Source organism: Zootoca vivipara, chromosome 6 (assembly GCF_963506605.1).
Source record: "Zootoca vivipara chromosome 6, rZooViv1.1, whole genome shotgun sequence".
Classification (NCBI taxonomy): Eukaryota; Metazoa; Chordata; class Lepidosauria; order Squamata; family Lacertidae; genus Zootoca; species Zootoca vivipara.
The window spans coordinates 44,860,417-44,962,610 of NC_083281.1; the positions used below are offsets into that span (position 1 = coordinate 44,860,417).

The following is a 102,194-nucleotide window of genomic DNA, read 5'->3' on the forward strand; positions in this document are numbered from 1 at the left end:
CAACCACAAAACTCACTGGGTGGCCACTGCCTCTCAGTCTAACCTACCGCACAGGGGTGCTGGGAATTAAATGTCGTGGCATAAAAAGGTGGGAGGTAAATGCAATAAACAAAAGAAAAATCCATTGGTTTTCCCACTGACAGCAGGATGCTGGGCAAGTGGAGTCTTTAGCCTGCTCCGGCAGTCAGGCCCTCCTTTGTGAAGAAGACACTCTTCAGATACAGGAACCGAGCTCAGCGACTTTTAAACTCGGCACGTAGTTTAAACTGTGAAACTTCCGCAGGAGGCAAGATGGCCACCAACCTTGATACCTTTAAAAGAAGACTGAATAAATTAACGGAGGAGGGGGCTAGCGATGGTTACTATCCACAATGGCTATGCTCTGCCTCCGCTGTCAGAGGCAGCAATGCCTTCTGAATACCAGCTGCAGGAAACCACAAGAGGGTTAATATGCTCAAATCCTGCTTGGAGACTCCCTACAGGCATGGGTCGGCCACTGCAAAAATGATGCTGGACTAGGTGGGTCCCCTTTAGCAAGTTCCAGGAAGGATCTCTTAGCTGCTGCCGGCCCGCCGCCTACTTTGCTCCGCTCAGCCAAACTGGGCACCGCCACGTGGTTGGTGAGGCTGGAAGGGAGAGAACCCCCTTCGCTTCCTCTGATTGGCTCTCTCCTTTTACGTTTCCTATTGGTCGGAAGAGAAGTCCCGCCTAGCCTCCTGTGATTGGCTCAGTTCTTTCAGCCTCCCAATGATTGGTCAGATAGGTGTGCGTTGCCGGAAGAGGCCGTTTCCTAGGCAGCAGGAGGAGGAAGAAGAAGAAGAAGAAAGAAGTGACGGCGGAGTTTGCAACGAACTCTATGGGGGAGGCCGAGGCCTTCGTCCCGCTTGTCGGTCTGCGGAGTGACGAGCTGGCGCTGCCCGGAGGAGGACAGGTAGGAGCCAAGGCGGAAGGGGGTGGCGTTGACTAGGACTCCTGGGTCCCCTGTGCCCCTGAGAGGAGCCCTGCTAGGTAGACCGGGTGTCCTGGCTCGCCCCCAGTATGCTCCTGGCCTTCAGAGGTAGACTGAGTCAGTATGTGGAGGCTCTGTCTCCTGGCTAGGAATTTGGAACAGCTTTGCCAGGTCAGGCCATCCATGGGTCCAGTAGCGCCCCTGTCCTCCCCGCCCCACACAATGGCAAACCAGAGCCCCATAAGCAGGTAATTTGATTGATTGTATTTATATCCGACTTTTTTCCCCAGTAAGCTGAATGTGGCATGTAAGTAGTTCTCTTTTATGCTCCACAACAACCTTGTGAAGTGGGTTGGGCAGAAGTGAGAGAGTGGCCTCCAAGGTCACAGTGTGCTTCATGGCCAAGTGAGGGGGATTTGAACCCGGGTCTATCCCGGGTCCTGGTGCTTACGACTTGGTCTGGGCGTGCAGCAGAATTTGGTGGTAGTAAAATGAACTGTCCCAACTGCTGCTGGAGGATTACATTTTAAAAAATAATTCTCATCAACAAAAAACTCCCTGCAACAGGAAAGCTAGTACAGTAGAGTGTGGAGTGATCTATAACTTTCCCCCCTCACATTCAAGAGAACCCAAAAGCTCCTGTACCGTATAACAGAGGCCCTTGATAATTGCAAACATGCAAGACTTCTTGTACGTCTGGCAAACCCTAGTTGTGATAAGCAGCACCCGCAATGTATTTGTGAGTCTATAAATTCTGTGGATTTCTGCTGCCCCTTTCCAAATCCAAACTCTTGGGATTCCATAGCTTCAGATCCACCAAACTCCCAGTGCAATGGGATAAGTTGCTTTTGTTTCAGGCAAACCTATTCTGCTGCTTACTTGTATGTATAGTTCATTTGTTGCCCACTGTTTTCCAGGAAATAGAAAACAAGTCATAATCAATGATTATTTCTAGATGTGTGAGTGGTGTAATATTTTCAGATAGGCTTGAGACCTGACATTGAAGATAGGATGACTGAAAGCCAACTCTTGCACCCTGATTAAAGTATTTAAAGGTTTACTTTATAAAACAGGTGACAAAGCCACGATGGAAACTTTAGAAGAAGAAAACTTTGGTGTGTCCATGTAAGTATATTTCGGTTTCTGCACTGCCTTTTAAAAAACAAATCCACAGAACTTCATTTGAAATGTGAAAGCCAATAGGAAGTTTTAACAGTTAGGAGAAGATAGATTTTTTGTGGCATGTGCTTTTGTGGACTTGAGTCTAGGTGATAGAATAGGCTCTCTAGTCCACAAAAGCTTATGATGCAATATTTCTGGTACTTTTTAAGGTGGGAACATTGCTTGGTGATAATGTTATTTTCTAATTTTATTAATAGTTTGTTTCAGTGTTAATTTTTAAACTACAATCAAGACTGACTCATAAAGATTTTTCTTTCTCATTGGCCTACTCATGGATATAGATTAGTGATGGATCAATGATTGATCAATGCCTTCCAAATATTTCTAGTTACAGGTAGGTAGCTGTGTTGGTCTGGCGTAGTCGAAACAAAATAATTTTTTCCCATCCAGTAGCATCTTAGAGACCAACTAAGTTTGTCATTGGTATGAGCTTTCGTTTGAAGAAGTGTGCATGCACACGAAAGCTCATACCAATACAAACTTAGTTGGTCTCTAAGGTGCTACTGGAAGGGGAAAAAATTATTTTGTTCCAAATATTGTTACACTATAGCTTCCATCATTCCTGGCCGAATCTGTAGGGCCATAGGTTGCTCACCCCAGAAATTTATTTCCATCCTCCTTTTTAAAAGCCATCTAAGCTAGAGGCCATCACCACATATTGAGGTGGTAAATTCCACAAGTTAATGAAGCATTGTGTGATAATTTAGTTAAGTGCTGTATATAGAAGTCATTTATTTGTCTGTTACAAATTTACTGTCAATTAAGTTCAATGGATAACCCCAGCTCTTTTATGGACCCTGAATTTTAATATAATGCCTGAATCAAGTCAAAGTGATTCTGCTTTTGAATTGCAAAAACAACTATTCTGATCTGGATTGCTGTTATCCCTTCTGTATGTGGCTAGATGGCAGCAAGAAGCAACAATGTCTCCTCCATTAGGCTTGGGTTAGGAACAACCTCTTCCTCGCTTTCACTAGAACAGGGATATCCAACAGGTTGATCGTGATCTACTGGTAGATCCCCAGGAGATTTTGGTAGACCGCGGTCGATCGCTGGGCCCCTTTGCTTAGCGCTGGTAAAATAGAATCCAGCCCCACCCCTTGCCCCGCCCTCCATTGTTGCACAATGGAAGAAGGAGTTGACTCAGTGAGGCTGTTTGTCTCCCCAGCGTTCTGTTGGTGAGTGGCTGTTTCCCTTTCTCCCTAAAAATGGCCAACAGCTTAGCCTTGAACTCCCAAAAAACAGGGCTTTCCTCCTCCATAAAAAAACTCAACAATTGAGATCACTGCCATTTTTTAATTGTGTGAGTAGATCACAGTCTCTTGGGAGTTGGCCACCCCTGCATTAGAACATCAACTGTTAAGCACACGAAGAAGTGTGCATGCACATGAAAGCTCATACCAATAACAAACTTAGTTGGTCTCTAAGGTGCTGCTGGAAGGATTTTTTTGTTTTGTTTTGTTTCAACTATGGCAGACCAACATGGCTCCCTACCTGTAGGTTGAACCCAGTCCAAGTCTGAGATCAGACTTGACTGAGGCAAGGCAAGGAACTGCTTCTCATCAGGGTGACTGTCCTTTGTTAAATCTTGTTTGCAATGCAGAAGAACGTCACCATAATTCTGTCTTTGAGTAACTTATGTTTGAATAAACAACAGCTGCTCTCTGAATGTAGTGGAATCTGGGGAGGAGGACTCCGTTCAGGTAGAACAAAGTATTACTGCAGCGGCTTAGGGACTGAGCTGTAAGCCAGGAAGTCTCTGGTATGAAATCTCACTTTGACAGCAAATGCACTTAAGATAGTCGTAGGCAAATGGTTCTCTTTGTTTGAAGTTATTCTCTGCAACAGGGGGGTGATAGTGCACCTCCACTTTACAGGATTGATGAAAGCATTACTGAGTAATATGTGTTCTGGAAGTAATTTGTATGCTCATGTGTGCCATAAAGGCACTAAGCATTATTCTGTGTGCCCTGGATTGTTATGTTTATATGTATTTCACCTTCCATAATAACCTGAACCCAACTTGGCTGTCTCTCATTTTAGCTCTTCACCATCAGATGCTGAGTTCGATGCTGTTGTTGGCTATTTAGAAGATATAATAATGGGTATGTTTTTCTTTAGGTAGCACTGCTCAAAAGGGACTGCCAAGGCGCATCTCTTTTTATTGTTATTTGTGAACACACTGGAATATTCTAGAGGAATTGTTTTGATCCAATTCTCAATTCTGTGCCGGGTGGATTTTGTTGGCACTGGTTTTTATACAAATGCATCATGGTCTAGACCAGACGTTCCCCAACCTGAGATACAAACTATCTGAAAAGCACTAGGTTGAGGGGAAGTCGGTCTAGATGATATTATTGTTTATGTATTTTGCAAGTCACTTTGAGGGCTCCTGGGGTGCCAAAAGAAGAGATAGCGAACTAATAAATAAAATAGATACCCACCACTCTTCTCTTTGTGCATGTGGGAAAGTGTTCAGTGGTTAGCATTTGTGCCTGGCTGAAGGTGGAACTTGTATTCTTTACCTAGGACATGGAAGCAGAGTTCTCATGTAAATTTTCTTATTATTCTGTCTGCTTTTCCTTTCTTGCCTCCACCCACTGTGTCAAGTTCTGAACAAGGTTCCTGCTCCTAAACAGCTGGACCCCATGATGAGAGCTCCTGTTGAGGGCTGGGGATGCACCACAATGTTTTATTGTGGGTCCACACTTGTTGATCGATACTTGCCTTTCAATGAAACACTCAATAAGTTGGTGGTGCCTGAGGTACTGCCCAGGAGGTGGCTTGAAACAACCAGACATTCCCTTTCATGTAGAAGTGCTTGACAGCCGTGTTGCAATTACAGTGGCAAAATTTATGCCTGATTAATTGATTCTGGATGAAGGATTGGAACTGTGTTATGCTGACTTCTCCAGGGAACTGATCTTGCCTCATATGTTCATTATCCAGCTCCGTTCCCTGGGTGAAACTTGCCAAAAGTCATTAATCAGGCTCTGCCTTGTTTGTGTCAGTGAGAGAAACTCTTCATCCTGCCAGAGGCTTAGCTAGCTAGCAAGATAGAGAAGCTACTGCATGGATTAGGCCTCCGTCAGCTGCAGCTGTGCTGTCGTTGCAGCTATGAGGGTCACCATGTACTGGATCTCAAGCTGAGGACAGCACACCAATGAATGTAGTCACTGTCTTTCGACTGAATGCAACTGTGTTGTGATTTCAGATGATGACTTCCAGCTTATACAAAGGAACTTCATGGACAAATACTACCAAGAGTTTGATGATACGGAGGAAAATAAGCTCATCTACACTCCTATTTTTAATGAATATGTGAGTGCATATGTCCTGTTTTGATCGTTATCTCTTGCATATGACGATGGGCTTTGTCTTTTGAACATTTGCCACCCTGTGAAAGAAATTGGATTCTGTGTGTTTCAGCAGCAAGTGTGACCTGTGGACCATAAGAGAGAGAGCAGCCCTGCTTCAGGATAATGAGGCTCCTCTCGTACCCTCAGAGGGAGCTGAGACCTCAGTGCAGGTGATGAAGGCCAGCCTTCATCAACCTGGTGCCCCCTCACTGTTGTTGTTGTTTAACTATAACTCCCATAAGCCCCAGCCAGCATGGATGTGAGCTGTAATTCAAAACATCTGGAGGGCACTAAGTTGGTTAAAGGTGCTGCTGGCCATCTAGTGTGCTTCTCTGGGCCATACCATCACTTTGTTCACTATGCTAGGAAGGTTTTCCTGCTACAAAGTTTGCTCAATGACTGGAGGGGAGGGGCCCGGGCTGGTTGCTGATCCAACATGGCATCTTTTGTAACAGCTTAGCTTCTTGTGAAAGTTTTCATAATTGTTGCAGATTAAAGGGTTGTTAAGGGCACAGCTGCAAGAGCTTGTTTAAAAGCTGGCAACAGTGACTGCTGTTGGGGCACGTGGTTTCTGAAAGATCCTTGTGGTACTTGGGAAGTCTTTATTTGGGTTCTGAAATTTGGGGGTTATATCCAGTGCTAGTCAGGGTACTCGCATCATTAGTTGTGTCCATTGATTTCAGATTTCTAGTAATTTTGGTGGGTCTACTCTGAGTAAGGATCCATAATATTCTTATAACTTAAGGGTAATGAACAGAACAAATTACTTCCTCAAGGCAGAGACTCAGCTCCATATATTTTAACTGCTTGTATCCTGTTGCTATCTGTAATATCTCTCATATTTGGATCGAAAATGTGATCCAGCCATTGACAGTCTAGTAAGCTGCACCTGATCTGTCTAGATCAAAACATCTCTTTGTGAGATTGTAAGCTACAATATTTGCTGCCTGTCATCCTCAGCTTGAAAATAACAATACAGTGCTTCTCACTTTAGATATGCTTAGTTGAAAAATACATTGAAGAAAAGCTCTTGGACAGGATTCCTGGTTTCAGCATGTCTGCCTTCACCTTGTCATTACAGTAAGCTGGATCCTTTCCTTTCCATTTCTTTTTCATCTCATTGCATTAACTTGTTCTTAAGGCTCCTTATTGAGTAGGGGTGGGCTTTGAATTTTGGAAACATCTTCTCTCACATGTGAATCTGCCTATTTTAAGCTCTGCTGCAAACTCCTTGCCCAGGGGTCTGTCCTTACTCTGTGATGCAATCATGTGGTCCTCAGAGAAGGGAGCTCTCTACAATGTCAGTACAGCTGTGAGATAGCATCCCCTAAGAGTGCCCACCAGACCTACCCCCTTTTTCCCATTTAGGTATCATGTAAAACAGCAAGAAGACGTCTGTACATCATATATGCCATTGGTGGGGCCCAAATGTTAATGATATGCACAAATGTAGGCTATGGGCTATTAGGTCACTTCCATGAAAAGAAAAGGCTGTTCTGTGCTTAGCCAGTGGTGCCCATCCCAGCCTCCTTTGCAGATAAAGGCCCATGCAGTCCCATGCTATTTATAGAAACCTCCTTGAAGATTTCATATTGTTGATCATTCCTGAGGGCTGCATTATGAAAACTGATGTTAAATGGATATTCTGCTGCTTAGTGAGCAGATCCATCCCTTTGTTTAGTAACAGCTTAGAGCAGGCATCCCCAAATTGCGGCCCTTCAGATGTTTTGGCCTACAACTCCCATGATCCCTAGCTAACAGGACCAGTGGTCAGGGATGATGGGAATTGTAGTCCAAAACATCTGGAGGGCCGAAGTTTGGGGATGCCTGGCTTAGAGCCTGTTTGCCCAGTATTCCCCCCGCAGCTGAGGAAAAGCTGTAAATCAGACATCCATGAATGCAGTTGGCAGAAGTGGCTGCGATTGCAGCACCCCCTTCAGATTCTGCAGCTGTAGAAATTTCTGTGGGCTGCTATCTGTGCATTTTCAAAAGTGGGGGACAATGACAGAAGCACCCCCTGATGCAAGACAGAATAACGATTAAGCTAAAAATTCAAGATGTGTACAACTTTGAGCTGCATTTTCTTTGGATAATTGCATAATTTTAAATAAATTAATGGACTTGTTATTGGTGGTGTTTGTAGTGGTTATTTGCCTTCCTTGGTGGGTGTAGCCTTCAATTCACTTTCTCAGTATATGTATTATGATAAGACAGGTACCTGCTTGGTGACAGTGTGTGAAGCACCCCTTAGTCCCATTATTTTCAGTACAAATTACTTTGTGCAAGTGGCTAATTTAGAGGTGTTAAAGAGAAAATGCAACTTTTTTCCATAGGCATTTTCCTCTTTAGCTTTTGTAATGCATCTTTTCTCAATGCCCTTTAAAATCTAGAATGTCTCACTGTTTTAATGATGAATCTAAATCCTTCACTTACAGGCAGCACAAGGATGAAATTGCAGGGGATATTTTTGACATGCTTCTCACATTTACTGACTTCCTCGCATTTAAAGAAATGTTCCTGGATTACAGAGCTGTAAGTACTCCAAAGCTCAGAAAATGCCCAGGCAAGTTGGTTTAATTGGGAGTGACTCTTGGGCATATTGTGCAGAGAGAGATCACTTTCCCAGTCCTGCTTCCTAAGAGTCTTTTAACTGAGGAAGTGAAAAACTGATTTTGGGGCTTTCTGCATGCAAAGTAACTCTATGGGAGTTCTTTTTTCAGGGTTTTTTTGGGGGGGGGTCTAAAAGTGCTTTTGGTGAACCTCGGTGGTGAAATGTGTGTCCACTGCACAAGTTTTGCTCCAGAAATTTATTTTGGAAAATGCTGGAAACCTGTGGTCCGAAACAAGTCAGTTTGAAGTAATGCATGTGAAACCCCAAAACCAGCTGCATTTAACAATTCAGAACTGTTGTTATTGTGAAATCTAAAACACTGATCTTTTAATGTTTAGTCTTGATAAGGAGGGTTTGAAATAGCAAAGGGGCCAGTTTCAAAAGGTTGGTTAAGGCAGAAATTGTAAGGGAAAGAACACATTCTTACTTATTTTGCAGTGGGGGTGTTCACTGCAGATGCACAGAATTTGAAATCCAACAAGGGAGAACATTGTGTATATTGCTCTAAGAAAAATGTGTGCATATACACATAATGTGTGTATGTTTGCATGGAGATCATGTGTAAATTTTTATATATAGCTATCTGTGCCCCTGGTTCTTATGAGGGTTTGCAAAGGCCAGAGTGGCAGAGGGCAAGATGGCAAGGGGAGGGCATGGATCTCTAAGGTTACTTGGCATGGTAGCAGAGGCTAGGTAGCATGGAGTAATAAAGGAGGTCTGGCAGCTGTACCAAGGATCAGAACTTGCCCTGGTCAGTAGAACTTGCCCAGTCTCCTCTGGCTTCACCCACGGCTACTGTCAGCAACCAAAAAGCTCTGGGGGGAATATCATTGCTTATTGATGATGAAAGTTATGATTCTCAGTTTCCACAGCAGGTGCCAGTTTCCATGTGGAATTTCTTGCCCACAGCCTTGCAGAAAATAAAAGCCCTGTGTTTCATTACAAACATGCTTCCTTTTCTGGCTGAAAGCCTGCCATTTAGAAATTCCACCAAACTGAAGTATTTTTGGCATCTCCATTCTAGGAAAAAGAAGGCCGAGGCCTGGACTTAAGCAGCGGATTCGTGGTGACACCCTTGAGCAAGTCCTCCATGTCGCCTTCCGCAAACAGTCTGCGACACTAGCTCTTGCCTCTGAAAGAGAGCTGTCTCCACTTGGGCTGCCCTGAATGCAAAAGCCGGCAGAAGAGATGAGTGTGAAGCTGAGGCGTGCAACCCTTATTCCCTCTTGGCAGGCCAATTTTTCGTCTTAGCTGCTCATTTGAATTGGGCGTTTCCACATGATCAGTGACTAGTATAACTCCAGCCCCGTTAGAATAATGGTGTCTTAGCACTTGGATTTGTTGCTGTGCCAGCCAAAAGGGACTTTATGCCATGGAGGTCAATTAGTGCCATGGTCTGTTTGAGGGCTGCCGATTTCTTGGAAGGAAAACAAGCACTTCATTGGACAGCAGTGATGGAAAATGAGTGTCAAACATGGGGTGGTTCTAACTGCACAACCTTTTTTGAAGCTCACAACAAATCGGGGGAAACCTGTTTAGCGTAGTTCTGAATGCCACATTTTGACTTTCGACAGTAGCACGTGTGTGTATGATGCGAATATATATTTAGCATGAAACTGTTATTTGTCGGTTCTCTAGTAATTGTGAATTTGTATTCTTTCCCATTCAACAGACTTAGTGGTGTTGCTCTTGTAAGCCCCCCCACATCAGCTGCAGAAGGAACCAGAAAACGTGGGATTTCCAAAGTAACCTTTCTCCTAAGAAAAATCACATCCTGTCTCATTACTACCAGCAGCATGTGCTCTAGCACGGACAAAGCTTTCTGCAATGTCTTCATGGGGGATGGGGACTGTAAACCCAAATCCAAACTTGTATGGTTTTCAAGGAACTTTGGGAATTACAGTTCTGTGAGGTGCTGCAGTTCTTTAAAAACAAAAGAGCTAAAATCCCCCAGGTTCCGTGATATTAGTTAAGCTGGTTTTAACTATAATGACCTCCCTCACAGCGAAGCTCAGGAAATGGTCTGAGAAGTCTAGGACTGACTCTACCAGGTTTTTTTTTATCATAGCCCCCCACCCCCAAAATTAAATTACCAAGCTTCCTTCAGGAAAGCAGTGACAGTTAAACCCTCTTTTAAAGTGGAGTGAATGTGTCCCGAGTGGCTTGATTATACCTGCAAGCTTTGGGATTTCATCAGTGTTGTGTTTTACCAAGGTTAAAAAAAGAAAACAGCATGGATAACATTGCCTGTGCCATTGGCGGTCTGCATCTTTGCTAGACCCCTGGGAAGCCTCGTGTGGTTCATACTGATAGCTTCCTCCCTACATCCTGGCTTAGTGACATCAGCTAGTAATACGTGCCAGTAGTGTTGGATCTGCTCTGCTTGCCCCAGCCACATCTCTGTTTCTGGCTTACTTCCACATGGATCTGTGGAACTCTTGCTGAGAAAGGTGTAGCTGCTGTTGTCATCTTGACTTGTGGAGGACCAGACGACAGGAGCACGGAATTCAAAAACCCCAAATTCCAGTTGTTCCTACTTTCCACGCATTGCCCGCTTTTACTCTTGGTTGGTAATTCAGCGCTCAAGGACTTGGCCTGTACCATCCATGTACTGCTGTCACTCTGAGGCTTCTTCTAAAGTCACATAATGGAAGAAAGGCCAGGAGGACTGGCTGAGCCCTGGAAATTTACTATTGGAGCCTTTCAGGCTTCGAATCCTTTTTGTCCAAGCAGGGGTAAGTAATTCTTGTAATGAGGCTGATCACAAACATCTTACATGTTTCAGCTTTGGGTGACATACGGTACAGCACAGTACTTGCTTAGCTAAATCTTGGGAGATTGAGAAGGGGGTAACATGGTATCTTTACATCAGCAAACTTTTGCTTCCACAGTGTTTTCTTTTACATACGTTTCCCTTTCAGGGTTGTGTTCTGTAATGTGTTTATGCTGTACACTGATCTGAAACTTGATTGGCAAGATCCAGAAGCAAACTCTGCATTGTAAAGGATGTTTTTTGTAACTTGTTTTGGCAAGGTCCCATGTGTGTAAACAAGGAATAATCTTATCCCCATACTTTAAAGGTATTTCAAATACTCTGTTGGTATTTGAAATGTGCAAGAAGTGCATTTTCAAACAGTCACGGGAAGGCATGTTGACAATATTAATGACAGTATTTCTTGGTGCAGTTTGCTTTTGAAAATCCAGTCTTGGTCAGCAAATGGGTAACACGGACTGGAATACAGGATCAGATTCAAAGTTGGAAGTTTGTTTCTCTCTTGCCATTTCAAAGACGTTGTCTTTCAGTGCCCAATTTGTCAGAACTACTTTTGAGGAGAGACACAAGGAAATGAATTTTCATTTTCTAATCTCGCCCAAAACCGCTGAGGTGCATGGGATTGATTTTTTTGTACAGGCTGAATGGAATTTTAGAAGTCATCGTTACAGTATTGGATAGTCTAAGAAATCCTTGGAGGAGGACTCTGAAGGAAACGTGTGCAATCGCTGGAGAAACACCTTCCGTCAAGAGCTTCTATTGACGTTTCTTTCATTGGTGTGTTATCTGCCTGCCTCCTGTTGAAGTTCACTTCATACCAAGAATCAATTTGTGTGCTGTTGTCAAACTAAGACTATATTGTTTTGTGTTTGATTAAACAACCAAGTAAATGATTATTCTCTCTGGGTGTGTAAATCTGGCACACTGGGAGAAGCAAGTATGCAATACTATTTACTAGAGCAGAAATATGGCCAATAATGTAACATTTAATTACCCTTAGCAAAATTGCACACCTGGTTTTGTGCGTATTTATATTTTGTTTAGATTCCAAAGTAACTGCACCTTTTGACTGTTCCCCTGGTCACTTTTCAGATAACTGCTCAGACTTGTCTGGGTGGAAGGGAGGACAGAGATTTAAGTAGCAGCTACTCTCCCATTTTTTAAATAAAACCTAGCTACTCAACTGTAAAAACAAAGGCAGAAGGAATGGTGGTAGGTGTAGGTGTAGCTGCAGGGGAGAGCAAAGCTGTCCATGGTGAAATGCCCCTTTCTCCGCAGCTATCAAAGGTGCAGTCATCCTATCCCTTCTTTGCTTCCAGTAGACGTTGGAAATGGCTCTTGTCATTTTCTTAAAGGGTAAGGTGAAGGAAGGAGAAGCAAGAGGGCATGATCATAACTCTGAACTCATGGAACAGTTACCGGTAGGATGATGCCCTGGTGCCTATTGCAGAGCACTGACAGCTTGGTGTGGAAGTTAAAAGTAAGGACAGGAAGAGGCATTCCCTGTGAACTTGTACTACTGAAGGAAGCAAATTAGGTGCCTCTCCAAGCAAATTCAGTGCTGGAAAGCCCTCATTTGACAAAGGTGAAAGATTTATTTACTTTATTTAAAACAAAACAATTTTTTTTAGAAATAATAAAATACCTGTGGTCTTGTACCAGAAGCATCCTTGCTACTATGGAACACACTGGGTTAATAATTATACATTATTTACATAATGGCTGCAAGTGGCTGGTATAAAGGGAGGCTGCTGGGTGTGCTTTTTTAGTGGGTTTAGTTTTTGGTGAGACGTGCTGGCTTGGCCGTCCCTGGAGATGGGCATCCTCTGGGCTGCTTCACAGGAGCGTGTCCATCCCTTGATGACTGTGTGGCTCAGTGGACCATCTTCCCACTTCAGAGCACTTTGATGTCCCTTTGAACTTGACGCTTGCTCAGTGTAGTCAGCTGACACATTCAGCTGCTGGTCATCAAGTGACTGCAAATACTTGTGTGCACCAGGCTTGTGGAATGCCAAATCGCTGGCACAAATCTGACCCTGCAACTTTGGATGGTCACCACATGCAGTGACCTTTAGCAATAAGATCACATGCTGCCAAGGTACGGAAAGGCAGGTTCCCACTTAATTTCGACCACTCGATTACTGTTTGTACAGGGCAGTCTGCAGAAATATGTGAACCTCCTCCACCAAAAGGCATTGGGTCAAAAGTGGCATGAGATGCTGAGGTTACTAAATGGGGCGTTACCTATGTTGAATCACTGCAAGCCACGAGTCGTGTGTGTGTGAGAGAGAGAACGAACCAGCCCTTGGGTTGTCTCTTGCTGGCTTTGCAAGGTGCTTTATCTCCATGATTGAGCTGGCCCTTGACCAGACTGAGGATACTAATTAGTGCAAAGTATGGGGTGGGGGTGGGGTGCTTTAACCAGCTATAGATGGTGTTAAAAATACATACAGCATACTTGGCATAGGCCATGCTAAAGCTGTGACCGGGAATAGCGTTCAGAGTACTAGGTCTGGAAGGGAAAGGGGCAGAGGGAAGACACCAAACACCCAAAGGCCCCAGTAGCCACTGTCACCCAGTCAAGTTGTGTTGATTAAAAATGGCCCACAGTCTTCAGGCGTGATTAGAAATGGTTGCTTGGCTGGTTGCTGCGTTACTCCCATATCCCCTCCAGGCTCGAATGCTGAGGCAGGCACTGACCCCGTAGCCAATCATCACCAGGCAAGCAAAAAACTGCAAAAGACAGGAGATGGGGGCATTAATGTCCCAGGAGCTTAGGTGAGTGAGCTGTAGGTCCATCCTGGGTCCCAAGTCATTGTATGATGATTAGATTGTAAATGTGCAGGCAAAGATTGCAGTGGTGGTTTCTACTGAGTTTATATAAGCCTCTGGGAGCCTTTTTGGCTGAAGAGGAATAAAAAAGCTGATGAACCCAACATTTTCTGTGAAGATCTCCACTGCCTGCAGTAGAGACAATCAACTTTTCTGCTTAAAATCTCAATTAAAAGTAGCTTGCCTCTTCTGCCATGCTGGTAGCTAGAGTAGCAATTTTAAAGGGGGGGGGAGATGGAAACTGGTCTTGTGCACAAATCTGCTGGGCATTTATTGGATCATATGGACAGAGGCCAAATGCAGGAGCCGAGTTTCAGCACTGAAGCCTTTCAAAACATCCACTCTGGTGGCTGTTAATAACATAAGAAAAAGTAGCTTCCAACCAACATTCAAGAACCCCACTGCCTTGAGTTCTTACAAGTGAGATGCAAAGAAGGATCTCCCTCTGAACTGTTAAAACCTCAGTCCTAAATGGATTTAACATAAATATGTCCATTTCAGCCTGCAGTGGATTTCAGTAAAAGCATAGTATGAAAATGATAACCTGGAAATTGAGGGCGGTGTGCCAGCATGCCCTTGTCTAGCTCAAACTGGTTAACACAGCATTACACATCACCCACCATGCTGGTGGCTGGCACTGGACTAAGAAGCTGAGTTACTGCAGGGAGGAGGACAGAACACATAATGTAGCTTCAGCTGGATTCCCAGTTACTGAACGTTACCTCATTGCTGGCACTGCAAGCTCTGGATGAGTACACAAAATGATGTGCTAGCACCACATATTTACAGATGGCATTGGAGGGGGTGGGGGGCTGAGTACTGTGGGGGCAATCGGGGTCATCAAACCATGTAGGTATAGAATCATAGAATTGGAAGAGACCACAAGGGCCATCCAGTCCAACCCCCTGCCAAGCAGGTATGGCAGAAGAAAGGGTGGGCTCAGAGTCCTATTCTGATGGGCAGGGATGGGTGAAGCCATCAATTTTGGGTTTTCTCAGTTTTTCACTTTCCCCCTTGTTCAGTTCTCCACATTCCAACACAAATGTATTTAAAAAAAAAAAAAAAGTGCTCATGAAAATTCATCAACATTTTAGTGCAACTTTTTCTATGCAATTCCATATTTTTGGCAAAGCAGTTTTCCCCAAAGCATTTTTGTATGTTGTTTTCACTAATGTGTGCACTCTTAGGCACCCTTTGCATTTCTGTGCACTCAGCTTCGCTGGAGAACTGCATTGCAAAATTCAGCAAACTGCGTATTTCAGATGATGCCATTTCTTCCCCCTGCGCCTCCCACCACCCCTGGCAACAAGCGCAACAAGAGAGACAAGTGCAAAGGGTTAACTCACCGACGCAGAGGCTCTTCTGTTGTAGTCTGGTGAGTGCGGCCAGGAGTACGGCTCAACAGAAGCAGCGCTTGTGATGAAAGCTGTTGCGTACAAGACAGACGCAGCAACATTGAATACCACTAGCTGGAAGAAAAAGAGGAGTGTTTAAAGGTGAAGACCAACAGAACACTGGGGAAGGACTGCCACTCTATGAAAAGCATCTCCCTATGTTTCTAACATTCTTGACAATTCTCACTGCAGATTGTTCAATTGCAAGTGACCTGGATGCCATGACCTGCCCTATGCATACGAGCTGGATCTTGCTCTTGCTTCTCGCCCTCATGCTTCAGGTGGGGACTGACTGCATCTTTATAATGTGTGCTTTTCCCTTTTATCTTACAAAAAAAAAAACACCTCCGCACGAACATTTTAAATAAGTTGCAAAGCTGCTGCAGGAACTGAGAAGTCTGTATGATCTCACAGGTGTTAGCCAATAAGATGCCCATTTTCTCCCCCGCAAGAGGTTGTTCCTGGAGATGAAAAAGGGCATGCGTTTCCAATCACCTCTCCCACACCCATCTTCCTCCTAAGCAGCCAGGTGCATGAGTTTGCTGCCATGGCACTGCCCTCAGTGTTCCTCCAGGAATGAAGAGATTTTACTTGTAAGCACCCTGTGTTCAAGGAGAATGCAAACAAACTGGCACACTGGTGAAAATTCTAGGATACAAATCCTCAGAGATTGGATACAATAGTTTTGCTTATCCTAGTGAAAAGGATTCTGAGGATTGTTCTGATTCAGATATATAAGACTAGGCAAATATTAGTGTTTATTGGGTGAAGAAGACAGATGTAATATCTATTGGGTAAAGACAGATGTAATAATTTTAGTTATGGGTTGGAAGAAGCTTTACTATGTTTGGTTACAAACTTGGAGCAAGACTATTGGTCCATCTAGACCAGGCATCCCCAAACTTTGGCCCTCCAGATGTTTTGGACTACAATTCCCATATTCCCTGACCACTGGTCCTGTTAGCTCGGGATCATGGGAGTTGTAGGCCAAAACATCTGGAGGGCCGCAGTTTGGGGATGCCTGATCTAGACCATTAATCTTTACTTTGAATGGCAGCAGCTTTCCACAGGATCAGGTAGAGACTTTTCTCCATCACCAGCTACTTGATTCTTTTATGTGAAAATGGAAATTGAACCTGGGTCTCCTGCATGCAATGTATGTGTTTGACCAATGAGCTATAGCCTCTCCCCTGTACAGCAATCATACATTTTTTTCAAGCTCTAGGGGGGGAAATCCTCTGGTTATGCAACTTTGCAGCAGAAATCAAATGTCATCAGTACGGAATGGCTAGTGCCTGTGACCTCACCAATGCACATGCCCCTGCACAGTTCTGTATTTAAAAACAAACAAACAAATCAACTTTCCTCTTTTAAAAAATAAGGTGAATAATTGTTTTTTAAAACCATGGTAATTATGGTGCTGGAGGAGACTCTTGAGAGTCCCATGGACTGCAAGAAGATCAAACCTATCCAATCTGAAGGAGATCAGCCCTGAGTGCTCACTGGAAGGACAGATCCTGAAGCTGAGGCTCCAATACTTTGGCCACCTCATGAGAAGAGAAGACTCCCTGGAAAAGACCCTGATGTTGGGAAAGATGGAGGGCACAAGGAAAAGGGGACGACAGAGGACGAGATGGTTGGACAGTGTTCTCAAAACTACCAACATGAGTCTGACCAAAGGCAGTGGAAGACAGGAGTGCCTGGCATGCTCTGGTCCATGGGTAATGAAGAGTCAAACATGACTAAACAACCAAACAACAACAATTAAAATTAATTTTAGAAAAGACAAGCAGTCCACTTGAAGCATTGGCAGACAAGCAAGTGTAGCCTCCAATTTGCTGGTATGCACCATTCAAACTGTGAAGATAGAAGCAGTCAACATGTTGCACCAGCCTTAATATTTATGTTTGGCTTCATCTTAGATGAAAAAAGCACATGCAATTCTCTAAGTGAGCTGTGTGGAGGGACCCTTCGGTGGACCTTTTCCTGATTGATAAAGGTCCCTTGGACTAGGCCAAAACAAGTGCGCACTTCGCTGATCTGCACAGGACCAACTGCAAGAGTCGCCCATTCAGTTTTGGAATTTTGGCAACAGTTTCTGCTTAGATGGCTGTAGGAATTCTAGTCATACTGGTTATGAAAGTGTAACAATGAGGGCACTGTTCTTTTCCTGTCTCTGCCTTCTGGACTGGCAGAATGGGGAGGTGGCACTTTGCTGTTCCACAGAAGAGAAGGGACTTGCTGAACTGCTGCAGAAATGGAGACTGTTAACTGTTTCCTGCAGGACTCAACTAAGCTGAAGCCCCTGGTGCCAGGGGCAATCTTCACCTGCTTCTGTTAGAATGCTGCAAATTCTGCACCACCTCCTTAAGGCCCATTTTACATTTTGTTAAAACAACAACAACAACCCACAATACTTCTATTTAAACACAAGGTGAAATACACCTATTGTTTAATTCTACTAGACCAGCTGGTGAACATCAGAACCTATCCTGAGCAAAAAGGCTTATATGCCTTACAAATGCACGAATTACAATCAGGCATTAACAGCAGAAGAGAGGCGCAATGGCTGCTCTCTAAAGTATGTGCTCCCTAAAGTTCATTTGTTGGGAACCTTGAGGCTGGTTTACTGCGATGCACTCTATGGGGGGCTGCCCTGGGCCTTGCCCGAAAGCTCCAACTGGGGCAGCATGTCGCAGCCAGACTACTGATGGGGGCACATAGCTGCCAACATGTGACACCCTGGTTAAGACAGTTGCATTGTCTACTACTGAGCCAGGTTTTAAGCCCTTGTGTCAATTTACAAAGCCATTTTTGCCCTTTACACAGCTTTCTGCAGTTTTGATCAATTGATTTCCTGGCGCCTTGGGTACACACGGTTGCGCATGAGCCAAATGTGCACAAACAGAGAGTCCATAGCTGTCAAGTTCTCCCTTTTTTAAAGGGAAATTCCCTTATGCTGAATAGGCTTCCTTGTGAGAAAAGGGACAACTTGACAGCTATGGGAGAGTCGCCTATATATTGTTGCAAACTGCTTTGATTTTTTTAAAAAAAATAATGATGATGATGCAGCAGTGTATACATTAAAAATAAATAAATTGATAAATAGGGAGGTAGTTAGGCTTCCAAAACTTAACAGGAAAGGCCAGACTTCCTGCCACCCCCACTGCCCTCCTGGTGGTTTGATCTACAGTTCCGATCAGCCCTCAGGCAGGCACAGCTGAAAACTGTAGCCCAAACCATCTGGAGGACAGGGGGTGGGGGAGAGGGCTTGGGGTAGGGTATGCCAGAGCACCTGGGAGCTGTAGTCCAAAAGAACTGAAGGCCCCCAGGCTGAGGAAGGGAATTGGGTATACTCACCACAATAGGCCAAGGAATCATGTAGAGCTTCACCTGAAGTTGGAAGAGGTACATCCCAAAAAGGATGACTGTCACCAGCCAGAAGAAGATGGCGACAAACATGACCCACCCGTAGGAAGGGTACGGTTGGTAATATGTATCTGCAATGAGGGCCCACACCAGGCATCCCAGCACCTGCACAACAGAAAAAAAGGGCATTGACAACTTTTGCTAGTGAAGGATATTTTGCAGAGTCGGAGCTGGAAGGTCCACATGGGTCATCTAGTCCAACCCCCTGCAATGCAGGAATCACAGCTAAAGCATCCATGACAGATGACCATCCAAGCTCTGCTTAAAAACCACCAGTGAAAGAGAGTCTGCCAGCTTCTGAGGGAGTCCATTCCACTGCTGGACAGAAAGTTCCTCCTGATCTCCTTTCTTGTCGTTTGAATTCCTCAGTTCGGGTTCTACCTTCGGGAGCAGCAGAAAACAAACTTGCTCCATATTCCATGTGACGGCCCTTTAGATATTTGCAGAGAGCCATCATTTCACCTCTCCGTCTCCTCCAGGCCCAACTCCCTCAACCATTCCTCATAAATAAGGCTTGGTTTCCAGACTCTTGCTCATCCTAGTCATCGCCCTCTGCCCACCTTTCACCTTGTCAATACCCTTCTTAAACTGTGGTGCATGTCATCTAAAAGAGGCAGTAGGTAAGCTGCAACCCCACCACACTACTTCACTCCCAGGGCAAACAGGCATTGCCGCAATATGGTACATTTCACTGTGGCACACAGTTCCACTGAATTTATTCCTAGTGACACAGATGTGCAGAATAAAGGCACCTGGCAACTTTGGCGTAAGCTCTTCATTCTCTCTCAAGCGCCAATGCAATGTACTCCAGGCGCCTGCAAACCGCCTCATGGTGTCTGTGTCCATGGTTACATAGGCACACTCTTGGCTTCTGCTCAGTCACTGGAAGCAACATTATACCTCCCTAGAGGCTGGTTGCCCATTGTCTCTTTCCTGTCTCTCGGGCCTAGTGGGGCACAGCTCCTGTCTGCTCCTGTTGCTGCTTTGGCTAAGTCATCTAGTTCCTTGGCTGCTGGAGAGTAAACAAGCAAGCAAGCAAACAAACAATGTATACTCCAATTTTCTGCCCACAACACACTCGCAACCATAGGAAAAATTCAAAAACAAGCAGCAAAGATGCACATTGAAAACGTTGCCATAAATAAGATTGAAAAGTCCAAAACGACTGCGCAGACTCCCAGCTTGTAGGGACAGCAGTGTGATGTAGCAGTTAAAATAGCCAATGCAATTCTGGGCTGCATCAATAGGAGTATAGCATCTAGATCAAGGGAAGTAATAGTACCACTGTATTCTGCTCTGGTCAGACCTCACCTGGAGTACTGTGTCCAGTTCTGGGCACCACAGTTCAAGAAGGATACTGACAAGCTGGAACGTGTCCAGAGGAGGGCAACCAAAATGGTCAAAGGCCTGGAAACGATGTCTTATGAGGAATAGCTTAGGGAGCTGGGTATGTTTAGCCTGGAGAATAGAAGGTTAAGAGGTGATATGATAGCCATGTGCAAATATATAAAAGGATGTCATATAGAGGAGGGAGAAAGGTTAGATTCAATGGATTCAAACTACAAGAAAGAAGATTCCACCTAAACATTAGGAAGAACTTCCTGACAGTAAGAGCTGTTCAACAGTGGAATTTGCTGCCAAGGAGTGTGGTGGAGTCTCCTTCTTTGGAGGTCTTTAAGCGGAGGCTTGACAGCCATCTGTCAGGAATGCTTTGATGGTGTTTCCTGCTCAGCAGGGGGTTGGACTGGATGGCCCTTGAGGTCTCTTCCAACTCTATGATTCTATGGGACTGGTTGGTTTCTGCACCCCCACAGAGAACCCTGAGTTCACCAGCTGGAGGCAAGTGTAAAACGGTGGCTTAGAAAGTGGAGACATCAGGTTAAGGATGAGGACACTTCACACCATCTTCAAAGTTTTCATATCCCTCTGATAGGGAGGAGGTAGAGGAGGAGGAGAATGAATGGTGCAGTTAAAGGAGCTGGCCAGGGGCTTGATTTACCGCCGGTGACTCCACAAAAGTCTTTCATTGCTGGTGGCCATGAAAGAGGCACTATGTGGCCAAAGAGACATTGTCTCTGGCACAAACACTCTGGCTCTCTCCTGTTGCTTCGATCTGGACAAAGCCTTCTCTTTCAAGCCTCTGCTTCCCTGCCTCCACAATAGCTACCGGTATTAAGGGGGGTGGGACTATTGATAATGTTGTGGTTGGTACAGGAGGCCAAACACACAGTTGAAATTCTGCACTGAGCTTTACTAGAGGTGGCCAGCCACAAATTTGGCATGTAATTCATGGCAAGTGAGGGGAAGGGGGTTCTGATTTTGAGGAGGGAGGAGAAAGGAGATATTCCCGTGGCAGCCAACTTCCTGCAGCAGCCTGACTTCTGTCATTAGTCCTGCTATATTAACTTTAGCAAAAAGATAAAGCTATTTTCAAATCCAGCTTGATCGTTATCAGATTGCCCATTCCTTGGGGCATCAAGCGCAGCCATGCACGATCCAGCACTAAAGGCTATTGAAAGGCTGGCACTGGCAGGGCACCCGGGCACCCTGCACTCTGTAGGACCCACATCAGACTGACTGCAAACCGAAGTGTGGAGGAGAGGACGGCGGGGTGGGATAGGGATGGGCCAATACATCAACTTTGGTTTCTCTCAGCTTCTCTCTTCTTTGTTCAATCTGAAGTTTACATTCTCTGTATGTCCATATCAGTTTGTAAAAAAAATTAAAAGACAGGATGAAAGTCCTCGTGAAAATTCATCAACAGCCTAGTGCAAATTTATCCTAATGTATTTGCAAAGCAATTTCTCATAATAAAATCTGGTTTTTAATACATGCATGTTTGTGCACATTAAACGGCTGGAGAAATTACACTTCAAAATTCAGAGAAGTGTACATTTCAAAGGATGACTATTTTAGTTCACACTTTGTTTTGAAAAGTAAAAAAGTAGGCAAGTCTGCCTTTAAACAACAACACAATCAACTTTCTCCCCCATCTCTGGTTGGACAAAGCCCTGTTCGGCCCTGGTTTAAAAACAAGTAGGAAAGTAACTGGTCTCTCACAGCCTTGCAGGTGGGATGGTTACCAGAGGCAGCTGGGCTTGGAGACCCCTCAGGCATCCTCCTCCATTGTGTGCATCATATCTACAAGCACAGTGCAGCAGCAGTAAAAGCTAATGCAATTATAAGCTGCATCAACAGAAGTCTAGTGTCCAGATCAAGGGAAGCATGTAATAGTACCACTCTATTCAGCCTTAGCCAGACCCTTGGTCAGTCCTGTGTCCATTTGTGGACTCCATGGTTTAAGAAGACTATTGACAAGCTGCAGTGTGTGCAGAGAAGGGTGACCAAGATGATACAGGTTCTGGAAATCAAGTCTTATGAGGAACAGTTTAAGGACTTGGGAATGTTCAGCCTGGAGAAGAGGAGACAGATGGGAGAAATGATAGCCATCTTCAAATATCTGAGGAGCTGTCCCCAGTAGATGATGCAAGCTTGTTTTCCACTCCTGAGGGGAGGACCTGAACTGATGGATTCGAGTAACAAGAAAGAAGATTCTAACTAAACATTAGGAAGAACCTTCTGACAATAAAAGCCATTTGACAGTGGAGCAGACTCCCTTGGAAGGTGGTGGACTCTCCCTTCCCGGGAGGTTTTTGAACAGAAATTGGATAACCATTTGTCAGGGACTCTTGAGCAGTGATTCCTGCAACTCAGGGTGTTGGGCTAGGTTATCCAGGGGGTCCCTCACAATTATGATTCTATGAAGATTCATACCCATAATACTATCAGGGTGGTCATAGGTTTTCAATAGTTTTTACATATGGAAAAGTTTGGGGGCAGATGTACTGCATGTCCAGTTAGTGCATGGCCCTGAAACCCTCTAACTTTTTATACCACATATGTTCTGGCTTGCCTGTTTTTTGTCCAGAGGGCAATAATGCAATGGCATTGGGGAAGTGTCACAGAACATTTCCATCCTCAGGCATTCATTGCCTCCTTCCCCACCCCCACCCCCTCCTGCCTACTACTGATCCAGCTCCCTTTGTTTCCTTCATGGATACATTCCAAAGAAGCAAAAAGCAAAACAAAAAGCAAACGAATTGTGGGCAGGGCAGCTAATACCAGCTATTTTCATTGTGCAGAGGAGGATAGCTCTGGGGTGTGTGGTCAGTTGGGGAGGGCTTTGGGATTTGAATATTTTTGCAACTGTCACTTCGGGCAGAGATTGGTGAATCCCAGCTGTTTCCCCCCACCTTTGCCATGTCACTGTTTGCTGTTCTGTGCCATGCAGAGCTGGTCCTACCATTGAGCAGAGTGAGGCAACTGTCTCAGGCAGTCGGTTTGGGGCCACATAAAAAGGCACTCTTATTAACTATAAAAAGCACTTAACTATTAAAGCGCCCAGAAACTGCTCAGGAGGAGGAGGGAAATGAGAGCAGCTTAGCAATATATAGCATGATAGAATTGGGGTGCTGGCATGGATGTCATCTTTGGATTTCACCCCCAAACATAGAAGGAACGAGTCAGACCAGTTTGTTAAGTGGCCCAAGCCAAGTCCATTAAGCATCTTTTTACATGACTAAAGAATTGGCCCAGGACAGGTGTGTTGTCATAGAAATTACTGGCTAGTGATGCTTCCAGAAGAAGGGGCCAGACTTTCCTCCTTCACCTGATTGTAGGCAATGTCATTCTGGGGGTAGGAGAAGAGCAGGTCAGTCTTTTCTAGTCTTGTCTGAAGCTGGGAAGTCACAGGTGTGCGCTGGCACCTCTGAAGTCTCCCATTACTTGGGGAGTGGGGTGCATGTAACAATACAAATTAAGGACAGGGCAGGATAATGGAGCCTGCCTCTCTGGTGTGCAGCCACAGCAAACCTAAGCTGAAAAACGTGTTATGAACCCCTTGGAGTTGTGTTTTTACCATACACATTGCACGCACATGCTTAAAACAAAATGCGATATTGTGGAATATGCTCAGAGAAATCTGAGAGACCAAATCCCCACTCAACTATGAAGGCTCACCTTCTTGAGATAAAATTAAAAAATTCCTTCAGTAGCACTTTAAAGACCAACTAAGTTTTTATTTTGGTATGAGCTTTCGTGTGCATGCACACTTCATCACACTTCTTGAGATAGTTTGTCAGTCTTTGGTCTCTCTCTCTCTCTCTCTCTCTCTCTCTCTCTCTCTCTCTCTCTCTCTCTCTCTCTCTCTCTCTCCTTAACCCCACAGAATTATCGTGAAAATATTTTTTTTTAAATATATTTTATTAATTTTCCAATTAAAACCAATTATATCACATTCATTATTTCAAATTATACACATATATATATCAATCAAACCGAATGTTATGCCAAATCGTCTAAAGAATTTTTTATTTGGGTTCCCATGCTTCAAGAAATTGGGGATTCCTCGCAACCGTCCACTGCCGTCTTTTTTCTAAAGTTCAAATCGTCCTCCAAGTTCATAATAATCCAGATCTTCCCCTTACAGTCACATAGATGTTTTCCACTTTCAACCGATTGTTTCCCAGCTGCTGAGATAAATATCAAACGAGGTTTCACAAATGTTCTTTCTCCTGTGTGGGTTAATCAGTCCAGCCTCCCCATAAATCTTCTTAGTCTGGAGCTCCCTGTTGCGTCGAAGCAGCGCCATCTTAAAAAGCTCAAATCACTTTCGTTTTCTCTCATAGCCATGAAGATTAACGATCTTTATAAAATTTACAGCTTTTCCAGGCAGAAGACCCAAACATCAAACCATAAACTCTTGGTAAATTAATGGATCTCCTTGCCCTATAGCTGAACTTAGCTTCAGGTCGCTGCTCCAATTCAAAGTGCGTCACAGCTCATAAATCCTCCGGACGCGTCCAGGACTCCTTCCGTCCGACTAGGGGGGGGGGCTTTTCTCATCGGCAACTCCACATCTTTAAAAAATATGCTCAGTAACAACAGTTTATAAAGTTCAACTCACACAGTCTTTTGCTTCTCTTTCACTCCAAACAAGCCAGGACATCGCGTCTGGGAAGGTACGAAGTAACTCATATGAAGAAAAATAAAACTCCATTCCCTTATCGCTCCGTCCCCATCAATCCTTCTTCCAGATGATATACAGCCTTTAACTCCTCTCCCTCAGCAGCATAGATTTCTCAGCAGTAAACAGCGCTTCTTCCCCTCCTTCTGAAGTATGTCCATAGATTTAAGCCTAATTATCTTCTTTAACCATGGAAATCCCCGCCATGCAGATTAGCGTCCGGGAGTCCTGGCCCTCGTAAGTGCTTTTCAGCCCAAGCTCCCCCCACTCCATAAACAGTCGGAGTGGGTCTGGGGGCATCGCGGGCCAGCGGCCCCTCTCCGTAACCCCCGGAGAGGGTAGGGGGTTGCCATTTACTCCCCTAGCAACCGCCAAATTCCTTACGAAGGTCAGAGGGATGGAAAACAGGTCCGCCATTCCTGCCGGCGGAAACCGGAACCCAGAATTATCGTGAAAATAAAATGGGGATAAGAGAAACAGCCACATGCACTCTCCTGAGTTCCTGGGAGGAAGAGGCAGCAGCAAAGGTAAACACGAAAGAACAACAGTTGAAGCTCCCATTAGGAGATAATGCAAGGGGCATTTGAAGGGACACAAACTCACCCCAGAGCCCTACTCCTCCCCCCACATGCCTCTAAGGGCCAATCCAGGTGGTATTTTTTGAGGAAGCATGAAGTCAGAAGAAGTATCCTCCTCAATAGGAGCAGACCGACTTTCACCTTGCCAGATCTACCTTATTCTTCACTAGGACCCCGAAGCCCAACAGCTGGGACCAGACGCAAAATTGTTGGGCTGCTAGCTGAGGTGTGGCAGTCGGGTGCTTATTCAGAGTATTGAAGGGAAGATTTCAGGGCCCATGGAAAAATACAGGCTACGTTTCCTTTCCAAGCCATAGCCTCACCTGGGATAGAGGCATTAACATGACAATAGGTGCTGACACCCCATCTAAGAGGAATTCTGGGACTGGGCAGCATTAGTGCCAACTTCCTGGGGCCCTGGGTGTCCGAGCACCCACCAAATTCTCCTAGCTGCCGGGTACTCGCAAATTTCAGTGCCAGGGCCATGCACACCGCATGGCACCCACAGCCCTGGACACCCACAATCGCAAGGCCACGTTGCCACTCCTGCTGGGCAGACAGAAGGTTGCCAGGGCTATTGGGTAGAAAGTGACAGGAAAAGAGTGTCTTAGGCAAGGTCTGCTGGGGGGGGAAAGGGAGAGGCTGGCTGAAGGCCGGCTGGGTTTGACTCCAGGGTTGCACTGCTGTGAGGGACAAGCCCATCTTGAAATGACCATGCTTTAAGTTCTGGATTCCCTCCATGTAAGCTGAAGATGTAAAGATGTGAATAAACCATATTTCTTAAAGCTATGGCAATCTCTGCCATGTCATTTCTCCAAAGAAGTACTAATCCTGGAACCCTGGGAAACGTGCTGTTGCTCAGCAGAGATTGGAGGTGGCACCCAGCTTTATTCATTCTTAATATGTAAAGCCGAAAGCAGACGCTTTTGGTTCACACCTGATCTAACCTGTATTTTTTTTTTCACATAAAAAGTTCAGTAAAATATTGGGGGTGGGGGGTGGTGGAATAGAACAGGCAGAAGATCCTTAATGAGCTACTCAGGGAGCCTTATGAAACTGCACCCGCAGTTTCAGCTCTGGTCAGAAACTGTTCTTCTCTGTCTGCTCAAACTCCTCATTAGCCCAGCCCGTGCTTCTTTCTGCAGAGCACTGACCTCAGACTGCTGCTGCAGCAGCAGGTGGGTTGCCAAGTCAGAAACTCATCCACAGGCATTATCACAAAAGTTCTTTTGTCTGTCCCCAAGCTTCTGTGGTGGTGCCACCAGGGCAGGACTTGGGGGCAGAGGTCTGGGGCCCAAGTCAGCATATCAAGCAAGGGAGGCGGGGCAAATGCAGAAGAGCAGATGCTCCACTTATTTCAAGAATGTGGCACAACACACACCACCATCTAAAGCACCTCCCACTCCAATAGGATCATGAAGTCCAGAGCGTGGAATTACATAACCGTACAGATATTGCACATTTGCAGTGATTGAACTGGGCCCAATTTGCAAACAATATGAAGCTGAACAATGGCTAAGCGTGAGAACACAGGAGTGTGGGGACTTAGCAAAAATCATGGCTGCTTCATTACCCCCACTCCACCCCCGCCGTTGCACCATGGTTTAGCATTACATCCCAACCCTGGTTCATGGTTCATCTCCCCCAGCCAAACCACAAGCAACAAGCCAAGAAGAAAACTTCCCCACAGGTCATGGCTTGTATGCAGAGACAGCAAAACACCAGCCTGGGTTTGGACACAATGCTAAGCCAAACCATGGCTCAGCTCTAGTTAGCGCAGCAGGAGGAGGAAGAGCAAGATGGATTACAAACAGCCCAGGGGGCGGTATAAGGCGTCAGCTTCCTCCTCCTCTGATTCAGTACTGCCATTAACAAATTCAACAGGGAGGCGGCAGAGACCAAACCGGAATTTGTTGGCTCCACTACTTACTAGCTCTGGCGCCACCTACTGTTGTCCTCCCATCCTTTGCCTCACCTTAGCCACCACTGGGCTTGGCTTGGTGTTAATTCTGTAGGTTGTGATAATTACAAGAAAGGAGGTTCTGAAACAGCATTAGGAAGACCTTTCTGACTGTAAGAGCCATTTGACAGTGGAACAGACTTCCATGAAAGGTGGTAGACTCTCCTTCACGGGAGGGTTTTAAGCAAAGGTTGGGTGGCCATCTGTCAGGGATTATTGAGCTGTGATTCCTGCACTGCAGGATGTTGGACTTGATGGCCCTTGGGGTCCCTTCCAGTATTACAGTTCTATGATTTCATGATTTTCCTCCGCTTCTGAAGAGACCTTTACACCAGGCAACTGCCTTTTTCCACTTAAGAGGTAGATGCCTCTATGCTGAAATCAAGTGAACCTTGGGTGCACACATATGATCGCACCTTTTAGCAGCCTGGAAGAAATGAACACACTCCTATTCTGTAGTCAAATTCATAGAATTGTAGAGTTGGAAGGGAGCCAAAGGACCATCTAGTCGAACCCCTGCAATCCAACTCAACAGGCATGTTTTACAACTCACCAACCCAGCTGTGGACAATAGTTAATTTATTGAGGGGAAAGGAAAGAACAAAGCCTTTATCGCCCTGACTTTTGCTATGACTGCATGGCTAAAGTGTGAAAATAGCCCATTAAGGCCGACTCTCTCTACATCCACCTTTGCCTACCTATGCTCCCCATCCCTTTGGGGCCACAGGCCCCATCAGCCCCAGCCAGGAGAGTTTGGCTCCCAAACATCTGGATGGGCACCAGGTTGGCAAATATTGGTCTACACCCCCACACACACACACACCAGAACTAATTTGTGAATCTCCTCTCATGTAAATTTCAAGGCGATTTAAAATAATGCAAGGAAAACAACTAAAATAGGTTTTAAAGTAATATATAAAACTCCAACCATTAAAGGTAGGTTTTAAAACAATACAAAGACTGACATCACACATACTCCAGCTGGGACAAAAATGTCTCCAATTGTTCCCAGAGAGAGCACAAATAGCAGGAACTTCTTGTATCTTAGCCAGCAGCCACGCTGTTCCTCAAAAGAGAATGAGGCTAGGGGGTCCAGAGGCAGTACAGGACCACCTTAACCACAGGAGGCAGAAGAAACAATTCTTTAATGCTTGCCTTTTGCAAAAACAAACCACACCAAAACATCCTATCCAAGTCCTTTGCTCTCAGGCTATTTGGGAGGGCGTCAGGGCGATGAATAGAGGCTTTGCCCCACCCTCATCACCTTCCAAGACATGGATGGGTAAATTGTCTGTAGAAAACCCTACATGATCTGCACTGGAGGTGTGTTGTGCTGTGTGTATGTGTGTGTGTTGTTGATGATTTTATTATTTATACCCCACCCATCTGGCTGGGTTTCCTGCCTGCCTGCTTCCCCACAACCACCATCCCAATGAATCCCTCCTTTTCTGACACATCTGTGCCCTGTGAAGCTGGGGAAAGGGAGACAAATTCTACCCAACAGCCTTCCCCAACCTGGTGCCCTCCAGATGCTTAGGATGGCAACTCTGACATTCTATTCATTTAGGAAATTTATTAAATTGCTTCATACTAAAAAAACAAAACAAAACCTAAATGCAATAGACAAACAAAAATTATATGCAATACATTCCTAACACGGGCGTAGCCAAGAGGGGTCAGGAAGGGGCAGCTGCCCTCCCTAAATCAATAAAAATAACATAGCTAACTAAGGTTCTGCCCACCCCCCACAAAAATTCTGGCTACGCCCATGACCCATGACACAATCCCATTAAAATACCATTGTGCTGTCCCCAGATAAATGGTGGCCAGGATTCAGTTATTCTTCTGAGAAGACAGATTGCAATTAAAATACGTCTTCCAAAGTTTCATAGCCTGTCGGATATCCACCAGAAAGAAGTTCCATAACAAGGAAAAGGTATTTTATGCATGCTCAGAAATACTTCTTGCCTTACATGTCTACTACGGCTGCAAATATTGGTCCAAAACATCTGGACAACACCAGTTAGAAAAACCTTTTGTACATTTTTGGAGTGTGGGGTGAGTTGCCTCTTGTGACACAAGTTTGGGGAAAAGTTTGTCCCTCTTCTAGAGTCATTCCCATTTGGGTACTCTGTGGGACAGCCGGACGCAAACTTGGTGGGGATTGAATAAACCCTCAGTCAGAACCAGAAGCCTCCTGAAAATATGTAGAAGTTGCCTCTCCTGTCCTCCCCAACCCAACTCTGGTATTCCAAATCACTGTTTGACCCACCCACAGCCCCCCAAACAACAGTCTGTGCTTGTTTTAATGAATCTTCTGTGTGTGGTTTTAGGAGAGGCTGGAGATGGTTTATTAGTACACACACACAGCGCCCATGTGCATAGCACTTTACAAAGAAGGAGAGACCCCAGTAAATAACTAGAAAACAGAGGCAATGGAACCATAGAACTGCAGAGTTAGAAGGGACCCCAAGGGTCATCTAGTCCAACCCCCTGCAATACAGGAATCACAGATGTTCTACTCTATTCCTCTGTACATAAACATAAGAGCTGGGTTAGAGCCACAATCTGGAAATGTTTGCACACAAACAAGAGAGCTGCGTGCACAACAGCTCTGAGCGCAGATGTCTGCAAAGTCCCTTGTGAAATCAATGGCTAGCATTGGAAGAAGGGATCCCAGAAAATGAAATCATTTGGAAAGCCAACTTCCCTGGAATTCAAAAAGTCTGAGATGACACTAGTATATGCGGGGCGGAAAGCTCTTCTCTCTTGGCTGGGAACTTGGCAAGGATTGTTATTGTTACACAGGAGATACAGTAGCTCCAGAATTCAGTTCTCCCACTGTAGCCCAAAATTACGCAGGCGAAAAGGTATGCTGTACATACGTAGGAGCACTCTTTGCTTTCCTGGCCCAAAGTATTTTCACAGCAAGAGCCAAGATGTGGAGGAAGCCCATTACACCCACTCACCCTCCAATTTTTTGCAGGTTAAATTATCTGCATTGGAGCAAGAACCAGTCCTACCTCCCTGGGGCACCCTGCACAGCCACCTCAAGGTGCTAGTCCCCGTTTTCAAGCCCTTTGCTGCTTGGTGCAAAGCAGAAGAGGGCAAAGCAAAGCAGCAAGCAGGTGCAATTGACGCTGCTCTGCCCGACTTCATTCTGCATCCCTCCACTCTGCCCACGATTCTTCTGCCCTGGGGTCAACTCACAAACCCCCAGCTTCTCTTCTGCCTGGAAAGAGGGCTTCATCCAGGAGTCTTTTCCAGCCTTCCTTGGAATCACAAGATCATAGGACATGGAAGGGACTCCCCCCCCCAAGGGTCATCTAGTCCAACCACCAGCAATGCATCACAGCCGAAGAATCCAACCTCTGCTTAAAAACCTCCTAGGAAGGAGAGTCCCACCACCTTCCGAGGTAGCTGCTGAGGACCTTCTGCATGCCAAGCAGCTGCTCTGCCGCTAAGGTAGCGCCAATTCCCCAACCCCTTATGCTGCAGGGGGGACAAACAGACAAGCGATCTGCCTTAAGGGAAGGTCCCACCCTGCCCCGTCCTGATAATAGTGCGGTGGGGTAGCTCATCTGGACTTCTGGAAACCCTCTTTCGACGGTAAGGGTTATCATCAGATGACTTCCCTCCTTTCAGAAGTGGGGAGCCAGTTCTGCCGGATTTGGACCCCCCTCCCTGTTCCGACGGCCCCCCCCACCGCGCTCCCGCCAACGAGCGAGGGAAAGGGAGTCTAGCCTGACGCGCCTGGCCGCTACGGAGCCGCTGGGAGAGGACGGCACTCTGCAGGCGCTCAGAGACACCCTCTTCTCGGAAGACGCCTCTCTCGGCCGCAGGATCGAGAAGGAAGGATGGGAAAAGGAAGGAGCTTTTTTTGGGGGGGGGTCGACTCACGATTTCCACGATCATCAGGACCCCGAAGAGGGAGCGGAGGAAGTCGAGGTCCACCGAGGAGGAGCGCAGCAGCCCACCGCCCTGAGCCCCGGCGGGGGTGCTGGTCCGGGTACTGACTTTGGCCGGGAACTCGGGCATCCTGAGGCTGCGGTCGGCGCCCCCCGGAGGGGGATCGGGCCACGAGAGGGGCCGGCGGAGCGGAGAGTCGGGCTGCTGCTGCTGCTGCTGGGGATGCCTCGGAACGCTGGTCCAGGTGCCTCGAAGGCGCGTCCGCCGAGTAGAAGCAGCAGGAGGAGGAGGGAGGCAGGCAGGCAGGGCAGGGCGCCGCCGCCGAGCGCCCAAGCCCCCGGAGGGCGAGCCCAGCCGCCGCCAGGCAGCCGGCTTAACCCTTTCCCGCCCTCGGGTTGCCACTTTCCTGGAACAAGCCCTGCAGCTTTGGAGACCGCAGCTTTCTCCGCAGGGAACTCTTTCCTTGGCATCAGAACGTTGGTCTTATCATAGACTCTTAGAATCATTGAATTGCACAGCTGGAAGGGACCCCCAAAGGTCATCCAGTCCAACCCCCTACTGTGCAGGAAGTACAGATAAATAATTCCAGGCATACAGGAGTGCCAACGTGGCCCCGCGACCGTGTGAGCCCAGGGCCGTGGGTCCCATGCAGTGTGCATGGCCCTGGCCCCTGGGACCGAAATGTGCCCCTTCATGCAGAATTTTGTGGGCCCCAAGGAGTTGGCTCCCATGCTGGCAGATGGCCTTCCGACCTCGGTTTAAAAATCTCCAATGAATCTCAGAATCATCGCCTAATCGTAGAGTTGGAAGGCCCAACTCAACACAGGAGTCACCCTTTCTTTCTCTCACACCTGCAAAGGACCTTTGCTTTGTGCCACTCCTCAAAAGCCTCCCTTCTCCTCCTGACATAGCAAAATGGGGGCAGGGGGAGGAAGCACCTTGAACCACATGGGCCTTACTCCTGGATGACAAATTATGTTAATTATTGACATAGGACGCTGCACTGTACCTTATCCAACTGATAGTCCATCTAGGTCAGTATTGTCAACACTGACTGGCAGCAGCTGTCCAGGGTTTCAGGCAAGGGACATTCCCAACCTTACCTGGATGTTGCCCAGAATCAAACCTGAGACCTTCTGCATGCAAGGCAGATGTTCTAGCCACTGAGCTACCCAACCTCCCAAGGATGCCTGCTCCTTCGTTCCTTTTGATAATGAAATTCATCTTAGTAGAATATTCATGTCTTTGTGTTGGTGGTCAATCCAGCCCATTCTGCCTGCAGGAAGGGCATGAAAGGAGGATAGAAATGCACTTGCCTCGCTTTTGACCTTTTCCCTGCTTCTGAAGAACCACCTGCTATGTGAGCAAGGAAGGGTGGAACCCTAAGCACAGTTTCTGCAGAGCACCTCCTGAACTCAGTCCGATTTACTGAGCAAAAGTCAGGTGTAGCTAACTTTTCAGGGGGGGGGCTGCATCCCACTGCTCAAGCCCTCCAGTCAAGTTCCTTTGTAAGGCAATGTTCTTAGCTGGCCACTTCAGTGTCCTCATCAGCATCCCCAAAGAATAAGCCCAGGCTGCAAGAGCGACATCCAAGTACTGGTGTTTTCCAGGCTAATGTATGGGCCTTCCCACCCCCACCCCTAGCTGTTGGGTAAGAGAACAATAGCCAGAGGTTGTGTGTGAGCTGAGCTGGAAGCAGGCTGGCAGCTGGAGACAGACGTGCTTGTGCTGTGCTGCATCCAAAGCTGGGACTAATGGAGATGCAAGATCTGTTGGGGTGTTCATGCTGTGAGCCCCACTATCTTGTGCTCAGGTTGGGTATATGTGTAAATCAAATCATATATCCTAAAGCAGGAGTCAGCAAACTTTTCCAGCAGGGGGCTGGTCCACTTTCCCTCAGACCTTGTGGGGAGCCGGACCATATTTTGAAAATAAAAATAAAAATGAACAAATTCCTATGCCCCACAAACAACCCAGAGATGCATTTTTTAAAAAAGGACACATGCTACTCATGTAAAAACACACTGATTCCTGGACCATCCGCAGGCCAGATTTAGAAGATGATTGGGTCGGATCCAGCCCCCGGGCCTTAGTTTGCCTACCTATGTTCTAAAGATACCATAGCCTCTCTCCCAACCATTATTCTTGGGAAACCAAACTCTGGTCAAGCAGTGGAACCTCTGGATTTTCTCAGCACTTGGAGACTTGGGTGGTGAGTGTCGTAGTCTCATTGTTGAGCAACAACATGCAGAGCTCAGTGGAGTGGGAGACCAGCCAACCGGCAGAGTCTCTGAGATGGACTTACCTGGAGGCAGAGTCAGCATCCAAAGTCAGGGCCAGGCAAACAGCAATCCATGTGGTCAGACAGTCCAGGGGTCAGGGAATTCAATGATCAAGGCTCACAGGAAGTAGCAAGGAAGGGCCAGGATCTACAAGCATTGCTTCCTGCATCTGACTGCTGCTGGAAGCTCTGCTTAAGAGGCTTGAAGCCAGCTGATTCTCACCAGTGCCTTCTCCTCTGTGTCCTTGAAGGCTGATCAGCTGCAGGTGGAGTCTTTCCACCTTCTCCCCCTTCAGACTGCTATTCAGCTGGTGAAGCTGACTCCTGGCCCATGGCAGCAAGTAACAATATCTGTCGGAGGGTAGCCACAGGGATTATTTTATTCCATCGTGTGAGCTGGTGTGCTTTTTGTGGTTAGACAAGGAAAATTAAGTGACCTTATGTGTTTCTCTATTTGCATTGGCTGCCCAGGAAATTAAGAGTAGGGTTGCCAGACTCAATAGAGGACAGGACTTCTGTGCCTTTAATTGCCCTACTCTCTTTTGAGTCTGGAAACCTTAAAGAGAAACCAGCAGACCCTTTGCTTGGAAATTAAACAAAGGATCTGCTGGTTTCTCTTTAAGGTTTCCAGACTCAAAAGAGAGCAGGGCAATTAAAGGCACAGAAGTCCTGTCCTCTATTGAGTCTGGCAACCCTAATTAAGAGCCAAAGTTGTGGATGTCTTTTTTTCTTTGTTATGGCTTACAAATAAAATTGTTACTACTTCTACTTTGAGACAGGTTCCCATAAATGGTGGCTGGGGTGTCACCCTTATGGCAGAGTCTATCCCTTCCACTCATAAGGAAGCTGGCTTGTGCCAGCCCCCAAATCTCAAAGCAGACCTGGAAAGTACGCACAGACGCTCTGCCCAGAGAACAGAGAAACCATTGGAGCTTCATGCTGGAGACAATTAATTTTCAACAGAGCAGAAAATGGCCTGAGAAACATACCACTCTGTCCGGCATACACAAGCATTTTCTTTGCCACAGGTTGCCTCTGATCAAACGGGTTTGGCAGGTCTCAGAAAACTATGCAACCCCCACTCCTTTAAAACTAAAACAGAGCCTTTTCTGATGATAGACTGCACTAGTCTGATGCCCTCTAGAGCAGGCATCCCCAAACTCAGTCCTCCAGATGTTTTGGGACTACAAGTCCCATAATCCCTGCCCACTGGTCCTGTTAGCTAGGGATGATGGGAGTTGTAGTCCTAAAACATCTGGAGGGCTGAGTTTGGGGGTGCCTGCTCTAGAGGTACCCAGTCCCAGTCAGCTTAGCACTATGTTGGGGATGGCTGCTGTAGACCCTTGCCTTTCCCTCTATCTATCTATCTATCTATCTATCTATCTATCTATCTATCTATCGTCCAGCAGCACCTTAGAGACCAACTAAGTTTGTTCTTGGCATAAGCTTTTGTGTGCATGCACACTTCTTCAAATACCTTCAGATACTTTCCCTTAGTGGCAGAGTTAGGGTGTGGTCCGAGCCCCCAGAAAATGCTGTAGTGTGTGGTTTAATGGTTAGAGTGTCCGACTGTGGTCTGGTAGAGACCAGGGTTCAAATCTCCCCACTCGGCCTTGAAGCTCACTGGGTGACCTTGCAGGGCAGTCACTGCCTCTCTGCCTAATCTACCTTGCAGGGTTGTTGTGGAGATTAAATGAGGAGGGGGATAAGAACCATTTATGTCACCTTGAGCTCCTTGGACTATAAATACAATACAGTACATAAATAATAAGTAAAACTAGGGGTGCAGATAATACCCAACTTGGCCATTCCTGGAATGCTGGATTTGAATCAGGCTCACAATGGTTTCAAATCCTCCCTGGGGGGCAGAGGAGATCTGTGACTTGATGGTTTTATTGCTATTATTATAATTTGAAAATACAGAGGGTGCTCCACATTTGATCAAGGATGGGGAAGAGGGTGTTCAATGTTTCCCCCTCTTTATTATTTTATTAATTCATTAAAATACCACTCCAACCCTACATTAATTAATTAATTGATTAAAATATTTACAACCTTAGCCCTATATTAAACTAATATTGGGGCAGGATATGAGAATACATTTGAAATGATCATAAAATTAATAAAACAAACAAATGAAAAGCAAAATTAAAAAATTCCTTCAGTAGCACCTTAAAGACTCAGACTAACATGGCTACCTACCTGTAAATGAAAAGCAGATAAAATAGTTATGAAAATGCCAATACAGTGCAGTGGTTAGCCTAGGACCAGAGAGACAAGGGTTCAAATCCTGACTCAGCTATGAAGCTCACTGGGTGACCTTGGTCAGTCAATGCCTCTCAATCTTATAGGGTTGCTATGAGGATATTAAACATTATTTCATTTTATTTTAACAACTACAATAACATTAATAATAATTTATTACCATTTACCACCATTTTCATAGGTCCCAAGGCAATTTACAAACCGACAATAAAAGCAACTAAAAATTGTGGGATGAGGATATACATGTAAATGCAATAAAACAACAACAACAACAACAACAACAACAACAGGTATCTAAACAAAATTGCCGACTTTGTATAGACAGGGCGGTGACATCTTCCAGCTACCAGCTGATTGATGATGGATATTTGTCTGACTTGATCTGCCAATTCTGCTGGGTTAGTTAGAGTATGAGACTCTTAATCTCAGTGTTCTAGGTTCGAGTCTACGTTGGGCAGAAATCTCCTGCAATGCAGAGGGTTGGACTAAATGACCCTCTTTGTTCCTTCCAACTCTGCAATTCTGTGAATCTATGATCAGATCCCATCAGCAGCCTTGTTGGGTTTCCTTTTCCAGAGCCTCTGCTAGCATTATTCAGTGCCTTCCACTAGGTGACAGACTTCTAAAGTCTATTCTGTTAGATGCTTCCACCCGCTGTTTGCTGCCGTGCTCACAACAACCCTGTGAAGTAAGCCGAAATTATCATTGGTGTTTAAATTCTTGAACCAATTCGAACCTGCATTCCTGATGGACAGCTCGGGCTCTGGGATTGACGCGGGCGGGCACTACTTTCAATTCCACACCCTTTTAAAACATGGAGAGTGATGGAGGCTTAAAAGATGCGCGCTAAGAGGAATCAGAGATTCAGGAATTCTGCATCGAGTTCTTTGCAAAATAACATTGCACCCCTACATATTTCTTCGCAAAATAACATTGCACTCCACAACTATCTGCACAAAAGTCGGAAGTGGTCAAAGACAAATACTGTAGCTCCTTTCCTGTGTTCCAGGAATTTTTAAAGTCTGTGTTATTTTTAAACTCTGTGTTAGAATTCGGATTGAGGGGACGTTTACACAGGGCAGTGGTAATTCAGAGTCAAAGGGCACCTCCTATTTTGAGAACAGTTAAGCATGGCTCAACGCTGCTGAATCTCCGTTGTGATTTACTTAAGGCAGACTTCGTTTGCTGGGACAACGAGATTAAATAATGTAAGTAATAGTATTAACATGATTTTTTTTTAAGGAAAAAAGAAAATATTAGCGCTCTTTGTCAGAAGTGGGATTCGAACCCACGCCTCCAGGGGAGACTGCGACCTGAACGCAGCGCCTTAGACCGCTCGGCCATCCTGACAAGCTGCCTGAAACGCGCTCCCTCCCATGGAAGAGATTTCGAAAGTGGATTGGTGCACGTACTGCTCCGCTAACCACAGGCTTGCGCAGGCGCAGTTGGACTACCTTAGATGTTGCCTCCCTGTTGCCCTTCGCTCCTGATTCTCGCTTTCCTTTGTCAAGATCAAAGGCAGGTTTTGTTCCCGCAGGAAGGGGTCTGGCTAGGTGCGCCCTGGGTCTTAGAGCCCTCTGTTTCCCAGAGGCGGAGGGGGCTAGAGAGGGGGAAATGGGTTTCAGGATCGCCGTCCCTTATTTGTAAGCGCGGGGGGAGCGAGTCTCCACCAACCCGGGCAGGTGCTGAAAAGGGGTGCAGCAGAGAGGATCGGGCCCCTGAAATGCTGCAGGTCGGTTTCTATGTAGCCTCTGATTCCAAGCGGGCTTCCTCCTCTGTAGGTGTGCACTGTGCCGGACTTGCGTATAAGCTAAACAAGCTATAGCTTAGAGCCCCACTCTCTTGCCCCCCCCCCAAAAAAAATTTAAAGGAAAAAAACCTGAATGTACATTTCCAAAATATAAGATAAAAAAACAAATAAAATAAAACCTACATACAGCAACAGTGTTTTGTGTTGTGTAGGCTCCTATGATATAAGTAATACACATTTTGTTATGTGCAAATGGCTTTAGATACCTATTATGTCCATAAATTACCATATACGGTAGCATATATTCAACACAAAAACAGTGACAATTTGTTGTTGACAAAGGACAGCTGGACATTACCTTCAGTAGCTTAGAGCCTCATCAAACCTAAATCTGGCCCTGAGTATGGACACACAGTCTCTATCCCAGCTATTAGGCATGTTGACTCCTGTTGGGAAGCTGCTTGAAAAACATCCGGTGAAGGAAGGACCATCACCTTCCAAGGGAGCCCATTCCACTGTTGGACAGCTGTCAGAAAGTCATTCCTAATTTCTATAAGGCGAACCCCACATAAGAGATAGGGACAGACCCTATCTCCACCAGCATCCCGCTTCTTACTGTGGTCAGTGGGTTGGCTCTGGGAAGCCAAGGAGGGTGTGAAGGCAGCAGCCAACTTTCACCCCACGTGCTGCCCAGTGTCCAGAAGGGGCTCCATTTCATGGCTAATAGCTGTCAGTAGGTCTGCCTACTGTTAACCAATATCAAAGAGAACCATAGTACTGAGTGCTGATGGCTGGACAAGAGTGTTTCTTCATAGGCCAGCCCTCCAGAGGTTTTGGGCTACAGTTCCCATCAGCCCCAGCCAGCTGACACAGTGGCCTGAAGACTGATTTGGTGGGCCAGGGGGGAGGGTCTGGCCTTGGCATCCCACCAGCTGCATTCCAGGCTCATTGCCAAGCTGTGACCACTGACAGAAGAACAAAGGCCCCACTGAGCATCCCTCTCTCCCCTTGGTTCTTTCCATGACTGGACGTACACATAGGCTTAAGAGGAGGAGGGCAGCTCGTCTGGGTCAAAACAGATTGGGTGAGAGTGCCCATTGGATAATGGCTCTCAGCGTGCCAAGCAGCGTTTCTCTCATCCAGCTGGCATTCAGCTGCCCAAATGCAGAAGGACTGCAGGCAAGCATTGCCAAATGATGAGGGAGGAAGAGCAAGAGCCATCATGGCTTGTAGCCATCGATAGCCTGCTCCAACGTGAATTTGTCGAATCCTCTTTGAAAGCCATCTTTAAAGCCTGTAGTTTAACTCAGTGCTGTGTGAAGAAGGACTTTCTGATGTCTCTCCTGAGCCCACCAACATTCAGCTCGTGGAACTCCAGATGTTGCAGGACTCATAACGCCCACCAGCCCCAACTAGCATGCCCAACAGTCGGGCAGGAGATGCTGCAGTGCTGCAACATCCAGAGGGCCACAGGTTGTCCACCCTTGCTGCAGGGGGTAGGTTCTGGTTCACTCTAACACCAGATCTTTGAAGGTAAAAGAGCACTCCTGGGAGCAAGCTCCGTGGAAGTTGTAGAGAACATGCCCTAACAGGTTCCTGGCACCAAAAGGACCCAGACTATACTTTTGCAGTTCCAAGATGCCTGTAGCAACCCTCTCCTGCAGCCTTTGCCAGATCATTTAGACCTCAATTTCTTTTGGACCCAGCTGGCCATTGTGGTCCACATGTCTGGAGGGCACCAAGTTGACCCAAGTCTGCTCTTCTAGAAGCAGCTGAAAAAACTACCGTAACAATTTGACATTTTTATTTCCTCCTCCTCAATAAAAGGGAAACATCTTTACTTAGAAAGAACATTTAGTGAAATGTTCCATCCTTTCACTTCCTTCTCTTACTTGATCTTTTGACCTTCCTTTATTTACACCTCCCGATTCACTGAAGTACCGTATCCATAGGAACACAAGGAGAGCCTAGATCAGGCCAAAGGGGGCACATCTAATCCAGCACCTTGTTCTCACAGAGGCCAAATGAATGTGCCATAATGGGGAGCCTATCAATGGGACCCAAGTGCAACAGCAAGCTTCCCCACTTGTTAGTCCCAGCATGCTGCCTCTGGCAGTGGAAGTAGAACATAGCCATCTCAGCCAGACCATTTTTAAAGCCATTCAAGTTGGTGGCTGTCAATCCTGTGAAAGTGAGTCCCACAGTTCAGCTATGCCCTGCGTTAAGTGCAGTACTTTCTTTTGTCTGCCCTTCTGAATCTTCCAGCATTCAACTTCACTGAGGCCCCCAACCTCTAGTATTATATGAAAGAAAAACATATCCCTTTGCAATTTTCCCACACCATGATTTTATATATTTCTATCACGTCACCTCCTTGCCTTTTCTCTAAACTGAGAAGTCCCAGATGTTGTAATCTTTTTTCACAGGGGACTTTATTCAACCCCTTGATTATTCGGGTTGCTCTTTTCTGACCCTTTCCCAGCTTCATAGTATCTCACCCAGGCAACCACTTCCTGCATCAGAAGCTGTGATCAGGTCAGCCAACCCGATAAAAAGCCGTTTGACCTTATTCTGAAAGCACTTGCTTCTCTGCTCCGGTGTGGATTTTGCAGGTTGTGCTGACTTTGGGGACACGAGGAACAAGGAATATCAATTTGATATATCAGGTTGGCTGTCCTAACTGTTTGTCATACCCAACAGTGTTCAAGGAATGGGATGATATAGCTTGACCCCCCATTTTTATTTTTATTTTAAAGTTAAGTGCAAAGCATATCAAGTGCTGCTCTTTGCGTCCCAGGAGAATGTGCAGAAAGGGGCCAAAATGGAATGTGAGCAGGCAAGACACACAGAGATACGGTATGTTGGTTATGGTCCTGATTGGCATAGATTGGCCCCGTTGAAACTAGTAGCCAGAGTCTGAGGCTGAGGCCCTGACAGCCTACAGGCAAATCCTTTGAACACAGCAGCTGACCTTTTCATTTGCCCCTAACCAGCACAGTGTTGTATATGATCCTCAAGGTCCCACAAATGAGAGGCAGCCCCACCTGAAAAAGCATCATGGTGAGTTAAGCTTATGTGCAAGGAGAGGGTAAGTAACACCCATTAATTATCAAATTAAAATATCTCCAGTGAATAAAGGCACATTATTATTAATATAATACCAAATTGCAAAGATGCGCTGGATTATGGAGAAAGCTAGAGAGTTCCAGAAAAACACCTACTTCTGCTTCATTGACTATGCAAAAGCATTTGACTGTGTTGACCACAGCAAACTATGGCAAGTTCTTAAAGAAATGGGAGTGCCTGATCACCTCATCTGTCTCCTGAAAAATCTCTATGTGGGACAAGAAGCTACAGTTAGAACTGGATATGGAACAACTGATTGGTTCAAAATTGGGAAAGGAGTACAACAAGGCTGTATATTGTCTCCCTGCTTATTTAACTTATATCCAGAATTTATCATGTGAAAGGCTGGACTGGATGAATCCCAAGCTGGAATTAAGATTGCTGGAAGAAATATCAACAACCTCAGATATGCTGATGACACAACCTTGATGGCAGAAAGTGGGGAGGAATTAAATAACCTTTTAATGAGGGTGAAAGAGGAGAGCGCAAAATATGGTCTGAAGCTCAACATCAAAAAAACCTAGATCATGGCCACTGGTTCCATCACCCAGTAGTGATGTATGGAAGTGAGAGAGGTGGATCATAAAGAAGGCTGATCGCCAAAGAATTGATGCTTTTGAATTTTGGTGCTGGAGGAGACTCTTGAGAGTCCTATGGACTGCAAGAAGATCAAACCTATCCATTCTGAATGAAATCAGCCCTGAGTGCTCACTGGAAGGACAAATCGTGAAGCTGAGGCTCCAATACTTTGGCCACCTCATGAGAAGACTCCCTGGAAAAGACCCTGATGCTGGGAAAGATTGAGGGCACAAGGAGAAGGGGACGACAGAGGACGAGATGGTTGGACAGTGTTCTCGAAGCCACCAACATGAGTCTGACCAAACTGCGGGAGGCAGTGGAAGACAGGAGTGCCTGGCGTGCTCTGGTCCATGGGATCACGAAGAGTCGGACACGACTAAACGACTAAACAACATTATTATTAGCCTTTAATGCCACCTTTTTCTCCAAAGAGTTCAAGGAAGTGCACATGGTGTCCCTCCCCCCAATTTAATCCCCACAATAAATTTGATTCATTGGCCTTGTGCAACAAACCTGCTTGTCCATTCAAACTGGACTTTTTGCAATAAGGAAAGTGGGGGGGGAATGCAGTGGACAGTGTGGAGTAACTATGGTATGGTGTGGGGTTGTCCAGTCTCCCTACAAAAACCCAGAATGAATGCTTAATATTTAGCCAGTGTCATCTAGGCTCCCTGCAAACTTTGTGCAAAGAAATCTGAATGGATGTTCATTGAACAGGTCTTTTGTCTCTCGATGAACCTGCACCTAACACTGAGAATATAGGAAATTCCACAGGGGGGCAGTAGTTAAGCTCACCAGGAACTAGAGACTGGTTTTCTGCTCCTCCTTTACATAAAGCGCCCTGCTCATTGCCACCTATGATATATTATTTTGCCATTTGAGGAGCTGTAGCTGCAGCAGACCAAGCATTCATGTTGCCATTTTTTTCCCCTAGGCTTGTCAGCTTTTGATGCAATTTAGGGATTGGGGAGCAATTTGATCCAGTTTGCATTTAAAAGCAAATCTACCAAATTTGAACTTTCTGAAGCAATATGCGAACTGAAACACACTAATCCCTCACATTTCACACTTCTCTCCATTTTGCAATGCAGTTCTCCAGCCAACTGATGTACAAAAATGCATATACACTACTAGGATAAAACACAAAAATGCACATAATAGTGAAAATAACAAAAAGAAATTGCATCATATTAGAAGGAAGTGCTTTGCAGAAATGTGTGTATTAGGCAAAATAGCATGCAAATAAGTATAGTAGGAGGAATTCACACAACAATGCTGATGAATTTTCATGATTTTTTTAAAATGCAAACTGGTGTAGAAATCTGGAGAACACAGAGAGAAAAACAAACCAGGCAGATTCACCAGTCTCTAGCAGGGACTGTATATCCTGGAGGGAGCAAGATAGGAAGCTGGCAGAAACTGGACTGTGTGCCAAGGAATTCAAGCCAAGAATTTCCAGTTTCCCCTGCAAATGTTCTGTCATAGTTGTGAGGTGCAGCCAAGCCAATATTTTTCCCTGGGATTTTCCCACTGAAGGCTATTCTTTGACAGTTTAGTGAAAAAGGAAATTTGTGAGCTAGAAAAAAACTCCAAGCTGGATGTTGTTGCTTTTTCATCCAAAAAAAAGGCCACCGCATTTGTGCCTGGAGAAAGGCCACAGAAAACCACACTCCCCACAGAAAGCAGCATCTATGAAATGTTTCTGTGTGTCAGGTTCCTGTTAAAAGCACAAAAACAAGCACGATTAAGAGCGAGAGTGAGAGAAGTGCCTCTTTGATTTCAGACCCACAAGGCACAATTCTCAGTGATAGGTTTCTATGGGAAAAGGAAGGCATATTGACAAGAAACCCAGGATGGCAAACAGACACATGGTTCAAAAACAAAGAAAACATATTCTAAAAGATGTCAAAACATTCCAAAAACAATTACAATTAGAACCTTTCTAAAAGCTGTTTACAGCTAAAAACATTCTTCCATCTAATGGCCTCAGGGTTGCTAGGAACAAAGTTCATCAGCCACCAAATACACCTAGGTGAACAGGAGTGCTTTCTAATTTCTTATGAAAGCTAAGAATGATGAAGATGGGCACATCTCGCTAGGGAGAGCATTGCACAGCTGGGGAGCCAACACTTAAAAGGCCCTGTCCCTTGTCAGTGTCAACTGGGAGGTTGTGGACTCTCCTTCATTGGAGGTTTTTAAGCAGAGGTTGAATCTGCCGTGGATGCTTTAGTTCAGGCATGTCCAACAGGTAGATCGTGATCTACCGGTAGATCACTGGACATCTGTGGTAGATCACTGGTAAATCAGTGGCTCCCCCAAAGAAGCTAAAAATCATTGGCTCCCCTAAAAAAAGCTCAACATATTTGCCCTGCACCCCTAAAATGACCTGAACCACCAAAAGCAGGGTTTTCCTTCCTAAAAAAGAGCTCAACGCCGCTTTCTTCTTCCCTAAATAAGTTCAATAACTTCTACGTGAACCCCCCACAAACAGGGCTTTCCTTCCTAGAAAAAGCTCAACAACTTTGACCTGAACCCCCAAAAGGGGGTAGATCACTGCCAATTTTTAACTCTTTGAGTAGATCGCAGTCTCTTGGAAGTTGGCCAACCCTGATTGTTGATATTCTTGCATGGCAGGGGGTTGGACTGGATGACCCTTGAAATCCCTTCCAACTCCACAGTTCTATGATTCTATGATTCAACGCCTGCATGACCCCAGACCATGACACCTCTGCTTGTGGGAGGTGGCCCAAAGTGCCAAATAAAAAAGATGCTGCAGTCATTGCAGTTCTTCAGCTGCAGCCTGACGTGGTGCACTCTAGGGAAAGCATTACTACTGTATTTGATTCGGCAGATGGCATCTCAACTGCCCCAAGGAGCCACTAAACCCATGTGCTTCAGCCTTGTTGTTGCATTACAACTCCCTTCACCCCTGACCATTGGTGTTTGGAGTCCAAGAACATGTGGGGACACATGGTTGAGGAACTGTGCACGAAAGCTAGGAAAGTTTCCTTCTGGTTACGCAGTGCACATTGTATCAGGTTTTCAGCAGTATTTGTATGTTTGACCCCTAGCTTTGTGGAATTAGTATTCTGCTAAGACTACTTCCAAACATGAAATACACAGATTATCTGTGCAGGTCCAAACACCTCTGAGATGCAGGAGCCAAAAGTGGCTGTCCCCGTCAGCCGCCGCCCTACAACGTCACCTCTCCCGTTTGTGGTTTCTTCTGTTTCAGGTGAAATGTTTATCAGGGCGTTATGCAACCCATTCCCTTCTCATTCTTCTCTCTAGGCACTTTTCTTCTACCATTTAAGGAGGCAATTAGCTTCTCTCGACAAGACGCTTCATGCCCAGTATAATCTGAGCACTGGGCTTATGGGGGATCAGCCAGGAGGAGGAAGCTCAGCAAATGGTATTTTCCAAGGACATGCAGGTGATGCTGTTCAGAGCCCTGTTGCATCAGACCAAAGGCTCATCTGGGTCACTGCCATGTTTGTGGCCCATTCATCCTGATTAGTCCATGGGGAGATTAGCTGGCTTGGGTACTTAAGCATTCATTCCAGTTGGTTTGCAGGGAAGTGTCAGACATCCTTGCGCCAAGTCAATATTATTCCATACTTTCCAGTACACTTGCCTATTATTTTTCTCAATCACAAAGAGTTCGATTTTGGGGGTTGGACAAGCAGGTTATTGAGCAACAACTCCCAATCTGCTTTAATTGTGCAAACTGGATTTGCCAGTATGTGGCTGAATCTCATCCCAAAATAGCAAGAGCATGGAAGCATCATCTTGTCTACAGGGAGCAACCGATGGGGAACTCACAGACAAGATGCGGATGTAATAGCATTCCCTTGCTCTTTCACTGCACAATCCCGTGCAAGCTGATTTAGAATCATGGAATCATATAGAGTTGGAAGGGGTTACAAGGGTCATCTTGACTAACCTCCGCAGTGCAAGAATCTTCTTGGTGGCAATTTTCACAGTGTTCAAGTGGACTTTCCGCCTGTGGTTAGCGGGTTTAGGATAGCTGCAAAGGCTGAGGTTAGGGTGTTTTCTTCTGTCTTCTTTGGAGTGTTTGTGTAATTACTTTAATACTTAATTGGAATTCTGCCGTGTTTAACCACACACAGACTTTATGCACCTCTTTAGTTTTTGATCTCTGCGTGGGTCATGGAGCTGTTTCATGGAAGAGAAGGGAAGATGAGCACAGGAGCAGAGGAAGCGGGTGCGGTGAGGGCAGGAGACCCCGGGTGTCACAACTTAGTGGGGTGACAAAATGCCAGGTGGCACTCACCATGGGGCCTACAGCATGCCCAAGCCATGCGTCTCTCCTGGGTAAAAGGTAAAGGTAAAGGGACCCCTGACCATTAGGTCCAGTCGTGACCGACTCTGGGGTTGCGCGCTCATCTCGCATTATTGGCCGAGGGAGCCAGCGTATAGCTTCCAGGTCATGTGGCCAGCATGACAAAGCCGCTTCTGGCAATCCAGAGCAGCACATGGAAACGCCGTTTACCTTCCCGCTGTAGCGGTTCCTATTTATCTACTTGCATTTTGATGTGCTTTCGAACTGCTAGGTTGGCAGGAGCTGGGACCAAGCAACGGGAGCTCACCCCGTCACAGGGATTCGAACCGCCGACCTTCTGATCAGCAAGCCCTAGGCTCAGTGGTTTAACCACAGCGCCACCTGGGTCCCTACGTGGTCCCTACGTGGTAACTTTGGCGCCTGCAGGCTCCACGCTGCCCCAAACAGTCCGCCCACCTCCTCCTCCTCAGCCGTAGGGCGGCTGAGTGGGAGGAGGTAGGCAGACTCCTCAGAGGCCCCACGGAGCATCCTGCCCTGGGTGCAGGGCACATGCGCCGCCCCAGGCGCCCGATCGGCATGCTCCTCCTCCTCCGCTGGATGGGCAGGGCTGTCCCAAGACATTGTGCTGCCTGAGGTTGAGCACTAAAAGACACACTCACCCAACCCCCTGCCTCAAGGCACACAGTGCTGAAGGCTGCTCAAGCAGAAAACCCCACAAGCGCCCCTCCTTGTTCCCCGACAGTAAAGCTACAATAATAAGAAATAAAATAATGTAAACATTTGTTGGTGTTTCATGATGACAACCAAGATCAGTCACTCATATATTTATATGGAACGAGCAGAGGAAACACTTGGATTCAGTCTCTTTTCTGCTCCCCTTCTTATCGTGCCAACATCTTATGTAGGGCATGTGGTAGGCATTTGAGTGGTCTAAGTGCCTCAGATAAGCCCTGCTGGGTCAGATGAGAGGTCCACTCAATTCAGTTTCCCATTCCCATCTACCCGGTATGGCCCACCATTTGATTCTGGTTTAAGCAAGCTGTACTTTTTTAAATTGTTTGGGTTGGCAGCCAACAGAGGGTTGGCCATGGTTTAAATCATTTTTGTTATTGAAAAGGCTAATGATCAACCCATGAGCAAGTCAGAGAGAGATGAAGGAAGAACAGAAAGGTGTTTTCTCTCTCTTGATTCTGTAGAATTCCAGAGACTTTGCATGTGCAAGACATCTTGGGCAATGTGTTCTGAACTTAGAACAAGCTTCATACAAGAAATAAGCAAAATGACTAAACAGGTACTAGAAGTCTTTCCAGAAGTTGGCCCTACTGAACACCTTCCAAGATAACAATGCCCACTCACCCTATAAAGAGCTCATAACCCACCTACTCTCAGCAGCCAGAAACATCATAGCCGGGCACTGGAGGGACCTGTCAGGAGTAAACATGGACCACTGGTACCAAGTAGTATGGGAAACAACCTTACTAGAAAAGCCACCAATAGATTGAGACTGACACAGGTACAAACAGAAGAGGACGTCTTCACCATGGTATGGCTCTCCTTCATCACATACACAGCGCAACAAGACAACAACACGAACCCACTGGCAGCATACAATTCAATACGGCTAACTAAACCCAACAACCCCTCCCCACCCCACGCACAAACAAACCCCACTGCAGCCAACACAAGACAACCACACCCTAGGCCACCCCAACCTGTTTCCCCACCAAGGAAACATAACAAGCAAATAGAAAGTGATGCTGAGACACATTCCCCCCCCCTTTTCATTTTTTCCTGTATACAATATATGATATAATTAAAACGATGGGAATAAGGGGGAGGGGGGGAAAGTGGGTGGGAAGGGAGAAAAAGAAGAGCATGGGATGGCGGGCATGGGCGTACCCAGGATCAAAACTAGGGGGGGCAAGGGGAGGGGCCAAGGCACGGAAGGGGAGGGGCCACAAAGTGGGCGGGAACAGCGAACTCGCGCTCCGCCGGGCTGTGCCCCTCCCTAGAAGCAGGGCTGGTGGGCGGAGGCGGAGCCCAGCCCAGCGGAGCGCGAGTTCAGCATTCCCGCCCGCCGCGCCGCGCTCTCTGGTTCCTCGCCGCGCTTGGCCTTGCCAGAGGGCGCGACGGGGAGCTGGAGGGAGGGCGCAGCGCGGCGGGCGGGAACGGCGAACTCGCGCTCCGCCGGGCTGTGCCCCTCCCTAGCAGCAGGGCTGGTGGGCGGAGGCGGAGCCCAGCCCAGCGGAGCGCAAGTTCGGCGTTCCCGCCCACCGCGCCGCGCTCCCTGGTTCCCCGCCGCGCTTGGCCTTGCCTGAGGGCGCGCCGGGGAGCTGGAGGGAGGGTGCGGCGCGGTGCGGCGGGAATGGCGAACTCGCGCTCCGCCGGGCTGTGCTCCGCCTCTGCCCACCAGCTCTGCTTCTAGAGTAGGGCAGCTGCCCTAACTTGCCGCATGGTGGGTACGCCCTTGATGGCGGGAGTGGGAGGGGGGGAGAAAATCCTTTTTTTCTTGGGCCAATGTACTTTGTCTTTTGTATGGATGTGTGCGTTTTCTGTTTTATTTTCTGTAATATTTTTATATGTATTGAAATAGAAATAAAGCATTAAATTAAAAAAAAGGAAAGTGATGCTGAGATAAAAACCCCACACATACACTAAGTAGAAGAACACAAACTTTACCACTCCACCCACTCTCTCCTGTCAACCCTATATCAGTGCTTTTTTCCCTTAAAAATGTTTAGGGGTACTCTCATTTTCCTACTCATATTGAAATGCTGCCCCTCAATGAGCCAAACAAAATGTTTAGGGTATGCGTACCCCTGCATACCCCCAGAAAAAAGCACTGCTGCATAGAACACCAATATCTCAGAACAAATGTAACTGATCTGTAGAAAACACAACCTGAAGAAAGAGACCATGCATGTGCTTTTCTAAACGAGGAAAAATATTTAATGAAAATTATTTAAAAACCGAAACAAAGTGCCTGGGGCAGTGGGGTGGTTGTTAACTTGGAAGCAGCTAAAAATATATCTCTTTTGACTTTTCTCTTCCCTGCCCTCCCGTGGGAGTTTTTAAACTTAGAGCCTGTAATAAGCATCCTATGCCTTGCTTGACCCTTTGAACGCCCTTTGTACTAAAATATAGGTGATATCCATCTATGGCTCCATCTGCACCATGCATTTAGAGCAGTCTCATGCTACTTTAAACAGTCATGGCTTCCACCAAGGAATCCTGGAGACTGTAGCTTAAGAGCTGTTGGAAACCCCCTAGTTCCCCACTCAGAGCTGTAATTCTCAGTGTGGCTCAACAGTTAATCCCCGTTCTTGCTAGAGAGCTCTGAGAACTGTAGCTCTGTGAGAGGAATAAGGGTCTCCTAACAATTCTCAGCCCCCTTAACTAACTACAGTTCCCAGAATCCTTTGGGGAAGCCATGACTATTAAAAGTGAAATGATACTGCTTTACTGTAGATGTTGAGTGTTTGTGCCTAAGCCAGTAAGTCATACTCAGAGTAGACAAAGCTGGTTCAGCCATCTCACAGAAGCACAAGGTTGCTTCCCCCATCTGAGGACCGGAAGTTGTTCCCATCTCTTTTTATTATAATCGGGGTGCAGGGGGTATGTCTCTGTTGGATCAATGTCCTTGCTTGTGTTGTGTTGCAATGATCAGAGCACTAAACTAAACCTTTGGGTAGAAACCACCAACCGAGTTTGAGCCAGGACAGGCACAGCAGTCATTGCTTGTGACCTCTGCCTTGTTTGTCTCGATGGCTGAGCCGCCCCCGCTTACAGGAAGCTCAGGTGTTAAGCATTTCTGGCTGAACAGGTGACACACCTAGCAGAATCCAGGAAAGAGAAAGCTGACCTTTTTGATGGTTTTGCCAATGTGGTTATGACTCAGCCAGCCACACTGTGCAACAGAAGGATAAACTGTACAATAAAAGTGGTGGGTGGCAAAGAGAACTCGTAATACTTTGACAAGCTCAAATCATCACTGTTTATTTGAAAAGCTTGCGCCTACCTTTGGACATAAAACAGCTCACATTGTGAAGTTTAAAAATGGAATTAAAGTGAAAACAACAAACACCTAGAATAAGAACCATACAACACAGAAATGGGGAACCAGTGGCCCTCCAGAGTGGCCGTTGGACTGCAACTCCCATCATCCCTGACCATGGGCTGTTCTGGCTGGGACTGATGTGAGATGGAGTCCAACAACATCTGGAGGGGACCATATGGACAAATTCTAGTTATTTATATACCCCCTTTCAACTGCTTAGATTTCATGGGAGTTTAAGATAGATTGTTGTTGTTGTTTAGTCGTTTAGTCGTGTCTGACTCTTCATGACCCCATGGACCAGAGCACGCCAGGCACTCCTGTCTTCCACTGCCTCCCGCAGTTTGGTCAGACTCACGTTGGTAGCTTCGAGAACACTGTCCAACCATCTCATCCTCTGTCGTCCCCTTCTCCTAGTGCTCTCAATCTTTCCCAACATCAGGGTCTTTTCCAGGGAGTCTTTTCTTCTCATGAGGTGGCCAATGTATTGGAGCCTCAGCTTCAGGATCTGTCCTTACAGTAAGCACTCGGGGCTGATTTCCTTAAGAATGGATAGGTTTGATCTTTTTGCAGTCCATGGGACTCTCCAGAGTTGCCTCCAGCACCAGAATTCAAAAGCATCAATTCTTCAGCGACCAGCCTTCTTTATGGTCCAGCTCTCACTAGAGATTTGTCAGGAGACAGATGAGGTGATCAGGCACGCCCATTTCTTTAAGAATTTGCCATAGTTTGCTGTGGTCAACACAGTCAAATGCTTTTGCGTAGTCAATGAAGCAGAAGTAGATGTTTTTCTGGAACTCTCTAGCTTTCTCCATGATCCAGCGCATGTTTGCAATTTGGTATTTGGTTCCTCTGCCCCTTTGAAATCCAGCTTGCTCTTCTGGGAGTTCTCGGTCCACATACTGCTTAAGCCTGCCTTGTAGAATTTCAAGCATAACCTTGCTAGCGTGTGAAATGAGCGCAATTGTGCGGTAGTTGGAGCATTCTTTGGCACTGCCCTTCTTTGGAATTGGGATGTAGACTGATCTTCTCCAATCCTCTGGCCACTGCTGAGTTTTCCAAACTTGCTGGCATATTGAGTGTAGCACCTTAACAGCATCATCTTTCAAAATTTTAAATAGTTCAGCTGGAATATCATCACTTCCACTGGCCTTGTTATTAGCAGTGGTTTCTATGGCCGCTTTGACTTCACTCTCCAGGATGTCTGGCTCAAGGTCAGCAACCACACTACCTGGGGTGTACGAGACCTCCATATCTTTCTGGTATAATTCCTCTGTGTATTCTTGCCACCTCTTCTTGGTGTCTTCTGCTTCTGTTAGGTCCTTTCCACTTTTGTCCTTTATTATGGTAATCTTTGTACCATAATAGATTACAAACATACAACAAAACTACTTTACTCGTTGCCACCATTACACATGTATTGGTCAAAAGAATCATTTTTATGGGACTCTTTGAAGGGCGTGGCTAGAGAGGAGTCATGAATTTACTATGATCCCCAGCTATAGACTTCCTCTGAATCTGGAGACCCCATATTCCCATGGTGGGCTACAATTCCCATCAGCCCCAGCCACCATGGAGGGCACCAGAAAGGCTGCCTTAAACTCCACTAGTAATCCAGGCCCATCCCCTTCCTTGGTTTTAATTTCTGATTAGCTGCCATGGTGAGAGGAGCCAGGGAGCTAGGGTGGGCTTACCCATGTTTTGAGGAATTTCTCCTCTGAGAAGTCTGAGTCTTACCGTATTTGGGACTCTCAGTGCTGAGCTAAGCTTCACTTCCCCTTTGCCATTTCTTTGAACTATGGAGCGGTGTGTTCCAATGAAAATGTGTGGCCTGGTGTTTTCTGAATTGTGTGGCTGGTCTTTTTGTTTTTCATCTGTTTTTGCTGTCCCCTGTAATTTATATTTTTTCCACTAAATGGCCTCCCCCTGCCTGCAGAGTTGATGAAGGCTTTCTCACTTTTAATGTCTACCATTTCTTTTAGCTCTGCCCTTGTATGGCTGATATGAAGACCACAAGATTGTTTAATTATTACTCCGGAAAGGTCCCTGGCCCAATCCCCAGAGCTCTAGGAAGGGGTGGGAAACCTGGTCAGTTGCTGCCAGCCAGTGCAGACAATACTGAGCTAGAAGAATCTATGGTTGGTATAAGTAAAGCTACCTTTGTATATGGGGTAGGTGGGTGTCAATGTCTCCCTGCTTGCTCCGCTTGCTAGTCCTCCCACTTCTTATTATTAATTAAATTTGTATACCACCCTTCCTCTGAAGATCTCAGGGTGGTTCACAGCATAAAAATACAAGATCAAAACACATAACAAATAAACCCCTAAAACCATTCCCCCACCTCCTCTCACAGACACATTTAAAGTACTTTTGATACAAACCCATGTCTCCTCCGAAATAAGTATTATTGCATTCAGTGTGACTTATTCCCAGGTGAGTGGGTTTCGGAGTGCAGGTTTAACTACCTGCCTTGGAAATACATTAAGATAGAAATTCAAAGAAACATACATGCTACCAGTGCATGGAAATGGATGAGGACAGGGAGAAGAAACAATACTTTGTCAGTAAGAGGAAAGTGAACAAGGGAAAAGAGCAACAGCTGCATTTAACATTTTAAGGTAGAAAATTGTAACAGTGTTGGATGAAAGGTTTTCAATCCCTTCAGTAATCTTTTATCACTCTAGGATGAAACAGGCAGTAAGAAGCAGTAGAATTGGCAGTAATGAAACTGTGAGGGTCTAAATCACTACTGCTAAACATGGTTTTAAATCAATGTTTTAAACTCCCTGCCAATTAATTAAGAGTGGTATATGTTCTGCACCTTAGTTAGTCTGAATACTGCAAGCTTCTGAAACAATACAAATACTTAAGCGAGGTACTATTGAGATTCTGACCATGACAGAGAAAGGGCATGGTTCACTGGAAGCTAGGACAATTGCCACAAGAAGACTTTCTGAAAGTCTTCCCCACTTAGACCTTCCTTGTTATGCCTCCACCTTCCGTCTCCCCCTTTTCTTCTTCCTTTAGTCCTGTCTCCCATCATTAAGGGATACTTTATCTGTGATTGCAGGGGGTTGGACTAAATGGCCCCTTGGGTCCCTTCCAACTGTACAATTCTATGATTTGACGATTTGCTGCAGATGCAACCTGCCTCTAGGACCTCCCTGCCTCCCAATCAGCTGCAGTTGTGCAACCTGAATTTTCTGCTATGAATTCCACTCAAAAGAAGTGAGAGCCTGGAAGTGTCAGGCATCTTGATCTCCTATAGCTTATAGTATATCGGAGAAAGGCATGGTTAGTTTGCTGGACCCCTAAACAGGAGCACTCCTGTTAGGATGTGTGGATGCACTGCTTTATTCCTGCATTTAGGGCCCGCTCTTGGGGGTTTTCTGGATAATCTGTGACATTTTGTCATTACATATTACAGCACATTCAGTACATGGGGCATTAGTCATAGCCATTCAGAAATCTGGATGGAGGCCATTATCTATTATGTTCAGCAGAGCCATGACTTAATGCCCCGAAATGCCTCTTGAATGGGTTGGATCTGTTTGCTTTTCAGAGGAGAACAGAGGAATCAGTCAGGGGAGTGGTACTAGTCCTTCTGGGAAGAAAGCCGGCTGGGAGGAATATGAATGAACTTGAATGCCACTCAGTGGTAAAGCACAAGATTGGAATGCAGAATGTCCCAGGTTCAATCCCTGGCATTTCCAGCTAGAGCTGGGAAAGACCCTTGTCCAAAAGCCAGAGAGCTCCTGCCAGCCAGATGGACAAGTGGCCTCAGTCACCAGAAGGCACTTTCCTGAGCTCCTAAGGTTGTTTCTTACTTGTTGGCAAGCATTTCTCCACGTGTGTTTTCAGGACCCACCTAATTCCTGTGACTGTCATTTGTCTTACAGTAACTTTTTTAAATTTGAAATTGTTGTAACCTGTCCTGGGACCTAATATAATAATAGGGTGGAATCCAATGTCATAATTATACAGTTGTTCCATCAGCAGAGATATTTCTCCTTGCTAGACAGAACAATCTCTCCCCTGCCTTCTGTGCTGTCCTGGGGGTTCCACCCCCCAGAGCCAATTGAGGGGGACACAGGGCATGCAGGAAGAGAAGAAAGGGGAAAGGCCCATTGCTCTAGAACAGGCACCCCCAAACTGCGGCCCTCCAGATGTTTTGGCCTACAACTCCCATGATCCCTAGCTAACAAGACCAGTGGTTGGGGAAGATGGGAATTGTGGTCCAAAACATCTGGAGGGCCGAAGTTTGGGGGTGCCTGCTCTAGAACATGCTTCCTCAACTGCGGCCCTCCAGATGTTTTGAGACTACAATTCCCATCATCCCTGACCACTGGTCCTGCTAGCTAGGGATCATGGGAGTTGTAGGCCAAAAACATCTGGAGGCCTGAGGTTGAGGAAGCCTGCTCTAGAAGGGACTAATTGTGCTGGCTACGGATAGCACAACTATTTAGCTCATAGCTGCCAAGTTTTCCCTTTTCTCGCGAGGAAGCCTATTCAGCATAATGGAATTTCCCTTAAAAAAAGGGAGAACTTGGCAGCTATGATTTAGCTGAGTCTGGCCCAAGATTCCCAGCATGATGATGATTTCCCAGTCATTTGCCGTCTGTGTGAGATGCTGTTATCTTTCAATTTAGCTTGACAAAACAGAACCCACAAACCTTTATCCTACAGCAGGCACCCCCAAACTTCGGCCCTCCAGATGTTTTGGACTACATTTCCCATCATCCCTGACCACTTGTCCTGGTAGCTAGGGATCATGGGAGTTGTAGGCCAAAACATCTGGAGGGCCGCAGTTTGGGGATGCCTGTCCTACGGCTTCCACGTTGGTCTAAGTTTCATTTACTTTGTGTCACTGTAATGGCTGGTGACAGATCAGGTCCTAGATTTCGAGCCCAACTTAATTATGCTGAGATAATTAAGATTAATTATGCTGATATTGGGACACGGGTGGCGCTGTGGGTTAAACCACAGAGTCCAGGGCTTGCCGATCAGAAGGTTGGCAGTTCAAATCCCCGCAACGGGGTGAGCTCCCATTGCTCAGTCCCTGCTCCTGCCAACCTAGCAGTTCGAAAGCACATCAAAGTGCAAGTAGGTAAATAGGTACCACTCCGGCGGGAAGGGAAATGGTGTTTCTGTGCGCTGCTCTGGTTCACCAGAAGCAGCTTAGTCATGCTGGTCACATGACCTGGAAGCTGTATGCCTGCTCCCTCAGCCAATAGAGCGAGATGAGCGCCGCAACCCCAGAGTCTGGACCTAATGGTCAGGGGTCCCTTTACCTTTTATGCTGAGATTAATTTAAAAACACTCACTGAAGTCAATGATGTTTAAATTAGTGGTTATTAGCTTAATTCGCCTTGACTTAAATGGGTTTACTCTACAAATGAGTAGGGTTGCAATGTTAACCCCACTTACATAAAGTAAGCTCCATGAAAATCAATAGGATGTACTTCTAACTTGATGTGGTTAGGATTGAGCTGTGAGTCTGGATCCAACCTATCCAGTATCTCTAAAGCACAGGTTGCTGACACAGTGCCTTCCGGATAATTTGGACTACAACTCCCAAATATCCCCAGCCAGCATGGCCACTGGTCAAGGATGATGGGAGTTGTAATGCAAAAACATCCAGTGGATTGACTATCCCTGCTCCAAAGTGTTGCTTAAATCCTCAATAATAGCCATGGATTATTAAGATGGATTTGTGAAGGGATGTGAGGATATGTTGATGTAGATATACGGGGATTTTATAGCACAGACGATTTAGAAGATTAAGACTGGATTCATCCTAAATTCCTTATTGGTTCAGATCTTATGTGTTGACCACTGTTCTGAGCTGGTTTTAAGCTATGGGAGATTCTAACTAAACCTTAGTAAGAACTTTCTGATGGTAAGAGCTGTTTGACCGTGGAACAGACTCCCTCGGAAAGTGGGAGACTCTCTTTCACTGGAGGTTTTTAAGCAGAGGTTGTGAGGCCAACTGTCAAGGATTCTCTAGCTATGATTCCTGCATTGAAAGGGATTGGACTGATGACCCCTGGGGCCCCTTCGAACTCTATGATTCTTTGATGGTGTATGGACACAGACATGAGCAGCCCTGACTCCATAATAAACTGCCATTTGACAATGGTTAAGAGAGGGTAACAAACCTGTCCCAATATAATTCTTCAAAGACTAACGCATGTCTACAATAGCACCTCAATTCCTCTGCCTAATAGTTTTAACAGGCCAGAGAACCTGAAGGAAATTCCACGCAGCATCTGATTTGTGTGAGGCTTTTAATAGTCATTTGTAGGAAATGGCAATCAATGCCTTGTGGGCGTGTTTACCCCTTCCCTTCCCTATATAAACAAAGTTGGGGAATGAATATTCAAAAACATATCCCACTAAGGAAGGCCACCTGTGCTGCAGAATTTCCAACAATTTCGCTGTAAATCTGGTCCAAAGTATGAGGAAGTTAGGGCTGAATTCTTGCTGAGCCTTTAGTGCCTGGAGCCTTTGTATATACCGGTATTAACTCCATGGCTCAGCTCTGGAATGTGTGTGAAGCAAGGACCCGTGAGGGGATTCTCCAGGAAGTAGAGAGTGAATTCTCCACTTCCCTCACCAAATGCACTGAGTCATCATAACCACCGAAAGTTGTCTGACCTCAGGGATTATGGTGAATGAAGGTGAGGAGGAGGTGGAACAGGAAATGGGTGCAACTTGGAGTGCTACCTGGAGGAGGAGGAGGAGGAGGAGGAGGAGGAGGAGGAGGAGGAGGAGGAGGCAACCACAATTGGAGGCAGCAATATCTCTTGTGCTTGAGTCCTGTTTATAGGCTTCTCTTTGGAGCATCTGTTTGGCCACTGCTCAGTTGGTTAGATAACACCAAGGTTGCAGGTTCGGTCCCCATATGGGGCAGCTGCATATTCCTGCATTACAGGGGGTTGAGCTAGGTGATCCTAGGGGTGTCTTCCTACTCTATAACTTTATGATTCTAAGATGCTGGACTAGATGGGACATTGGCCTGATCCAACAGGCTCTTCTTGCGATCTTATCTTCTTTCTTCTGAGGCAGACAGTTAGCATAAGAACATCTACTGTACTGGCAGCAAGTTCCACAGGGCATGGCCGTGCTACGCGAAAGGCTTGGCCAACGAACCTCAGGGGCATGTGATTCTTGCGAATATTTTAAAAAGCAGGGGGAGACCTTTCTAGGCATGCCACCCAGAGCAACTTGGAGGAAAATGTGGACTAGAAATGTATTAAATAAATAAATCTCTAAAGGGGGAGGAGCTCAAAACAGCAAATTGAGGACTGAGCATGCTCGGTGAGTACAGAATGCTGACATGTGGGAGGAAGACACAGAGGCTGTGTACACACTTTGCATTGAAAGCACACTCGAAGCACATTCTTCTGCCCAAAGAATTCTGGGTACTGTATTGTAATTTGTGAACTCTAACTCTGGGTACTACAGTACCCAGAATTATTTGAGAGAAAAAATGTGCTTCAAATGTGCTTTAAAGGTATAGTGTGGGGGCAGACTTTGGTCTTTCAGATTTCAGCAAGAATAGAAGAACAATTGAGGACAAAAGGAAAATTCAAGTGCTCACTTCAGAAATACCTCAAAATACCTCAGTACCTCAAAAATCAAACCAAAAGAAAACAGGATGTACAGTGGTACCTCGGGTAAAGAACTTAATTCATTCTGGAGGTCCGTTCTTAACCTGAGGTACCACTCTTTAACTAATAGGGCCTCCCGCTGCCGCCACACGATTTCTGTTCTCATTCTGAGGTAAAGTTCTTAACCCAAGGTATTATTTCTGGGTTAGTGGAGTCTGTAACCTGAAGCGTCTGTAACCTGAGGTACCACTGTATTACAAAGACGACAGGTTCCATCACACAGCATAATACTTTAGTATTTCTATGTTAATGTTGAATTAATTTCTTTTAGTATTCAAAGCTTCGAGAGATGCAGCCAGCAGCTGCTGTTGCAAATCAGTACATAATAACATGCCCCCAAGGTGCATGGAAGGCATTTGGTGTCTCCATACCTTGTAAGTCTCTCAAGGGAGGTTGGCAATATTTCAAGAGTTGCTATACCAAAGAGAAAGTTCCAGGTCCTGTAGAGCTGTCTGTTTCTGTACAATTGACAGTCTCACAGCAGTTCATAAAAATGTTGAAAGGTCCTTGGACTTAAGATTCACGTTTGCACCCACATCAGAAATATGCAAAGGAGAAAGCGTCTCAAAACGCTAAAATTCTGAAAAGCTTTTTTTCCATACAAAAGGTTGCAATCACATACCTTCAGCATACCCCTAGCACAGTTATTATATGGGGCTCAGATCTGGACAGGCACTCACCTTGGATCTACAGAAGCTGTTCAATTTAAGTTCCTAAGGCATTTTTTTCCTGTTCCATCCTGTGTGCACTTGGAAGCTACCGTAATATCCTCTCTGTTGAATTACAGATTTGGTGTAGGACATTTAATCAGTGGCTTTGGCTAAATTTAAACCCCACTGGTCTACTGCCCTTAGTATCTCAAGATTGTCATGAGAGTGCTTGGACTAAAATTGTCATCCAAAAGCTTTACTTTTCTGGTTTATCACCACAACAGTTATTAACTCTAGGCTTCAGTAAAGCAAATAATTTAATTAGACAGCGCCTATATGATATCAAGCGACAGAATAATCTGGCCACAATAAAGAAATTTTGTCCATGGTATGATTATTTCCCACCTAGTCATCATCTCGCTTTCAGGCTGAGGGAGCTGGCGTTTGTCCACAGACCGCTTTCCAAGTCATGTGGCCAGCATGACTAAACCCGCTTCTGGCGCAATGGGACACCATGACGGAAACCAGAGCGCATGGAAATGCTGTTTACCTTCCCGCCACAGCGGTACCTATTTATCTACTTGCACTGCCATGCTTTCGAACTGCTAGGTTGGCAGGAGCTGGGACAGAACAATGCTCACGGGGATTCGAACCACTGACCTTCTGATCGGCAAGCCCAAGAGGCTCAGTGGTTTAGACGGACCACAGCGCCAGGACTTGAAGGCATGCGTGGTAATTGAACCTAGGTCTGTGCCACCTATGGTAGATCTTATATAAACGGAAATTGACTCTGTTGGTTTACTGCAATGGAGCCCCCGGCCACGAGAGAGGGCCTGATTGGCTGAAACACTTGAACAGGAGCACTTAACAGAACATCAAGTTATGGGACGGGTCCCGTTTGTCTCAAAGCATTGCTGTTTCTGGATCTTTATGAACACACGTATCTACATTCAGATTTTGATGGATCTATCTGGTTCTATTCCAATCCCTTTCTAGCAAGGTTTCTCGCGCGCCCCGCGCCCCCTATCTTGGACACGTCTTTCCAAAAAGTACCGGGCAAACCCCGAAGAGGGGCCGAGGGGCCGAGCAGGGAACGTGACTGCCGTAGCTACTGCCAAGCCAATCAACCATCATCAACCATCCCCAAGAGAATCGCCTGGATTTTCCCAGAGGTCGGATTCGGGCTGCCAAGGGAGGCGTGCCGCCCTCGGGAAGGGAGGGGAGAAGGAGGGAAGGGAGGAAGGAAGGAAGGAGGCGCGGAATCTGGGAATGGCGCTGCTGCTGATCGTTCTGCGAGGTGCGCATTGGAGAGCGAGGCTCGCGGAGAGCCGGGCTTAGGAGCGCCCGCCTCAGCCGCCGGGCAGGAGCATGCCGGACCCTCTGCTGCTGGCGCTGGGCTGGGTGGCGGCGGCAGCGGCCATCGCCTCGACGTGGCCCGTCCAGGTGGCAGGTGAGACCCCAACGGGGAGAGAGCGAGAGCAAGGGAGAGTCCCCAGCAACCTGTGCAGGGGGTCCCATGGAACACACGGGAGTTTCCTCTCGAGGAAGTGGGCAAAACGGTGGCTTTTTCACTGCTCACACTGGATCCGTTTTATCTATTGGTTATTCAGTTCATGAAATGTATATTCCGCTTGATCGTAAGGAAATACCTCCAGCGGTTTACCAAAAACAAGTTTTAGATCGGCTGCTTTTTAATCGATTGGCTGGTTGTTTGGTGCTGAGCTTACTTTTCTTCTTATTCAATGGACCCGTTGCTTTGTTTTGTAAAATAAAACTGTAAAAGCCGCCCCAATAGTTGGGTAGAAGAGGGCACTGGTGATTTGTTCTTTTACCTGGCTTTGAGTGACTGCACACTTGTATTAATCTTCTGTCCAGCACCTTGAGGGGCCAAAAAGTGATATACAAATAAACCATTGTTTTTGTTATTATGCCCCCAAAGTGATATATATTTTATTGCATAAAATTTATACACTGCTTGATTGTAAAAGAAAGAAAGCTCAAAATCCTCAAAGTGGTTTTCCAAAAAAGATAAAATAATTAAATTATCAATAAGAAAAATTAACAACAGTGATTTAAGACTTTTGAAAAATCAGTATAACAGTAGACTAAAGACAGATTAAAACTCGCAGAAACTCAGCTTTCTAAACATCTGAGTAGGCTCACCTAAAGACGAATGTTTTCAAAACAAGAATGATACAGTATAAGAATACATGATAACAATGAGTAATAATAATAATAATAATAATAATAATAATAATAATAATAATAATAATATAACAGTGATAAGGGGCTCCAGCCTGTATTGAGAAGCACCGGCAGCTCTTGCCAACCTGCTGCCTTCCAGGTGTTTGGGGGCTGCTGATGGGAGTTGTAGGGCAACATGGGGAAGGGTAACCACCACCCAATCTGGCCCCCAGCATTGCTCCTCTCTCTAACAGTGGTCCACTGCTGAAGCTTTCACACCAACACTTCTTATTTCCCTATCAGGAAAATCATCACCTGCTGAATTTCTGTTGAATTTGCTTTTTAAGGCACAGGAGCAATGGCAATTAAAAAGGTGGCAATCCTGAGTTACCTTTAAGGTGCTTGGGAGCATGGTAATTGAACAACCAGCACATCAAGTTATTAATTTTTAGAAAGGGCCATACACTTGTGAGTCACCCCACTGCTTTTGTCCTTGCCAGCCATCTAGGTGAAGGGTGCCTGAGTGTTTTTTGTTTCTGTTTTTGTTTCTGTTTCCTCTGCTCTAACTGTGTAGGCAATGTGGCACCTTTTCTCTCTTTCCAAACGGGCCAGGGTGAAAGCAGATGCAGTGGGCTCAACTACGGTATGTTCACCCCACTCCATTCAAGCGCAAGGGTTTGAGACTTTTTAGATTAGAGAAAAGGCAAGCAATTGGCAACTTGATAGAAGTTCATAACATGGCACTGAGAAGGTGCACAGAGAAAAGTTTTCCTCCATCTCTCGTGATGCTCAAACTGGTGGATGTACAATGAAGCTGAATGTGGGAGATTCAGGATAAACAAAAGAAATTCCTTCTTCAACCACAGCAAATTTAAGCTATGGAGGCAATGATGGCTACCAACTTGGATGGCTTTAAAAGAGGATTGGACAAATTCATGGAGGGCAAGGCTACCAATGGCTACTAGGCATGATGGCGAAGCTCTACTCCCACTGCCAGAGGCCTCATGATTCTGGACATTAGTTCCTGGGAATATCAGGTGGGCAGAGTGCTGTTGCGCTCATGTCCAGTTTGCAGGCTTCCAATAAGGATCTGGTTGGTCACTGTGTGAAGAGATGGGTCATTGGCCTGATCCAGCAGACTTGTCTTATGCTCTTATGTCAAGGTGATGGGTAAGATGCTGGATTTTGTAAATTAAAAAAGGGGGGTGGACATTGTTCGCTCACATTAAAAATAAGAAAAATCCATTAATCCCAATGATATCCAAATGAGACTAATGATTATAAAGATATATGCTTAGATGTAGAAAGGGCAATGCGATCTCCAAACCACTGAGTAATGGATGGTGGGTGTTTTTCCTTTCAGTCTCTTTGGGACTTGCCAGATCCCCTTTCATCGTTCATTCATTAGCCCCCACCTCAGAAGGACATACCTAATTTAAAAGTAGTTTAAGCAGGTAGGTAGCCGTGTTGGTCTGATGTAGTCAAAACAAAAATAAAAAAAATCCTTCAGTAGCACCTTAGAGACCAACTAAGTTTGTCATAGGTATGAGCTTTCAGGTATCTGAAGAAGTGTGCATGCACACGAAAGCTCATACCTATGACAAACTTAGTTGGTCTCTAAGGTGCTACCGGAAGGATTTTTGTTTTTGTTTTGACTAACTTAAAAGTGTGTGAACATCTGCAAATACCAAGGATTTTGATTTTAGCATAGAAAGAGGTGCTTGGGCGAGGGGTGCTGAACTCTCTCACACACCTTTGCACCCTTTGTTCCATCGCCTCAGGTGCTTTTCTCACAACCACCTCTGATTCTGGAAATGGGCTGACTGAGGAGAACAGTGCCTGAGCTGATGTAAGAAGAGGAGCCCTGGTGGGGGAAGGGGAGAGGGCTCAGCTTCCCTTACCCTGTATTCTAGGGGTAAGAGAAGCTTTTACCAGCCTTACAGGTGTTTTGTATTACACTTCCCAGGAGCTGCAGCCAGTGCAGCCATGGTACTGTTAACTCCAGCATCCGAGGGCCCAGCTGACCTGAGGCTGATGGGAATTGTAGTTAGGAATGGGAGAGGAGTTGGGTTCGCTCCAGAATTGGAAGCAAACCTCTCTGGTCTTCATCCGATGGCTCACATTGGATCACATGTCTAGATTGGACTACATGTATGTGAACTTCTCAGGTTGTGGCTTGTTTGTGCTAACATCCTGGTTTTAGTTTCATTTCTTTACTTTTTTTTTAATATATTTTTTATTAATTTTCCAATTAAAACCAATTATATCACATTCATTATTTCAAATTATACACATATATATCAATCAAACCGAATGTTATGCCAAATCATCTAAAAAGATTTTTTTTTGAGTTCCCATGCTTCAAGAAATTGGGGATTCCTCGCAACCGTCCACTGCCGTCTTTTTTCTAAAGTTCAAATCGTCTCTCCGAGTTCATAATAATCCAAATCTTTCCCTTACAGTCACATAGATGTTTTCCATTTTCAACCGATTGTTTCCCAGCTGCTGAGATAAATATCAAACAAGGTTTCACAAATGTTCTTTCTCCTGTGTGAGTTAATCAGTCCAGCCTCCCCATAAATCTTCTTGGTCTGGAGCTCCCTGTTGCGTCAACACGAAGCAGCGCCATCTTAAAAAGCTCAAATCACTTTCGTTTTCTCTCATAACCATGTAGATTAACGATCTTTGTTGTAAAATTTACAGCTTTTCCAGGCAGAAGACCCAAACATCAAACCATAGACTCTTGGTAAATTAATGGATCTCCTTGCCCTATAGCTGAACTTAGCTTCAGGTCGCTGCTCCAATTCAAAGTGCGTCACAGCTCATAAATCCTCCGAACGCGTCCAGGCACTCCTTCCGTCCAACTAGAGGGGGGCTTTTCTCATCGGCAACTCCACATCTTTAAAAAATATGCTCAGTAACAACAGTTTATAAAGTTCAACTCACACAGTCTTTTGCTTCTCTTTCACTCCAAACAAGCCAGGACATCGCGTCTGGGAAGGTACGAGGTAACACATATGAAGAAAAATAAAAAAAAACTCACTTCCCTTATCGCTCCGTCCCCATCAATCCTTCTTCCAGATGAAATACAGTCTTTGACTCCTCTCCCTCAGCAGCATAAATTTCTCAGCAGTAAACAGCGCTTCTTCCCCTCCTTCTGAAGTATGTCCATAGATTTAAGCTTAATTATCTTCTTTAACCATGGAAATCCCCGCCATGCAGATTAGCGTCCGGGAGTCCTGGCCCTCGTAAGTGCTTTTCAGCCCAAGCTCCCCCCACTCCATAAACAGTCGGAGTGGGTCTGGGGGCATCGCGGGCCAGCGGCCCCTCTCCGTAACCCCCGGAGAGGGTAGGGGGTTGCCATTTACTCCCCTAGCAACCGCCAAATTCCTTACGAAGGTCAGAGGGATGGAAAACAGGTCCGCCATTCCTGCCGGCGGAAACCGGAACCCCTTAGTTTCATTTCTTTACAAGGTGGTTCGGGGGCTTTCAAGCTCTTTTTGCCTTTCTGTTCAAAAATCCTTTCTAGCTGCTTGAAAGATACAGTATCTGTGTTGGAGTTTTTAATGTTATTAAGGTGTTTTTTATTGCTTTTACTTGTTTGTCACTCTGGGTTCCTTTGGGAGGAAGGGCAGTATAGAAATTGAATAAATAAAAAATAAATTAAAATTAGGTGTGTGTATGTGAAAATTGCTTAAAATAGCCACATGGTTATCAGATGGAACAGACTTGCTGGTCCACTTGTGTTCAAGGGACACAAGCCAGATTAAGGCCGCATTCACAACATACATTTCAACTGCAGCGATACCACTTTAACCAGTCATGGCTTCTGCCAAAGAATTATGGGAGCTGTAGTTTGTTAAGGATGCTGAGTGTTTTTAGGAGACCCTCACAGAGCTACCATTCCCAGAGTTTCCTGTGAAGAGGAATTGATTATTAAACCACTCTGATGAAAATTAAAACTAAGAATAACAGGGCAGATAATTTCTCAGAGCCCCTGATTCACCAGACCATTTGGTAGGGTGGGTCCTTTTTGAAGTGGGGTTGGGCTAGAAGACCCTTGGGGTACCTTCCAACTCTATGATTCTAAGTGTAGCCACATGGTGAGGCTTCCCCCTGAGAGCAGCTGTTCACATCTAGCACCCTTGAGACTTGATTCAGTGGTTTTTAACATGCCACCAGAACTCACCCATTGTGCTTTGTGGTAGGCTAGCCAAAACCACAGGATCTGTGGAGTAAGATGTGAAACATGAAGAATGGTGCCTCCATTCTTTTTGCACAACAAACCCACTTTCTTAAAATGAAATAAAAAGCCCCCCCCTACTTTTAGTGGTTAGGAAAGTGACAGGAAAGTAACAGGGAATTGTACTGAAAAGTGTGGGGGGATCTAATGATAAATGGGAAGACATATAAGCACCCACAAGCCAATTGGGATAAATGCTCATTGTCCTATAACTGCCCAATTCTCGTACATAGTCTAGCCTCTGTGTAAGCTTTGTGCGAGCAGATCAGGATGCTGACTAGCAGAGTCCTCAGTGTGATTTAATTTAAAGTCTGCTATGCTACCATTTGTCTGCATGAACTGGGATGAAGGGTCTCACGCTTCCTAGTGCATATCTAAAAAGTATTTGTGTGCATGTTTGACCGTATGTGTATTTGCAGACCTCAGACTAGTTATTCAGCCTATTTGTTTGCTGTTGTGTGCGACTGTATGAAGTAGAAGCAAATGAGTGAAAGATGCTTTCATCAAAAACACTTGAGTTCGCCAGCAAACTTGGTTACTCTGTGCATATTGAGCCAGGCATCTCTTGCAAAAAAACAAAACAAAACAAAAACAAAACTTAAAAGTTTTGAAATACTGTATGGCTTTGGTCTCTGTTCCCCACACTGCATCAAAATATAACTTTTAGGAGTGAGAAACAATTGGCAGCCTTTATCCACAAGTTCTTCCTGCCATCAGGGCCACTGCAGGATGCTATTTCTCACAGAAATCAGCAGGGAGTTGTCTTGGACTGGGGAGGATTAAGAACAGGCAATTAAACTGAACCAGGATTGCTCAACCATCCACTTTCCTGCCTGTCATGCCTCATCTGCAGGAGTCCACAATCAGAGGCCAGTGTGGAGCTCCCACTACCTAGTGAAGCCCAGGACCCAACGAGATCTGTGGAGAAGGACAAGTTAGGACTTGGGTGCTAGGTGGGCATCCTGTGTAGTGGAAGAGTTTGACCTCAGAACCTGAGGCTTTGAGGCTGTGTGAGTGACAGCACCTTAAACGGTGGGTGCAAACCCACCCCCGAAGGAGAAGGACCAGACTTCATCAAAGGAGTCACGACTAAGGTCCTCCCCTTTGACAACAACTAATGGGATTCAGCTGGGTGTGGTTCCAGCATGCTCCAGCTGAAAAGCCCCAGTATTAGGTGGGAAGAGCTGCTTTTTGCCTTGTACCTAGCCCTCTACTTGTGTGGAATGAGACCTTCGACTTGCATCTTTCCTGATCCCTTGCTTGAACCACTGTTTGCCTGAGACTGGACCTCGGACTGGCCTTGGGTGTTGCTGCTCTCTGCGTCCATAGCAGCTCTGTTTATATGGAAGTTCCTCTGTGGCTCAGGATCTAGCTAGGACAGGACACTCCCCTCCATACATTTTATTCAACTTCAGCCAAAGGTCACACTAGGCAGGGAAAGTGGGTGACCCTCTTTTACCAGTTACAGTGAATCCAATTTCTCCTCTGTTGTTTTTTGGAAGGCAGAGGCATCCTCTGAGGTCAGATCCCCAGGCCCTTTCAAACTCTGCAAGGGCTTGTTGTTGCAGTTTGAGGAAGGGAGGTAAACTGAGCCCTTTGTCTTCCCTTCTCCCCCCTATTTTTCGCCTCACTTCCATCAGGCTTGCTGCTCAACTTCTGTTCTCCTAACTAGCTAAAGATGCTGGCTGAGTTTATTTTAGGTGTGCACAGGAAACCCAAGTGGCGCCTTTGGGGGGAAGGGAATTGTCCAGGGATAAACACATCTTTCCAGGGTCCAGATAAGATTATATTTGTCTCTGCTGGCACTTCAGTGTGCCAGTTTGTATCACAATTATGTTGGTTCTTTAAAAAAAAACTTTGCTGCTTGTAAAACATGATAATTTTCTGGATAAAAATATAGTTTAAAGAACCCAACTTTTTCAAATGTTTGAGTTTGGGGGAGGGTTTCCTAGGATATTGTTATTCAAATGGATTTTTTTATTTAAATATTTACAAAACACAATTTTCAAGTGTATCAAGGTGGCTTACGAAACATCCATGGTCAGAGGCATCAATGCTTCTGAATACCAGTTGCGGTTCGAGGACCCACCCCCCGCGATAAATAAAGACACAGTGACACATGGTATTTGAGTTAATGGGTAGAATAAGGCCACAACTTTATTGGTTAGAGCAAGTGAGAGGTATTGGCTTAGGCATTGGACTCGCTAGCAAGCGTGACTCCACCCCGCTCAGTGGGGGGTCATATCAGGTTAACACCCCAAGGAAGGAGCCTGTTGATGCAAATACAACTGAAAGCTCCCCCTGGTGTCACCGGGGGTTGTGCCATGGCCCTAGCCACCAGCAGGGCGTAGGACGGGATCCACGACCACCAGATCCCTTAAGGGGATACCCCTATAAGAGGAGGGTTGGATGATGGCCACAGCGAAAAGGGGCGAGCTGGGGTCTGCCGCGCTCTTTTAAAACAGGTAGCCCTGCCCACAGCTGGCCCTATTGGCCAGCCAGGGCCCTGAGCGCGGCAGGTAAAGGTGGAGCAGGGGGCCAAACATGCCCCCCTGCTCAAAGCGTAGAGCGGGTCCCGTCCATAGCTGCCAAGTTATCCCTTTTTTACAGGGATTTTCCCTTATGCTGAATAGGCTTCCTCGCGAGAAAAGGGAAAACTTGGCAGCTATGGTCCCGTCTGCAAATTCCCCCCTCTCTGAAGAGGAGGGATCTTGCTGGAAGCCACAGTAGTGGCACATGCTCTTGTGCTTGGGTCCTGCTTGTGGGTTTCCCACAGGCATCTGGTTGGCCACTGTGAGAACAGGATCTGGGCCACTGGCTTGATCCAGCAGGGTTCTGTGTACATTCTCTTGGGTTGGCATGCAAATTTAAGAAGTGGGGGGGGGGACTCGGTTTCTCTTTTCCCCTGTCCTTTCACCCATTTAGATTGTGATCTCTTCCGAGAGCTGCTGTTTAACCACTTCTGTGAGCATTATATAAATAACAATAAATTACCCATTCCATATGAGCTGGATATCACACGGTCGTCTTGAATGGGGCCCTAAACAACTGTTGTGCAAAAGCCATATCTATCTGGGATCACTGATTGCTGAATAAATCCCTTGAAGGCAGAGACCAGATTCCAGAAGGGTGAATCTGCAGAATATTCATGCCTCCAGCTATTCACAATCCCACTGCAGGCACATAGTGTTGTGGGGAAATTAGCATTCTACACCCAGTTTGCATTTAGGTTAAAGCGTTGCAGTATCTCCCAAGATCAAGGTGGGGCAATCTTGGCTGTTCTTGCCTATCTCCCCTTGTGCAATTCCCCAGAGCCATAGGTGCGTATTTCCCAAGTAGCTGAAACTCTTTCTGAGAGGTGTATGTTCCAGATTAATCGATAACCCAGAAGCTCAGTCCTATGTGGTCAGTCCAGGAGCTACAGACGAAGACCCTGATAAAGCACCCCACCCTCCAGACGGCAAACAGTCCTGCCGTTCCTTTCAACCTCTGCCTTACGATAATACCTGCACTGTTCCAGATGAACATGTTCAGTTTATTGCAGTTATTATTTCATAATCTGTGCATCACTTTGTGTATCTCTGTCCCAAGGTGATTTGCAGGCACATTCTTAAAAACAGCTAAGAGAATATTGTAAGCAGTAGAAAAACAGCTGAGTATATATTTAAAAACAACACAGAAGGCAGATTCCTCTTCATCCAGCTGGAGAAGCCTGTCGAAACAAACAAACAAACAAAAACCTTCAATTGTTTCTGGGGAATACAGATATCAGTTGCCTGTTGTATCTCAACAGGAATGCTGCCCCTCCAAAGGACATCATAACCTAGGGTGCATGAATCCACTCTCCTAGTCACAGAGGGATGTAATTTCTCCAACCGACCCTACTTTATGGTGGTTTAAGGTGCAGGAGGGGGGTGCGTCTCCTGCAGCTAGATAAATGTTGCTAATCAATGGCTAAAAACCAAACTGCTGTCAGTGGCAATCCAGGACATGGTTGAAAAACTGGCAACCGTGATCTCACAGTGAGCGTCAGCTCTTAGATCTGTACTACTAATTCTTCAAGCAGATTATAATTGGCTGTTCATGCCTCAGAATTCCATTGAAAATGTGTCTGTGCTGGGCAATCTTGCCTTTTATCTCCCTGTGTGTGCCAACCTGTTGACCAGGCATCCCCAAACTGTGGCCCTCCAGATGTTTTGGCCTACAACTCCCATGATCCCTAGCTAACAGGACCAGTGGTCGGGGAAGATGGGAATTGTAGTCCAAAACATCTGGAGGGCCGAAGTTTGGGGATGCCTGCTGTTGACACTTCCTCTGCAACCATAAGCTGCCTTGCTCTTTGTAAAATGAGTGGAAACAGTTTCACCAAAGGCAACAATGGGTCCTTGGAGATGTGGCTGCAAAGTTTATTCCTTTGTCAAGCTTGTTTGACCTCAGTGCTCTTTGTGGACTTGCCCCTGAACATTTTACAGTACTATGAAAACATGTTAACATTGTTTGGGGTAATGAAAACACCCTAATGGCAAAATGTGATGCATTTCAGGGACATTTTATGCCTCAGGTGGTGTTTTGTTTGTTTGTTTCCAGAAGGAAAACTGAAAGTGATAGGTAGCTAAAATGTGGGGACCTTGTATGGGTGACAATTGGTGACAATGTCCTACTAGAACAACTTCCTGGCAGGTCTGTTTCTATGTGAATTGCACAATAATAAGAGTGCTGAGGGGACACTTTGGCACCCACAAAATTGGATGACGGTTAAGAAGAGGCTTGGGGGGGGGGCTGCATCCTGCATTATAGACACTGCCTTGAGACACTGCGGTACTCCAGCACCACCCTGAGTGTCTCCCATCCCCACTGCCAGAGACAGTGGAGAAGCAGCGGCAGGAGCTCAGAGTCCCCTGCCACTGCTGCTTCTTGTTTCTGCAGCAGTGGGCAGCATGGTGTGGCAGTAGGCAGGCACAGGGGCAGGATTTGCTGTCTCAGGATTCCACCTCCACCTGACGCGGATGCCTCAGTTTGCCTAATCATAAGGCTGGCTCTGTCTCTAAGCTCCTTTCCAGCTCTTTATGTGATGCAAAAAATCATCTGAAAATCTGCAGAATCATTTCCTCCCAGTTTGCCCTGAGAGAGGAAAAGGTTGAATTGAACACCGTGAAGGCACTTTGAAACTCCTTTCCTCATTATGAGAACACGATGCCTGCTCTTCTCTCACAGAGAGTCTGTGAATATGACAGACCTCAGCCAGGTGCCTCTAAATATCACAGAAATAGCAAGCAGTGCTTCCTGCTTCTGCTCCATAGGGGCACAAGAGTCCTCTGCAAGGTTAGCTGCTGATGTGTATCTCAGAAGTCACGGCCATTTCTTTTGTTAGCCTGACATCTGGGTTGGCTCAGTGGTGTTAACAGGCACAGCTACTCGTTTTCAAAAATAAAATAATGAGATTGCTCATCAAAGAGGAAAGAGTTGGGCAATCACAGTCTATGCTGGCAAATCGTCATCTTTCTCACATGATCCTTTTTCCTAATGCACAAGAATTCAAGGCACATTTGCTACAACAAGAATTCAAGAGAGTTGCGCAACCTGCAGCTGTTTTGAATATGGAAACGATTTTATATAATCGTTCTCTGGTTTGAAATTGGAAACGTGACATGGCAAAGTATAGTTTGGCCATCTGAAGCCTTGGGCTTGGGTGCTTCCTAAACTTTATTTATCGTTCTGACAATTTGTATAACACTTTACAACAGTTGCCTCTAAGCAGTGTACAAGAGACTCAATACGATGAAACTAAAATGAGCTAAAAATGATAAAATCAGCTGCAAAAATGTTCTCTTGCCATCCACACTGATTTCCTCCTTCACTTCCTAGTTTGATCAGGCCATAGTTTACTACTACATCTGAATTAAGCATGCTAGAACTTTAAGCAATAGACCACATACCGGTAGATGTGTGGGCATCCTGCCCTGAAAGCAGTGGAGCCTTTGAAAACATTCATTCATTCATTCATTCATTTCGTTTATAAATCCCATGACAGCCAGTGTTGCATAGTGGTTAGAGTGTCTGACCAGGACCTGTAGGCCAGGGTTTAGCCATGAAACTCACTGGGTGACCAGTTGCTGCATCTGAGCCTAACCTACCTCACAGGGTTGTTGTAAGGATAAAATGAGGGGGGAGGGTCGGGTACACCACCTTGAGTTATTTGCAGGAAAGGTGGGGGGGGAGGATAATAAATATAATATATAAAACATCCAAAAGCAATTGAACAATGAAAGCATCAACAATAAAAATGTACATAAAAACACTTCCATTACTGATTCAGAGTGGGATAAAATCTCTATTTAAAAAGCTTGTGGAAAAGGGAAGATCTTCAACAGGGGTCAGAAAGACAATAGAGACGGCATGTGGCTGATACGTAATGGGAGTCAGTTTCAAAGCATAAAGTAAGGTTACCAGATTTATTTCAATAAATCTGGGAACACTTTTCAACTTCCTACTAAATAGATGGATTTTTGTCAGGGGACTGATTTGTAAATCTGGGGGCTGTCCCCGGGAAACGGGGACATCTGGTAAGTGGTAACCTTAGCGTAAAGGCCTGATTCTGACACCATGCAGAATGGACCCCCTGATGAGATGCTGTTGGTTATGGTCCCTGATATGAGTGCAGTAATTTGCTGGGTAAAGGCACAGCAAGATGATCTTTTAGGTATCCTGCTCCCAAGCTGTATAGATTACCAATACTAGCATCTCAGATATAGCCCAGTGGCTGCTTGGTAGCAATTCAAATCAGTGCAGGAGTTTGCAAAAAGTCTCAGAAGGTGCTCACTGCAGCCTCCCCCTGTTCCCCAAAGACCCAGCGATTTATCTGGGACAAGGCAAGGCCATGGAGAGAGGGGTGCATGCCGGCCCAGGTCCCAGCTGTCTTTTCCTGCCTTGCCACAGGTAAGTCCCTGGGCTTAATGGAAATAAGTACACATACTTGGTACTCTGAATCAGACTCAAAGTTTGGCATGCTACTAGTCAGGAGAGTGTCATTGCACTCAGGTCCTGATTTTGGGCTTTTCATAGGTTTTATCTGGCCGGCCGCTGTGACAACAAGATGCTGGACTAGATTAGATTGGCCTGCTTTGACCCGGTCCAGCAGGGCTTTTCCTATGTTCTATTTGTATTTGTTTATTTTTTCTTCTATTTAGTATCAGGCATTTTATTAGGCTAGCTTACGGTATTTGCATACAGTGTTCTTTAATTTATGCTGTTATATTAGGTTTGCTCATTTGTATTGTTTTACACGACATTGTATGGAACGATGCCTTTTTTTCTATTTATTGACATTGTGACTTACAATCCTTTCTAATGTTTTTGAACAGTAATGCTTATTGTTCGTTTGATATGTTGTGAGCCTTTGGGGGCACAGTTTTCTGGGAAAGTGGCATACAAATAAACAGACAGTGATCGATGTGCTGTTTTCTTGCTGCAGGAGAACCGGAAGTAGCAAAAGGCTGTGCAAACGAATGCAGAGGTTATTTACGCAAACCGATTGAGCTGATCAGACTGCAAAATTATACAAAAAGGACATGTGGGACGAAGACTTTGGTGATGTAAGTGCCTTGTGCCATTAATGCTATGCCAGTTATTATACAATCCAGTTTTCTTTTCATTGAGATGGAAGTTAAATGCAGTTGTCACAGGAGACGTGTTTCTTCCAGTTTTCTTTCTACCTATCCAAAGCTCTTTAAGGAGGTCATAAATGATTAAACTGATTTCAGGAACTAAAAAGGGCTGGAACAGGCTTAAAATGCATTGATGTTGTTATTATGGCAAAAAGCAATGGCTGTAGTGATGCAGTCTTTTGTTTGACCCTTCCCTCCCTGACTTCTATAGAGTAAATTCATTTATTACTATGAGTATATTATATATAGTACTATCAATTTGCATGGTGCCCCAGGTATTAGCAATGAGAAGTCAGGGCTCCACCTCAAACAGTATATAATATAAAACATGACACAAGCTGAGACTACAGAGGGAAAAGAGGGAAGGAGAGGGAACAGTAAAGCAGGGAGGACGGTGGCTTCTTAGGGTGCATGCAGAGGTGACAAGGTGACAAGCTTCAATGCAGCTCTTTGGTTTATTTCTGCTACTCATGCCAGGGAGAAATGTGCAACATAATGTTGATGAATACTTGGCAGCCTACCTGGCTGGAAAAGAGTTAATCCACCTCCAGACTGACTGACATAACATTCTGGTGGGGGTGGGACTGTTCCCAGTTTAAAAGGAGGGAGCAGCGGTTTTGTCAGTTGAGAGGGAGAGGGAGTGGGTAGGTGTGAGGAAGAAAGTTGAGAGGCCAGGATAGTGGGGATCTAGATGAGGTTCAGGAAGGCTCAATGTTAAATGTTTGACAGAGATTACCTACAACCGAAATGTATCTTATAAACATATGAAACCTTAAATAAATAACTATGTTCTAAGGTTAATAAAATTCTTCTCTTTTGTGCCAAGAAGTATCGTCATTATTTTTCCAGCAAGGTATCGGGACTCACAGAATGGTAACTCATTAGAGGACAAAACTTACCTCAGGAAAAGAGGCGAAAGTTTGTGTCTTAGAGCAGGCACATCCAACAGGTAGATTGTGATCTACCAGTAGATCACTGGATGTCTGTGGTGGATCACTGCTAGATCACTGGCACCCCTAAAAAAAGCTCACCAAAAATTTTCCTCCTCCCTAAAAAAAGCTGAACTATGACCTAAAGCTCTAAACAAAAATGGGTCTCCCTCCCTCCTAAAAGAAGCTCAACAAGTTTGACCTAAACCCCCCAAAACAGGGCTTTCCTTCCTCAAAAAAACTCAACAGCTTTGACCTGAACCCCCCAAAAGGGGGTAGATCATTCCCAGTTTTTAACTCTATGAGTAGATCAGTCTCTTGGGAGTTGGCCACCCCTGTCTTAGAGTAACACTGAGGAGGCTTAGAAAGATAACCTGTGGTGTCAACATGTTGCCAGCGTGGAAAGGGGCAAACTTTTACAGTAAGGGGAATCAGGCCAAGAGGGACCCTTTACTGGTGGCAGGAGGTTATTCTATCAAACAGCCTAGAGTTTTTCTTTGATACCAGGCCACGTGAGCTGGAAGGAGAGTCTCTTTACTTATAAACTCCCAAGAATGAAGTGGTTTATTTGGGAGGCGGCAGGAGAAGAGTGTGTGTGGCTTCACCTCTGGATTCCTGTGTCGCATTTTAGTAATAGAGAGGGGGACATTCGTCACAACTCGCAAAGCCTTTTTTTTGTTAAATGGAAATGGATGTGGAAAGATATTTAAGAATATCTTAAGAAATGCTAAAGGATGTGCTTAAATCTGTCCTGTTGATGATCACTGAGTTTTAAAACTGCTAAACTGAGCTGGATTGTGCCCCTTTTAACTGTTGTTTTCTTTCTCTGTCCAGATTTATCAATAAGAAGAATCAGAAATTATGTGCGAGACCAGAGGAAGTCTGGGTGCAGGAGGTTATGAGGCAGCTGGATGCACGGAACACTCCTACAGAAGTGACACCTGGGTTTGACAAACACTGGGGAGGTACTGTCCCCATATCAGCTCACCCTGGGGGTCCACCTGACACCACTGTCACTTTTAGCACAGCTACTTACGCTCCCAAACCAGCAGTGACGGTGACCAGAGCGACCCTAAATCCCGAAACCCTTGCAAGTGGCACTATGGTTTCCCAAACCTCTGTTGGACCAAAGAGATATGAGGGAAGTCTCACAACTGTTGGGAAAGGCCTGGAAGAGTTCCCTGGATCAACTCGTGATTTGGTGGCATCTCCATCCAGCTCCCCCCTAAGCAATTTTATTATTGCAGATTCCACGGCAAAAGGCACTAAGCCGATCACAGCATCTGCCACATCCCAAGCTTCCTCCAAACAACTGACTTCAGTTCCGAGCAGCTCCAGCAGCACAGGTACCGGACGGCAGTCAACTGTGGGGCTCCTAACTGCTGAAGCAAACATGCACACTTCTACCAGTTCAGCAGGTACTTCGTCAACGTCAGGCTTTCCCCAGGAGAACACAGCTGGGAAAAGCAAAGCACAGCCAACCACAAGCACTCCTGAGGTCCCATTTGCCTTCTCTCCCGGTGCTTTGGCTGGACCCCGAAGTCACGTCATCTTCATGGCTTCCGTGGGGGCTTTTCTATGTCTCACCATGGTCGTTGTTGTGTGGGCATACGCTAGGCCCAGCATTTGCACCAGAACACCACCTAGGGAAGTGGTCCAAGGCTTGCTCTTCACTTCCTCTGACTCTCAATCTGATGCCTTGGCCATGGATATTCTTTAACTTGCCTGTGACTTGTGTCTAAAAATGCTTCTTTCACTCCAGGGGTTTAACCAAGGTCATTGAATAAAATAGGGGGAGCAGGTAAGCCCCATACTGCATATTCAATCACAAGATGCAGTGCACACACATCAGATGAATGGCAATGCCCATCGGCAAGACAGATGGTGTGAGCTTCCCCCACAAGAGTGGGACCTGTGACATGGGCAGCAGGATGTAGCAAACACATTGCCCAAGGGTAGTGAGAGAGGCCTTATCCTGCAGGAATATGAACTCAGGCCACTTCAAAGTGGGAGGCAGGCCTTCTCACCAAACCCCTCTGCTAGGGGAACAGAAAACGACTGCTTCCTGAGCCATTCAAGCCATGTGTACGCTGATTGGTTGGAAGCAGAGCTGGAGCAGTGCCAAGGCAACTGTATAAGACCTGAGACCAAGGTCAAAGGCTCACCGGGGACATATAATCAAGCATCCTTGGAAAGGACTCCTCCTAAAGTTGTTTGCTTGATCTTCCTTTATTGGTCAAAGTAGGCAAGTGTTGAATCTGTTGGTGTCTCCGTAGTCCACCAAGATTCAAATCTCACGAGGTTGCTTAGACCCTGTAGACCAGGGTAGATCAGGGCCACATTCTGCCAAGGGCCACATTCCCTTCAGGGTAATCTGATGGGGGCCGCATGTCAATGGGGGCGGGCAGAGCCTCTCACCTCCCTTCTCTCTCTCCCTGCCCACTGGGTTGCAGGCAGAAGGGCAGATTGCTCTTGTCAGAGGTCTTAACTGCTTGCTTGTGGTGGTCTTCCTCTCCATCCTTCCATTTTGCCTTCCTCCTCTCCCTGCTCTCTCTTTCCTTCCAGGCTCTCACCCTCCTCTAGCATGAAATTAGGCAGGGGGCTCCAAGTAACCTGTTGGCTACGGACTCTCCGCCTCTGCAACCTGCACCTGCTGGTGTTTGCGGCCAAGTACTTAGCACGGGCTTCCTCAGCCTCGGCCCTTCAGATGTTTTTGGCCTACAACTCCCATGATCCCTAGCTAGCAGGACCAGTGGTCAGGGATGGTGGGAATTGTAGTCTCAAAACATCTGGAGGGCCGAGGGTGAGGAAGCCTGACTTAGCACATGGAAATTACCATTTCAAGTATGGGAGAGAAGTGGGAAAGTATTACGTATGTTGAAATTTGCACTAAACGCTCAAGACCAAAAACCAGGTCATTTAGCCAAGCTCAAGGTGTACAGTAGTTTTGTGTCCTTATCCATAGAATGGGTATTTTCTGGGTTTGCTATGTGGTGTTTTGTATTTTCTTTAAGTAAATAAATAAAACTCTAATCCCATGTAGTGTGTCGTCTTTCACAAATGCAAGGGGGAGTAAAAGAAAGAGGGTCGTCCAAGTGAACCAAAGTACCTTGTTATGAAACCACTAACAGATCACAGACCATCACTTTGCTTTGTTTACACCCTGCCTTTCAATTTTATAAATGCCTAAAGTGGTTTAAAATTCAACAAGGAATGGTACTGAAGAAACCAAAACAACTGTTTAAGCAGCAAGGGGAAAAGTCAAAGCATTAATATCAGGCAGTAGCAAGAGTCTCAGAGTTTTTTTGTTTTCGTTTTTAACAATTTTTATTGGTTTCTAAACAAATAGAACCATTAAATACTTATCCAGCAGTACATATAATGGTGTTTGTTTTAGCTAGACTGGTGACTGGGAGTGGCCGCCAAGACCATATAACACCGGTCCTGAAAGACCTACATTGGCTCCCAGTACGTTTCGGAGCACAATTCAAAGTGTTGGTGCTGACCTTTAAAACTCTAGCCTCGGCCCAGTATACCTGAAGGAGCGTCTCCACCCCCATCATTCTGCCTGGACACTGAGGTCCAATGCCGAGGGCTTTCTGGTGGTTCCCTCACTGCAAGAAGTGAGGTTACAGGGAACCAGGCAGAGGGCCTTCTTGGTAGTGGCGCTTGTTCTGTGCAATCCCTTCCTATCAGATGTGAAGGAAATAAACAAATAAACAACAATCTGACTTTTAGAAGACATGTGAATTTTAAATACCATTTTTAAAACAATTTTTAATGTGCTGTAAGCCGCCCAGAGTGGCTGGGGAAACCCAGCCGGATGGGCAGGTTTAAATAATGTTGTTGTTGTTGTTGTTGTTCATTGACTTTAGACATAAACTAGCAAAAAGAATGTTCAAACATATTACTTAACGTAACCTCTGCTCTGAGAATATTGGCATGACAAGGTCTTGGTTTTGGTAATTAACATGGTTAAAAAAAGGGGCCCACATTTCTTGGAAGGTGTCTCGATTCTGAAAAATAAATGGATGGCAAAGGCAGGCTCAGAGTTAAGAGGCTAAAAGGTCTGGATAAATTAAGAAGACCGGAATGAAAAAGTGCACACTTGTTAAAGGAATTGCTGGTCTGGTTTACACATAACACTAAACCATGGTTTTCTAAAAAGTGTCAATGGGGAGCTTTTTTTTTTTTTTTTGAAAAAGTGCACTCACTCCCATAGGAGACAGTGGTGGCCATCAACTTAGATGGCTTTAAAAGAGGATTTGACAATTTTATGAAGGATAAGGCTATCAAACGGGTCCTAGCTATGATGGCTATGCTCTGCCTCCATGTTCGGAGGCAGCAATGCTTTTGAATACCAGTGGCTGCAAACCTCAGAAGGGGAGAGTGCTCTTGAGCTAAGGCCCTGCTTGTGGACTCCTCATAGGTTTGTCACTGTGAGAAAAGGATGCTGGGCTAGATGGGTCATTGGCCTGATCCAGCAGGCTCTTCTTATGGTTAATAGACCAGCCTCCTAGTTACCAAAGGTAGCAGCTCCAAGGACAGCAAATGACTTGGGGATGCCTGTTATAGAGGAAGTCGCTATCAAGTGGAAGAACTCCAGCATTTGTGTAATTGTAAACAGGGCACTGGAGGGGGGCCTCTCACATGAGAGCACAGCATGCAAAAATGCGCATTTTGGGGCACCACACAAGATCGTGGCTCTGGAAAAAGTGCTTTTTTTGGGGAGAGAGAGCAGCGCGAGATCGCAGCGCCCCAAATTGCCACCATGCTCTCACGTGAACAAACGGGGCGTCCCAGTTTTACTGCGGCACTTGCAGGGTATGCAAATATAGCCCTCCAAGCTGCTCTGTTGGGCTCTTGAGATTCCCTCAAAGGTCGCTCCCACGCCCCAGACCACACCTCCTCGCCCCAAACCATGTCCCTCACCAACCCTGCTCTGTACTCTTTTCCACTGCTTTTGCCAGTGGTTGGCCTGCGTCCTTGGAACCAGGCCCATGCAGAGCTTGTCTGAGGCCCGGGGGTCAAGTCTTGTTATTGGCATGACAGTGTAACTTCAGCCAGTCACTGGCAGGGCCCCCCAGTCAGCTTAGCCCTCCGATGTCTGGAGCAAGTGTACCCAGCTACCCCCCCCCCCGGCTTAGAACTGTGCTCATGTCACAGAGGATGAAGAGAGTGGGTGGGTGGGGGAGTAGAATCCTCTGCCTTCTGCTTGGCTGGAATGTACGCTATTGTGCAACAAGCAAGAGCCACCCACACCTATTGCTCTGCCCACTTTCCCCCCTGCACTTTAGAACGGAATGCAGCCGGCACCCTCAGTCTGAAAAAGGTTTCCCCACACTCCTCCTGGAGGACCACAAGCTGTTTGGGACTCGTCTAGTTCACTCAAACTCTCTGTTCCTCACCCCACACAATTTTCTCTGTATTTTCACTTCCTTTTCCATCCTCCTTTCCTTCTGATTGTGTCATCCAGTTTCATTCAGGACTTCCTCCACCTACAGTCCATACTGTCCTTAAATATACCGTATTTTTCCGTGTATAACACGCCCCCTTGTATAAGACACCCCCTATTTTGAGGGGGGAGATTGCCCTCAGTTGTTCAGCTTGGGGGGGATTGCCAAGACTTGTTGAGCTTTTTTGGGGGGTGGCTTTATTAAGGGGGAATTGGTACCTTCTGTACCTAGAAAACATTAATCCAAAGCCAGAATATTTTCAGCACAGCATCTGAATCTGTAGACATTTGCCCATAACGGATACATCTCTATCTCAATGCCAATCCCAATTATTTGCAGAGGATAAGGATTGTAAGGTTGGGAAGGGGAGGAGGAGAAGATTTCTTCCCTGATCAGAGTTTTGGGATTTCAGAGAACCTTCAGCTGATCTCTGTCATGGAGATAAGGCTACCAGCCATGATGGCTAATTTCTCCAACCTCCGGAGGCAGGATGCATTTGAATACAAGCACACTGTCACTTATGTGTGATTGACTTGCATGCGAACACATGTATGCAGCCAGAAAATAATTAAATAATCAAATTCAAACCTGGAAATGATGGGAGAGAGCTGGAGAGCCCTCGTGGCTTGCGAGGAGACCCTCCCTACAGCCCAAAGAGGATGTCAGTGAGGGCTGAGGAAGCTCTGAAGAGACTGGAGATGCAGTGGGGCTTTGTTTACGCCTCCCCGCCTAACAGCTGATGTGTGGGGTAGCAGAGCAGTAGCAGCCACCATCTTCCCACATGTCTTCTAGAATCCTGCTGGCCCCAGAGCTTCAATTCTAGTTGTGGATTATTTCTGGATCCAGTGGTTTTTTTGGGTCTGGATTGAAGAGAGAGGAAAATCGCAGGTTCATTCCCTGGCATCTCTAGACAGGACTGGGAATGTACTGTTTGAAATTTTGGAGTGTCACCATGTGTGAAGGTACAATATTGAGCTAGATGGACCAGCAGTTGGACTCAGCATGACAGGGAGGAAATATGCCCCAGTCCAACAGACAAAAAAAACCTCCTGCAAACATGTTGGGATCTGAACCTCAGAATTTGTCAAAAAAGAATACCATGCAATAAATAACAACAACAATAATTTTATTTTTTATACCTTGCCCCTCTGGATGGATTTCCCCAGCCACTCCGGGTGGCTTACAGCATATATAAAACACAGTAAAATATCAAACATTAAAAACTTCCCGATACAGGGCTGCCTTCAGAAGTCTTCTGAAAGTTATGTAGTTCTTTATCTCCTTGACATCTGAAAGGAGGGTTTTCCACAGGGAGGGTGCAATAGTTATGTAAAACAACTTTGTATCATGAATATGAACCAAGTATGGAGAATTTTGAACTGGTGCATTCTTTGCATATGATACACATTGTATAGATTGCTTATAATAGATCACTGAAGGAGACCCATGAACAAAATACATTGGGTTTAGTTATATTTAGCTTGATTGTGTCAATTTAAATTTGTTTGCAGGGTTGGTGTTTTTACATAGGCAGCTTCCTATGTTGAGAATCATAGTCCATAACCTCTGGAAGGCCCTGCCTTGGCCTCTGCTGCATTAGTGCATCCTCCTATCTGTGGCAACAGGCAGGCAGGAGTTGCTTCTCCTCCTCCAAAATAGGCTAGACATTCGTACCCGGGAAAAGTGAGATTTGACTCTCTCCACCTCTCCTCAAAGGCCTTCATCTCCCCCTGCTGTTTCTGGCTGGGAACCACATCTCCAGGTTCACTGGAGAACACAAGGGCTGCCCTCTACTTGCTCAGTAGTAGAGATGTGGGTAGGGGATTCAGTTCACATTTAAAGCCAGATCGATCACATTCACACTTTCCGAAACAATGAGAACCAATACACAGACATCATTTGAAATCCATCCTTATCTGAATTTCACAACGCAGTTCTCCAGCCAAGCAGTGTTTACAAAAATGCATAGCCACGTAGAAAGTGTGCATAAAAATGAATATGTAAAGTGAAAACAACACTCAGAAATGCATTATATTAAGGAGACATTGCATGCACACATTTGTACATCTGTCAAAACTATGTGCAAAAATCTGTCAGGCAAATTTGTACTAAAACGCTGAAGAATTTTCATGAGTTTTTAAACACACCTACAAATTGCTGCAAAAGTGTGGAGAGCTGGATTTAAGGTTGGAAAAATGAGAAACTGAGAGAACCGAAATGGATGGATCCTTCTATCCCTGCTCAGGACAACACAGACCTGATGGCATCAACTCACCAAGGTATAAGGGAAGAGACCTGGTTTTGGGGGTTTGGGGGTTTTAAACTGGGTATGGAGATACCTGGGACTGCCTGCATGTGAAAGCATGGTTTTGACCCCTATGATGGCAGAGGCAAATGAACACATCTGAACTCATGTTTTCCATGGTGCGATACAATAATCTTTATTACAGGTAGGTAGCCGTGTTGGTCTGAGTCGAAGCAAAATAAAAAAATTCCTTCAGTAGCACCTTAACAGCAGCCATTAACAGCCATCTACAGGTTTACCACTCCCATCAGCCCATCACCCATTCCCACCCACCCCCACCACCCTCTGTATATATATAGGGTCTGACACTTCTGTTTCTAGTGTATCTGAAGAAGTGTGCATGCACACGAAAGCAACTTAGTTGGTCTTTAAGGTGCTACTGAAGGATTTTTTAATCATCTTTATTGCCATTGTCCCATGCAGAACAACGAAATTGAACATCTACAGTACATCAAACTTACACAACCATCAGCATAATTACCCCCTTAAAAAACTCTAATACCCCTCTAAAACAGGCATCCCCAAACTTCAGCCCTCCAGATTTCTGGACTACAATTCCCATCATCCCTGACCACTGGTCCTGTTAGCTAGGGATCATAGGAGTTGTAGGCCAAAAATCTGGAGGGCCGCAGTTTGGGGATGCCTGCTCTAAAACTCTGATGCCCCATGACTGAATACAGACCCTCCCTCACAGACTGCCTTTCGCTGCATTCAAAACCGAAATTGCTCTTGGATAGAAGCTATTTCTCAGGCGGCTAGTCCTGATCTTTATGACCCTGTACCTTCTTCCAGAAGGCAGAAGCTGAAAGAGATCATTTCCGGGGTGCAGCTTCCTATCATAAGACAGCTTCCTATCATTGTCATTCATGCCCCATCCTCTGGTCAGGCTTCTATCTGGTCCCTGGAGCTGGTCAGGAAACTAGTAAAGAAGGGCAGGGGGGGGCATGAAGGTGTGTGGAGGAAGGTGGAGGGTGTAGGAAAGAGGGCATATACTTAAAGAGTATACTGAAAAAGCAAATGGAGCCCCAGTGGCTCAAAGACCTGACAGCTTCTAACTTATTCACTAACACAGTGTTCCTAGTTGACTCTTAAATAAGCCGTGAGGATAGCCTGCTTCCTGATGAACAGTAAGTCACAGTTCGAAACCCCAATGGCTGCACATGACAGCTCAGTTTTTAAAAACTTTCTTACATGTGCTCCTGTTTCAGTCAACAAACAGACTTCTCTTGAAATGAGCATCAAAGTAGGAGCCGTTTGCTGCTTCCATAACTACTGCTGCAAAATCCAGTCAGTTAAATATTTGTGCCCCATTCATAAATATTTCACTGCATCGTTCGTGTGTTCATGTCTTGCTTGTGGGCTTCCAATAGGCATCTGGTTGGCCACTCTGAGAACTGGATGCTGGGCGGCTAGATGGGCCTTTGGTCTGATCCAGCCTTGTCTACTGTCTTTCGCCAGTTAAGTCATGGTGCTTTTTGCACCCAAATTCAAAAAGAAAAGCATACACAAGCTCTTAGATAAGCACTCCAAAAACCTCTATTAAGAATGAAATATGTAAACATGAGCAAATCCATCAATCAGCTGAAAGCCAATCATAGGACAACCAGAATTGTTATGTGGTAGCAATACTGGTGGATTATTGTTTTGTTCTTTAACCAGAAGGGGGGGGAACTCCCCCGTTGCTTTTAAATGTATGCAGTGTTACTGCAGCATAGGATAGTGTAGATTATTCAGCATTATCCAGCAATTCATAATAATCTGGGAGTTCCGGCAGCGATGGTTGTTATGACTATAGCGGCATTATAAAGCATGTCCCTATTTTCATCTATGAAATGTTATTAGAAGGTATGGTATATCTGCTTAGCCTGCTCGATATGAAGCCAGCCTCTTGCTTAGCAACGGGAATCATAGGAAGCTGCCTTGCACAGAGTTAGACCGTTAGTCTATCCAGCTCAGTACTGCCTGCACGGACAGGCAGTGGCTCTCCAGGATTTCAGATAGCAGTCCTATCTGGGGATTGAACACGGGACTCTCTGTGTGAAAAGCAGGTGCTCTGTGGCTGAGCTATGGCCTTTCCCCTGCAGTTCCCCCAGCCTGCCTTCTCTGACCTGGTCCACTGCACTGTAAAGGATTTGAACCACCGACCTTCTGAACGGCAAGCCCTAGGCTCTGTGGTTTAACCAACAAACAAAATTCCAGACCCCGCTCTTCTGAAGTAAAGATGTGCCGGTCTGGTTTCACTTCTGCAAACTGAAGCTTTAGTCGTGCATCGCAAATGCTCGGATTTGAGCTGTGGGCGCCTTTTCTCTCGAAAGGAGAAGTGAGACCCCCCTCTCGTGGAATTACGTTTGACATTTTGTGAGTTTCTCTGGAAAGAAATGTGGGTGGAAATACATGGGTAGAATCCTAGGGAATTCCATACTGGGGATGGAAGTGTATATATTCACACAGCTTCGTCCCCAAGGACACACTCTCCAGCTTCTAGAAAGGCAGCAGTACAGAGGAAAGCTCCAGACCTTGCGAAGAAGCTAACCATGGGCAGTCTGAAGACCATATTCCTGATCGCCCTCATCCTGACTCTCTCTTATCAATACACAGAAGGTGAGCAAATGGCACTTTCCTCTTATTATGTATGTGTGTGCGCTTACTATAATACTTAAGAACTACCGTATGAAGCCCCAGAGTGTCTTGCACTGGGAAAACCCAGCAGATCGCAGGGTGAGGTTCTCCAGTTAAAGAATCTCAGCCATCAGATTATTGGCAAGCAGGTGTTGAATGGTGGCTTAGTGCTCATACACTGGTGTTCATGAGTGCTAGAGAAGGGGAAGGGACCTCTGCCTCATAGAGCTGCAGTGGGGGGGAGTAGACCAAGCCCCAGCTAGGGTCAAACATGGGGGTGGTGTTTGCCAACTGATTCGAGGCAGGAGGGATCAGTGCATCGCTAACAGCAGCTCAATGGGAAGATGGAGCTTTTCACAGCATGGAGGTGAACATGGTCACCTGCCATCAAGTGTCCATGAAGGATCTGTTGAATTTTATAGCACAGTGACAGGGACTGCAAAGCCGGCAATCCCAAGTGTAACTGAATCAACATTCGTCCTAACTGCTTCCTCTCCAATGTGCTGTGTGTATAGAAAATACCTTTGGGAGGTTTGCTTTGAGCTATCACAGCATGCCTGTTTCATCGTGCACTTCCTGGCTAACATTCCAGCAGGGTATCAAAGTGACTCTGCTAAGAGACAGCTACCCTCTGTCCTTAGGAGGAAAGCGCCTCTGAATATGCAAGGGAGCATTGCTGAGTAGACATGCATGAGATCAGGCTATGTGCCTCAATGACAGTAAATATGAGTGTTGTGTCATAATAATGTTCCTCTCTTCTCTCCTCTTCCCCCACCACCTTCAGCACTGCGTCCTCGGATTCCGTCAGACTGTTGTGAGAGTTATAGGATGGGAGGACAAATTCCCCGCAACAGAGTGCAGAATTACTACAGGACTCCCAGTGACTGCCGCTTAGATGCTGTTGTGTGAGTACAGAATGCCACTCTCCAATTATGTATTATCCTAACATTCAAATAAGGACACTTACGTGCCCTTGACTGGGGTGAGGGCGTCAGGAAAATCCTCTCTCATTCCATTAAATGGCATTTCGTGAGGTCTCTCAAATTTGTGTTGAGCTGCAGTTGGAGCATTTGTAGAACCATTTGTGATGAGATCAGGCAAATGGAGGTTTGAGGGGGAATAACAAGTAAAAAGCAGCCTCTGAGAGATCCAGAGGTTCCTCTGAGCTGCTTTTCTAGGACTTGATGGGAAGAGTTGGCCCCAGTGAAGGGATGGACAAATTTGTCAATTTCAGAGAGAGAGAGAGAGAGAGAGAGAGAGAGAGAGAGAGAGAGAGAGAGAGAGAGAGAGAGAGAGAGAGAGAGAGAGAGAGAGAGATGAACAAGGTTTGGGGCAGGGGAAAAGGTAAGAGTTGGAGAGGGAGAACAGTCAAAACACAGAGAAAAGGAGGATAAGTATTGCTGTCCCCACAACGGATAAAAGTGGGGCCACCTTCCTCCATGTGTGCCCCTCTGTCAGCTATTACAAGGATGAGGAACCTCAACCCAAGGGTCAAGTGGAACCCTCCAGGCCTCTTTCTCTGGCCCTCAGGACATTTCCTAGACCAAGGCCCTCTCCAGCCCTACTTTACATCTTCTTTGCGTCTGGAATGAACCTGCCATTGAACAGTGACCATGCTTCTTGATTGCCTGGATGGAGGATGTGACCATGTGTGGAAATCTCTGGCTGTGGAGAAAGAGCCTTTTCAGTGGTGGGGTTGGCGGCTTCCCCCAGGAAAGTGCCTGCTTTCATGTCATTGCAATGCTTGGCAAATACCTTTGGGGTGTTTATTTTGAAGATTCCCCAGGCTTTTAAATTCTTTGCTTCAGTTTCTTTTTCAGTCCTGCTCTTTTAGGTTCTGCCGCTTTTAGTATCATTCTGGCCTACTTTAATTGTGTCCCCCCCAAGCCATTCCACTGTGTTTCCACCTGCCCTGCCCTGTCACTGTGCCCCCTGATCTGGCCTGCTGCTTCAGGTGTAGTGGAAGATACTATCCTATTTGTGTTCAAACAGGGTTCAACTGTAATGAAAAAACACAGTTTGTTCTGTTACATAAATTGATGTTTCTTTGTTCTGTTGTTTACCGTGTTTCTCATATTTTAAGTCATCCCTACAAAATAAGCGGAGACAGCAGAGGCGGTGAGTCTTGCTGGGAGCTCGGCGCCAAGCAGGAGCGAGTGAAAAAAGCCCCGAGCTTCAGCACGCTGCGGCTCTTGCTGCGTCCCGCCGCCGCGTCAGGGCTTGGAGCAGCGCGCGCTGCGGGTCTTGCCAGTCCCGCCGCCGGGTTGGCGCTTGGCACTGGCGCTGCTCCAAGCCCCGACCCAGCGGCGGGACGCAGCAAGAGCCGCAGCGCGCGCCGCGTGGAGCCCCGACCCGGCGGGACCCAACAGCGTGCCCTGCTGAAGCGCTGAGAACGCGCCCAGCAGTGCAGCAGCAGCCAGTCCCGGGCGCCGAGCCGTGACAGGAAGAGGAGGTACCCTACTGTAATTTTTTTAAAAAAATTAGACACCCCCCGAAAATAAGCCATAGGCTTATTTTCTTGAGTACAAATAATTATAAGACGTGTCTTATAATATGAGAAACATGGTATATATGTCATTTTGTTATTATATAAAAGTGACAAAAAATAAATGGATTAAACAGCGGCCAGTCAGTGGGGAAGAGGTGACATTTTGCACACTTCTGGAAGTGAAATCACAACTAGGGCTGGACCTGTGGATTCCTGCACTTCCAATAGCTAGTAGATCTTCTACACAAGAGGAAGGGAAATATGATTACAGGAGGTATACGGCAAGAGATCGTTTCTAAACCAAGTTATTTTGCCTCTTCTCTACAGGTTTGTTGCAAGGAATAGAAGGCTTGTCTGTTGTGATCCCAGGCTGTCATGGGTGAAAAAATTAATGTCACAGCTGAGAGAAATTAAACCATAATTTTGGAGAAACAAAGGAAAAACCTCCGCCAAACACGAAGGAAGACAAAGAGCCACTCTCTTCCTTTCCAGCTTCTCTGCTTCCTATGCTTTTTTGCCACTCACAGGCAAACATCTATAAACATTTAAACAGCACTGAAAATGGTGTAGCTGTGGCCACTGATGCACTGTCAGAAATGCAACATCAAAGAAGAGGATGCCAATTTGCATAATGAATATGTATACATGTAAATTAAGATATACCGTAACTGTTATAGTTTAACTAGAAATTCAATGCATCTCACCATTATGGGGAAGGCTGTGATCTAGGTGATAAGCAACTACAAGGCCTCTGTTCCTTTCTGTTTTAAAGGGTCTTTTAGAGTCTTCTGAAGAATGGTAGTATATAAATATAATAAATAATAATCTTTAACTGGAATAGGTTTAAGGAGATGTATCTCCTCCAACAACCTTCCAAATATAGAAGGGTCCGTCAGATTACGTATATAGGCTAGTTAATGCTACATGTTTCCCGATCTCCTCCCCAAAATCTAGGAATTGTAGTTTGTGGCCTACTAAGAAATGCCTCAGTCTTTATTCAGTGACATTTCCCAGAATTGGTTGGGCTGGAAACCACAATCATTATTAGACCATGGTCAACACTGCTTTAAAACTGAACTGCAGACACAGACATGGTCATGGAAGGAGCAGAATAACGGGCAGAGTCTTTGCGGGCCCCTTCTCCACCATTTGCACTGTGGCCTTTCTGAATTCGTTCATAAAATTAGCTAACACCAGATTACGTATGAAACCATCAATAGCAACTGGCAAGCAAGCTGTATTTATGACTGTCATATATACTCAATGCCGCTGCCATCGCTGGGCTATTGACGCCTCCTTGCTTCCTTGGCCCTTCCTGGCTTCCTCCCTTCCCCCATTTCTTCCCTGCAAGTACCTGCACTGTCCAAAGCAGCTCTCAAAGGGGGTCTTCCCCCCCTCCTCCTGCTACAGAAATTAAGCTGAAGACTTCTTGGAGCAGGACCTTTTCCATGCTTGGCAAAGTCCCTCCTGAAGGAAGCCTGGCAACAGCCTCAGTCAAGAAGACCTTTTGTTCTGTTAGGCTGCAATTCTTCCTGCTGACTGACATTAGCTTAAACTTTCCTATATTCATGGAAGTTTTAAAGAAGAAAGATGGAATATAAGCTTAAAATAATAAATATTTATTCAATTTATTCGATTCATTCATTCATTCACTTACTCACTAACACAGGGGTTCCCAACAAAATTTTCTTGAGGACCCCTCATCGAGCCGCTATTGTGACAAGGACCCCCATTAATTCCTAATCCTAAAATTAAAAAGTGAGAGCCAAATTAAGAGTCTTTTTATATTTTATATTTATACGTTTTTTACAGTTACAACAGAGTACTCCATCAGTATACAGTTAGTTTTAATTTTCAGTTCTTAATGAGATGAACCACTTTTTAACCAATGGTCCATTTTTAACTACGTGAACTGTAGCTTCCGCGAAAAACAACGCTTTGTTTACCAACTCTACTGTTTTGCAAAGAGGCAGCGCGCGCCAGGGAGGGGGGAGGGGAATGGAGAAGACAGGGTACCTGCGCAGTAGCGCACAAATGAAGCCGACGCACGCAAAGCATCTTGGGGAGGTGAGCATTAGTAGAATGCGCGCGCTGCCTCTTTGCAAAACAGTAGTGTTTGTAAAGCGCCACCTAACGGCATACAGCAGAACTACTGCCTCTATCTAATTCTAGTTTTGCGCTAGACTCTGCTCATGCAGGAAGCGGCCAAAACAAAAAATCTGTTATCATACGAAATATATTTAATATATATTTTTATTCTAATAGCATCTTGAGGACCCCTCTGGCATAGCTCGCGGACCCCTGGGGGTCCCCGGACCACCTGTTGGGAACCACTGCACTAACAGCATTTGTAGGCTGCCCCTTAACCAAAAGTTCTCTGGGTGGCCTTAAGTAAATGGCATTCACGATCCTTGGTGTCATCCCTTCGAGCTTGCCCAGTTCTGGTCTTCTTCTAAGCACAGAAGGTGTCTACAAATTTTAAGTGCCAAGAGCCTTCTGTACACTTACTTTGGTGTCACGCCCATAGATAATGCATGGGTTGCTTACTTACTTCACAGGAACAGAAGCCCTGTTGGTTCAGACCAGAGGCTCGTCTACTCCAGCATCCTATTCTCACAGTAACCAACCTCACACATCTTGGGAAACCCACATGCAAGACAAAAGCGCTCTCCCCAATAGAATTCCTTATAAACTGGTAGTCAGAGGCATGTTGTCCCCAATAAGGGAGACAGAACATAGGTACTGTGGCTAGTGGTTCCGTCCTCTCCTCCATGCTTTTTAAAATCTATATGAAGCCGCTGGGAGAGATCATCAGGGGGTTTGGGCTGGGTGTTCATCAGTATGTGGATGACACCCAACTCTATCTCTCTTTCAAATCAGAACCAGTGAAGGCAGTGAATGTCCTGTGTGAGTGTCTGGAGGCGGTTGGAGGATGGATGGCGGCTAACAGATTGAGGTTGAATCCTGACAAGACAGAAGTACTGTTTGTGGGGGACAGGAGGCGGGCAGGTGTGGAGGACTCCCTGGTCCTGAATGGGGTAACTGTGCCCCTGAAGGACCAGGTGCACAGCCTGGGAGTCATTTTGGACTCACAGCTGTCCATGGAGGCACAGGTCAATTCTGTGTCCAGGGCAGCTGTTTATCAGCTCCATCTGGTACGCAGGCTGAGACCCTACCTGCCCGCGGACTATCTCGCCAGAGTGGTGCATGCTCTAGTTATCTCCCGCTTGGACTACTGCAATGCGCTCTACGTGGGGCTACCTTTGAAGGTGACCTGGAAACTGCAATTAATCCAGAATGCGGCAGCTAGACTGGTGACTGGGAGTGGCTGCCGAGACCACATAACACCGGTCCTAAGAGACCTACATTGGCTCCCAGTACGTTTCTGAGGACAATTCAAAGTGTTGGTGCTGACCTTTAAAGCCCTAAACGGCCTTGGTCCTATATACCTGAAGGAGTGCCTTCACCCCCATTGTTCAGCCCGGACACTGAGATCCAGCGCCGAGGGCCTTCTGGCGGTTCCCTCACTGCGAGATGCAAAGCTACAGGGAACCAGGCACAGGGCCTTCTCGGTAGTGGCGCCCGCCCTGGGGAACGCCCTTCCATCAGAGGTCAGGGAGATGAACAACTACCTGACATTTAGAAAACACCTAAAGGCAGCCCTGTTTAGGGAAGTTTTTAATCTGTGATTTTAATGTATTTTTGTTTTTGTTGGAAGCTGCCCAGAGTGGCGGGGGAAACCCAGCCAGATAGGCGGGGTATAAATAAATAAATAAATAAATAAATAAATAAATAAATAAATAAATAAATAATAACTAGTGGCCACTGATAGTCCTCCCATCCATGAATTTGTTTAATCCTTTTAAATATCCATCCAAGTTGGTACCCATCACTGCCTCCTGTGGAAGTGAGTTCCATAGTTTAACCATCGGGCATATGAAGAAGTACTTCTCTTTTTTCTTTTCTAAATCTCTCAACATTGAGCTTCACTGCATGGCCCTGAGTTCTAGTGCTTTGGGAGAGGGAGACAAAATTTTCTCGGTCCATTTTCTCCACACCATACATAATTGTATAGATCTCTAAGATGTCCTCCTCACTCACCTTATTTTTTAAACTAAAAAGCCCCAAATGTGGGGAAGGGGTGCGTGCCAGCCCTTTGATAATTTTGGGGTTTTGAACCTTTCCCTGTAATACAAAGTTCTCTCTGCTGTTTGAGCATCATTTTCCTCTCTCTCCTCTCCTTACCCTCACTCCAACTTGCAGTGAACCTGAGAGTTTGCTAAGCTTCCCTTCATTCCACCCAAATCCAAATTGTAAATAGCACTAAACTTCTTTGAGTTGCATCCCTTCTATGAGTTGTATGGCTGGACCTGTAATTTGACAAGGCAAGGGGAGGGGGGCATCTCTTCCAAAGGAATGAAAGGAAGTGATGATCAGTTGGATGACCAACAGTCACGACTATCAAGCCTAGGAGGGAACTCGGTAGAGACATGTACAAATGCTATCCATTAGATGGCACCAAACGTCAGGCCACAAAGCACAACTTGAGGGAAATATGCTAACAATAATCTTCCATTTGTTTCCCTGTTGAGATATTGGGTGCAATCGGATGGTGGTTCAACCCGTATTCTCCTGGTTTTTCATGGTGATTTCAGATGATGCTGTCGTTTCCTGGTTTGGGGCCTCATGGAGCAAATTGCTTTTGTCTTAAGCGCTAATTTAGTGCTTAAGTTCCACCTACCACTAACTCTTGGGGACAGCCCTTGGGTCTGGTTTGGAAGCTGCAGCTGGGGCCAGACTGCTGAGGGGGCATCTGGCTGAAAACACGTGACACCATTGTTAAAAGAGCTGCTGCCCAGGGGCGGGGCAAGCCATCCATAGGGGTGGGGCAAGGGCAGGGCACACCATGGGGCCTCCAGAGTCTGCCTGCCTCCTCCCACTCAGCCACCCTACAGCTGGGAGGGAGGCAGCGGGCAGACAGTTTGGGCAGCACAAAACCTGCGCGGGCCCATGCCACCGCGTCTCTTCCAGGAGAGATGCGTGGCTTGGGCATGCTGCAGGCCCCACAGTGAGTGCCGCCCGGCATTTTGTCACACACACCCTTAGTGGTGATACCCGGGGTGGACCGCACCCACTGCAGCTCCTTCCTCCTTCCTGCGTTTAGTGTCATTGACTCAGTCCTATGGAACTCTCTGCCAACAGAGATTCAGCCGGCGCCTTCTGTGTCAACTTGTAAATGCCTGCTGAAAACATTTCTGTTTCATCAAGCTTATGCAGGCAATTAAGACTACGTGCATCCTTCCACAGTGGTTAACTGATGTCTGTTTTTAACTTTATTATGGTGTTTGTACGGTTTCAACCAGTGCTTTTTTCCTTAAAAAATGTTTAGGGGTACTCCCCTATTTTGAGTCAAGAAAATCACCATTTATAGTTCAAATTGGGAAGAATAAATACAGTAAATGGACTAAAGTACAAAGATTCACAAAATGTTTAGGGGTGTACCTGTGTAACCCCCCCCAGAAAAAAAGCACTGGTTTTAATGTACTGTTTTATGTTTTTAGTGCTGTAAACCTCTTTGATATCTATTCATAGATTTTTATTGATATAGATAGCAGTATACAAATACCTGATCTGTGACATTTGCAATGGGTGCTGTCTGCTGACATTCCAGATTTCCAGACTATGCGGATTCCTCCTCCTCAGCCTCCATTCTGATTCTAGGATCATTTCTCCTCCCTTCATATATATATATATATATATATATATATATATATATCCCAAAGGTAAAGTCAAAGGGGCCCCTGACCATCAGGTCCAGTCGTGTCCGACTCGGGTTGCAGCGCTCATCTCGCTCTATAGGCCGAGGGAGCTGGCACATGGAACGCCGTTTACCTTCCCGCTGTAGCGGTTCCTATTTATCTACTTGCATTTTGACGTGCTTTCGAACTGCTAGGTTGGCAGGAGCTGGGAACGAGCAACGGGAGCTCACCCTGTTGCAGGGATTCGAACCGCCGACCTTCTGATCAGCAAGCCCTAGGCTCTGTGGTTTAACCCACAGCGCCACCTGGGTCCCTACATATATATCCCAAAGTGGGCAATATTTGAGTGCTAGCCAATCTCCCTCCTTCAGCTTTTAATTTCATGGCTGGAAAGGAAGTGTCAGATTACACATGCAGCCCTGTCTGCCACACAAGGCATGCACACAACCTCTCCTTGGGGCTCCTCTGCTTTTGAGATGAGGGAAAGGACTAAGATCATCTTCCCCATTTATGAAAGCTTGTGTTTTTTGGTGCACAGAAGGTTCTGAGGAGGTGGGAAAAACTATGGCCTAGGGCTGCAATTCTAAGTGCATTCATGCACAGGCCAGGCTGCCGGCATGAGGGGAGGATTGCTGTAGTCAAGAGGGGGAGGAGAAAACAGGAATTGTCAAGCCATGCCCATTAGGGCAGTCCATTAAAAACTTTTTTTTTAAATGCCTGCTCCAAAGGTCTTATCTTACTACACTAGGGATTATATAGCTATATCTGAAATTTCATGCATATCAGTTAATATCTCGACCCTGCTCCACTGAAAAGCATTGGGTATTCAGTTGGGTGGTTCATTAAAAAACCTTTTTAAAAATAAAATAAAATACCTGCTCCAAAGGTCTTATCTTACTACACTAGGGATTATATAGCTATATATGAAATTTCATGCTGTTCTGTGCTGGTCGTTGACCGTAAAAAAAATATTGATCTGATCTGATCTGATCTGATAATGCTGTTTACTTGGCCGTTTTCCTATAGACCGTGAAGGCTGAAATTTCAATTCAGTGGAGCAGGGTCAAGATATTAACTGATATGCATGAAATTTCAGATATAGCTATATAATCCCTAGTGTAGTAAGATAAGACCTTTGGAGCAGGCATTAAAAAAAAAGTTTTTTATGAACCTCCCTAACGCCCATCACTGTGATTGCCTTGAAGCACAATTCTTATGGGAGGGACATTGCGATGGAAAATCATGCATGTTGTGAATACATTGTTGGAACCTGCTAACAAGAAAGCCCAAAAACCTTATGCAAAAAAAGGTTTGTGTCTGACTGGAATCACCACTGTTCGTTGCAGGATATTCAGTAAAAGCAATGAGCATTGCCATGATGGGCTTCTCCAAGGAAGTTTCTGAAAAGGCTGTAAGTGTGCTACCAAAGGTACACTAAGATTTTAGAGTCAAATTGAACTGCATTTTGTCGTATTCGGGGCTTGATTATGCACTATGGCGGGTACACTGTAAACTTAGGTGCCAGCCCACTTGGAGCTCCTGTTATGGTTCATTTATCTAGAGGTCCCCAGGGTAAAAGTGTGTGTCTCTGGGAATGATTCTTCCTGTATGACGCTGCCTCGAATCTAAGGTATGTCAAGACATCCCTGCTGAAGGTTCCATCTTAAAGGTAAAGAGACCCCTGACCGTTAGGTCCAGTCGTGACCGACTCTGGGGTTGCGGTGCTCATCTTGCTCTATAGGCCGAGGGAGCCGGCGTACAGCTTCCGGGTCATGTGGCCAGCATGACTAAGCTGCTTCTGGCGAACCAGAGCAGCACACGGAAACGCCGTTTACCTTCCCACTGGAGCGGTACCTATTTATGTACTGTACTTGCACTTTGACGTGCTTTCAAACTGCTAGGTTGGCAGGAGCATCTTACATGAAGGTTCCATCTTACATGAATGTTAGATTAGTTTCCACAAGAAACAGGGCCTTTGCTGTTGCTGCCCCATCAGTCTACAAATGCCCTCTTTCAGCATACCTTCCATAGTTGGTTTCTTAAAAAGCTCATTCTCTCCTGCTTGATTGGTTTTTTAAAAGAAGAAGAAGAAGAAGAAGAAGAAGAAGAAGAAGAAGAAGAAGAAGAAGAAGAAGAAGAAGAAGAAGAAGAAGAAGAAGAAGAAGAAGAACTCTTTGAAATGTGCTGAAAATCTTGTATATAAATCTTTAAAATAAATGAAATGCATTAAATCCTGCTCCCCTAACCTTTCGGAAGTCCCTGCAGCTCAAAGCACTGTAGCTGTTCCCTCACCACAAAACTCAGAGGCAGAGATGATATTCCGAGCTGTACGGAAACGCAGTGTAATGTGGGTGGCCTGCCAGAGTGAAGGACAAATAATTTTGAAAGGAAAGTATTTTCAGGAAGTTGTGCACAGGGTTCTGGGAAGGGAGAGTTGCTAAGGCTCTGGAACTTCCTGCACTCTGATGTAACTTTCCTTTTTCCAGCTCCTGATGAACTGGAAATATGGTATTCCAATGCACTCTTGGCTGAATACTATGAAAGTGGAGGCAAGGGGGCAGCCCAGCTGATTCCTCCCTCCCCTGGTTAGAGTCATTTCTTGTGCAGTCACACGATTTGCGCTCATTATGAGATTGGGGTGCTGGTCACATGTGATCCTGTTTGCCCCTGCAAAACACCGCTCCATTTCTGGTCAGGGCATACCTCTTTCTACTGAAATCCTGTAACTTTTCACACCACAAACATTCAGTTTTTGCTGTTGTCCTGCTTTTGTTGCACTATAGCCACTCCAGACAGAAATAATGTGGCAGCATTGGAGAACAAATAATAAAGTAGAATAAAGCCACCACTGATACACTAGGATTGTGTCAATAACATGTTGCAAAATATACCTGCAGTAAGGACTTCAGTGTGGAGGTGCTCAAAGCAGCACGAGAAGCAGCTTCTCCCTTGAGAAAGCCTGCTCTTGCATCAGAAGCCACAGGGTTGATATTGTAAAAAAGGTGAAATATCTGGGAGTAAATATGATGGCCAAAAATTTGAATTTGTTCAAAAATAATTATGATAAATTATGGAATGAAATCAAGAGAGATTTGGGTATATGGTCAAATTTGAAGTTATCTTTGATGGGCAGAATATCTGTGATAAAGATAAATGTATTGCCAAAAATGTTGTTCTTGTTTCAAGTTTTACCTATTGTTGACAACCTGGGTTGTTTTAAAGAATGGCAAAGGGTGTTATCAAGATTTATCTGGCAGGGGGAAAAAACCAAGAATTAAATATAAATTATTAACGGATGCTAAAGAGAGAGGAGGTTTCTCACTGCCAGATCTGAAGTTATATTTTGAAGAAGCAGCCTTTTGCTGGTTGAAAGAATGGTTTTTATTGGGAAATACTGATGTTCTAGATTTGGAAGGATTTGACAATGTGTTTGGTTGGCATGCATATTTGTGGTATGATAAGATAAAGGCTCATAAAGGTTTCAAATGTAATATAATTAGAAAATCATTGTATAATGTGTGGTGTAGATATAAAGATTTGTTAGAAAGGAGAACACCCAGGTGGATTTCACCTCTAGAGGCTAAGGCCCATAAAAAAGAGAAAGCCTGTTCTTGCATCTATGCTTTTTAGCAAATGCAGCATTGCAACAGCATGTCTGCAGAAATAATATGCATCTCTATCCTAGGAGTGAGAAATGATGGCCTTTCTGAACCGGAAAAAATATGGAGAAAACAGTGAAGTCTCTGTTTAGACCATATGCAATGGGATCTTCTTCTGATCTATAGCGAAGGTCACAACATGCCAAAAATGAATTGAATCATCTATATGCTGCAAGGGATGAATTCAAATTGGCATATTTGCAGCAGACATAATTGCAGCAGAGCTATTAGGAGAGAGGCTGGGTATAAATTTGGCTTACTCCTTATAGTAAAAAAAAAAAAAGGATTTTTATTCCCTTGATTAATGATGAACGTAATATGGTATATTTCTTGAAGCTGGTTCTCCTGCACCTAGGAGACCCTTCTAAAACCACTGTAGTTAAGCCCACTATAGAAGAATTGCTGATAAAATTATTGGATCTGGCTGAGATGGCAAAGTTAACATGCTTAATTAGATAAAAGTCATTACTGGCATTTGTTAAGGATGTGACATTTCTTAAGAACTAGTAATGAAAATGAACTGGTAATGTCAGGATTTGAATATTGAAAGAATACTGGTTTCTCCAGGTAAAACTCGGAAAATTAGAATATCGCCGAAAAGTGCATTTATTTCAGTAATGCAACTAATTATTTTTTTATTTTTATTTTAATTTTTACAAATGCTTTCTTTTGGAAATTCCACAGTAATAAAAGAAATAGTTACAATAATACAAAAATAAACAAAAATAAACATCGCTATTACATTTCATTAATTACATTCCGTTTATAGTTGACCCGCCTAACGACAAATAATTACAATTACAACAAATAAAGGCTTGACATATCTTGCTTTGCATGATCTGCATCTATCTCATATATTGGTTTCACCTTTTAAGTTGCATTACTGAAATAAATGCACTTTTCGACGATATTCTAATTCTCTGAGTTTCACCTGTAGAAGATGGAATGGTTGGATTTTAAGTTGTTATAATGGAAGTCACCAAAGCCACTGCCTGCTGCTTCTGGCTTTTCAGGCAAGTGAAGTGTTTTGAGTCTGCTGGTAGCACTCTAGCAAAGGAAGTCAATTGAACAGGTGGTATTGCTCTATGCAAAGAGGCGGTTCTTCTGAACTCCTCTCCATTAGAGCAGTTGTTGTTTTTTCCTGGAAATTGCTCCGCTTGTTTCCTCGAAGCCCTGGAGTGAATCAAAAGAGAATCAACAACCCCAGGCAGAGTAAGGAGCTAAGTTCTTGAGGGGAGGAATTAGGGTGGGGCCACCACGGTTGGGCAAATCTATCAAGTTCGCTTTAAAAAAAAATCCTCATAGGAATTCTTCAGCATTTTAGTGCAAATTTCTTCCAATAAATGTATTGTTTGTTATTATTATTATTTCTATACTGTCCTTCACTCAAGAACCACATAGAAGTTTACAATATAAAACCACAAAAAATGCATAGCATAGTATAAGGCTGCCATACGTCTGGATTTTCCCAGACATTACTGGGATCTCAAAGGCGAAATTGACATCCAGGAAGAATTTCCGAAAGGCAGCGCTTTGTCCTGGATCTTAGTCATGTCAATCGAAAAAACCACGGTTGGTCCCCCCCCCTTTTTTGTAAGAGAAAGCTCAACAACTTTCAGGGTGTCCTGGTTTTTACTTTTAGAATCATTGCAACACTAGCATAGTAACAAACAAAATCAATAACCCTTCTCCCCATAGTTTAAAAGGCCATAGATTAATCGACCAAAGGCCTGGGGGAAGAGAAATGTTTTTGCCTGGTGCATAAAGAGTTGAAATGAAGACATTCATACCACAAGTAGGGAGCAACCACATAAAAGGTCCGTTATCATGTTGCTGCCCTCCACACCTCCCGGTGAGAAGGCAAATGAAGAAGGGCCTCAGATGATGATTGCAGGATCAGCTCATAAAGTATTGCGGTCCCAAGCCATTTAATATACACATTTTTGCAGGCAGTTTTGACTAATCTACAGATTTTTACAAGCGATCTCTCTCAATATAATGAAATGTTGTGTTCTACTTTTCACTAGCATGTTTTTTATGCACTCTTGCCCACTAAAATGCATTTTTGTAAACACCGTTCAGTTTGAGAACTTCATTGCAAAATTCAGATAAGTGTGAATTTTGACAGATGACTACATTTGGATCTTGCATTGTGTTGGAAAGTGTGAATTTGATTGATTTGACCTCCTATGTGAACTGAATAAAATTTCTACCCCCATCCCTAGCTTCACATACCTGAAAGACCAAACTGGGAGGTAGAGAGCCTCTGCTGCCCCCAGAGGCTGGAGGGATACATTGCAGAGACTTCTAACTGGTGGCCCCCAAGTTCTGCAACTCTCTCCCTCTGGGTGTGTGTCTGAAGCTTACATTGTACACATTTCAGTGGCACACCAACATGTGCCTTTCCACCCATGCATTTGGGGACTGGTGAATGTGAGTTTGTTCTTTCTGTATCTAAGGCTGCATTGTTTTGTTTGAATAGAGATTTATGCTTTTAAGTTTTGGATACAATTGTATTCTTATTCTTACTGCATCCTTTTGTGTAGGGGAGGTAACATGCCACATTCTGCAGTGGAGATTGTGGTAGCAATGGTGAGTTACTGTTTGCATATCTGAGCTCTCTAGCACACCTGATTTTGCATGCAATGCTGAAATCCGTCTCCTGAGAGTTGGCAGCAACCCTTCCCATTTCAAAAGGCTAAGAACATAAAACACTTTTATTTACCTTCCTCAGACAGTTATAGCCTTAGTTCCCTTTTCTTCTAGACTGACTTCTCCACAAACCTGTTTCTGACAACCATTAGGCTCTTCCTCAGCCTCATTTCCTGTCATTTCAAAATATTTAACAAGCTGAGTCTCTTTTCATTTCCCAGGCTCTTCCCTAATGTTGCTTCCTGCACCTCCATTAATTCTCTGTTGTTCATATGAAGTCCTCCTCCAAATCACCACATTCCCATGCTTCCATGGGCGTACCCAGCGAGGGGCATGGGGGGCAGCTGACCCTGCCCAGAAGCAAAAAATAAATAAATTAAATGCTTATAAAGTGATGAAACGAAACAAAATTAGGTAGGGCGATGGCGAATAATCAGTTGTTTACCACTCTGAATTGGTGTAAAAACTGAGAAGTATCTAGAGCCACCTAGCGACTGGTAGAGGAATCTATGTCAGCCAGCCATTGGGATTCAAGGGAGGGAGAGATCTCTAGCAGGCTCTAGCAGAGAGAAGAGGGAATCTTCTAGAGGGGTCTAGTGAGTTCTGCGTCACTAAACTGAGCCGCCCGCCGCTAAACTGAGCCGCCCGCTATTAGTTTACCTTCTTATTTACATTTAGAAGACATCGATGCTGCCTAAATGGATATAAGAAACTGGTTCCAAAAAGGTAAGTTAAGTAATTTCTGTAGAAAATTAAATTTTAAAGGGTAAAGACCTGGCTCAGAAGTACAATGGGAGAGGACAGACTGACTGGGTTGTGTTTGATGAGCGTCCATCGGAAAGTTTTCTTCAAACCCAAGAAAAATGATATTAGTATAAGACATGTAACTAGAATAAAAAAAGTAAAAAATTTCAAGCAAATAATTGTAATAACTACCGTAATAAAGCACTGCTATAATTATATATAATTCTCTTAAAATTTTGGTTTCATTCGCCTTTTCCGTGCTGAAATGTCACAACCTGAACGACCATGGCTTGCCCCCCCCCCCAGTTTTGATCCTGGGTACGCCCCTGCATGCTTCTAGTTCCTTTTCCAAGTATCCCTGGTATGAGGCAATCCAGATTGAGGGAGGGGAAAGTGTGGGAATGCAGTGATTTGGAGGAGAACACCATATTGTTTTGCGCCACCCCAATTTCCAAGCGATGAGAGACTCCTGGGGTTCCAGGCACTTGCCCAAGTTCAGGTTCCTTGGAATGAAGGTCAGCCAAGACTTTGCTGTCTTTAGGATAGATGGTTTTATTCACACATATACACAACCTGAACATAAGATAGTGGGGCTCACAGCATTAACAACCCAGCAGATCTTGCTTCCCCATCAGTCACAGCTTTGGATCCAGCACAGATCAGGCATGGCTCTGTGCCTCCAGCTTCCAGTCTGCTTCCAGCTCACACGCCACACTGGCTATTGTTCTCCTACCTAGCAGTTAGGTGATGGGGTTGAGGAAAGGCCTGTCCAATAGCCTGGTGGACACCATCACTTAGCTGTAGCTCTTGCACCTTAATTTGTTCTTTTGTGAATGTTTCTTTTGAGGAAATGCAACCTTTCCCCACCCCTGTAGAGCAAGCCCATCAGATTGATTTAGGGCAGCCGCAAAATAATGCAGGCTACCTCACTGCCCCAGACTCTACATCTTCTTTTGCCTTCTGGTGCAAAATCAACCTTCACCCTCACTTCCTTGCTTTCCTTCCCTCATAATCCTGACAGACTGCAGTGTGTGTGTGTGTGTGTGTGTGTGTGTGTGTGTGTGTGTGTGTGTGTAATGGGGGTGTCCCTGGCAGCCCTCTTGCTTCCACAGGCCAGCCTGTGCCCCTCCCTTCCAAGTCAAGGTGCATTGTCCCCAAGGCCAATCAAGTTATTTTGGTCAGAATAACCTTTCCCTCCCATGGCTTCTTTGGGCAGGATATAAATTCAATTATTAGCCTTGCACTCAAAGGCCCATTCCCAGTTTTTATTTTAGCAGCCTAATATAGCTGGGAAAGAGGGACACGGGTGGCGCTGTGGCTTAAACCATAGTGCCTAGGGCTTGCCGATCAGAAGGTCAGCGGTTCGAATCCCTGCAACGGGGTGAGCTCCTGTTGCTCGGTCCCAGCTCCTACAAACCTAGCAGTTTGAAAGCACATCAAAGTGCAAGTAGATAAATAGCCACTGCTACAGCAGGAAGGTAAACGGCATTTCCATGTGCTGCTCTGGTTCTCTAGAAGCAGTTTTGTCATGCTGGCCACATGACCTGGAAGCTGTACGCCGGCTCCCTCGGCCAATAACGCGAGATGAGCACCGCAACCCCAGAGTCGGTCATGACTGGACCTAATGGTCCGGGGTCCCTTTCCCTTTCCCTTTATAGCTGGGAAAAGGCATTTCACTGTGGCTATGAAACAACTGGGAGTCAGAAACGCTTGCTGATCTACTGCAAATTGGTCCAGGACCTACCAGTAGATCCTGACCCACTTCCTGCTCACCCCTCATGCATGGTGAAGCTTAAGGCTGTCTGCAAACCCTCCATCCATTTACTTGGGATGTAAAAGCTGCATTGGACAAAGTGAGACTTACTTCTCAGTCCATATATGTGAGACCGGGGTGTAGGATTGGCAGCCCCATCCTTGGCTGTGTACGTTAGCAAACAGCAGATCTGCAAGGCAGAAGGAGGAAGACAAGTTTAGATGTGGTGCTGGTGTAAACAGAACCATCAAAGTCAGATGGGGGTCTGCACGCTACACCATGCTTTGTTTTGGCCCACAGAGATTTCAAGGCTGAATAGGGGAGCTTTTCTCAGCTGGAAGGATGGACAGCAACCTCATGCCAGCTCATGGTTGCTAGGAGCCAGAGACAAAGGAAGAGCACACAAGGCATCTTTGTTGGTTCCCCTATTCTTGAGGCATCCGGGTAGACCCACAGAGCTTGCTCAGAACTGAATGCAGAGCAGCAACACGTCAGACAGAGATTTCCAGAAAAACCTCAGAGCCTAATGCAAAAACACACAAATACCGCTGACAGGCAAAAAAAGGGAAAATGTCTATTTTTGATGCAAAACAGGCTCACGCTTTTAAAAACAGGTTTTGCTTATTGAGTTTTCAGATATAACAACACACAAGCAGAAGAAACGGTAAAGAAACAAAGAATAGCAACTATTTGGGGCACAATATTGCAGTTGGGATAAAACAGAGCAAAAGGTTTGGTACACTTTTGCAGATATTGTAATGAAATAAAGTGCATGAAGGGACGTTTCACTTCCCAAATGTCCCTTGATGGACTTTGTTTCATTACGATGTCTGCAGAAGTGTACCAATATCAACATATCAATAAGGCAGCCCCACAATACATAGAGACCTGTGTCATTGGGGGCTTCTGCCTCACTCTGATTTTATTGATAAAGCATATAATCAGAAGCCACACAATGTCTGGATCTAGGTTTGATTCTGCTGTCCCTGCATGGATTTTTCCTAATTTCCCCGGGTGGCGTAATTTATTTTTAGATGCCCAGATGGTCAGCTTTCCCCCTCTTTTGTGCCTGTGGTCTGCCAGGGAGCAGTTGTTGATGCCAGGAGACAGGCAAAGAACATGCCACCTGCTAGCATTTGCTGCCTGAGTAATGTTGAATGTAAGGAGCCCAATGCACTTGTGGCTGTGGTGTTGCTGCTGACACAAGGTGCTGGATGGATGCCTCATAACATGCATGACTAACATATACAAGCACACTGAAGGTTAGGTTTCTCTTGAGATAATACTTCCTACCCCACATTTGCAGAGACTCCAGTTATGAGTAGGTGGGAGGAGACATATCAGCTGGGATAGAGTCACAGGGAGGAATCCCTTCACCTGCCTGTGGATTCTATCCTGCACAATAGTGGCTGGTGCCTGCTGGGGCTGGCAGGACTGAAAACAGGGTGTCAGGGAGAGCTACTTGCTGACCACAGGGTTGGCCCACGATGCTTTGCAACATGAGGGAAACCCCTGCTGCTACCTCACCTCCTCTGCCTCCTCCTAGAGGCAGCCTGGTGAAGCCCTAGCTTGCTGAAGACAGTGAAGGGGAGAAAAGGAGGCAGGAGAGGAGCAGGCAGCTTTCTTCGTTTGCAGTATCCAATGCTAAATAATTGTAGAAGCTAACCCGGAGATGAGAGTCTAACTGGGCTGTGGTTCAAATTCTTTCATTTATAGCTGTTTGAGTTGTCATCTCTATGGTTCTCAGGGTCTTTTCAGTGATGACCCCAAAATTATGAAATGCTTGGGGAAACTGCAGGTGTCTTGTTTTAAAAAATTATTGGTGGGTTTTTTTTTTTAAAGTTGCTGCTGAATCCTAACCGTGTCTGCTCAGAAGTAGTACGCGCTATTAAACTCAATGGTTATTTCTGCTGAATATACTCATCAGACCAGGGTTCTATTTCTGCCTTGTTTCTGCCTTCCAATTTGGTGTATCACATGACTGGACGGTGCTAGCCATGATCCTTGTGACATCAATGTGGTTCTGAGGTTGGTAGAGCTATGGTTTCGGTTCTGCT

General features: G+C 45.5%; 3 protein-coding genes, 1 long non-coding RNA gene and 1 other non-coding gene across 5 annotated transcripts; 3 read left to right on the top strand and 2 right to left on the bottom strand.

Moving 5' to 3' along the window:
• Positions 1-777: 777 nt before the first annotated feature.
• ARL2BP (ADP ribosylation factor like GTPase 2 binding protein) lies at positions 778-11,768 on the top strand. Its single transcript, XM_035117530.2, has 7 exons — positions 778-931; positions 2,023-2,074; positions 4,175-4,236; positions 5,346-5,452; positions 6,485-6,570; positions 7,926-8,022; positions 9,126-11,768. Exons 2-7 carry the CDS (start codon positions 2,037-2,039, stop codon positions 9,222-9,224), a joined length of 489 nt encoding a protein of 162 aa, XP_034973421.1. The 5' UTR covers positions 778-931; positions 2,023-2,036; the 3' UTR covers positions 9,225-11,768.
• On the bottom strand, positions 10,835-31,264 carry PLLP (plasmolipin). The gene is made up of 4 exons (XM_035117529.2): positions 30,993-31,264; positions 18,461-18,634; positions 15,053-15,175; positions 10,835-13,607 (listed from the first exon to the last, which is right to left on the bottom strand). Exons 1-4 carry the CDS (start codon positions 31,128-31,130, stop codon positions 13,488-13,490), a joined length of 555 nt encoding a protein of 184 aa, XP_034973420.1. The 5' UTR covers positions 31,131-31,264; the 3' UTR covers positions 10,835-13,487.
• Positions 31,265-36,814: 5,550 nt separating this feature from the next.
• Positions 36,815-36,897, bottom strand: TRNAL-CAG (transfer RNA leucine (anticodon CAG)). The gene has a single exon. It is a non-coding gene; the product is annotated as a tRNA-Leu (tRNA).
• Positions 36,898-58,929: 22,032 nt separating this feature from the next.
• On the top strand, positions 58,930-76,267 carry CX3CL1 (C-X3-C motif chemokine ligand 1). The gene is made up of 3 exons (XM_035120815.2): positions 58,930-59,132; positions 71,581-71,701; positions 73,537-76,267. Exons 1-3 carry the CDS (start codon positions 59,051-59,053, stop codon positions 74,420-74,422), a joined length of 1,089 nt encoding a protein of 362 aa, XP_034976706.2. The 5' UTR covers positions 58,930-59,050; the 3' UTR covers positions 74,423-76,267.
• A 6,668-nt stretch (positions 76,268-82,935) lies between these two features.
• LOC118087872 (uncharacterized) lies at positions 82,936-87,161 on the top strand. Its single transcript, XR_004692869.2, has 3 exons — positions 82,936-83,064; positions 83,867-83,987; positions 85,898-87,161. It is a non-coding gene; the product is annotated as an uncharacterized LOC118087872 (long non-coding RNA).
• Positions 87,162-102,194: the final 15,033 nt, after the last annotated feature.

Excerpts from the sequence above, each read along its gene's own strand:
- ARL2BP (XM_035117530.2), top strand. The coding sequence starts at position 2,037 with ATGGAAACTTTAGAAGAAGAAAACTTTGGTGTGTCCAT. Across the intron at positions 4,237-5,345 it reads TTTAGAAGATATAATAATGG|ATGATGACTTCCAGCTTATA; the intron begins GTATGTTTTTCT and ends TTGTGATTTCAG. Across the intron at positions 8,023-9,125 it reads TGTTCCTGGATTACAGAGCT|GAAAAAGAAGGCCGAGGCCT; the intron begins GTAAGTACTCCA and ends TCTCCATTCTAG.
- PLLP (XM_035117529.2), bottom strand. The coding sequence starts at position 31,130 with ATGCCCGAGTTCCCGGCCAAAGTCAGTACCCGGACCAGCACCCCCGCC. Across the intron at positions 15,176-18,460 it reads TGATTCCTTGGCCTATTGTG|CTAGTGGTATTCAATGTTGC; the intron begins GTGAGTATACCC and ends TTTTTCTTCCAG. Across the intron at positions 13,608-15,052 it reads ACAGAAGAGCCTCTGCGTCG|TTTTTTGCTTGCCTGGTGAT; the intron begins GTGAGTTAACCC and ends TGTCTTTTGCAG.
- CX3CL1 (XM_035120815.2), top strand. The coding sequence starts at position 59,051 with ATGCCGGACCCTCTGCTGCTGGCGCTGGGCTGGGTGGCGGCGGCAGCG. Across the intron at positions 59,133-71,580 it reads GTGGCCCGTCCAGGTGGCAG|GAGAACCGGAAGTAGCAAAA; the intron begins GTGAGACCCCAA and ends TTCTTGCTGCAG. Across the intron at positions 71,702-73,536 it reads GGGACGAAGACTTTGGTGAT|ATTTATCAATAAGAAGAATC; the intron begins GTAAGTGCCTTG and ends TTCTCTGTCCAG.